Source organism: Lissotriton vulgaris, chromosome 1_1 (assembly GCF_964263255.1).
Source record: "Lissotriton vulgaris chromosome 1_1, aLisVul1.2, whole genome shotgun sequence".
NCBI lineage: Eukaryota > Metazoa > Chordata > Amphibia > Caudata > Salamandridae > Lissotriton > Lissotriton vulgaris.
The window spans coordinates 684,046,379-684,190,557 of record NC_141685.1 but is presented as its reverse complement, the minus strand read 5'-3'; positions in this window follow the sequence as shown (position 1 = coordinate 684,190,557).

Here is a 144,179-nt window from a genome sequence, read left to right as displayed (position 1 = left end):
ATAACATTATTACAAAATCGATATTTTTTACATCTATATTTTTGCAAACAATATTAAACACTTCAATATTTTTTACATCGATATTTTGGCTGTCGATATTCTTGACCCCCGATATTTTTGCATCGATATTAGTGTAATTCGATATTTTGGCGTCGATATTCTGTCTCTGCACTGTGGGATCGATTTGTTTTCTGTACGCGCCCCCCTTTCCCATGTAAGATAGCTTAGAGAAAAGAAGAGAAAATAACCCAAAGAATTGGTAGGGTAGGGAAAAGATGTTAGTCCATATCTCCCTCCCAACTGCTCTCACTCTCTGCTTCTACCCTCTCCCCCTTGTTGCGACACGTACCGCCTATGCCCAACTCTCCCGAGTTGCTGCAGCTCCTGCATGTCTTCCTTGGGTGACCACCGCACCTCGCACCACTTGTCCGGACTCCCGTCGAGTTCAGCGTCTCCTCGTCTTGACTCGGGCAGACAGGTCTCACCGTCGTCCACTGTGGTTCTCTACCGGTCTTCTCCTCCTCTGCGTCTTCCTTGTTGCTGGGTTCGTTCTTACCTCTTTCTCCAAGCAACTTCCTGGCTCTTCGTCCTGCTTTCTTCCTCTTCTGCCTGTGTAAAAGAAGGATAGTTCTTCTTTAGTGTTTCAACAGGAGCTTGACTTTTCTTCCAGATTCAGCCAGAGTTAGCGGAACCTGGAGGTGGCAAAATATATCGAGGTGACACGGGAGGTCTTTTATTGGGGTCTCCTAGTGAGGCCCCACAGGCATAATAATGGACATCCTTCACTATTTTCTGTATTCTTAGTCTAGTTGTGGTATACGGGCAGCCATTATTGACAGCTAAGACTAAGAGCATGACTGGTCGATCTTTATCTATTCCTGGCGCAATTATGTGTCAGGACTGATATATGGTCTGTGTGATGGTCCTTATGGTTTCAAGCCTTGGCAAAACTGTGGCCCTAGTATAATGGTGGGCATTACTGGTATAAAACAGGCATCCTTGGTGCTATGGTGAGCATCCATGCCATTTGACTGTCGTACCTAGGCATTCAAAATAGTCTGTCCATATGAGGCATTTGTACATGGGAGTACACAATGAAAATGACAAGTTGATGTTTTGGGACTGTGCACTTCCTAAAAATGGAAACTGATATTTTAAAGGCAGTTTTTGTTTTAAAAAATGGGGTTTCTTCGAGAATATTGAGTCTGTTTTCCACAATGGAAAGTGGTATATAATAGAAAAATTTGCATTTTCAGAACTGATGAATAATAATTCAAGCTGTACTGAGAAGATCTACTGCTGTGGCAATGTCCTTTGTGCCACAGAGCAAGTCAAGATTTGAATGTTACTTCATAGGTCAGGGGGAGGCACTTAATATTGATGTACTTTTCACAGTATTTCTGCTGGTAACTGTGCCTGGAACACATAGTCACTACTGATAATCCCATTGAGGGTGGTCATGGTGTGGTCACTATTTTACAGATATAAAATGTGCTAGTAGCTCGTGAAGGCTTCCTATGGGCAGAAATAGCTCTCTCTCCAGAAAAGGTTGGAGACGCCTGGCCTAGCGGGACTTCTTGAAATGCCAGGTGTGGTATTCCCTCATTTGGTTCAATCCTGTTGCCTTTTTCTGATTTCTGATTTCTTTGGTTAGGCGCCTTGATGCCTTCGGGCTTAGTTGCGCGTTTATAAATTTCATTTCATTTCATTTATACATTTCATTTCATTTCCTGTTCCCACATGGCCAATTTACAAGAGTCCCAGCCCACCAACATTCCATCAGCAGTTTTCCGTGGCAGAGAGAGCTGGCCAAAGAAGGAAGGCTGACCTGTGATGTGCTGGTGTGTGTTATATCAATAAAGCTTTGTACCAGGTCATTTCTCTCCAGTATGTTCCTCTAACATCTTCACACAACTTAACCTGTTCAAGGCGTCCCAGGTGGGACTGCTCATTTTATTTGCGCAAAGGATACCATTACAGGGTCGGATTGGGATCACAATTTGGCCCGGGCACTGACGAAAAAAGTGGCCCACGTTCAAGGGGCGTGGCATACATTTAGGGGTGTGGCCTACAGTTAAGGGGCATGGCCCACATTCAAGGGGCGTGCCCTTTCATGAAACACTATTTGGTTACTCTTTGAGGTCTAATTCGTAGAGAAATATTTAGTAAATTAAGCCTTTTAAAGCTTACAGAGCAAGTAACATTGGTAAAGACTAGGAGCACTGCAGGTCTGATAACTGAATACTTACATGCAGTCTTAACGCCCTGCACAAGGTCGTTAGATACTCTTTCCCAACCAGCTATGTCCTAGACTCTAATCATCACATAAATCAGAAATCTAGCACAAAGTCAAGGAGAAAGGGTAAGACTGGAATCTCAGGGAACAGAACATGTAATAACAAAAGTAAGAATTCACAAATGAGGAAAAGGCAGTCTGGGGTGTAAAGAATGCTGAAAAAATGTATCTGTACAATCTAGTCATAAATTTATTTCACAGCCATCAAGTGATGTCTATATACAAAAAACACAGTTTTATTCACATCTGTTGCTGCCTTCAAGTCTGGGCCATGAGGAGACTGAGGATTACTCAATTAACCATGAAAATGATATAAAATCTGCAAAAAGGAATTCTAACCAGAATATGCTAGAAAAGTTAATTCTTCTGCACAGAGAAAGAAGTACCAAGTTTGCAAATTTCGCTTAGGCCTCGAACAAGGCCTAGCATAGAATGAGGCTAAACAGCTCTCTTTTGAGAAATCACATTACACAAAGTCTTAGACATGTCCTGAAATCAACACACAAACATGTTGCCACATTCTGGCCTAGGACCTAAAATAGAGTGCAGTCAGACCTACACACTACAAACAACAAGCATTGGAAATGCAATAGGTCTCGCACCATTAGAGTTAGTGCTTTTAGAGTTGTTTATGGGTTTATTTTGTAAATGTTTAGCATTTTTGTTTCCTGTAGCCAATGCTAAAGTATTACAAATAAAAAAAGCCATAAACATTTCTAAAAGCTCTAACTGAAATGGTCTGAGAACTATTGCACTGTGTGAGGGTGAGTGAGGGTGAGGGTGAGTGAGGGTGAGTGAGGGTGAGGGTGAGTGAGGGTGAGGGTGAGTGAGGGTGAGTGAGGGTGAGGGGTTGAGGGTGAGTGAGGGTGAGTGAGGGTGAGTGAGGGTGAGTGAGGGTGAGTGAGGGTGAGTGAGGGTGAGTGAGGGTGAGTGAGGGTGAGGGGTTGAGGTTGAGGGTGAGGTGTTGAGGGTGAGTGAGGGTGAGGGTGAGGGTGAGTGAGGTGTTGAGGGTGAGTGAGGGTGAGGGTGAGTGAGGGTGAGGTGTTTTTGGTGAGTGAGGGTGAGGGGGAGTAGTTGAGGCTGAGTGAGGGTGAGTGAGAGTGAGGGTGAGTGAGGGGTTGAGGGTGAGGGGTTGAGGGTGAGGGGTTGAGGGTGAGGGGTTGAGGGTGAGTGAGGGTGAGGGTGAGTGAGGGTGAGGGGTTGAGGGTGAGTGAGGGGTTGAGGGTGAGTGAGGGTTTGAGGGTGAGGGGTTGAGGGTGAGGGAGGGTGAGTGAGGGTTAGGGTGAGGGGTTGAGGGGGAGGGGTCGAGGGGGAGGGGTTGAGGGTGAGTGAGGGTGAGTGAGTGAGGGTGAGGGGTTGAGGGTGAGTGAGGGTGAGGGGTTGAGGGTGGGTGAGTGAGGGTGAGGGGTTGAGGGTGAGTGAGTGAGGGTGAGGGGTTGAGGGTGAGTGAGTGAGGGTGAGGGGTTGAGGGTGAGTGAGGGTGAGGGGTTGAGGGTGAGTGAGGTTGAGGGTGGTTGAGTGAGGATGAGTGAGAGTGAGGGTGAGTGAGGGGTTGAGGGTGAGGGGTTGAGGGTGAGTGAGTGAGGGTGAGGGGTTGAGGGTGAGTGAGGGTGAGGGTGAGTGAGGGTGAGGGGTTGAGGGTGAGTGAGGATGAGTGAGAGTGAGGGTGAGTGAGGGGTTGAGGGTGAGGGGTTGAGGGTGAGTGAGGGTGAGGGTGAGTGAGGGTGAGGGGTTGAGGGTGAGTGAGGGTGAGTGAGGGTGAGGGGTTGATGGTGAGTGAGGATGAGTGAGAGTGAGGGTGAGCGGAGGTTGGTTCCTTTCCCTTCCTCGATTAGCAATGCCTGCCTTTAGATAACCCAGAGAAAGAGCAAGGAAAACTTGCAGTCGATTTGCAAACAGCCAGGAAGTGTGGCGTGCGTGTTTACCAACTCCAAATCAAATCTTTCGGTATAATATACATACGACACTCTAATCCAATAGGAATGAAGTCGATAATGTATTGGCCATTTTAGTCGCTAAATTGTAAAGCTCTTTGAAGCTGGAACAAGAACAGCCAAATCTGGTTGTTCCAAATGCTGTACGTGAGGATGAGGAAGTAAGTTTTCTTTTGTAATCGCCTGGGACGGAAGCAAAACATGTGTCACGTGATCGAAGGACGCGGACGCTGATTTGTGGAATTTTTGCTGTCAGGCTCTCTGCTTCTTGGCTGCTATCCACTTGGTTTTATCCACTGAGTCCCAGTAACGTTAGGGCTTCAGACTTGCTGCGAGGCTGCTGGTGCTCGAGCCGACCGGGAAACCCTCACCGAGTGAGCCGCTCCGTGTGGGAAGATAAAAGCTTTTTCGGCAGCGTGGCTCCAAAACTGTACATTAAATGGCTCGTGCAATTTTAACATCACACAATGATAAATATTACGAAAACCCCTTAGAGTTGAATTGATTCCAGAACTGCCGGTTTTGTTCGCCCTGCATTTTATCCTCTTTGGCACAGATACACATTCAAAATTGTGTCTTTGATGAGAGATTAACAACAACATGGACAAAAACAAATAGTGGGGGTTTTAAAAAAAAAATGCGACACGGCGGGCAGGGGAGGGGGCGGAGCGGGTAAAAAAAATAAACAAACAAGACGGAGGGAAGAGAGGGGAGGGGGAGGAGAAATGCGACACGGCGGGAAGGAGAGGGGGCGGAGCGGGTAAAATAACAAACAAGACGGAGGGAAGAGAGGGGAGGGGGGAGGAGAAATGCGACACGCCGGGAAGGGGAGGGGGCGGAGCGGGTAAACCAAGACGGACGTGCACGCGCTTTTAAGCTCAATGCGCATGCGCATTGAGCTTAAAAGTCACGGGCACTGCAAGGAATCGCCACGATTCCTTGCAAGTTGGGAAAAGAGTGGATAAGTCCCAATACTCTCGCTTGCTCGATGCGCATGCGCATCGACAGGCGAGACCTAAAAACTAACCAAAACTTACTAATTAATATTTTTGGCATATAGAGAAATATGCCCCTTGTCTGCATTTTGGGATGAGGCCTTTAAAATAAAGTTACATTATTAACTGCCACACAAATGAATCAGTAAATTGTGCAAAGAAATGGTAAACAAAATGGTTCCTACCGGTTCCTTCTTGCTTCAGAGGAAGGGATCGGCTAGCAACACATTACATTTCGGGGTGCTGGATGTGGCAAGTCAAGTAAACCTTTGAGGAAGACCTACTGCACTGAGTCTAGTGCAGTATTTTCTGGATTCAGTGGGATGACAATTGAGGCACACTCGATGTAGCTTTGAGTACTGCTTTACTCAGCCTACTTTGGTCAGCCCTGTGGAGAGTGGGATGCCAAGGGGATTAGATGGCCCCTCTTGAGTTAGAGCTTGGCAGTGTGGTGCATCTGGTTACAAGAGTAACCAAATAGAAAAGGCAGGGTGAACACTCTGTAGTTCTGTATGGGAGTGTCAGGACTAGGGTGACCAACTGGGATGGGTGCAAATTCAGGATGGGGAGTGTAAAAATTCAGGACAAAGGGTTAAAATTCAGAACAAACCTTCTGGACAAAAGGTACGTTTACACGCGTCGCACTACAGGATGCTTAGCGCATGCGCTCTATAGCGCGGACATCCCTTTAACGAAGCGGACGCGCTAGCTAATAGAAACAGCTGCAGATAGTTACCAATCAAACAGGGTATAAATACACATGCGCGCTGCACGTCGGTACCTCCGTTCCTTCTCGGACGCCGGCATCGAGGTACCGACGGACAGGTAGGGTACTAAACCTTCAATTTGTCATTTCTAGAGGGCGAGTCATTTTGGTACTAGCACGAGAGCCCCTAAGGAGTGGCTCAACCTACCTTAAGTCTTTAGCCATTTGGCCCAACACTTGGTTACTGATAGCGTCAGTGCCTATTCTAGTAAAAAATTTTAGCGCTAAACACAGTCCTCCTAGAGGTGGCCTTGCCCTCCAACTTTGGTGAATTAATCCTTTGCAGAGTCTCTTAGTCATTTTTCTTGTATTTGGTTGAGTCTTTTTTCTGTTAAAAGCTAGGTTTTGTTAAGACTAATTTTGGAAATGGTAGCTATTATGGTTTCTAGTCCCTTTGCTATTTTTCAAAGGTACTTTCCTGTCCATTTCCCTCCTTAACTAGAGCGGGGCCTCCCTTTTTCCCGAGTGGGTTCCGGGTGAGGTGAGGCGCACTCCCACATAATGCTGGGTAAGTTACTATATCTATTCCCATTTATGTGATTTTTTATACACTGATTGTAACATAGCTGTATAAATAGCGGGGAGAGATAATCTCCATCGCCCTGTTTGTGTGCCTAGCATCTTGTGCTTGTCTTCCTGAAATCTGTTGTGCACTACATGGTTTCTGATTCACGCTTATGTCTCTTCCTTAGGAGATACATAAAGTTCTGGACTTCCTACAGTATTCATCTGGGCTCAGAGGAACTGGTAGGACCAATCCAATGTACATCAGCGTGCATCACTATATTCTTTAATTTCTTTGATTTGCAGTCGCAGTTTCCTTAATGGTCCTGAAGAAAGCTCAGACCAATTGTCAGTATAGCTGAAACATGTCGACCTTCACTCACTTTGCCCACATATAGTTATTATTTCAAACTATTTTGGCAATATTTTTAATCTTGACCCAAGTGCCATACTGATTAAAAATAATTTTGGCCCTTGGAGTTAATTTTACCTTCACGTTTTTCACTTTAGTTTTTTTCGCACTGCACCCCATTAGCATCACCAGTGAAGCCCAGTGGTTTGTATTTACACCATGGTAATCCATCTCTGCACCATGACTAGGTGCACTGCCTGAGATTTGGATTGGTGACATCTCCCACATGACGACATTCCACCACATGGGTGGGCTGATGGGAACTTTCCTAACAGACCCGGGTTATCACTTCTAGTGCTACTAATGGTTTTGGGGCACTAGTTCAGTTGCGGCACACTTACAGGTTTCTGACCAGGCCACTCTTTGTTTATTGACGTTTTACAGACCCATCAGAGGAGGTTGCGCATTATTATGTAAGTAAGTAAATAGACAACCATTTAAGCACTAGTCAAAATAGGTGTATATCAGGTTGAACCAATCGTGTACTTCACGGTTTTTCAGTATGCACGCAGCTTTGATCAACTGTGCAGGTCTTTTTGTGATATTTCATATGATAATAATCTATATATATGGTTACAGCACTGGGTTGTCCAGTCTGATATTTTGTTTACAATTCATGGTTCTGAGCAGGCATGTTTGGTGAGGGAAATGGTCGGGAAGATCTGCTTGGATAGTCATTGTGAGATGTAAAGTGGCAAACATAAGAGGCCGCTAATCCAGAACCAAACATATTCAACCATTTGCAAACCTATCCATCATGTATTCTTCCATCCATCATTTCACTCATCCATCCCTCCATCGACCCTTTTAATCATCCACCCATTATCCACCCATTCATCCACTCTTCCACCCATCCATCCATTCACTCATCCATCCATTTACCACCCATCGAGCCACCCTTTCACTTACTCATCCATCCACCCAGTCACTCACCCTTTGTCATGATTCACCTCGACCCCCTGATTAGGGTTATCAGGGGTTAATTGTTTTCATGAAACCCACCCCTGTCCCGTGCACCAGCACCTCAATGGCAATGTTAGTGTGATTTCTGTGTACATTTAGGTGTGATTTCAACAGTATGCATTCCGTGTTTTTCATGTGTATTTTTTCTTATTGTGAACGTTAAATAGACTTTCCTTTCTTAGACCCAGAAACGTGTGAGGCTTGCAGAAGGGTGAGCTTGATTTCCGAGAGCCGCGTACAGCTCTCGGAGTTGCAGCCGCTGCCGTTTGTGTGCGCACGCGAGGGAAAGACGCTTGGTTCCTGAAAGCCGCGTTCGGCTTTCGGAAAAGCAGACACGTGCGTGCGCACGTTATCTTTGGGTGCGGTTGCCTATTTAAACCGCACCCAAGTTTCTTGAAGCGCTTTGCCTCCTGCTCACTTCCCTGAAGGATCGCGCTGCTGGTTTCCTCGCGCCTCCAGGGATTTCGACGCCAGCCACGCCCAGAGTCATCGGACATCTGAAGAAATCCGAGGAGCAAGCCTGAAAGAGAAGACAAGACACAAGTTAAGTGTTTATTTTAGATTCTTCTAATTTTGGCGCCCAACGAAAGAAAGACCAAGCAAGGACTTGAGAACTCTATTTCTAGGAATCAGAGACTACTTCAAATTAAAGCATGCAATTCAGGATGCAGGATGAATAACTTTCATTTTATGTTTCTTATTGGAGAACTAACCAGTTGAATTATTCTGATTGTGGTTCTAGTCTGTGAACATTACAAGATGTGTACATTGTAATGAGAAATTCTCATTGGTATTGAAAGTCAATATATATAATATGTATATGCTCTAGTTTTTGGGTAGTTAATTGGAAGAGTGTAGGTGCATCTTTTATGTGTTGCAACAGGTTTGAACACAAAAGAAAATAGGATTGCATCTTCAACTTTCATCTTTCAAATAAGTCAAGTAAGTTCGAGTCAAGAAGGGGAATTTAGATTAAACAAGTTATAGATATCTAGTAATATCCTCTCTTGTTCTCTTTAGTTCCTGAGAGCGTGACGTCAACGCCTCTTCAAAGGACTTCCTCTACTCCACCTCACGACTCCTCGTCTACCACTCAATCCACGACAAGAAATACTGGACGAAGGACAGTTGGCACTGATCGCAGGTAGGATACTAGAAAGAGAAGGTTTAAGGGGATTAACTCTTTAGGGCAAGAGGAGGGATCTAGGGGGCCAGGATAACTAATTAAAGACCCATAGTAAAATATCATTTACTCGTTATTCCACAGGTCGGCAGTGAAAACCCCTTCACCATCCCATCACGTCCAGTACCGGCCCTCCTCCCTAAAGTCTAGGTTTATTCTTAGCTGTGAATAATTAAAACAGCAAGTTTATAGTTAGATTTCTGGGAAGTTGGTCCCTTGCGTCTCTGCGAAAAAACTTCTACGTCGTTCAAGATCTTCAGTCTCTGCTCAAGGTAAGGAACGACGTAGTTTTGGCTTTTGACACCCTTAGACACATTCACCCTTTCACCCAATCCATCTCTTCACTCATCCATCTAGCCATTTGCCCTCTCACCCATCCAGCCATCCTTTCACTTTCTTATCCATCCACCCAGTCACTCATCCTTCCACCTATTCACCCTTTGAGCCATCCATTCTCCCTTTCTCTCTCCATCAACCCTTTCACTTAGCCATCCATCCTTCCATCCACCCAACTATCCATCTACTCATCCACTCATGCATCCATCCATTGACCCTATCACTCATCCATCCTTTCAATCATCCATCCATCTTTTCTCTCATCCATCCTTTCACTCCTTCACTCATCTATCCAATCTTTTGCCCATGTACCCTCCGTTTCACTCACTCATCCATCCTTCAGCCACCCTTTCACACATCTGTTCATCCATTCACACTTTCACTTATCAATTAATCAATCCATCCATCATTTTACTCATCCATCCACCCATTCTCTCTCATCATCCATCCATTCGCCCTTTCATTCATCCATTCACCCTTTCACTGATCCATCCAGCCATCCCTTCACTTACTCTCTCACCCACCTTTTCATAATAATTGTGAGCTGAGCCTTTGTACGCGGAGTTGCAGACAGAAGAGACTCATCAGGAACTCACCCCTCGCTGTAGTTCCTAAAGCAAAGGGAGGCGTTCAAGATGCCCCTGCACATAGTCAATCTGAAACCTTGGAAGTCATGAGTCATGCATGATGCACAGTGCCAGGCCCCGGTACTTTGGTGGCTTCTGAAGCCTCATTGGGAGAGGTTCAGGATGTGTTATGATTCAATGAACTCTGAAAGTTGGACGTTAATGGTCTTTTCGTTGACATTGGTTGGGAAGGGGAGAAGATAGATAGGTCTGAAGTTCTTGAGGTCTGTTGGGTAGGAAGATGGTTTCTTCAGCAGGGGGTTAATCTCTGCGTGTTTCCATTCTTTCTGGAAGGTGGCAAAGTTGAGGGAGCAGTTGATGGTGTGGCAGTGTTCGAGGGCGATGGAGGTAGCGGCTCGATTAAAAATGTGGTGAGGGCAGGGGTCCAAGAGTGCTCAGGAGTGGATGCTCTTCATGACCTTGAGAGTGCCATCAGTGGTGAGGGGAGTCCAATTGAGTAGGGTCTGCTGGGGTCCGGTGTCGTTGGGTGTGGTGATTGTGGTGGGGTGAGAGGGTCTTGGGTATTAAGGCTGTTAAAGCTGTCATAGATCTCCTTAATCTTGCAGTGGTAGCAGGTACCGAGGTTATTGCAAGGTATTGGGAGAGAGGGATTTCTGTTGTCTCTGAACTGGCTTTGGCGAAAAGCTCTTTGCTATTGAGCGTTAGAGTTGTTCCTTTCCTCCAGGCCTTCTTTCTTTGTCGTTTTGATGAGGTGTGGTGTGAGGTGACAGCGGTTTTGAAGGCCGAGTGGTCTTCCGCGGTCTTGATGCTCCTCCATCTCTTCTCAAGCCATTAACAAGTAGGTCTGGACTCATAAACGGTAGGAGAGTACCAGCTGGCTCTATTGGAGTGTCGATTTTCCTGGGGCTTTCTTGAGGGGAGCCAGTGTGTCAGCGCAGTTGGAGATCCATCGATGGAGGTTGCGTACTGAGTTTTTAGTGCCTTTGGATGTCGGTGGTGGGGTTTTGCTGAGGGCAGTGGTGAGATATTCTTCTGTGGCCTTGTTCCAACTTCTGTGAGGGTAGCGGTGGGTGTGGTGGTTTACGGTGGGTTTGGTGAAGGAGAAGTGGAAGCAGCTGTGATCAGTCTACAGGAATTCAAAGGTGTGGCTGACAGTCATGTTGTAGCTGGCTGAGAAGATGGGGTTCACTTTATGTGGATTGGACACTGTGCCATGGTTAATGTCATGGGGATTGAACATTGCATCACAGTCAATCTCTTATGGATTGGGCACAGTGGCATGATCAATGTCACATGGATTGAACACTGTGGCACGGTCAATGTCATTTAGATTGGATGCTAAACCATAGTCTATATTGTGTATATTGACACTGCATCATGTTAAATGCCATGTGGATAGTCACTGCAGCATGTCCAATATCATATGGACTGGGCACTCAGGAATGCTCAGTACCAAGTGGATTGACAATAAGGCATGGTCACTATGGTGGATTGGTCACAGTGCCATGGGGAATGTCTTGTGTATTTGTTACTTCATCACATTCACTGTCATGTAGATTGGACACTGTTGTTTAATGTCACATGGACTGGACGCCTTGGCACGGTCACTGTCATAAGGCTTGGCTACTACAGCATGGTCAATATGATGTATTTGGACACAATCCACATGGCCTTTGCTGTACTGCAGTGTCAATATACAATATAATGGCTGTGCTGTAGCATCCAGTTCAGATGACCAATGTCCAATCCATGTAACATTGACTGTGCCACATTGTCCAACCCACGTGACCATGTTCGTGCCACAGTGTCCAGTCCACACAACACTAATCATGCTGCACTGGCCAATTCAAATTTCATTGCAGTGCAGTGTCCAATCCACGACAGTGACCATGCCACGCTGTCAATCCAAATGTAACACATTGCCCACTGACCATTCTGAAGGTTCCCAGTTGCATAGCCAATATCATGTGGTCTGGATACTCTGACATGCAGAATATCATCGAGATTGATAATGTGGCGTGTCAGTGTCATGTATATTAAACAGTGTTCCATAGAGAACGTCGTGTGGAGTGCTCACTGGAGCATGGTCAATGACATCCATATTGACATAGCGGCAAGGTCAATGTCATGTGGAGCGTCACTATGCCATGATCAATATCATGAGAAAGATGCAATGAGGCACAGTCACCGGCATTTAGATTATGCTGAAAAGCTAGCACAGAGAGGGCATGCCCCCTAACAAAATGAGGCTTAGAGGTAGTGGGTGGAGAAAAGAGCAGAATGGAAGCCCTATTTGATGGAGGTGTGAACGATAAGACTGAAGTTTCTAAAGAAGGACATGAGTTGAGGGGTAGGGACATCAAAGAGTCAGAAAAAATCATCTGGTGGAGCTAGAGGACTATGAAGAAGATAAATCATGAATAAAGATTCTTAAGGAAGGGGGCGATAGGGAGTCCTTCACATAAGGATTAAGAGACCAGTAGATGGGGCCACCATATGCTACTCTGGTAACTCTTCGCCTGTGGAGGTTAGAAGCACAAACAAGGTGGAAAGATCGTGAGAGCTAGAAATTACAGCAAAAACATAAGAGGAAACTTGGGAGTGTAGCAAAAAGAAGCCTAAACCAGACGCTTATTCAAGAAATGTCTTGCTGTGAGGTAACGTGGGAGATTCAAAATACGGAGATTGCTTTATGTGGATATCCCCTCCACTTCCTGTTGTTGAAGAATATTGTGCTCTATCGTTGAGTAGCCAGTCAGGAAGGGACCATCCTCTCCCTTCAAAGCATGGATACTAACTACTTCCAGTAAAACAGGAAGTGGTCATCTAGGAGGTCTGGTGTCCCCACCCTGGAAGGCATATCACAACAATACAGCAGAGTGTATAAACAAATGTGCAGGATGCTGCAGAGACAGAGGAAGTTTGAAAACTTTGGGCCTCATTTATGAAGCCCCTTGCGCCATCGGAACTTCACTTTTCATGAAGTTCCGTGGCGCAGAAGCCTGCGTGGTATTTATCAGGCAGCAGTACGCCAGTTTTTGTGGCGTACTGCTGCCTGATAAATATCAGTCCCTTTAACGCAGTGTTCTGCGTTAAAGGGGCGTGCAATGGGTGTTGCTGGGGGCGTTCCCAGCAACATCCATGGCCTTTTGACACTGCCCCAGATTTACGAGAAATCGTAACTCTGAAGCAGTGCCAAAAGCTTACGCCTCCCCAGGGGAGGCGTAAGGGAGGCGCAAGAGGGAGAAATGTCTTTATTTCTCCTCGTATTTCCTTTTTCTATGTGTGCTGCATTCTGCAGCACACATAGAAAGAGGAAAAGCCTCTTGTGATTGTTTTGTACAGAAAGGTTTCCCTTCCTGTACAAAAATAATCTTCCCCGCAACGCAGTCACCCTTGCACCATTGTGCAAAGGTGCCTGCGCTGGCGCATCGCAGCCCATTGTGCGCCGGCGCAGGGGAAAGGGACAGGAATGCGCCGTATCTTATAGATACAGCGCATTTCTGCCCTTTTCTTTTGCCGTAGGGAAGCGCAGCAGGAAGGCCTGCTGCGCTTCCCTACGGCAAAAAGTCATAAATGAGGCCCTGTGGGTTTTGGACAAAGCTTGAAAGTAAAAGGTCACGGTGGACGCTAAAGAATAATAAGACAAAGGGAATAGGGGGGGCTGAAGGTGTAAGCGACGGCGACGTGTGACTGAAATAGTTCCAACAATGATACACACAGATGTATAGCACAATCCAGCGAATAGAAAGTATGGCACTCAAAGTGGGGGTGGGTTGGGCAGACTCTGTTAACAGTCAAGCATAAACACATAAGCAAACGGTACCGGACTGTTGTGGTCATATGTTCATGATCCCCTAGTTAAATTATTGATAGTGGGGAGTTTGGGCCGGCCTTGCGAACGCACTGATCTTGCCTCCCTTTGAGCTCCTCATCCGCCCTCAGATTCTGCCCCGGTAATTTCTTCAACAATCACGTTCCGAACGCCCGCTGGAGGCATACTGCCCGCAAACATCTTTGATCTCAACATAAAAAAGGAGCATATTTCTAAATATTTGCATGGTGGCCAGAAAATAAAATCAGTAAACTCGACTCCGCCTTCATTTCTATTCTTGCCTGGTGTACAGCTACCTAGCGACGAGACCAGTTCCTGTCAATGCTGGAATTCCTCCAAAATATCCATGTTACCATCGCGCCACCTTGTGGATTAACCAGAACATACATATTTTTTTAAGGCAAATTACAGCAGATACCTATTACATTTGAAACAAATAAAAGCAGAACCATCCATTATCTTAAACTACTGTGGATCACTCTTAAATGAATCGAGTACCACACACTATGTATTAGCCTCGATTCACTAATACTGTGGTGCACACGCAAAGGAACCTTGATTGTTGTTAAATTATTCTGAAATAAGTCATTTGTACTAGTCTGCTGATGAAAGCTCAACTGTGCTATTCTGTTATGGTTAATATAGTACACAGCTAAAAAGTAATTTTTTATGCTCATTTTTACACAGTATTTTGAGGTCACAAGTTACTGTTAAGCGGTAAATAAAACGTAGTCCTATTGTAAGGCACTATTTTTGACATAGTTATAAAGAGCACATCACACTACATCATAGCACATTGTGCTTGTTACCCTGTATATTTGTCACAATGCAAAACATTACACCACCTCCATTTTGTTATGAATATGCCAGGGGAACCACCATTGTTATGGAGCAGATGGAAGAAAGTTTTTTGGAACATTTACCTCATATTATGTGGTTCTAACATAAATATTGAAAGGAAGGTAGCATTGCTTGCACATTGCCTAGGTGTCAAAGGGCAAGAGGTACTAGAGCATCTCCTAGATTTGCCTGCTGAGGAAGTAGATGACTTGAATGCATATGAAATATGTGTCGATAAAAATTAAATAGGCACTTTCTGCCTAGATTGCGCACCATTCTAAAAAAGTACAATTTTGGCAAGAGATGTCAGAGAGAAGGTGAGAGCATAGAACAAGTTTCGTCTGAACTCAGAAGTCTGGCAGCGACATGTAAATTTGGAGCCTATGTTGATGAACAGATCCATGATCAGTTTTTATCAAACTGCAACACAGGGAGGGATAGTGAAGAGTTATGGCTCAAGGATGATCCTCCCCTTAATGAGGTACTATATAGTGTCCAAACAGTGCCTTGTGTTAAGGAATTAAAAGTTGAGGGCACAAGTGTTGCACCTGAAAATAAAGGCGAGGTGAATGTAGTAAGGGAGATGAAAAGAGAGACCTTTAAAACTACTGATCAAAGCTTTAAAGACCAGTATTTCGGGTGTGGAATGTTTGGCCACATGGCCAATTGGAGGGAGTGTCCAGCATGGAAGACAATATATAAACAACGTGGCAAGAAAGGACATTATGTGGCCTGTTGTAGGAATAATATAAACAATAAGAGAAATATAAAAACACAAATGTTTCCCGAAATATGTGATGAAGGTTTGTTGCAAATAAAAGGTTCTGGAGAGGTAAATCCCAAAGACATCATAAAAATGGATGAAACAAATGTTGAAGCAATGTTTGATTCATGCTCATGATTATCATTTCAGACCAGGTATTCAAAAGCAAATTCATTAACAGGGTTCACTTATTGAACATGGACATACAAACTGGTGGACATAAGGGACAACCCATCAACTTGAGATGCTACTTTTGGGGAAAGAATCAATATGGGTAAATTAAACAAAAACTAATGTGGTTGTGACAGATAAAGGTGACAATATTCTAAAGTGGCCAGTTTAGAAAACCTAATGAGTACATTTTGAACCTAATGCTTCGCCACAAATCATAGTCCAAGCAGTCCAGGAAAACAGTTTTGTGAGCAAATTCCCAGAGGTGTTCACGGAAGAACTAAGATGTCTCAAATCTTACATCCATAAAATAAAATTAAAACCAAACACAAACCCCATTGTCTCCAAGGTCTGGCACTTACCTGTGAGAATTCAGGAATCTGTGAAAAAGGAATTATTACCAAGGTGGCGCTATAAAATTATCGCCGCTTTTGTGGCCGTTTTCGGCCAAAAAGCGGCGATAATTTCATTGCCTTATCAGCAAAGACATGCTATTGCGTGTTTTGCTGATTTAGCACCCCTTACAACAACGCCCAGCTTTGCATCTCTAATGAGATGCAAAGTGGGCGTTCCGTGCCAAAATAACTGGAGAAATGTCGCTAACCAACATTTCTCCAATTATCAAGCTGCACGCAAACAAGCAGAGCATTAAGAAAAGTAGCACTAACCACAGTTAACGCTACTTTCCTAACGCCTGCTTGTAACCTGATTTAGCCATGTAATCCAATGGGAGGTGGATTACATGGCTAAGATCATCCTGCCCTATCAGCAAGGTTTCAATGGTTACAGTGTGATTATCGCTGGATTTCCAACGATAATCACACTAATTTCCACCTGACGCATGGATTCCTATAGCTTGGGAGATAAGCGTTGCTGATAGCACGCTATCTCCACGATAGAATCCAGCGTTAGCCTGCGATAATTATCTTCGTGCTAAAAGCGCTGAGCGATAATTGTCACAGGACCTTGCTAATATGCCCCCATGTAATTATAGACGATAAGGTGCGATTGTGTATCGACTTAAGGGCACTAAACAAAGAAGTGGTGGTGGATAGATTTCCTCTGCCTACTATTACAGAACCGCTCACTGCTTTAAAAGGGGCCAAAGTCTTTTCAACTCTCGATTTGGCATCAGATTAGACCAGACGACACCCTGACTCGCAAGGCGTTACTGCCTTCATGACACCTCTGGGAGCATACAAATTCGACTGCATGCCTTTTGGGCTCTTTTCGACATCTTCAGTATCCCAGAGAGCTATGTTGTGTATGCTCAAAGACATACCAGGAGTGTTTTATTTTCAAAATGATATATTGGTTTGTGGAACATCAAACATAGAACACCAGGAAAGAGTTGAAAAGGTACTCGAGAAGTTCAAGGAATTTGGCCTCACAATGAAAGCTGAAAAGTGTAAGTTCACCTGTGAAGAACTAACTTACCTGGGGCCCAACATTCAAGTAAAGGAATCAAACCCAAAGAGGACTTGGTGAGTTCCATTATAAACTTGGCAATTCCATCTAACAAATATGAGCTTCACTCATTCTTCAGGATGGTAGAATTTTATGGAAAGTTTAAATACAATTTTGCAGAATTAACATTTTACCTGAGATTATTGATAAAAACATATTTCATATGGAGCAATACATGTAATGAATAATTAAATGATGTGAAATAATGTCTCAAGAATGCACCGCTACAAAGTGCCTTTATACTGGATATACCAGTAGTGGTGACGACTGATGCTAGTACAAAAGAATTGGGAGCTGTTCTATCACAAACCAATGGAAAGACAGAAATCACAATAGCCTTTGCCTAAAGACCATTACGAGGAGCAGAGCTAAACTACTCCATGATAGATAGAGAGGCATTGCCTGTGTTTTGGGCCATTCAAACATTTAAGAACATCTTTTTGGGCTGCGAATTCATGGACAGAACTGATCACAAACCTCTGAAACAAATATATGAAAAAAAGGTTTAGATAATATATGAAGCAACATCAAGAAATGGACCATCGACCTAAAAGAATACCTGTTCACAGTTCAATATATCCTGGGGTAAAAAACAAAGCAGCAGATTGTCTTTCAAGTATACCTCCCACCACTGCCAGCATTACTGGGGAAAATCACCACAATGATGAAGAGGAAGTAACATTTACGAATGTATGCTTAGTATCTAATGGGGTGATAACAAAGAATGAGTGGAAATCAAGTCTCAGGGAAGATGTGACTCTAGAAATCATCAGACAGTATATGAATAGCAAACACCATCAAAGAAGAAGAAACATAATTTTGGAACATCAAAGATGAACTAGCAGAAAAGGATGATTACCTATTCAGAGGCACAAAATTAATACCCCAGGTAATCTGAGACATAAAGTCATAAACAAAGCACATGAAGGTCATTTTCGTGTGTTTAAAACAAAAGAAAGACTAAGGATGGACTTCTGGTGGCCTGTTATGGACATTCAAACCGAAGCTGTATAAGGGAGTGTGTACCATGCAATTAGAGTGATAAAATATTAATATGAGAAAACTCCCCCTCCGTGTACGAAAGCTACCCAAGCACCCATGGGACGAATTTGCCCTGGACATTGTCGGCCCCTTGGCAGGTGAAAATGCCACTACCTACATTATATTTTTAAGGGATCTGTACTCCAGGTGGCCTGAAATCAAACTGATGTGCTATTCCCAAATATCATGATTTCAGTCTAATTGGTGTTCAGCAATAGACAAAACTGGTCTTTTTTTTTTAGGTGAATGGCTTAAGTCATGTAAGTACTGAACGTAATCCAGGTAGTGGGAGTCTGTACTTGAACAGGGCGCATTGAAAAACAACATTAGGCATTTTTCACTGTCAGGACATGTTAAACCTAAAGAAACATGTCCCACTTTGAAAATACCATGCACCCTGCTCTCTGAGCCTTTAATGCTTATCTTAAGCATGACTTATAAGTATTAAAAAGGAAGGTTTAGGCTCGGCAACATTTACACTTTGCCAGATCAAAAAGGCAATTTAAAACTGAACTTCATGCTGCAGTGGCAGGCCTGCAAAATGTTTTACAGTGGTACGTTAGAGGGTGGGGCAACAAATGTTGAAGTCCCCCAGTACCATTTAATTTACAGGCCCTTGGTACATATTGTACTATTTACTGGGAATGCATAAATAGATTAAACAGGCCAAATGGGTATATGTCAATTTATGTTTAAGGGAGAGAGCACAAGGATGTTACCACTAGTTAACAGGGCTAAAGTCAACAAAAACGAGTTTAGCAAAAACTGGGGACTGAAGACAAAAAGTCTATGAGAATACCGCACCCAAGTATATATGGGTCACTAGAAGGTAGTGATAGTTAGGATGTAGTTTCTATAGGAGCTTTTATTGTTTTTCCTATAACTTTGGCATTGTTTGACAAATCTTTGCGAAATGTTCACAACTAGTTAGAAGCACACTTCACCTGCTGTTTTGAAAGTTTCTTGGTGATCCGTCAAGTGGGAACCGTGAAAAAGGAGGGGTACCAAACACGCTTTACACATATTCCTTCCATAGGACATTTTAAGCAAGGCTACAGATGAAACTGCTGATCGGAATTACACCAAATTTGGCATAAATGTAGCTGTTGGTCCAGCTAGAGACCTTTTTGTGAATTGGTGCAAATCCGTTCCCCCTTTCGATCTCGTGCTGGGATCTGATTGGTTGCCATCATTTCAAACCAGGAAATGTTTGCAGCCATCCCATGACTGGGTTGAACCAAGTCACAGAAAAAACATTTAAAAAAGAGAAGGGGCAGAGTAGAAACCCCCTGACCCCCTAGGCCTCTTGGGGGGGCACAGAGACCACCCCAGGGCCAAAAAAGCATTTTTATTTTATTATTTTGGCGGGATTCACACTGGATCCATGAGTCCCGTTGCAAATTTTAAAAAAAAACTGTGAGCCAAGAGGCACGTTTACAAAACGGTGGAAAAAAGGGCGTGGGTTCATGAAGACCTATCTGCAGTCCCGTAGCATGGGACTTACTGAAAGTAACAGGAGGGGTAGTTGGCCCCAAGGACATTCGTAGGGGCCAATTACTCCTCCTGTTACTTCCAGTAAATCCCACACAGCATAATTGGTGAGAGGTCTTTGGAGGAAACGCCCCCTTTTTCCACCACTCTGAAAACGCGCCTCCTGGCTCATTACTGGTTGGGGGAGGAATTCCACTTTACTCCTGAGGCCCCTTAAGAGTAAATGGAATTCATTCCCCAGCCAGTAATGCACCAGGAGGCGTGTTTGCAAAGTGGTGAGGTAAGGGGTGGGGCCTTCGGCAACTTGCCAGTCTTTTCTTAATTATATGAGGAGGGGGCGTGGACCCACTTCCCTGGCCTGTTTTAGGCACCAGGGACTCCATCACCCGGGGCTGGCCCTTTTTCCATTGGGGGAGGGGTCCCATCTGGCCCCCTCCCCAGGCCGATTTCAAACCCAGGAACCCCATACCAGGGGCCTGGCCTTTTCTTTTTAATATTGTTGCATAATTAAAAGGGAGGGGACTGAGCGTCCCCCCCCCCCCCCCCCAGGCGGATTTCGGCCCTGGGAACTCCGTCCTCTGGGGCCAGGCCTATAGTGTGTGTGCACAAATCACAGAGCTCCCAAGAACACTAAAGGGTAACAGTTCTTGAAGAGGCATCAGGCCTATTAGGTTGAGGAATAATTGGAGGTAGGATAAGAAAGAAAAGATTAACATTTTGAAAATCAGTGGGTCTCAGGATGGATATATATTATATGAGGAAAATCCTCAAGTTTGAAGAGTTGCCCTCACACACCCGTGAAGGCGTCATGCTTCATCATTGGGCATTTGTGCTTCTCGTGGGGTCAGCGCTGCAGTCCCCAATGGGCCACGTGAAAGGGGTCTTTGGTGGAGATCTTTTTTGTAAAACGCCCTAGAGGTGAGTGCGGGTGTGTGGAGATGGGGCAGGGGTGGGTTAAAAATACCTTGGTAGTCCCAGATAAATGCTTTTTATTTCTGGGTCCAACAGGTATAATAAAAACAGAAATCAAACTGTGACCTTCCACTAATCAGGAAGTATCATTTGGTTCAAATAGTGTGTGTGGTGATAAAGGTCATGGGGTCAACATGTTTCACGCCCTGTTGGTCCAGAAAAGATCCTTGGTGTTTCAGCAGGACCAGGTTGAATTTAATGAAGTGTTGATGTGTATAAAAGAGATATTATCCAAATAAAAAGCCACTCCCTGAGTATGAAGTCTTTGTCGGACTTGTGACTTTGCCGAAAAATATTATTTCAGCAATCACCCAAGAATAGTAATCCAAACCCTTAAATAATGAAGAGGAGGGCCTCAATGGAAGTAGCAGGCATATGCAAAGGTAACAATGAACCTTGGGAGCATGAGGCAATCTCACCTACCTGCGTCTGCTACAACCGGAGGTGGGTCCCAACCAGGATACCCACTTTGAACAGTTGGGGACTGCAGGGGGAGCCTGTAGGCCCCTAGGGTCGCTTCCAGCTCCCTACATCCTGTAGGAGCCAGTATTGGAGTTGGACAGAGGAAGCTGCTGAACATGCAGCTCCCTCTGTCCAGAAAATATTCTGCTCTGCTTCTAGCAAGTAAGAGCATTTTTGATGCTCTCGCTTGCTAGAAGTGGAGCAGAGTTCGCAATGGCTTGTCCGGAGCGGTAATGCTCCCACCAAGCCATAACAAACTGCAATGTCCCGAGGAAGGGCACCACAGGCACTGGGGGGATGTCGGTCCCGAGGACTATCCATGGTTTCAGGAGAGGGACCGTGCAGCCCCCTCCTTGTTTTACATTTGCCCCGGGGAGGCGGTGGTGCCCAGGGCAGCGGGGGCCGTACGCCCCCCACATTCAAATTTGCACAAACTCTATGTAGGTGGGGGTCTCTGGGCCAGGGGGGTCCATGCAGCCCTCATTCATTACATTTAAATCCCCAGGCAGATGGCAGCCCCTGGGGAAGTGGGGGCGAGTGCATGTGGATCTCCACAGCCACCCCACAATATATTCAGATTAATTCATTTGGTTTTTAAATTTTTTTTTTTTATATTGAGTTTTTTCTTGGCAGCAGACAGACAAAATACAAATATACTTCAAACAGAGATATATACAAAAAACTGTTCACAGATTTCAATTTCAACCGTCCTTAACAGATCCAATCAATAGGGTGAAAACTTATAAACCTATCCAGCTAGCGATTTGGGCCCAAAGCTCCGACCATAAGTTTTCCTTCTTATACCCTTCAATTTATATAATGCTGTTTCTAAATAAAACATAGATAAGAGCTTTGTATGCCACATTATGAAGTTGGGTGGGTCAGTGTCAAGCCAATGAGATGTAATACATGAACGATATGCTGACATGCAAATAAAGATAAAGCCTTCTGCTTCCTCAGTTCTTAGCTGATTCGACCCCTCTTCATAACCAAAAATAGCCAGTGATGCCGTTATTTTAATAGGAATACCTAAATTCCTCAGCACAAAAAGTTCTATATCGACAATAAACTGACCCAATTTAGGACATGCGTGGAACATGTGAACAGCATCAGCAGCATAAAAACTACAGCGGTTGCACATCGTCCCCCGCGCAGAATTCCATTTTACTAACTTACTAGGCGTATAGTAAAGCTCAAATACTGACATAAAATGCTGACTTATCAGGGGTTCATTCAACAGAGCTTTACCAGCTAACTCCATGATTTTCTCTATATTAACACATTCTATACCCATTTTGTTTTGCCATTTAACAGCTCTAATTGCTAAATCATCTTCCAACGTCTCTACAAATAATTGATATAAAGATCAAATTTTCTGCTGGCTTTTAACTGCTTCTAGCAGCTCATTCTTATCTAATCCTATCATGGATTTTGACATTTTCCATCTAAGCATCACCCCATCTTGAAATAGTTCTGGTAAAAACATTTAACCCCTCAGCGGAGTATAGATATTAATATTCGGGCCAAAACAAAATCTCTTTTTTAAATTTCTCCATTTATAATAAGCCGTTACAAAAATCTTAAATTTAGTTTTTTTGTAGTAACTAGATTCGATGACCCGGGTTAGACACTGCTTTGCCTCAGTGCCCAAGAGCATTTCATATATAGATGGCCTCTTATACTCCTCTGTGGGGTCTTCTGAAAACATTAAGAACCCCATGTACTGCAGTAATGCACTCCAATGATAAAACTGGAAATATGGGATGCCCCATCCCCCTCTCTCTCTGGGTAATGCACAATACTTAAGTGCTCTCCTAGCCCGGTGGTAGCCCCAAAGAAACCTTGAGCACATTCTATCTATACGAGCAAAATAACCGGAAGAAATTAAAAAAGGAATAGCTCGAAAAACATACAAAAATTTGGGAAAAATTAGCATTTTTATCACGTTACTACGTCCTAAAAGGTAGAGCTTCAAGTTATTTATCCGTTCAAGAATTTTGTTAGAAGAGCCTATTATAGGATCTAAATTGATAGGAATAATATCTTCAGTATTTGCAGTAATCTTGATTCCTAGATAGGTGGCCTCTTTATCAAATTTTATGCTCTCTGGACGCCCTGCCACCGAGTGGATAAGCTGTGTCTTATTGATATTTAATTTATATCCAGAATGCTGGGCAGTGGCAATCTCTGACGATAATATGGCTATATCGTCTGCATATGCGCAAACTTTAAAATCCGAGTTATTTATCGGTACTGGTTTTATTGCCGGGTTTATTTCCAACTTGTTAACGAATGGATCAATATACAGTGCAAACAGCAAAGGCGAGGGGGGGCAGCCCTGCCTCGTCCCCTGGCTATCCGCACCCTACCAGAGGTTGTCTCTGAAATCCGAATCACAGCAGATGGCTGTGAATACAATGCCTTTACAGCCTTAATCAGTTCTTCCGGGAGGCCTTTTTTAACCAAAAAGGTCCACGTGACCCTGTTGAACGCTTTTTCGGCGTCCAACAGGGCCACGACGACGGGTGAGCCAGACCCCTGCGACTAGTCCAGCAACGATATTATACGCCTTATATAGTCTGTGATGCCTCTACCCTGTATAAAGCCATGCTGTCTAAGGGAGATAAATCTTGGCATCAAATCGTTTAGCCGATTAGAAATAACTTTCAAGTAGATTTTGCTATCTGAATTAAGTAGTGATATAGGTCTATAAGACCCCAGTTCATCCTCTTTTTTGCCCTTCTTTTTAAACACCACAATAGTGGCTTCTGCCCAGGAGCTCGGTGCCTTTCCCAAAAACGCTTGCTGACACACCGCCTCTAGCTCTCCTCTTTATAGGTGTCTAAACGTTCTATAGAACTCCAGGGGGATATTATCAGGCCCCATAGCCTTTCCCTGGGCTAACCCACAGATAGCTTTCTCGATCTCTTCCCAATGTGGCAGTGCCGATAAGGTTGCCATTTCAACTTCAGTTAGGGTCACAGGAGTCAACTCATGCAAATACTCACAAACCGCATCTGTGTCAACCGCAATATCATCTTTATATAGCTGCAGATAATACTCTTGGAAGGTGATCAACACACCTTTCTTTGTCTCCTGCATAATTCCCTGCAGATTCCTAATGTTTAATATCGCATTGTATACCGCTTTCTCCCTTACCCTTTTCGCCAATATTCTGCCTGTTTTTTCCCTAAATTCATATGCTGTTTCTTTCTGTTGTGAATAATTAATTGCGATTTGTTCGGCAATATTGGCATAAACATTAGCCCTTTTAATATTGAGGTATTTTTGAGCTTGATAGCGTTCTTCTACTTCTGCTCCTAGTCTTATAGTCTCAGCTAGTTTTTCCTCTGCCTGCAGAACCTGCCTAAACTCTAGCCGTTGTTTAAGGCGCATCTCTTTATGCCTAAATTCAGAGAAGCTTAAAGTCTCCCCATGGGCCACGGCTTTAAAAGCGTCCCATACTATTTCTTGTGATGCAGTGCCTTTATCTATGTCAAAAAAGCCCTGAATAGTTTGGGTCATATACTGACAGTATTCCTCATCTACTAACAGTTTTCGATCAAAAGACCATGGAGAAAATTCTAATAATCCTTCTAGTTCTAAAGCCAAATCAATTATAATCGGGTTGTGATCTGAGACCAGTTTAGGACAGATTGCTATAGTACTCTTGGCTAAAATTTCAGTAGAGGAGAAAATATAATCTAGCCGTACGAATTTTGAGTGGAGAGCTGAAAAAAAGGTAAAGCCCGGGTCAGCGGGGTACTTTGCCTGCCATATATCATAGAGACCATGATTCAAACATAGTTGCTGTATTGCGGTATACGTTAGCTTCTTTCCACCAGTATACACTTGGCTGGATCTTATATGCAGATCTACACCTATATTGATATTAAGATCACCACACAGCAGCACAGGTGTAAACCATTGTTCCAACTCGAGATTTAAAAAACTGAAGACCTCTGCATCGTCCAAATATGGACCATAAACATTACAGATTGTAAATCTATACCTTCCCAGCTTAAACTCTGCAATGGCCCAACAACAACCCCACTTATCTGCCAGTGTCTTCATACATTCCCTCACTCCCCGAGTATCGCCACCCCCCTTTTAATACCTGTTTGTTTAAAACAAACAATCAACTCCAAACCCATATTTTTCAAATAATCCCTATTGGCCCAGGCCACATGGGTTTCCTGTAGGCAAAATATATCAACCCCTAATATTTGAACTATTTTTGCTAACATTCGACGTTTCCTCGGATTGTTCAGACCACAGATGTTTAAGGTGCAAATCCTAAGCTTCCTATCACTTCCTCTTATTGACGCCATATTCTAAATTAAGGTAACCAAATTTAAATTCTATAAACCATTCTTCCAGACTTCTCTTCCCTTTCTTGAAAATACATTGAAATACATTGCTCAGTTTATCCCAACCCTCTAAACCAGTGTTTCCCAAACTGTGGTCTGCGGACCCCCAGGGGTCCCTGACACATTCTCAGGGGGTCCGCAGGCAGCAGTTTTAAAAGCACTGCAAAGTATCTTGTTTCATTAGCAGTTTTCAAAGAACAATAAAAGTGTCACGATAACACCAGTGATTAATGTCCCTGCTGGAGAGAGATGAGAGTTTTGTCCAGTAGCAGCTTGGACTTATCTAATGTAGCACACAGGCTCACTCACTGCACTTGGCATGCACCGTATGGGGACTGGTCTGAAATCATTTGCCAGTGCTACTTTGGGTTCCAGTTTGGCCTGGCAGGAGCAGGAGCCTCGTACTGCGAAATAAAACCAACCATTGAAAAGTTAGTCATGGAGATGCAGCACCAACCTTCCCATTAACCTTTTTCGTTTTCTTGCAAATTCTTTCAATATAAAATACAACAGAAGTGGCGGAGAGTGTAGTTAGCCTCCTTGACTTAACAACACACTCCGCCACTTCAGAAACGTAAGGCTACACCATACGTACAATAATATGGTGCAGCCCTGTGTTTCCCCCGCTGGCGCTACACTTAACAGGGGAAGATTGTTTATGTACAGGAAGGTCCCCCCTTCCTGCACATAAACAATCTTGAAATGTAGTTTTGTTACTTCTATGTGTGCTGCTTAATGCAGCACACATGGAAGTTACAAAATGTAGTTTTTGTTTAAAAAGATTGTTGATGTGCAGGAAGGGTCACCTTCCTGAGTATAAACAATCCAAGGCATTTTGCAAAAACAAGGAGAAATTAAGGATTTCACCTTGTTTTGCCAATTTAAGACCAGGGTTTCCCTGGCCCTAATTTTGGCGCTGCCTCCCATTTACGCTGCCCTTGTAAATAGGGGGCAGCTTCAAAATCAATGGGTGTTGCAGGGAAAAAGCCCACTGCAAATTCCCACTGCCCACTCCTTTCACGCTAAGCATTGGTTGAAAGGGGGGTCTTATTTACAAGGCAAGGTTAAGCCACGTTAAGTGGCTTAACGTTGTCTTGTAAATAAGGCGAAGCCCCGATCGCCATGGTAACATCTCAAAAAGTGATGTTCCTATGGTGATAGGGGCTTGTAAATATGGCCCTAAAATCTTAAGTAATTTGAGTATTTGTTTTGTGTGCACATGTGTGTTAATTTTTTTCGAATTACTGTTTTAATGTTGGACATTTAAATCCTACAAATTGCTTGGGGGTCCCTGGCTTCCAGTGGTGACTCAATGGGGGTCCTCAGGAGTCAAAAGTTTGGGAACCACTGCTATAAACTATACAGCCCTTTCCCTCTTCCAAGCTGCCTGCTGCTGCCTTTTTTTCTCCTCCCCGCCACCACACCCCCAATCACCTCCCTATCCCACCCCTCTCCCATCTGCCCGTCCCTCCCCCCCACCCCACCCAACCTTCCCATCATATGAGGCCCAAGGACTATCAGTCCCTGCATTGGTGGAGAGCCATGTCCCCCCCCACCCCCTGAGACCTGAAAAAGACAAAAAAAGCACACCTTTATGGCGCATTCTACTAATATTGCCAATAAAGTTCCCAAATACAAAAAAAAGAAAAAAGGAGAAAACCAGCCCCCTTCAACAACAAGCTAAGAGGGTCTCTCCCCTGCTAGACATATCAGATCCCTTAACATCCGGTTCTGACCTAGGCTATCTCACCTTTCTGCACTCCCTAAATAGATTCCAAGTACTCAATAGCCTGAATCTCTGACCAAAAAAACTTACTTTGCCCTTTTAGCGTTACTTTTAATTTAGCCGGATTTTGTAAATATACCACGCCCCCTTCTTTTGAAAGTCCGGAATGAGTTGTCTTAGATGCCAACATTTGGAAACTGTTGCCTGGCAAAAGTCGGGCCTCACGAAAAAATTACAGTTTTTAGCATTAGCTTTCTTATCCGGTCTCGCCAAAGCATAAATGTCTTCTCTTGCCAGGAAATTGTTGAAGCAGACTAAGATTGCTCTAGGTAAATCCTCTGTTCCTTGGCGGGATGTTTTCACTGAAAACGGAAACCGATGTGCCCGCTGAATTTCACGGGACCAGTCCCAGATTGTAAGCTCCGGGAAGGCTTCTTGCAGTAATTCGACAACAAATTTACGAACATCAGCACCCTCCAGTTTCTCGGGTATCCCCAAAAAACGCAAATTATTCCCACGAGAATGATCTTCAAGTTCAGACAACTTAAAGCTCAGGTCATGCCGATGAGCCTTAATTGATTCTAACTCTTCTTTCTGTGCCGCTGCTTAATCCTCAAGGGCGGATATTCGGGCTTCTGCCTCTGTGACTCTGTCCGCAGTTTCTGCCCCTAGTTTTATCGCCCGCCGAACAGCGTTTTTGACCTTACTGCAGGTAGCTTGCATACAAATGTTCTCAGCTTTACTCTCCACTCTATGACCCATCATTGTCTCATATATAGTGACCAACGTGATTTCCTGAGGCCCTTGGTTAGCTACAGAGGTTGAAACTTTTTTTTCACCATTTAAATCTGGCGCGCTGACTACTTGAGTTTCATTCATAGTTTCCCCTGGTGTTAGACCCTCTGGAGTCCTCTGTAAAGACCTTTTATTCTTGGTTTTCCTTTTGATAGTTGTTACACTGCAATTAGGTGTTATATTATTCCACCTAGTGTCTCATCCGGGCTACTCCCTTCGCCTTCATCTTCACTGTGATCTACCCAGTCCTTACTTAGACTGGAGCCCTCATCTGAGGATGCCTCTGATAATGAGTAAAAATGTTCCCCTGCTTCTGGTACATTAGTCCTCTCCGGTATATGGATGCCTGAGGCTGGAATAATAGTCTCGCCCAATGTTGCCTTCTTTTGAATACCTTCGCTTTCAATAATATGATCCCCAACAACATGTCTCATCGTGTCACCAGCTAACCCGTTTCGCTCACTTTCCGGCAATTGTAGCTGTAGCTCACTTGTTTGCGCATCGTTGAGGGTATCGGAAATGTCCAGGAATACCGGCCCCAGCATTGCTTGCTCAGTCATTACCTCGGGCACATCATCCATCCCGACTGCTGGTATATCAATATTGCGGGCATTCTGTCTCTCAAACATTGCTGGAAAAGTCTGACACTGAATATTTTGTTTTGTTACCCTCTGAGCTGCAACACTCTTCCCCTTGCCTTCACCATCTTTTAGCTGAGCTGGACAAGCGCCGTTAAGGTTACTAACCGCACTAGCAGGATCCATAGCAGCTTCACCATCTCTACGAGAGTCCTCTTCCGTTTTTCCAGCCGTTCCACTACCCTCACTGGATGCCTCCATGCCTTGCTCTTTGTTTTTCCAACTGCGGGTATTCACTTTTACGGTTTCATATATTCCGATTGATTCATATTGGAATTAAAATAGAAAATGCACTTTTTTGCCCCCTTTGTCTGTGTCCCCACTTAGCGGATCGATTCGAAACTTCAAACGCACAACAAAACTTACTGTGACAATTTTTCTGGGAACATTTTGTGAAGATTCTTCAACCAGTGCCAAAGATATAGGCAAGTCAAAAAACTAGTTTCCTAGGGAAACTAGATCCTAAGTATAAATACTGGAGACAGCCAGTAGAGTAATATATATCATCAATAGGTAGTTATTCTTCAGTCCTAGTTTCACATATCTTTGGTGTGGTTTTATCAATCTTCCTGAAAATTTCCCAAAAGCATGTCAATGTCGGTTGTGTGTCTTGGAACGTTTGGGGGTTATCAGTGTAGTGAAGACGAGGAATAGGGGCACCAAAAAAGTGTGCGTTTGTAAAATTCTCATAGGAACACATTGTCAAATCTGCAGCAGGAGCTGCTAGATAGAATTACACAATATTTGGCAGAAATTTAGATGTTGTTATACATACTGTGCTTTTCGATGTAAATCCGTTCAGTAGTTTTTCAGAAATGTAAGATGAACATTATTGTGATATCTCTGGTTGCAAAGCTTTCATGAAAAAAGCTTGTACAGAGAAATGCACAGCTTTGATTGGCTGCCAACACTTCAACCAGGAAGTGTGGCAGCCAGCTTGGGATTCAGCTTAACTGAGTGTTAGGGTTTGTGCACAGCAAAGAGCACGTCCCCTCTCATTGCACTAGTGGTCTCTGTAGCAGCTCTCTTTAAACATACTACTGAAAGCCTTTCTAGTTATCTCAGCCCCTCCCTAAGACTTCTGTGTATGTTGCTCAATGTATTCACAAGTTTGGACATTGCTGTCTTGTTTGCACATTGGACCTTGCTTTTAACAAGGCTTATTTAGAAAACATTGGACCTTGCTTTTACCAAGGCTTATTTAGAACACTCCTCCCTAGGCCATGTGTTACTTCAACTCATTAGCATAATAACTGAATCTCTGCACACTTGCTTGTGAGAACCACACCTAGCTCTTCGAACCACACCCAGCCCTGTCTATAAAAGGCAGCCCCTGAGCCTCACCCAGTGCTTGTGCTCGTCTACCTCCCACTTACCTGAGAACAGATCCTTCAGCGCTGGCACTCCTGCTCTCTCCAGACCTTCATTGACTTCAACGGGCGCGGCTTCTGGCTCTTCCTTCTTCTGGTTTCCGACTACTTCTTGCCTCAGCCCCTCTTCTGTCCACTGCAATCGACCTGCAAAAGAGAAAGAGGTCAAGGTTAGACTGATCAGTATCCCTTTTCAACAACAAATAAGTGCAAAACCTTTTATTACCTGAAAGAACTTTATCGGCGATTTCTGGATTCATGTAAAGACAATTTGGAACAAGATATCTCCCACGAACTTTGTGGTTCAAACCCTTTGTTACAAGAATACTTTGTGGAACTTTGTGAAATAAACATTGTTTTACATGGAACTTTTTTAAGAATCGAACAGAGGAAACCATTGACAGCAAGGCAAACAGTAAATCAAGGACTTGCACAAATTACCTGCTGTATTTTGATGTAAAAGTACAGTATTTGTTTTATAAAAAGTCTGGAAATGTGTGAAAAGTGAGATTGCTAATAAGAATTTAGGCTTTAGTTATATTAAGGTGAATGTTAGACGTTGGAAATTATGATAATGATATTCGTTTGATTTTACAGAAGTTTTACAGTAATAGTAAGCACATCCCAGAACAGTAACACATTCCAAACCTGCAAGCTTGAGACCAGGATCCAAGAGGTACTTTTAGAAGAGAATTTCTAATAAGATTAAGGTTTAGTCAGGAACACATTTAGGGATAGGTTGCACTTATCTGTTCTTTGTTTATGTTTCATTAGGCACCAGTTTCTACAGAAGTCAGAGAGGGCGGCAGATTTTAGCAGCTCTTCTACAGTGGAAACCAAGAACGGTGTTGTCTCTCTTTTTTTATTTTATCCACTTCCCCCCTTTACTTGAGCTTCTGGTTCTTAGTGTACTGTTTTGAAACTAGTATGCTGGAACAAGCAGTTTCAGGGTGGGGTCGGACTGTCTTCAAACTCCATTAGACCTGAACAGAAACTCAGGTGAGCTGCAAGCCTTTAAAATATTCAGTTCTGTTGGATGATGAATGCCGGGGAAGAAACAAAGGGCATTGACGCCACGGATATGGCGCAGGCCCTAAACGAGGACTTGGCCCATAATGAATCAGTGTCTGGCATCTTGCAACATATGCAAGAGGAAATAGAGAAATTAAAGTTGGAAAATACCTTTTTAAAACAGGATTTAAGCAGGTATAAACCTAGGGAATCTCAGTGGAACACAGCTTTTACGCCTTTGTGTAAAACCTCCTCAGAAACAGGGGCGCGAACAAAACATGCAACTTTCCCCCCCCCCCCAGTTGAGGTTACTGTTAATGTTCCAAATGCTGTACCTTTAGCAGCACCTGAATGCTTTCATGGAGATAGTAACAAATTCCATGTTTTTATCAATCAATGTCAATTACACTTCGTTTGTAAACCACAACAGTTCCCTACTGATGCTACGAAAGTGGCATTCGTCTTGTCTTATCTGGGCGGTACAGCAGCCAATTGGTCAATTCCTTCGTGGACAGAGATGATCCCATCCTCCATAATCGGAATCAATTTAAATGTACTATGACCAGCCTTTTTGCAAAACACACTTTTATGCAAGCACGCGATAATGAGCTTTTAAATCTTAAACAAGGTAATAAGGATTTATTGACCTATCTCACTAGTTTTAATTGTTTACTCACCGAGACACGTTGGCCAGAAGAAAAGCGTGTCTCCCTTTTTTATAAAGGTTTGAGAGACGAGTTAAAAGACGCGCTGGCTCATATAGTTGATTTGCCAGAAGACTATTCTGACTTTGTAGATTTAGTCATGAAATTGGAACACAGACTAGGAGAAAGAAAGGGAGATAAATCCAAACTGGAATTGCGGTTAACTTTTATTAGACATGAGAAGAAAGACACAGATAATAAACTCCCTGAACCTGAGCCTATGCAAATAGGGACACTCAGAGGTCCACTCACGTCAGAGGAAAAAGAAAGAAGGAGAAAAATGTCCAGTAAAACCTAAAACTTCACGAAAGGGTACTGTTTCCTCTATCTCCTCAACTGAGTCGGGAAACGATTAAGCTCGACAAGGGGGGATGTTACTTGTTCCAGAAAACATCTTAATCAAACCTCTAATTCTGCAGCCTTCATGGTACCGCACATACCTAGACATTTCATAATTCAGATCTTTTTAATTGTTACTACCCAAGTTAGACATTCTCTACCTGTCCTACTGGACTCAGGAGCAACAGGAAATTTTGTGGATAATAAGTTAGCTAACACATTAGGTCTTCCTATTTGCCTAAAGCATTGTCCAGAAGCGGTATGTGCAGTGGATGGGTCAGAATTGACCTCTGGATTAATCACAAAACAAACAAGTCCCCTTGTCATAGTCTGTCAAAACGAATACACAGAGATGATTAGCTTTGATCTGATAGATACCCCTAATTTTGGCTTGATTCTCGGGGTACCCTGGTTAACAACTCATAACCCAAAATTTGATTGGGTGAACAGAACAGTTACTTTGGATTCCTCATTCTGTAGAACCATTTTCTATTAAGAAGCAGGTACAGAACAGAGCTCAGTAATACACTGTGCTAGTGTTACACAAGACAAACCAAGTCTCCCTCCTGAATATTCTGACTTTATAGACGTTTTTGATCCAGTGAAGGATAGTGTGTTACCCCCACATCGGTCATATGACTGCTGTATAGACCTCGTCCCAGGGGCCCCTTTACCTAATAACAGTATATGCTTTGACTGACGAAGAGACCAAATATTTAAGAACCTACCTAGATGACCTACTACAGTCTGGGTTCATCCGACATTCCACATCTCCGGTGTCATCTCTACTTTTTTTTATCCCGAAGCCGGATAAATCTCTGCGCGCGTGTCTCGACTATAGAGGACTAAATAAGGCTACAATAAAAAATAAATATCCTCTTCCTCTAATACCTGTGTTGTTCGATCAATTAAGACATTCTACTGTAAACACTAAACTAGATCTGCGGGAGCTTACCACCTGGTCCGAAAAAAAGAGGGGGATGAGTGGAAGACAGCTTTCAAGACAAAGTTTGGTCTATTTGAGTACACAGTAATGCCCTTTGGGTTGTGTAATGCCCCTGCGGCCTTTCAATTTTTTATAAATTAGGTCCTACATGAATTCCTGGACGTTTGTGTCATAGTATACATACACAACATCCTCATTTACTCTAAGAACCCGAAAGAACATACCCAACATGTTCGTGCAGTATTATCAAAGTTCAAAGAAAATCATCTCTTTGCTAAATTAGAAAAATGTACTTTTAATGTCAGCAAAGTGGACTTTTTAGGATACTGCCTGTCACCTCAAGGAATAATTATGGATGAAAAGAAAATTAGTGCTATTACTCATTGGCCAGAACCATCATCTGTGAAGGATGTTCAGATATTTCTGGGTTTCGCCAATTTTTATAGGAGGTTTATTTCTCATTCTGCAGACATTGCGGCCCCAATAACCACCTTGTTGCCGAAAGGGCAACGATTTCTTTGGTCTGATGAGGCGGCTCACGCCTTTCAACTCCTGAAACAAAAGTTCACTTCAGCCCCAATTCTGAAACATCCTGATCCTGACTTGCCATATTTTGTCGAAGCGGATGCTTCACAAGTAGCTTTAGGAGGAGTTCTCTCTCAACGAGATGCAGTAGATGGCCAATTAAATCCTATAGCCTTCTATTCCAAAAAGTTATTACCAGCTGAACAAAATTACACTGTGGCTGAAAGAGAACTATTAGCTATCAAAGTAGCCTTTTCTGAATGGAGGCACCATTTAATGGGAGCCAAGTACCCTGTTACCATCTTTTCTGACCATAAGAACCTACAGTTCTTTGGATCACTAAACGCAATAACTCCACGTCAGATGCGCTGGTTAAAGTTTTTTTAGTACATTTGACTTCGTTATAACCTATAGACCAGGTGCACAACAAATTCAATCTGATGTGTTATCTAGATACGGACATACCTCAGACATGAAAAAAGACAAAATAGGAGAACCCATTATTCCTCCCCAAAAACTTTTGCCACCAGTACAACAGAAGGATTTCATAACAGATCTATATAATGCGCACATGCAAATGGCCCCTCAAGATTGGTTAAAGGATTCCCATAACTCAATACAACGAGGTTTATTGTATCACGACAACATGCTGTTAGTGCCCACCACAGAATTACAAACACAGGTGATAATTTAGCATCATGCCTCACCGTTGGCAGGTCATCCTGGCTGGGTAAAAACGCTGGAAAATGTGCGAAAACACTTTTGGTGGGACAATATGAGTAAGATACGGCTAAAAACCTTCTTTGAAGGGAAGCCCTGTGAACCATGCGAAGATTCAGGGCTACATAATCCTTCAACCTTTACACCCCACAATGGAATGGTCCCAAATGAAGTCTTGACTTTTGAGCAAGCTGTACTGAAAGACATTAACAAACTTGAACGACAATCCCCACATTCTAATATCTCTAAGAATGAGTTGGATATATTGAAATCACTAGCAGAAGACCCCTTGATCATCATTAAGCAAGCGGACAAAGGGGGAGCCACAGTCTTAATGAATACTTCTGACTATGAGCTGGAATGCACCAGACAACTTGGTGACCAAAGATACTACACACCCATCCCTAATGACCCTACCAGACGCTTACAGACCACGATCTCCAGCTTGGTCACAAATGCGGAATGCGAACAATGGATCACCAAAAAGGAGGCAGATTTTCTAACGAAAAAGGACCCAAGGGTACCATATTTTTATATACTGCCTAAGATCCATAAAACCACTAGACCTATTCCAGGGAGACCTATCGTTTCAGGGATAGACTCAGTATTGGAGCCACTATCGCAATTTTGTGACCATTTCTTACAACCCCTTGTGAAAGCCATACCCTCTTACATCCAAGATACCACGGATGTACTCCGGATACTAGACACCATCCAGGACATAGGGGAAGTAGATCTCTTGATGACCCTTGACGTAGAAGCCCTCTACACAAACATACCCCAGAGGGCTACTCTTGAGGTCATCGAGGAAAGACTGAGCGCAGGAACCTGGAACTCAAGCACTCCCCAGACTTTTGTCATGGAATGCGCAACACTAGCCCTTACCGAAAATTATTTTGAGTATAGAGGAAAGTATTATCACCAGACCCAGGGGACCTCAATGGGCAGTACCTTTGCCCCTTCGGTAGCCTGCCTGTACATGGCAGACTTCGAGGGCACACATATACACCATGAGTCGAATCCTTTCCGGGACAACATCAAACTGTGGAAACGCTTTATTGATGATATTTTAATTTTATGGAAAGGCCCCACCACCACTCAAGAAGCATTCCTTGTTTGGATGAATCAACTGAACCCTTATCTACACTTCACAATGGCCTCCTCAACAAACGAAATCTCCTTCCTTGACCTAACAATAAAACTGGAAGCAGGGTCCATCACCACAACAATGTACAGAAAACCTACTGACCGTAATAGCCTCCTACACTACAAGAGCCACCATCCAAGGGCTTTACGTAACAACCTGCCCTTTGGCCAATTCTTACGGATAAGACGTAATTGTAGTGCCATAACTGATTACAAAAAGGAGTCAGCAGTCTTGTCAAGGAACCTACTGGATAGAGGTTACCCTAAAAGTGAAGTCTTCAAAGCTAGAAAGCGGGCCAGGAATAACAACCGAGAAGCCCTACTGGAACGGCAGGAAAGGGCACCGGCCGAGGATCAACCGATTACCTGCGTGACCACTTTTACCCCACTCTCCAACAAAATCAGGAATACGATCAAACACCACTGGGGGATACTGAACACAGGCGACATGGTACTAGACGAACCAAGATTCGCATTCAAAAGATCCCAGAACTTGAAGGACATTCTAATCAGCACTAGGCCTAAGGTGGTCAGGAAAGAAACCCAACAAACCTTGTGGCATCTACCTCCTGTGATGGGCCATTACCCTTGTGGCATGTGTGGGGTCTGCAAGTATACACAGACACTCAAAACCATCCAACTATCTGAGACTTTTAGTTGGGAGCTCAGACATCACACCAACTGCAATACATCCAACTGTATATACATGATAACTTGTCCTTGTGGCTTACAATACGTCGGGATGACTACCCGTGCCATCAAAGTCCGAATCACCGAACATCGTAGCAATTTTCGCTGCAAGAAAACCCATACAAAAATGTGCAAACACTTTGTGGACTCTAACCATAATGAAGATTCTATGAAATGGGTGGTATTAGAGTCCAGTCCAAACTGCCCCAAAAACGCCCTGTTTCGTAAGGAACAGAGATGGGTACACCGATTGTCCACTGATAAACATGGCCTGAATGAAGAAATTCCCTGGCATTCACTCTAAGAATCTGCTACCACATATATCCCTGGTTCTACACCAGTTAAAAGCATACAAGAACTTACAAACTGACACCATCTCTGATGGGCTACACGCTAATTGATGACATATGTTCCTACCCACCGGCGTATTAGGGTCCACCTATATGCCAACTGTACCTCAGACAAGTCCTGTGCAAGTCTTTATACTAGACGGTCATTTTCCAAGGAATACTAACTGCCTATTACATTGTGGCCACCACGACCGGTTAGCCCCTCTACATTACATGCAGTAGACAATACGGGCCCAGTAGCTCAGTAATGTGGGTTTATCCATATCTCTCCACTAACTCGCGCTCCACTCACGCCCCTTTATCTTGCCACATACAGCTTAAAGAGCCAATACATCATAACTACGCATAGTGGCTCGCTAAAACCTTGACCATTACAAGATGGCCGCCACCCTTCCGGGAGCAATCATGTGACCGGGCCTCCAGGTATTTAAGCGCTAACACACGCCGGTCGCCGCATTTACTGGTTGTTTAAACAATCCATCCCTAATATTGGCGCACCACTAGCGCTCCAGTCCCTTTTCAATTCAGCTGTTGAGTTAATACAACTATTCACCACAATCATACAAGGAGGGACAACAATAGTTTGACCATCTCAAAATGGCCGCCACCTTTCCGGCAGCGATCACGTGACCAAGCCCCCTGGCGATGACGCGCTAACACACGCCGATCGCCGCGTTTGTTTGTTTAAAAACACCCGCCCGCCGAGCTCCTTCATCTACTCGAGCTCGGCGGTAACGGGTAGGTCAAGAAGCAGGGACACAGGCATGTTGAGGTGAGTGAGACCGGTAAAGGCGGGTCGAGGGCATCCTTTGCATTTATTTTTAGAGGCTAAGACTTACCCTAGTAAGCATGTTTAACACAGCGGCGCCTACCGCTTTACTGATGTACCTTTTTAACCTCTAGCCTCACCTAATGGGTTCACCCCTGATGTCCAATCCCGCCGACCCTCATGTGGCATTTAGTCCCTGACCTAGAGGTGAGTAGGGATTACATACTATGCAGACAGAGCATTCTGTTAAGCGTGTGCTTGTGGTTCTTGATCTGGTTGTTGCCATAGACATGCTATATATCACTTACCTTTTTAATGGTGCCTAGACTACTTGCACTGTACATGATTTAAGTCCAATTGGGTATTACATCCCTCTTAAACTGCTGCTATTTTAATCACTGTTTTTAACAAGATCACCCTTCCACACCACTACTGCCCCATTTCACACAGTTCCTGAGTGTGCCCCGCACTTGCACGTTGCACGCTCAAGGTCTTCAGGCATGCATTTTTTGTACTCAATGGTTCACAATACCGCCAGCATGCCACGTGTTCTATACCCCCTGGCATTGACAGAACATTCTTCTTATTTGACTATTGCATAATGTATTAATGATTGTTGTTCCTTTTCTCTATGTTTAGGCATAGGAGACCCCACAGAGGTAACACACAACATATACATGACACGAGCATGTCCCCTTCTCTCACTTTTTGTAAGGTCCTGAAGAATCGCGGGTAACTTGACCCAACGCGTGAAACATGTCGACCACTTTTCTCTAGTCTTCTCTAGTGTCACTCAACCTTATCTGTTGACACCTAGCAAGCTAGCCACACGTTTTAATTGCAGCCAGGGGACCCCCAGAATAAAGTGATTTCCGGTACCCCTAGCTTCATTTTAGCAACTACATCATCATCACATACCACCCTGCCCACACACCCCCACTTCACCATAAGGCTGTTGGATAAAAGATCTCCGCCAAAGAGCCCCCCTTGAGGTGAGCCCGTCGGGGATTGCACCGCCTCCCCGACGAGGAGCAAACGCCGATGATGAAGCATGACATCCTTCGGGGTGTGTGAGGCAAATACATCCAACAAAATGGATGCCCCAAGGTGCCATTCAAACACCTTTGGTCATGCCAGCTAAACTTCCCCTCTTCCACAAAGGAACAGTACAGCAACCTCCCTCTTGCATCAACAATATGAGTAAGGACATTAAGCAATTTGTCACTACCTGTCCAGTTTTTGCAAGACATAAATCTTCTCATAAGGCCCCGACGGTTTGTGAATACCAATGCCATCACCCAAACAACCTTGGCACACTGTGAGTGTAGACTTTATTGTAGGTTTACCACCAGTAAAATCCTTCACAACAGTATTAGTGATAGTGGATTTTTTGTCTAAAATGGCACATTTTGTACCATTATGGAAATTACCAACTATGGCAGAATTTGCCGATATTTTTATAAGAGAAATTGTGCGTTTATATGGTTGGCCAAGTAAATTGGTGTCAGACCGAGTTAGCCAGGTCAACTATAGATTTTGGAAAAAAATATGCGAAAAACTGAAAATAGATGTGGCATTATCCACTGCTTTCCATCCAGAAACAGATGGACAAACTGAACGACTGAACCAAACCTTACTTCAAATGCTACGTTGTTTATTGGCTGATTATTCTAGTGAATGGTTGGAAGCTCTCCCTGTAGCGGAGATTGTTTATAATAATACTGAGCATGCAGCTCTACTTTGCTCAACATTCTATTTCATGCAGGAGTATCATCCGAGAGCTATACCCATTTTATTAGAGGATTCCCTGTTGCCTACAGTAACAGATAGACTAACGAGATTAGGTGACATACAAGACAAGGCCAGGAAACATTTATTAAAGTACAAAGAAAGCATGAAAAGATAAGCAGACAAACATAGATCTGAGGCTCCAATGTGTAAAATCGGTGACAAAGAATGGCTCTCCACAAAGTACCTAAATATAGAGGGTCCCGAAAGCTGCAACCACGTTTCATTGGACCCTTTAGTATAACTGCCATAGTAAACCCGGTAACAGTAAAATTGGACTTACCAAAAGAATTCCCAGTACATGCTACATTCCATGTGTCCTTGCTTGAGCCGTACATCCCAAATACCTGACCCGAACCACCACCTCCACCCATACCAATTAAGGGAAATCTTGAATAGGAAGTGAAAAGCATAAAAGACGCAAAAAGAATTCATGGACGTCTGTTTTATTTAGTAGAATGGAAAGGATATGACGAAACTGAGAATTCATGCCCCACGGTTGATTAGACAGTTTAATCTAAAAAATCCAGGGAAACCCCGTCCAGTAGGAGGGCCTTTGAGGGAGGCGACTGTTAGGGTTTGTGCACAGCAAAGAGCATGTCCCCTCTCATTGCACTAGTGGTCTCTGTAATAGCTCTCTTTAAACATACTACTGAAAGCCTTTCTTGTTATCTCAGCCCCTCCCTAAGACATCTGTGTATGTTGCTCAATGTATCCACAAGTTTGGACATTGCTTTCTTGTTTGCACATTGGACCTTGCTTTTACCTCAACTCATTAGCATAATAACTGAAGCTCTGCAGTCTGCACACCTGCTTGTGAGAACCACACCCAGCTCTTCGAACCACACCTAGCCCTGTCTATAAAAGGCAGGCCCTGAGCCTCACCCAGTGCTTGTGCTCGTCTACCTCCCACTTACCTGAGAACAGATCCTTCAGCGCTGGCACTCCTGCTCTCTCCAGACCTTCATTGACATTTGACTTCAACGGGCGCGGCTTCTGGCTCTTCCTTCTTCTGGTTTCCGGCTACTTCTTGCCTCAGCCCCTCTTCTGTCCACTGCAATCGACCTGCAAAAGAGAAAGAGGTCAAGGTTAGACTGATCAGTATCCCTTTTCAGCAACAAGTAAGTGCAAAACCTTTTATTACCTGAAATAACTTTATCGGCGATTTCTGGGTTCATGTAAAGACAATTTGGAACAAGATATCTCCCACGAACTTTGTGGTTCAAACCCTTTGTTACAAGAATACTTTGTGGAACTTTGTGAAATAAACATTGTTTTACATGGAACTTTTTTAAGAATCAAACAGAGGAAACCATTGACAGCAAGACAAACAGCAAATCAAGGACTCGCACAAATTACATTCTGTATTTTGAAGTAAAATACAGTATTTGTTTTATAAAAAGTCTGGAAATGTGTGAAAAGTGATTTAGCTATTAAGAATTTAGGCTTTAGTTATATTAAGGTGAATGTTAGACGTTGGTAATTCTCATAATGATATTCGTTTGATTTTACAGAAGTTTTACAGTAATAGAAAGCACATCACAGAACAGTAACACATTCCAAACCTGGAAGCTTGAAACCAGGATCCAAGAGGTACTTTTAGAAGAGAATTTCTAATAAGATTAAGGTTTAGTTAGTAACACATTTAGGGATAGGTTGCACTTATCCGTTCTTTGTTTATGTTTCATTAGGCACCAGTTTCTACAGCAGTCAGAGAGGGCCGCAGATTTTAGCAGCTATTCTACAGAGGAAACGCAAGAACGGTGTTGACTCTCTTTTTTTATTTTATCCACTTCCCCCCTCCCTTGAGCTTCTGGTTCTTAGTGCACTGTTTTAAAACTAGTGTGCTGGAACAAGCAGTTTGAGGTTTGGGTCGGACTGTCTTCAACCTCCATCAGAACTGAACATAAACTCAGGTGAGCTGGGCTTGGACACTGAGTTCCCCCCCGAAAAAGTGAGATAAAGAAAAGTGGGCAGGGTAGAAATTGCCTGACCCCCAAGCCATGGAGTTGGGCTCCCCCCGGGACCCCACCAATGCATAAAAGCATTTAAAAAAACAAAATTGCCATGAAGTCGCAATAAATGCGAATTTGGGGCAAAAACAAACCAGCACGTCTTTTTCTAAAACCCCCGGGTGGGCCAAATCCAGTGGGCATGTGGGTAAACAAGGAGGTGACTCATGGTGCCCCCTTCTAGGCTTTTCCAAATCCCCGGGGGACCAACACCTCGCCTAAGCACTCAAAACTGAAAATAATTGGGGGGGAGCTGCACTCGGCCCCCCATGTGCCCTGGGGACCACCACCTCCCCAGACACATATATTATTTATTTATAAAAATGCAGCGAAGGCCCTAGGGTCTCTTTCGCAGCTCCAGGGACTTCCACCTTCCTGGGGATACAATGAAAAAATGAAGGATGTCTGTCTCGGACCCCTGGCCCTGGGCATTGCCACCTGCCCGGGGCTCACATAACATATTTGTTGGGGGCCTGCCCAGCCCCCCCATTGCCCCAGGGACTGCAACCTGTCCGGGCTACAAACAAATAATGAAGGGAGTGTGTCTCGGACCCCGGGGACCACTACCACGAGGGCTTACTTAACATTGAAGGGAAGCCCTCATGGAGCTCTACATGGCCTAGGGGACCATCCCTCAAGGGTAATGTCCCTGGGTGCCCACCCCTGGGACATTGCAGTTTGCTATGGCTTGATGGGAGCACCGCTTCCACCAAGGAATAGCAAACGCTGCTCCGTTTCGTGGAAAAAAGAGCATTAAAAATGCTCTCACTTCCACGAAGCGGAGCAGAATTGCTTTTGGGCAGAGGTAGCTGCATGTTAGCAGCTTCCTCTGTCCAAAAGCAATGCCCTCTCCCACTGGAGCCGACAGGGACCAAAGAGGACCTTTAGGCTCCCCTGGTGGTCCCCAAAGAAGAGGCCTGGCCCCAGGGGATGCGGTCCCCCGTGCCAATATCCGCCAAGGGTGGGGGGCAATGTGGCCCCCTACCCTGTTTTGGACTTACGGAATGTAACGGGAATGGTATTTGGCCCCCAAGGACAACTAACCCACCTGTTATCTCCAATAAGTCTCACACAGTGGGATTGCTAAGAGGTCTTCAGAGGCCACACCCCCTTCTCCACCACTTTTCAAATGTGGCTCATGGTGCACTACTGTTTAGGGGATGAAGTCCACTTTACTCCTGAGAGACCTTGGGGTTCAAGAAGCCCTCCTGGTACCTCCTGTTAGTCCTGAGAGCTGGTCAGAGGCCCAGCCCCCTTTCTCCACCACTTTTCCAATGCGACTACCAGTTAAAAAGCCATGGAAATTAACAAAAAATGCAAAGGTTACAGGGAAACTAGATTTAAGAATTAGCATTTAACAAAATCCACTGGAAAAAACAAAGGTTACAGAGACATTATAGTTAGGCTCAGGTTTCACTCATACAAAAGCAGAGAAATTAAGCAGTTATAGTTAGCTGAGCTAACTAAAACTCGTGCCTCCGCAATGCACTACTTATGACCTCACATATTACATCACTCATGAAATAGTCAGTGCCATCACTAATGACATCATTGATGACATCTCAAATGACATCATTGATGACATCATCCTTAAAATCTCTGATGCACCCACTCACACCCTAATATAGCCTTTCATACACTTTGTTCAACTTTCACACTAATATTGTCAAAACCATTGACACACCCATAGCACTACTTACACACCCACTCACATATTTATAGGTCTACACACACATCCACTCAGTCACCCATACAGCCATTCATACACAAACTAACTCACTAATACAGCCTTGGTATATCTACTCATACACCATACAGCCGCCTGCACAGTCAGTCACCCATAGAGCTACTCACACACCTACTCATTCACCCATAGAGTCAATCAAACAGCCACTTACTCATATATACAGTTATACACACACCCACTCACTTATTCATACAGATATGAGTGTCTGTATAGGACTGTTGGTGAATGAGTGGATGTGTGTGTAGATCTTGGAATTACTAAATAGGTGTGTTGTAAGTGGTATAGGTATGTCCATTGTTTGGAAAATCTTAGTTTCTATTTTCACGTGTGTGTATCAAAGGTTATATTAGGCTGAGAGGAGGTTTTCCACTCTATGACAAGGATGATGTTGTCAGTGATGTCATCTGAGATGTCATCAGTGATGTCATGAGTGATGTCACTGACCATGTCATGATTGATGTAATATGTGATGGTTTTGCACGAGTGAAATGTTCAGCTAACTATAACGCCCCTGAAACCTATGGTTTTTTCAGTGAATTTCTAAGGTTTTTTAAATGCTAATTCCTAACTATAACGTGCCTGAAACTTATGGTTTTTCAGTGAATTTCAAAGGTTTTTTTAAAGATAATTTCTAACTGTAACATAACTGAAACCTATGGTTTTTTAAGTGAATTTCAAAGGTTTTTTAAATGTTAATTTCTAACTATCCCTACAGAGGTAGAACATGTGAAGAAAGAAGAAAAAACACACATAAAGAAGAAAAAGGAATGCAGAAAGAAGCAACAGAAGTCTACAAAGACGAAGAAAAGTTCAGGAAGAAGGAAGACGTGCAGAAAGAGGCCTTGTTGCGAAATCATCCTGTACCCTCAACTTCTTCAGATGGGTACTGGTGGTAACTGACTCTAACCAGTCCTAGAGCCAGTGCTATGCTAAAAGACACTTAGAATACAGTTAAAACACCTACATACACTAGGGAACACTATGGGTTGGGGTACCCCCTGTTATTAGCATGACCTCCTCTGTAAGCCCCAAGTATATAATAGGGCAGGGGGATTAAAACAACCTCATAAAACATGCCACAGGGCGCATTTGCACACTGGTGAAGGGAGGGGGGGTTAAGCTGACGTGTGCAAACACGCCCGGTGGCCGTTTTAATTTGGTGGATAAAATCCCACTGAATCCTGAGTGTCCCTTGGGTACAACTAGCCTACCAGGTATCTCTAGTTAGCACCACAGAGCTGCGTTGCAGAGTGGTGTAAAAAGGGGCAAGGCTTGGACCACCTCTCTGCAACGCAGCGCTGTGGGGCCTACTGAAAGCACCTAGGGGACTAGTTGGCCCCCATGGGCCCTAAGGATTGAAGGTGAATTATTTCCCCAACTTAAAACATGTCACAGGGCTTGTTGGCAAACATCACATCAGGCCCCGTCCCCTCCCTTCACCACTCTGTAAACACATCCTGTGTCCGTTTTAGGTTGGCTGATTAAGTTAATTTGAATCCAGAGGGTCCCTAGGGTCAAATAGCCCACTAGGTACCTCCAGTAAGCGCCATTGAAGAGAAGTGTAAAAAGGGGCACTGCCTGCACCACATCTCTGCAACGCAGCACAGTGGCGCTTACTGGAAGCACCTGGTGGGCTAGTTAGCCCCCAGGGGCCAACAGCCTTGATGGGGAATGATTTCCCCAACTTAAAACGCGCCACAGGGAGTGTTTGCACATGTCACATCAGACCCCGTACCCTCCCTTCCCCACTGTGTAAACACGCACTGTAGCCATTTTAAGTTGGGAGAATAAGTCCCCTTGAATCCTGAGGGTACCTAGGGGCAAATTAGCCCTCTAATTTCAAGTTTCAAGTTTATTTATTTTGTTTGATTAATTAAAATCTTACAAAAAGTAGCTAAAATATCAACAATTTAAACATTATAAAACAATCCATAAGTTCAATTAATATCCTAAAAACTTGATTATATATCATACACATTAGGTTATAAAGTAATCAGTCATTTGTGATTATGTTCAAAGACTTGATTATATAATATACATATTAGCACAGTCCATTAGTTAATCAAGCAAGAGCCTCCAACTTTTTTCTTAAAGCACAAAAGAATTTAACAAATGCTGAGTTCATTGATAGATCTTCTGAGTTTAAACATGTCCTTACTCCACATATGTTAAACAGTCTCTTAAGTATAGTTTTTCTTTTATTTTCCAGATCCGGACAAAGACACAACAAGTGTATAATGTTTTCTTGTCCCGATTTACAAAGCCTGCATAGTTTGTCGTCTTTTGATCTTTTCCATGGTGGTAAGTGACATAATCCTGGCAAGTAGCCAAATCTAGTGTTGGTAAAGATTTGTTTATTTTTCTTGGACCATGATGTTTCCAGGTCGTTTTGCACCTTTTTTCCCGTAAATACATTTACAATCGGCCATACATGATTTCTTTTTACAAAGATATCTTTATCCTTTATCAAGAAAAGATGGTTGGTAAGTTTATTTATTGTTTTTTTGAAGCTCTCCTGTGCGATAGTGGTGTTCCAAATTGGTGTTATACCAAATTCTTCAATTGCTTTATTTAAGTAGGAGCAGCCATGTACATTTTTGTTTATTTCTACTTCTTGCCACAGTAAACGGGACATTTCATTATCCTGATCGTTTTTTATTCTATTCCATACTTTCAGTATATACCCTTTCCTTGCATACCATAGGTTGTTTAGCCCAAACTCCAACCTCACCTGGGCTTGTGAGGCATTATTTGGGAGAGAGAATAAGATTCTGCACATTTTAGCGACAGCGGTATTTTAATGATCTCGGCATCTTCCCCATTTATTGCCTCACTACTGTATGTTAAAGTAAGTAGTAGTTTTGCAGCAATTATTTTTAATAAAGGGTGATAAGACAGGTCTCCTATGGTTTTCTGAATAGTTCTAAATGCCCCAACAAGGGAGTTTGCTTTCCTTGTGATATCAAGCTTTTGAGGCAAAAAAGTTGCCATTATCATTAAAAATGACACCCAAGTATTTGTAGACAGCTACTTGTTCCAATTCTTTGTCATCCAAAAACCATTTATGTTTAAATTTGCACATTTTTTTAATAACCATTACTTTGGTCTTAGCTTTGATTATTAGCATACCGTTTTTCTTTGAATATTTAAAAATGCCATCAATTAATCGTTGCATTCCAACTTTGGTATAACTTAGGAGTATGACGTTGTCTGCATACAACAAGCTGGATATCTGTTTGTGTCCTAACCTTGGAGGATGTGCATTGATTTCATTTAACTCAGAAGAGAGATCAGCTACAAATAAATTAAAAAGTAAGGGGGCCAAGACGCACCCTTGTTTAAGACCACTAGAGGTAGGAATTTCATTGGTCAGTGCGTTTCCCTCACCAATCCTCACCCTGACCCAAGTTTCGGAGTGCACAAGCCTAATCATCTTTAACAAAGTATCCGGAATTCCTTGTTTGTTAAGATTTTCCCACAGAAGCTCTCTGTCAACACAGTCAAAAGCGGATTTGAAATCTACGACACACAGGTATATGGGTTGTTTTATTAAAATTGCCTTATCAATTAATACCGATAATGTTAAAACATTTGTAGATGTTCCAAGGCCTTTAATAAAGCCTGTTTGGTTCAGGGGCAAAACCTGATTTTACTTTGCCCTATCCGTCAAAGTCATCAATAGGATCCCAGCAAACAATTTTGCATCTGTATCTTGCAAGGTAATTAGGCTATAGTTTTCCGGCAATTGCCAATTTCCTTTCTTAAAGATAGGTGTTATTAGTGATCCTTTCCATGACTTTGGATTTGTCCACTCTGGACCACTTCACTGAAAACATCGGCCAGATAAGCAGACCAAAAATCTGGTGCTTCCTTGTATAATGCAAAAGGGATACCATTGGGACCAGGGGCCCCATCCTTTTGTTTTTTTATCAATCTGGCCACTTGAGATTTGGTTATATAAATTTCACAATCGCCTTCCAGGTCAACTTTTGTATTGTTTTCATGATTGCTACATTGATAATATGCTGTGGGTTCAGGATTTAGATGTTTTTTAAGAAACGTCACCCATTCTTCTTCAGATAGGCTAGATCCTATAACAGATTTATTTGGTCTGGCTAGGCCGTTAATTAATCTCCAGAACTCCTGTGAGTTTGTTAAAGTGCTTGCGGGAACATTTTTTGTCCACAGCTCTTGTCTGGCTTTATATTTTTTATCCCAAATTAATTTCCTTAGAGTGTAGTTTGTGTTTCTTAATAATACCCATATTTCCTCTTTGAACCGCGACTTGGTTAGCTGTTTTCTAAGTCTATTTCGCGTACTTCTAATTTTCCTTACAGTATACGGGAGAAAGAAGTTAGATTATTTCACTCTGGGCCATTTTTTTCCTTTGTACACCAGTTTCCTTTTATTGGGGCCCTCAGCATTGAAGGAGAATTTTTTCCCCAACTTAAAACGCGCCACAGGTCGTGTTTGCGCACATCACCACAGGCCCCGTCCCCTCCCTTCCAAAATGTGTAAACACGCCCTACGGCTGTTTTAAATTGGTAGATTAAGTCCCTTTGAATCTTGAGGGTCCCTAGGGTCAAACTAGCCCGCTAAGGTACCTCCAGTAAGCGCCGTTGCAGAGAGGTGTAAAAAGGGGCACGGCCTACCCCACCTCTCTGCAACGCAGCGCAGTGTCACTTACTGGAAGCACCTGAAGGGCTAGTTAGCCCCCAGGGACCCTCAGGATTCAAGGCAAATTAATTTCCCAACTTAAAACACGCCACATGGTGTGTTTGCACACTTTACCTCAGGCCCCGTCTCCCCCCTTCACCACTGTGTAAACACTCCCTGTGGTGGTTCTAAGTTGGGAGATTAAGTCCCCTTGAATCCTACAGGTCCCTAGGGTCAAACTAACCCACTAAGTACCTCCAGTAAGCGCCATGGAGCTGCATTGCTGAGTGTTGTAAAAAGGGGCGTGGCCTCTGAACACCTGTCTGCAACGCAGCTCCCTGGCGTATACTGGAGATAATTGAAAGAAGCCCCAGCCCCCCTTCACATAAACAATCTTGTGCCCCGGATTTGGCCCCCCCGGGGGCTAATTACCAAGGAAGCACAGAATCGGCAGGATCCGCGCACCCTGCGCGGATTTGGCCGATTAAAAAAAAAAATTCGGCCCTAGGGGTCTTTGTGGGACCCCCTAAGCAGGCCTAGGGGGTCAGGGTGTTTCTACCCTGCCCCCTTTTTGCAATTTTTGTGGGTTTTTTCTGCTTTCTTGTGCCTATGATGGCTGCCAACACTTCCTGGTTTGGAGTGCTGACAGCCAATTAGCATACAGCTTGTCATCGGGAGGGTGCGTGGATCCACCACGGCCATAGATATATAAGTGATTTTACTTTTGATTTTCTCAGGAACTACTGAACGGATTTACACCAATAAGGCACAAGTCTGAACCAAGGACTACCTCTTTGCCAAATTTGGTTTAATTGCGTTCAGCAGTTCGGGCTGTAGCTGTGGCTAAAGGTTCCTATGGAAAATTGCATAGAGAAAACACGTTTTGGGCCCCCCTTTTTTCTTGGCCCCCGCTTGACGAATCACCCCGCGACTTTCATGATAGGAGCAGTCCGGAGCTGGCCATATGTTTTGACATTTTTGCAAAGATTCGTCAACCGGCACCAAAGTTATTCCAAATAGAATGTTGCGGATTTCTTATTGTGCTAACTAAAACTACCTACTAGCGACCGCCAGTAGGTAATACATATATATATATATATATGTATATTCCAGCTCAAAGAACTGTCCATCAGACGAAGAGCATTCTAACACCAGCACTAGGTCGCAAACCTTCAATGGGTATGAACGGCACTCCACATGCCGACTTATTTCACAGCTGACCCGTCTTGATTTGACTAACGCGTTTCGAAGTTGAAAGCGGTGACAGTCAGGGAAGTGCATGTTCTGGCACAGCCCAATCAATTTAATGGTCCTAAATGACACGCCCCAGATGGGCTGCTCTATTGAGAGCTGTGTGCGGCATTTTTGGCATTGTAGTGACAGACTCCCTCAATGGGTGCATGATTAAAAACTGTTGGCAACCTTGTAAGCCCTCGGATGGGCCTCAGCTGATGGGTCAAAGTTTTGGGTTGTGCACCGCCTTATGTTCTATCAAAACTTTTGTCGTGCTCAAGGGTAACACTCCCCTCCAGGAGTGTAAACGAATAATTCTAGTGTAGCAGAACTATTACACCATAGGTCTCTCACCCTTGGCACTGATGTGGGGGCTGAACTATATTCAGCTAAAAGTTTTTTTCAAAAACCATTTGTCGATTAATTTCGCTGTAAACTTCACATATTTTTTATCAAAGTTCTCTTTATTCTTTTCTTCTTCATATGTTTTTATTCACATATTTTGAACCATCTTCTAACACATGTTGTATAATTCCCATGCATTTCGGTGCCCCAGGCACCTTCATCAGGGAAAATACGAAATGTGCAAATAAACATACTTAATACCACAAACTCTACCCTTCCCAGTTCATGCTTATGCGCTCGCGCTACTGTTCTAGGTGAGTGTAATTACTGCTCTTGATGTTAAACACACAGTCTGTTTAAACCATCTTATTGGTCAGATGTTCTATTGAATTTCATCAGAACAATCACAAATGAACTTCTGTGCGAACGTTTTGCCGCTTAACTGCTAACTAGATGTCTGCTGCGAACGCGCTCTGTCTAAATGTGATTAATATTACCTCGCGTGCAGTTCTAACGCAAACTCCTTACTCTTCGTTGTGTTCGTGCGGTCTGTGTTACAGAGCCGGCATGGGACGGGTATTCACGCAAAGCGTATTATGCGTGTGGGTGTTGGCTGCTATGTCTTTTTTTTATGTGTCTAACTTTATTGACTATTGAGTGCCTGCTATGGAAAGTGAATAACGCTGCGCATGCTCCTGCCGGTATCCATGCTAACAATAGAAATCATTTCATAGGTAGAAGTTTCGGGTATAAGGCTGTCTTAAAACCTACATGTATCACGGTTAACATTATGGATATTAAACAGTTACAAATAACAAAGAAATTCTGTCCGATCATTGAGCCCGTTCGGCTTAAGGCTGTTGAGATGGTAAATCCAGTAAATCTCTCGTTTGAGTAAGTTCTTTTTGTTATGGGGACCCTCAGCTTTAGGAATGGATTCCATGACACATGCCCGCAGTTGATTTATGTGATGTCGTTTTTCCAGGAAGTGTGTGGCCACTGTGGATTTAAGCATACCAGTTCTTGTGTTGCTCTTGTAGTCTGTTAATCTGGATTTAAACTTTCTCTCCGTATGTCCAACATATACTGACCCACACGGGCATTTCAACATGTATATTATATTCATGGTATCACACTTGGCATTAACCTTTAATGGAATTTTGTGTCCTTTCAAGGGGTGGGAGATTGTGTTGCCTTTCATTATGTTGTGACAATTGCTGCAGCTCATGCATGGTACTGTTCCTCTGAATGACTTCAGCTGGGTTGTTCCTCTCTGGTTTTTAACATTTCTCCCAAATTTCGGCCTCTGCTATGGGCAAATAGTGGGTCTTCATCAAATATTCCTTTGAACTCAGTTTCTAATTTTAGCATCTGCCAGTGTTTCTTAATGATCTTCGTGAATTGACAACTCACATTCGAAAATTTACTAACGCATGTGATTCTGTTATCTGCTGTTTTTTTCCTGGTGGTAAGTAGTTCTTCTCTCGGTTTTTGTTGTTCCCTTGTTAACGCTGTTTTAACGGTGGTTGTAGGATATCCCCTATCCAAAAATCTATGCTCCATTATTTTCAATTGTTCTTGACATTCTTGTATATCTGAGACCACTCTCCTGACCCTCAGAAATTGAGAGTAGGGCAGGTGTGTTTTAAGAGACTGTGGGTGATGACTTTCGTACTTTAAAAGATTGTTCCTGTCTGTGGGTTTACGGTACAGGTTCGTACGGAATTTTTTTCCTTCTCTTGTGATTTCCATATCTAGAAATTGTATTCTGTTCCTGTGGATTTGCCATGTAAACCCAATCCGGTCATTTCTTGTGTTTAGTGTTTCCAGTTGTTTTTTCAGGGATTCTGTATCTCCTTTCCATACGATGAAGATATCATCTATGAATCTTACATACATGAGTAAGTCTGATGCCCATAGTTGGTTCTGATAGATGTATTGTTCCTCAAATGTTGCCATGTACAAATTAGCATACGCCGGGGCGGCGCAATTGCCCATTGAAGTTCCACTGAGTTGGATGAACCATCTTTTGTTGTATTTAAAGTAACTGTTCATGAGGGTAAATTCCATGAGTTCCATTAAGAATATTTGTAAGTCATGTGAATACGTGCTGTTCAACAAGGCATGTTCTATCGCTTCTAATCCCTCTCGATGAGGTATTGACGTGTACAACACCTTTACGTCTATTGTTGCCATCACAATATCTCCTTGGATGTCAAGTAGTTGAAGTTTGTTCAAGAAATCTGTTGTGTCTTTGATATAAGACAAGGATTTCAACACCAATGGTTGCATGTATTTGTCTAGAAATTTACCCACAGGTTCATGGAGGCTTCTTTTCGTGGGCACAATGGGGCGGCACTGTGGTCTTTTCGCACCTTTATGTACTTTTGGTACCATGTATAGGATAGGGCTGCTAGGGCTGTCTTGCATAAGATATTTGCTTGTTTTTGCAGTTATGGTGCCCCTTTCCTCTGCTCTTTGTAGAATGGATTGCAAAGTTTTTTGGATTTCTTCTGTTGGGTTAAAGTCAATTTCCATGTATAATTGTTCATCCTCAATGTGTTCTTTGACCACTGTCTCATAATAGGATGTGTTTAGTATCACAAGTGCCCCTCCTTTGTCTGCCTTTTGGCATACAATTTTGTCATTTATGGCTATTGCTCCAATTATTCCATATTCTTTATTGGTCATGTTGCGTCTTTTGATTTTTTTGTGAAAATTGATTTTACTGATGTCTCGTTTGCAAAGTTCCTCAAATAGATCGATAGTTTTGTGGCTGATCGGTGGCATATAGATGCTGTGCGTCTTTAAGCCCTTTAATTCATCTTGGGGTTTTGGTCCTGTGTCAATGGCCACATTGTCAAAAAAATGTTGCAGTCTCATTTTCCGAGTTAGTTTAAACAAGCTTACATCTAGTTCCAATTTGTTGGTGTGTGCTGTCGGTACGTATGACATGCCCTTCTGAAGTGTCTCAATTTGAATTTTGTTTAGGTTGTCATCCGAGATATTAATCACCAGGTTTTTTATGTCTGTTGATGTTTCTTCAGTTTGTCCTTCTTGGTCATGGTCCTCGTTTGTGCTTGTGCTGATGGGCCCATTCTCATCCTGTGCTGATACAAGATTGCCAACAGTTTTTTATCGTTCACATTTTTTATGTAGCTCTGCGGAATTCTGTGGAGTAAAACTCCACAAGCTTTGCACATCCTTACTTATAAGCCATTCTTTAGAATGCATCTGACTCCTTTATGGCATCTAGCCTAGTTTTCAAGAATACTAAGGACCAATTTGCAGTTGTATTGATCAGATCTTCAAACAGTTTTGATCTCATCTTTATAGGTTTTTGAATTTATCTTATTTACAAAACAGGAGATTCTATATTAAGACCACAACATAGAGTGTTAGACAACTCTGATGTGTGGTGCAATGTAAGTCCATATTTTCCATGCATCTTTACTTAAAAAGTCCACCTAGTTAGAGTATCCATTCAATTTCCATTTTGCAGCATATTAGTCTCTAAGAGTGGCTGTTGATCTAGTGTGATATCCTCCAGGTGGGTGGACACATTGAGACATGGAATAGACTAATGCTTGAACATTTAATCTTTCTTTTTTAATGTTCACAACAATGTTTTATGTCAAACCTTTTTGGGTGATTTAGTCAAACATAAAAAATCTTTATTTATTTTATTATTCCTTAAGCATCTGACTCATAACATCATTATCAAATAGTTTATGTATGGAGTGCATGTTTGGACAGGATGAATGTGCTAAATTTGCAAAATAATACTGTTTCTCATGTTGCATGGCAAATTCCCCTTCTTTTGCTGGTTTGTACAATATGTTAATTGCCAACCTAGGTGGTTTATTGACCCATATAAATGCAGAAAAAATTCTCTACCTTTCCCTAAAACATTTTTTGTACAAAAATATGGAAGTGCAGAATATAAAAAAATTAAATATTAGTGAAATAGACATTCTAATCAGAGCTATCCCACCAGATTGAGAGAGGAAGATGATTCCATTGTATAAATAAAGATGTTAATTTATATGTTAATGGTCTGTATTTTAACTCATATAGAACATCCAAGTTAGCAGCCATATATATTCCCAAATATCTCTTTGGCCTCAATTAAATAATGTGTGAATAATTGTTGGATGGGTATAAAGCCATTTTGATTTTGATTTATCAATTAACCCACAATTTGATTCATCCTATTGGACAGCAATGTTGCTAATATTTTATAGTCTTCGTTAAAAAAGCTAGTCGGTTAATATGAGTTCTGTATTATAAATTTTTTTAAGAAACCCTACAATTATACCTGCATCAAAAGAAGATGTAAACTATTCTCTCTTCAACGTGTAGTCTGCTATCTTTAAAAATATACTGATTTACAATTTTCAAATTTTGTTTTAAAAACAAAAAAGGAAAATTATCCCCCCCCCCCCCTAGTTTTCCTATTTGCTAAAGGTTTTACCATTGTCGCTACTATTTTCATTGTAAACTGATTGCCAATGCTTGCGCCAAACTCCAATCCAAAGTTCGAAAAGGAAGATTTTCTTTTTTTTTAACTGTATTTTGGGAACATTTAATTCTCGTTGGTAGCCATACATATTTGTTATAATGCTGTAACAACAAACATGTCCTGAACAATCTCAACAACTGTAATTTGAGTGTTTGTTTCAGCATCATAAATGGACTCAATCAGAGTGTTTTGATGATTTTTCTCATGCTTGCCAGGTCACAAACAAACCAGAATATTCACTATCTTCATCTGCCCCATACCGATGCATTTTACTAGTCAGATCATTTTCCTTTTGATAGTAATCCAATGTTTCTTGTTTTGCTCTCCCAAAAGGATGACGATTGTTGCTATTCTTATGAAGCAGATATCTTTCATCAGCCTATTTGATCTGATTTTCCAAAGCCTTCTTTGTTTCTCTAATTGTATTTCTTATTATAACTTTTGTTATTATGGTAACCCTGATGATGGCCTTATATGCCACCCGTACAATATAGGTACTAGCAGAATGCTCATTCTGCAAAAAAATACTGGGTCATTCTATTTTAATTTCTGATAACTCAGAGTTCCTTTTCTACATGCAGTTTATTTTGCGACTGTATATAGAAAGATAGGGGCTTCCTAATACCGGCAAGAAGCCTTTCTACCATTGATTGTTCCTAAAAACCATAATGATGATGTTCATACTGCTTAAGAATTTTGGGGCATATTATCAAGCAGGGCATTAAAAATGATCGCCGTTTTAGCAGCAGAAAACTGCTGCTAAAGCGGCGGTAATGGGCTTGATAATATGGCCTTGTGAATTCCAATAGAAACCCATGTTCTGGTGTGAACATGGGCTTCTATTGGAATTCTCCAGGGCATATTATCAAGCCCATTATCACCACTTTAGTGGCAGTTTTCTGCCGCTAAAACTGCGATAATTTTAACGCCCTTCTTCATAATATGCCCCTAAGTCAGATGATATTAGCGAAAATCTCAGCCTTGCTGCTGACTGATGTGCTGTATGTTCACAATATGTATATTTAAAATGTGCAATGTATTCTGTAGCAAATGTGCAAGCTGAAAATATGTGGATAGATACACATATCCTTGCTTATATTGCAACGTTGGCACATATTGTATTTCAAACTTGTACATAATATAAAATCTGAATTGGAAACAAAATCCTGATATATCCAAACACTGTCAGCGAAGACCATGAAACGGACCACCACGCAGTGAGTTGATTTTAAAGTGCTTTATTCTCCACCAAAGCATCCATGACGCGTTTCGACAGGGAAATATAAAATCAATACATATGCAGACCCATAGATATGTAAAAATGCACATATTTTCGAATACCAGAAAACCTCTCACTACATGCGCTAAGCAATTGTGACTATTATTTATAAAATACAAACATAATTTAGTAAGCGAGGGAATGGCCATGCTCTAACAAATTGATAATTTGACTGCATACTTCTGGAACTGCAAATTCTCACATTTATTAGTATGCTGATACCCATGCCATACTCTCACCTTACCTGCTCTAATGGTTCTCACCTAATCTGACCTCCAAAGAGTATATATACTCCCTCAAACTGGAACCATGTCACTGTGGCAGAGCTTTCTGGTCCTCCCTCTTCCCAAATCCTGACCCCACCAACTAACATTCACTTATTTCTTCAATCTTCTGATCTTGCTGTAATTCATTTGCATTGTAGCAAACATATGAATTTAACATTAATACACAACCTTGAATTTCACAGGCTGGACTATTGTAGCCTGCGCTCCCGTTGACAGGAAAGGTGCTAAGTACATTTTAAAATTCCTCAGCCTGCAGGCTGTGATAATGCTCATATCGGAAAATGACTCTCGAAAAATACCCCAAAAGAAAATGCATTTTTTAACATCAAAGAGCTACTCTCACAGGGCTTTACTCAATATCTATTCCTTAACCCTGAGCTTTGCAAAATGCACTAGCAATGTTATAAGGCACATACAATTAGATGGAATGTGTGATGGTATCCTATGTGTCCTCATAATTGTTAGATCTTTTGGGAAATCTAGAAGAACATGGCTTCGAATTAGAGCCTCTGTTAGAAATTGGGTCCCTAGTTGGCAGAGGTATGCAGCCTGTCTAAGAAGGGACCAATATCCTAATCACGGTAAGCTAGATACAATGTGATCACCCTCTCATAGCTTGTCACAGAGCAGTCAGGCTTATCTAAAGAGGCAATGTGTATAGAATGTGTGCAACATACACACACTGTAATAACACAATGAAAACACCACAAAAATACCCCACTAAGGTTTAGAAAAATAGAGAATAATTTTAGGAATAGAACAAGACCAAAACGACAAAAATAAAGAAGAACTGGCGTTATGAATTTTTAAAGAAAAATTGTAAAATCGTGCTTAGAAGTCAATAGTGCTAAGGGGTTTATTGAGGTTGCACTAGACTGGGGTAAATTCAAAGTTCAGGCTGACCGTGGGGGAGGGCTGGCTGGCTACAAGACTCAGGTAGGTCCTACTGACAATGTACCTTGGATGGAGCAAGCATCGACGTCAAAGACTTGATGAGAGTAATCGCTGTGTCGTCACCCATCCCATGGGTGGAGGCCAAGTGTCAGCGCAGACCTGCGCAGTTGATGAAGACTTCGGTGTCAAAACCCTTAACGATGCAGACACTACATCATCGTCCAGCCGCGCTGTTTGTCATGGTCGAGCCTTGCAGCCCATCAAGGTGGTGTCCTCATCGCCTCCTGCATTGGCTTCGAAGGGTAATGCATTGGTTCTGATCAGCGCAAACCAACATTGATGGTCTGGAAAGCAGAAATCAACTTTCACGAGCCCAGGGCTTGATAAGGCCCAAAGATGGTAGAGTCCAGGTGCTGTTGTAAAGTTGCAGGAAGTCTTTAATTACTCGAGGACTTAATTACAGGGGGCAAGCCAGCTATCCCTTGCAGTCACTCTGGATTCAAGTGAGATTGGTCCATTGCTTGTCCTCAGCAGGGCAGAGATCAGCAGAAGATGGGGAACCTCAGCAAAGCAGAAAGCAGTTCTTCATAGCAGCAGTCAAGAACAGTGACAATCCTTGTGGCACAGCAGACTTTACTCCTGCCAGAGTTCATTACAGGTCCAGTAGTGTATTGTCTTGGTAGGGTCAGAAGCCCAGTACTTAAACAGAGTTGTGCCTTTGAAGTGGGGGTGACTTCTAAGTATGCCTTTGAACTGCACAGGTTCCCTTTCATCTTAGCGCTGTCTTTCAGGATATCTGTGGGGGGTAATCAACCATATGTGTGGGAAACAAGACACTTCCTCTTCAGCTGTAAGTGTAAGCTACCCCTCCCTCTTTCTGCTCAGGAAGAGCTATCAGAATTTAGATGAATGCAGCTGAGTTCTCTGTCACTCCCACCCTTCCTGTGTTTGTGGCTATCTAGATGAAATGCACAAAGTGTAGCTGTCACCCATTCCTGTCATGCATTGAACACGGACAGGCTGAAAGGCACAGAAAGCAATAAGAGCAGAGAAATGTGCGCTTTCTAAAAGTGGCATTTCTAAAACAGTAATGTTGAATCCAATTTTACCAGTAATGAGCATTTATCATTACCATCCCAAAGATGTGAAACATGATGCAGCTACTCCTTTCAAATCAGGAATTGCAGCTTAAAAGTGTTTTAAGGGATTCCCAATGATAGCATATGAGAGGAGTAGGCCTCAAAGTAGTTAAAAGAAATAGCTGTTTGTCACTACCAGGACATGTACAACGTAAAAGTAAGTCATACCTTTTACTTACTCTGCACCCTTCCCCTTAGGGCTACCTAGGAGCCACCTTATGGGTGACTTATGTGTAATAGAAGGGGAGATAAGGCTTGGCAAGTGTTTTTAAATGCCAAATCGAAGTGGCAGTAAACTGCGCACACAGGCCTTGCAATTGCAGGCCTGAACCAGGTTTGAAAGGCTATTCCTGTGGGTGGCACAACCAGTGCTGCGCCCATAGTAGCCTTTAGATTACAGGCTCTGGGTATATGGAATACCCCTTTACTAGGGACTTATAAGTAAACTAAATATGTGAATCAAGTATACAGCAATGTTGCATGTTTAAGGGAAAACGCATGCACTTTAGCACTGTTGAACTGTGGTAAAGTGCTCAGAGTCCTAAGGCCAACAGAAATATACTGCAATAAGTGGGAGTAAGCAGGCAAAAGGTTTGGGGTAAGACCACCCTAAGAATGACAGGTCTAATAGCCTCTACATAAGACAGTGTCCTGGTTGCATCCTCCTTATGCTCAGCGATCCCAGCTATTCTCAGATTAGGTAACCTGGAATGATTTTTAAGTTCTTCTTCCAAAGTGATATAATTTCTATCTTACAATAATCTACCAGTGCACTTGATTTTTACAATCTGTCCATACAATTTGAGATTTGCTGATCCATTGCAACCTCTCTACTGTTATTCATTGGCTCAAATCGCTTGGAGAGTTGCTGGGTAGTATCTATCAGGCATTGTTTAATCTGTTTAATTTCCACTAATATTTACTTTAACATTATAGGTACCTCTCTGTTCATTAGATTGATTTTATGCACAACAGTCCCAATTATGCCTTCCATGTCACTAGGCTCAGCTGAAATACATTCAGGTGAATTGCCAGAAATGTGTAATAGTAGGGTTGACAAAGAGCTTTGAAACAAAGTTTTGCCATTGGAATCTGGGGAGGACTTTTTGATTGGCATTTTGCTACATACAAAAGGCTAATTCCCACTGAATTGATAGCAATTTTACTCATATGAAGAAGCAGCAATAATTCCTCATATCTCACTTTTTTAGGATTTTGTGGAGTTTTTTCTGGACAGCCAGTCATCACCTCTTTTAATATCTGTGGATCTAAGATATTTTTGTAATTGTCAGAGAAGCTTTCTTTTTGCACATTTGATGTTAAGAAATCAGGATTTACACATTCCATTTCTATTCATTTTCATTGCCATCTCAGTACTTCCATACTTTGCACAAGGGCCAGAGCCAACTCATTATTCATATCTTTAGTCTTTGTTACTGGGGCTCCCGTAAATAGGGATGTGGTTAATCAATATTGCCTCACCTCCAAGACTCAGTGCACCTTCCTTAATGCCTTCCATAATACCTTCTATGATGTTTACTTCTTCTCAAACTGTAGAAGCACTGTTTATCATCATTTATTTAAAGCCATTGTTGTTTTAAGGATCATTAAGCCCCTTTTGGAGTAGGACTCTCTAAAGCTTTGTAACCAACGCATATTCATTTGCTTATCCTCTACTCCTTAATTGTACAGGGCTCTTTCACTGAGGATTTTATGATTATTTCTTTTCACTGCAGTAAATTAAAGTGGGCTACCCAGAGTCCTTGTGTCTGTCAGTGCCTTTAATTTATTACACAGTACCACACAAACAATGCCAGCTTGTTGCCATGCTGGCCTCATTGGCTTTTTGCTCACAGAAGGAATAAAAGAGCTACAAGTTCAACCCTATTGGTAGCAGCAGAACATACTTGAGTCAACCACTAAGTAGCCAATGGAGAACGAGGGCTTACCAACTAAGCGGTGAGAGCGTCTTTATTGAGCCTCACACTTCATCTGCCTTACCAAAGGGTTTCGATTGCATAAATATGGTCTATAGCAACAATGATCTTCACTAATATGTCCTGCTGACCTCATTCCAGCCCCAAGTGGAATCAACAAAGAATGTGGATAGTTGTAGTTTTACCAAAGCTATGCGTTGGTGAGCGATGGTTAACAAGGGAGGGGGGGGCGGAAAGTCTAAGCCTAATCCGGAGAAATTGAGTTAGGATTTCTTTTATTTGCATTTTTACTAATGCAACATAGACTGTAGTGTTGTTACACCAGGAGACTCCAGGAGAAAGAAACGCCAAGACCACCACCACATTAGATCAACAAGCATTTTGGCATGCTAAGCGATGGCGAGGTCACAAGAGGCATCATTAACGCAAAAGCTATGAGCAACACTCTGAGGTGGGCATCATCTCCTAAGTGATCATAGTCCTACTGAACATTGTAAGAGAGCAAATATATTTCAAGCAGCTAGATATCCTTTTGTGAATACCTAGCAGATGTAAATATAGTTATTTTCGCCCATAATTGTATAATTATAACCAAAACTCCCTTTGTGAAATGGAAACTCGGTATTATTATCAATAAATATATTATTTGTTTCAATGTATTATTTTTATGAAAAGAAGATTATTGTTTAATTTTGTAGACAATGTCATATTACTTATTATAAATTGTTAAATTACTATCAGGTTACCTATAGTTGTAAATTCTTATCAATCTTTTATTATTGTTTTATAGCACACAGCTAGACATTATGAGTAGTATACAAGTGTTTTTGTATCCAAGCCATTTAATTCTCTTCTATGTTACTGTTTCTAACCATTATTTGGTTTATGAGGCTAAATAGAAAAAATACTTTAAATTATTACATTGTTTCTTAGTGTTGTTTACTTTACTAGATTTGAAAAAAGGTGAGTTGTTAATGCTTGTCCTAACTGATTCCTCTTTGAGTTTTTTGTTGAGAATACCTGTTACTGATGTTCTTTATGGGCCACATTTATCAAGCATTTTTGCATTGGCAAATGGGTCCATTCTCAGAATCGGCCTGTTTGCAAATTAAAAAACTTTTTTCACATGTATCAAACCCTAGTTTGCGATTTGCTATTTGGAAGGGGTGTGTTTGGGGCGTCCCTTCCAAATACCAAATCGCAACAGTTTGTATGAATGTTTTGTCACCACGAATGCTGTCGCAAAACATTCCCATTTTACCTCTAACTTGAAGTTAGTGGTAACCCATTTGGGGTTTGTTATTGTATGCAAAAACTCTTTTAAGAGCAGGCAGTGGTCCCACAGACCACTGCCTGCTCCTCAAAAATGAAAAGTGAACTATTAATTTTTGTTTCCTAAACACAACCTGTTTTCCTTTAAAGAAAATGGGTTGCATTAACAAAAAAACAAAACAAAGATTGCTTTATTTGACAGCAATCAAAGACAGCATGGTCTGCTGACCCCAGCAGACCACCATCCCCATGATTTTAGTGAATCATAGGGGTCACAAATTGCGACCTACCTCATTAATATTAATGAGGTAGGTCGATTTGCAACCCTCTACGAATCGCTATATGAAACTATTGGAGTTTCATACATTTGTAATAGCAACTACCTGTTAGAAATGGGGGTCTATAGTTGGCAATGTCTTGCACCTTTATCAAAGTAGGGACACTTTTTCCTCATCAGGGTAAGAATGACACACTTCTAAAATAACCCTTGCTCATCCTCTTGGTAGCTTGGCACAAGCAGACCGGCTTATCTCAGAGACAGTGTGTAAAGCATTTGTGCACACATATGACAATACAGTGAAAACACTACAAATGGACACCACACCAGTTTAGAAAAATAAGCAATTCTTTATTGAAACCAAACAAGACCAAATATGACAAATATCCTACATACAATACTGTAAAAATAGTTAATTTGCAAAATAACCCATAAATTGTAGAAATAGCTGAAAAACACAGTTCTTCCAAGTCGGTAGCTCTGTTGGGGGCTACCGCGATGCTGAAAACAACAGAGTCTAACAATCCCAGCCGACCTTGTCTGTACCGGCCAGCTAAAGTGTCGACAGTCTTGTGAAAGGTACCTTTCTTGTTGCGGCCGACGCATTAGTGCGAGTCGGTCGAGGCAACTGTCATGGTTGTGTTTCAAAAATGAAAGCAGTTCAGGGTGTGGTGGCCTCACGATGTGATGCAGGCAGCGGCTCGGTGAGGATCATCCAGGCGGCGTCGGTTAGACCAAGGCTTTCAGTGCAGGGTGAGTCGGTGCTTGATGCGGTGTTGGCAGGTTGCGGTGCAGGCAACAGAGCCGGTCGATGTTCGGGTCGAGCAGCGACGGTGTAGGTGACATCCAGGCAAGATGAAACGAGGCGGAGCAGAGTGCGGTGCCCGCAGGACGGCTCGGTGACGATCACTCAGATGGCATCAGTGAGACTAAGGATATGGTGCGAAGTGCAGTGCTGCCTTCTGCGGGGCCTTCAGGAGACGGAATCCTGCGACGGACTCAGTGACAGAGTCGGTTGCCCTTTTCTTCTGCGGCGACTAACACCAGCAATTCCAAAGACGGTGCCCAGAAGGATGGTGAGGTCTTTGCTGCTTCTGAGACCTCTTGAACAGAGGGCAAGCTCTACTTCCAAGCCCTTGAAGATACTTTCTCAAGCAGGATACACACACAGTTCCTCTCCTTGGCAGAAACAGCTTCTGCAGGCCAACCCCAGACAGCACACAGCAAAGGGGCAGTACTCCGCCTCCAGTATCTTCCAGCTCTTCTCCTTGGCAGAGGTTCCTCTTGAAGTCCAAAAGTGATCTAAAATTCAGGGGTCTGGGCCCCAACTTTTATAGTCCACTTCTCTTTCTTCACTGGTGTCGGAGAGGGTTTGTGCTTAGACAAAACCAGTTCTGTACTCTCTGGAGGCGGCTTCCGGGCAGACCAGGCCCATTCAGCTGTAAAGGAAATCACCTCCCCCTACTCTAATTGAGGTCTATATTGAGCCCAGCCTGAGTCATTCAGGAAATACAGGACACACATCACTCCCCCAGTGGCTGTCTGAGAGAATGCGCATCCCCAACCCCTGTCACTCCGAAGCCAGACAGTCAATACACAACCTAGCAGAGGCACATAGGATGGCTAAGCAAGAAAATACCCACTTTCTAAAAGTGGTATTTTCAAACACAAAATGTAAAAATCATCTTTACTAAAAGATGCATCTTTATATTCTGAGTTCAGGCATACTAAACTTTACCTTCCTATCTGGTTCCAATGGGAAGTTATATTCAGCCACGGCCTATGCAGGTAAGAGCGGTGGGGCCGGGTGAGGGGGCATTTTGACGAATGATGACGAGGGAAAATAAAATAAATAATTAATTTTCCCTTGTCATTGTCCGTCGAACTCCCCCCCACCAGCCCCACCGCTCTTAACTGCATGGGCCGCGACTGGTTATATTTAAAAGATGTTCTAAATAAATTCCCATTCTATCCTACGGGACAGATAGCCTTTCAATAGTGAAAAACGAAATAGGATTTGGATATCATAATGTGTAACTTGAACGATCCTTAGGTAACTATAAGAATATGAAAATAGGAAATACTCCCCTCTCTTTAAAGAAATAGCACCGTTTTGGTAACCCATGTAACAAACTAGCTTCCAAGTTTACATCTGTTTCTTTCTTAAATTCTATTGATAATATTCTTTATTTGCCTTTGCCTAAAAAAAAAAACCCTCCTCTTTTTCTGCCTCTCACTTTGGAAAAATCCTGGAAAAATCCTAAAATGCCCAAAATATATATATATAAAAATGAATTTAAATAGGGGCATTGTCTATTTATTAATGACCAATGTAGAATCTATACTCCAACGGACAGGAATACCACATCATGTATAAAATGTATTGAAAATATTCATTGAAAATGTACTATGAAGATGTGAAATGACCATGAGCAGTTAGGGAACAATGTATTGTCAATGACATTGTGGTATATGATTTAAAACTTGTCTGATGCTTGTTTGTTTTAAAGTGTGTCATTTTTTGAAACCTAACAAGATCTATCTGTGGTTCTGGTAATCAGTCGCCAACTTTCCATTTCTCTTTATGGCTTTCCACATAACTTTTTCTGTCCCCCTTCCATGGCGGCACAGTTTAGAGAGGTGGTTTGTGGTTAACCACAAGGCGTTTGTTTTGGAATATATTTGCACAATGTAATTTGTTGTTGTGTTTTTTAGCAGTTCTTTAGCAGTCTTTCCCTAAATTTGGATATTGTGTATCCCTTTTGAAAAACTAACAATCAAATCATATGTGTTTCACTTATAAAATGAATTGTGAAATGGGAAATGTGTACAAGACCTATGACACATGAAACTGATGTTAGCTTTCTTTTATCTATTTGTATTTTCAGCCCTGAAGAAACTCCCTGGTAGGGAGTGAAACGCGTTGGCTGACTTTTTTGTATATTATCTGGTGATCTGTATTTTAAGAATGGACAAAAATAAATAAAGAACTTTTCTACATATCTAAACGAAACTGTTTTTTGGACTTCTATTTGGTGTGCCCCCATAAACATTGAACAAACCAAATATAACAATCGTGCTTAATATTTGTAAATATGCTTGACATTTAAATGAGTACACATGTAGATGTGCCTTTCCATTATTGCCTTAATTTGTTATTACTATCGTATTGCTATGTTCTGAAGGCTGATACGTTATTTGATTGGTACCAAATCTCCTACTTTGTCAGATGCAATGCCAGGCTGCACTCACACTTTTGAAGGCCTTAGACATGCTCCTCAAAAACTGTGGTGACGCATATGCAAACCGCACCTCTGTCAATACAGTTCCGCTGAAGTAGATATCCCCAGTCCTGCCTTTCATCTAAGGCTAGGACTTGTTTACATTTACTAGACTTTTAGCTGCTGCTTTAAAAAGACCCTAAAGGCTGATGGATTATTAATATAAGGTGCACTGACAGGGAACGATTGTGCTTGCTCTCCGGTACTAGCAAAAGGAACCATCAGGAGTAGCCGGACAGTACACAACAAGAAAAAAAATTACCTCACTTGTCAAGTCTCGAAATTCATTACGGAGATTAAAGACAGCACATTTCTCTCCTAATTCCCTTTCTGAAGCCTACATGAAGTTACATGCATGAGGTTTGTGTGCTGATAGAGATGTCCCTAAACAACGTGAAATATTGCCCGAGCCCTTCTGATGGGTATCTTGTATCATTTCATGCCACGCACTACCTTGGAGTAATGTGTAAAGACGTCAGAGATCAGGGTGTGCATTACTTCAAATCATATTAAAGAACGCTTACGCCTTACCATGGTGGCGGTTAGTGCAAGCTAGTATGTGATAATTACTGATTCTCCTTTGAGGCTAATCAATGCTGGAACAAAATGAGTACTGAATTCAACCCTGACAAAAATGAATACATCAGCTTCTTTCTGCACCCGGAAAGGGAGCAAGCACAATGTTCTCCAAGGAGATTCTTTGTGTTCTCAGACAAGAATGCTTTGGAAAAAAGGAGTCTACACTGCATATTTTACAGCACAATCTGAGAGACACTCTACCTCATTTATCTCAAAAACTGAGCATGGAAAATCGTTTAGGTTTGTGTGCTGTAGTACCTATGTCTACACTACCATGAGTCCCCTTATTTCTACTGACATAGAATTATTTAAACTCCAGCTCTCTTTGCAAGTTCAACCCATGAATGCCCTTCGAGTAGGAATATACATTTGAAAAAGGCAAAGAAGAAGAAAACAAATACCGCTATTTGGTCTCAAAACAGGACATACACATGTGTAACCCACTGCAAACAGATGCATACATGGTGCTCTTGGCTGCATACTTTCGCTGCACAAAAAAACAAGCAATATTTCCCAGGTGAAATGGATGACTGTTTCAGCTTTAGAAATAGTCCTCCATTCCTTTGGTGAGTTCCAAATGTCATTCATTGGACAGACTGTTGAAAACTCCACAGCAGTTATTAAGCACTTAGTTCTGGCCTTTGAACTGACCGACACCAAGAATGCTTTACGCCGATGCGGATACTAGGTCCAGCATCAAGGATGCATCACACAGCGGCAGTTCCGAGGAGCTGCAGGGCTGTGATGCATGGTACTATGTCGAGGATGTGTCCAGAGCGGAGGTTCAGAGGAGCTGCAGGGCTTCAAAGCGGTTTTGCATTGAGAGTGAGTCACGCAGTGAAGGTTCTGAGGAACTGTGAGGTGATGCATCATGCTGCATTGGTTCTGCTAGGAGGACAGTTGGTCTGGCAGGGCACCTTTAGGCCTCTTCAAAGGATACAGGACTCTGTAGACAAGCTAGACTGGTCAATGAGGGGTGAACCCCCAAACCGGCCCTCTGAGCTTGTTTTCAAGTACAGGGAAAACCTGGCCTGGCAGTTCAGACTGGACTGTTCCCATGGGGAACAGGGTCAATACAGATTTACATATGACTGAGTTTAAACTAGAATGGCCTGGGGAGCAAAAAAATGATGGATTGAGGCCCAGATCCCTGTACTGGGGTGAATGTTTGACACTGTTCAAAATTCTGTCCATCAATTGTTCTTTTTGCATTTGTCACCCTGAGTGGGACGGGTATGCCCAGATGTGGGTCCCATGCTCTCTATGCCACTGGAGTCAAGCTAGCCTGGCTGTTATGGGGTGAAACCCAGAAACTGGTCAGAGGATGCTTGTTTTACAGTCCAGGGAAAAGCTGGCCTGGCAGTTCAGGCTGGACTATTCCCATAGGGAACAGGGTCAAGACTGATTTGCATATTTATTTATTTAGTATACTTATAAAGCGCAAACCTGTCACCCAGAGGGCATCCTGGCGCTTTGAACTTAAACAGCAGCACTATCACTTACACAACGTTTTTTGGGAACAGGTGCGTTTTTAGGGCTTTCCGAAATGGCAGGTAGTTGCTGTGGCTTCTCAGAGAGAGAGGTAGGGAGTTCCACAGCTTGGCAGCAGCCACACTGAATGAACGGCCGCCCATCCTGACTCTCTGAAACCGCGGGACTACCAACAGCTGCGCAGAAGAAGAACGTAGAGGACGCGAGGCAGAGTACCAAAAGAACATGTTCTGCAAAGGGCTCGGACCCTGATGGTGCACAGCTCTGAACACTAAACACGCGGCTTTGTACAGCACCCTCAGATGTACCGGGAGCCAGTGTAACTCTCTCAAAGCCAGGCTGGGTTTAAACTGGAAAGGCATGGGGATCAAAAAAATGAAGGGTTTCGGCCAAGATCCCTGTACTGGGGTGAATGTTTGACATTGATCATAATTCTATTCATCAATTGTTCTTTTTGCATTTGTCACCCAGAGTGGGACGGGTATGCCCAGACGTGGGTCCCGTGCTCTCCATGCCACTGGAGTCAAGCCATCCTGGCTGATGAGGGGTGAAACCCCAAAACTGTTCCTTGGATGCTTGTTTTCCAGTCCAGGGAGACCTGGCCTGGCAGTTCAGGCTTGAATATCCAGTGGGGAACAGGGTCAAGACTGATTTGCATATGGCTGGGTTTAAACTGGAATAGCATGAGGAGCAAATAAATGATGTATTTAGGCCCAGATCTCTGTACTGGGGTGAATGTTTGACATTGTTCAACATTCTGTCCATCAACAGTTGTTTTTCATTGGTTCTGCCAGGAGGACAGCTGATCTGGCATTGTACCTTTAGGCGCCCTTCAAGGGATCCAAGACTTGGATGACACCACTTTGGGGGCAAAACTCACAGCGCACAGGTAGTTGAAAGCTTTGCTGTCCCTTAGGACCTGATCAGGAGGCCAACCAACTAGCCCTTGGAGTTACTCTGGTGGTCTTCAAGGTGCAGGTTAAGTACTTATCACTCAGGCAGCAGGGCAGCAAAGTGGCAGTCCTTTTTGCTGCAGAGCATCACAGCAGTACGTCAGAGCATCACAGCAGTACTTCTGAGTCTTCCCCAGCTTCTGAGGTGTACTGAAGAGTTCGGTCTGAGGATCCAATATTTATACATGGTACCCACTTTGAAGTAGGAGAAAATTCTGGAATCCATTCACCCACCCACACAGAGTTGTCTAGAATGTTGTACCTGCCTCCCCTGGCTCTATCTTGCCTGGGGACACAAAAGACTACTGTAAAACCCTTTGTGAGTATTGTGAGGCTGAGTCTTTGTAATGTGAAGGAGTGATAAGTGACAGCTTTGCCCGTCTATCAAGTTTAAGATAGGGGTGGGCGGTGAACTCTACTGGCATAGCTTGCCAAGTTTTTCCCACTCCTAGCTCTGCTTTGAGTGTGGCGTTTGGCAAAAACTCTGCCTCCCACCACCGTTTAGCAGAGTTTACCGGTGCTGGCCTATCCTTTTACATCCACAGCATTAGAGTCATTTTCCACTGAATATTAAGCATCTGGTTATAGTATGAAATTATGTAATTACACGACCACACATGAGCACTGCAGTATTCCACTGACATTTTGTGCAACTTCGCAGAATTCTGCATAGTACAACTCCTGAGTTTCACCCACCCCAGTACAAGATGTACCATCATGCACACCTATTCCCAGTTTGTCTCACGGTCTGGGGGTAATAAGCAAAGACCAACTGAAAACTACACTTAGTCATGTAATCAATGATACAGAGTACATCCACCAAATGTTTGGGACAAGAAAATGGGAACTTTGTAAAACTGGCATTTTCAGAATTGGTACTTAATATACAACTTTACAATTGAAAAGGTTATAAAGTACAATTATTTAGAGACCAAACTCAATTTTCCTACCTCCTCCCAATTGAAAGTTATCACATATTAAATGTGAACCCAAAGTTATCCTAAGGGAAAGGTAGGCCTTACAGTATTGAAATACAAATGTAAAAATGTTTCACTACCACGACATGTAACACTTAAAAATACATTTCCAGATTGTCAAATGCACTACACCCTGCCCTATGGGCCTTTTAGGGGATTGTCAGTAGGTAGTTATAGTTAGGACCATATTTCCATAGGAAAATCATTTTTTGACTTGCCTGTATCTTTGGCACCATTTGACCAATCTTCACGAAATCTTCCATATAATGTGCGTCGGTCATTCTTGTTGCTCATTGAAAGTTATTGGGCTTTACGTCAAGCAAGGACCGAGAAAAACGGGAATCAAACAAGGGCATTTCTCATGTTAACCTCCGTAAGAGATTTGAACATGACTACAGTCTGAACCACTGAAAGGAATTACACCAAATTTGGAAGATAGCTATCTTTTGGTCGGCAGATTGTGCTTTCAGTTATTTGGTGTAAATCTGTCCAGAAAGTTTCGAAAAATAAAAGAAATTAAAATGTGCATATCTGCATTCACTACAACTTCGTGAATAATAAAGAGTTCTGGAAATGCAGAGCTCTGATTGACGGCCCACACTTCAACAAGGAAATGTTGGCAGCCTTCTTGGAACTTGGCCACATTGAGTCCCCAAAAAAAAGAAAAAAAAGTAAAGGGGACTAGCCTTGGGGGTCTCAGGAAGACCCTCAAAGGGCAAAAAACCTTTATTGGTTTCTTAAAACAATTTGGAGTGAGTTTGCAAAATTCGCGATTTTGTGGCAAAAAAATTAAATTCAAAAGTAAGGGTCCAGCGCTTCTTTTTAAAAGGGCCTTTGAGTGGGCCGTTCCCGGTGGCACTTCATAAAAAAAGAAGGAGGGGCTCATGGGGCCACCCTCTTTAGTCTCTTGAGTTCTTGAGCCCTGGGGATCAGCACCTCCCAAATTATTTATTTTTATAGACCCTGCAGATCAAAGCAGAATATCGGTCAGAAACAAACATAAAGAGGTAGAATAGAGGCTAGAAATGAGCATCAAGAGGCAGAATAAAGGTAAGAAACAAGCAGAAAGAGAAAGAATAAAGGTCAGAAATGAGCAGAAAAAGGAAGAAAACAGTCAGAAACAAACATAAAGAGGCAAAACAAGGATGACAAATGACCAGAAAGAGGTGGATTAAAGGTCGGGAACTAGCAGAAATAGGCAGAATAAAGGTCAGAAGTGAGAAGAAAGAGGCACAATAATGGCCAGCAATGAGCAGAAAGAGGCAAAATAAAGGTAAGACATGAGCAGAAAGAGGCAAAATAAAGGCGAGAAATTAGAATAAAAAGGCAGAATACAGGGGCAGAAACTGGCAGTAAGAGACAGACTGAAGGTCAGAAAATAGCAAAAAGTGCAGAATAAAGGTCAGAAATAGGCATATAGGCCAAATAGAGGTCAGAAACAAGCAGCAAGAGGCAGAATAAAGCCAGAAATGAGCAGGATGGCAGAATAATGGTCAGATGGTAACAGAAAGAGGCAGAGTAAAGGTCAGAAACAATCAAAAAGGGGGAAAATAGAGGTCAGAAACCAACAGCAATAGGCAAAATAAAGGTTAGAAACTAGCAGAAAGAGGAAAATTAATGGTCAGCAACGAGCAGAAAGAGGCAAAATAAAGGTCAGAAATGAGCAAAAAGAGGCAAAATAAAGATCATTAACGAGCAGAAAGAGGCAGAATAGAGGTCAGAAACAAACAGAAAGAGGCAAAATAAAGGCCAGCAGTGGAAGGAAGAAGCAAAATAAGGTGTGAAATGAGCAGAATGGGGAAAAATAAAGGTCAGAAAAGAGCAGACAGGAAGAATAAAGCTGAGCAACAAGCAGAAAAAGGCAGACTGAGGATCAGTAGTGAGCGGAAAGAGGAACAATAAAGGTGAGAAACGAGCATAAAGAAGCAGAATAGAGGTCAGAAATAAGCAGAAATAGGCAAAATGAAAGTCGGGAATGAGCAGTAAGAGTCAAAATTAAGGTGCGAAACTAGCAGAAAGAAGTAAAATAAAGGTCAGCAACGTGCAGGAAGAGGAAAAATAGAGGTCAGATAAGAACAATAAGAGGAAGAATAAAGCTCCGAAAGTAGTAGAAAAAGACAGAATAAACATCAGCAGTGAGCAGAAAGAGGCAAAATAAAGGTCGGCAATGATAAAAAAGAAAAGGCAAGATAAATATGAATAACAAGCAGAAAGAGTCATAATGAAGGTCAGAAATTAGAAGAAAGAGGAAGAATAAAGTTCTGCAGTAAGCAGAAAGAGGCAAAATAAAGGTGAGAAATGAGCATTAGGAGGAAAAATAAAAGTCAGAAAAGAGAAGAAGGGGCGAGTAAATGTCAGAAAAGATCAGAAAGAGGCAAAGGAAAAGGACAGAAACTAGCAGAAAGGGAAAGTAAAGGACAGAAACAAGCTACAAGAGGCAAAATGGAGGCTAGCAACAAGCAGAAAGAGGTAAAATAAAGGTAAGAAATGAGCCGAAAGAGGCAAAATAGAGGTAAGAAGCAAGCAGAAAGAGGCAAAATAGAGGTCAGAAATTAGCAGAAAGAGGCAAAATAGAGGTCCGAAACAAGCAGAAAGAGGCAGAATAAACGTCAGAAGGGAGCAGAAAGAGGTTCAATAAAGGTCAGAAACTAGCAGAAAGAGGCAAAATGAAGGTCAGGAGTGAGTACAAAAAAGTAAAATATTTGGCAGAATGAGCAGAAAGAAGGCAAAATAGAGGGGTAAACCGATCAGGAAAAGACAGAATAAAGTTCTGAAACTAGTAGAAAGAGGCAAAGTAAAAGGACATACTTAAGCAGAAATAGGGAAGGTAAAGTTCAGAAATGAACAGAAAGGCAAAATAGAGGCAAGTAACAAGCAGTATCAGGCAGAATAGAGAGCAGCAGAGAGCAGAAAGAGGCAAATTAGAGGTCATAAGCAAGCTGAAAGAGGCAAAACAGATTTCAGACCTAATAGATTGAGGGAAAATAGAGATCAGAACCGGACAGAAAGAGACAAAAGAAAGGTCAGAAACTAACAGAAAGACTAAAACATATGTCAGACATGAGCTGAAAGAAGCACAATAGAAGCCAGAAACACGCCGAAAGAGGCAAAATAAGGGCCACCAAAAGCATAAAGAAAGAGGCAAGATAAAGGTGGGAAACAAGCAGAAAGAGACATAATAAATCTCAGAAACAAGCAGAAAAAGGCAGAATAAAAGTCATCAGTGAGCAGTAAGGGCAAAATAATGTTGTGAAACGTGCAGAAAGAGAAAAAATAAACATCAGAAAAAAGCAGAAAGAGGCAAAATAAAAGGATAGAAACGAGCAGAAAGGGAAAGTAGAGGTTAGAAACAAGCGGAAATTGAAAAAATGAAGGCCAGCAACACGCAGAAAGAGACAAATAAACAAAGAACCGAAATGAAGGTCATACATGAGCAGAAAGGGGACATAGGAGAACAGGAACAAGCAGAAGAGGCAAAATAGAGGCCAGCAACAAGCACAAAGAGGCAAAATAAAAGTCAGAAACAGAAACAAGCAGAAAGAAGCAAAATAAAGGTCAGAAACTAGCAAAAGGGAAAGGAAAGGTTAGAAAGAAGCAAAAATTGAAAAAATGAAGGCCAGCAACACGCAGAAAGAGATAAATAAACGGTCAGAAACAACCAGAAAAAGGCAAAATAGAGGTCAGAAACAAGCGGAAAGAGGCAAAATAGAGGTCAGAAACAAGCAAAAAGATGGAGACTAAAGGTCAGAAGGGAGCAGAAAGAGGCAGAATAAAGTTAAGAAACAAGCGGAAAGAGGCAAGGTAAAAGGACAGAAATGAGCAGAAAGAGGAAAAGTGAAGGTCAGAAACAAGCAGAAAGCAAAATAGAGGCCAGTAACAAGCAGAAACAGGTGAAATAGAGATCAACAACGAGCAGAAAAAGACGAAATAGAGGTCAGATCGAGCAGAAAGTGTCAAAATAAAGTTCAGAAAAGAGCAGAAAGAAGAAGAATACAGCTCAGAAACAAGCAGAATAAGGTAGACTGAGGATCAGTAGTGAGAGGAAAGAGGAAACATTAAGGTGAGAAACCAGCATTGACAGGCAGAATAGAGGTCAGAAACAAGCAAAATGGACAAAATGAAAGTCAGCAGTGAGTAGAAAGAGGTAAAATTAAGGTAGGAAACTAGCAGAAAGAAGTAAAATAAAGGACAGCAACGAGAAGGAAGAGGAAAAATAAAGCGGAGAAATAAGCAGAAAGAACCAAAATGAAGGTTATACATGAGCAGAAAGGGGGCATAAGAGAACAGGAACAAGCAGAAGAAGCAAAATGGAGGCCAGCAACAAGCACCAAGAGGCAAAATAGAAGTCAGAAACAGAAACAAGCAGAAAGAAGCAAAATAAAGGTCAGAAACGAGCAAAAGGGCAAAATAGAGGTCAGAAATGAGTAGAAAGAGGCAAAATAGTGGTCAGAACTGAGCAGAAAGAGGCAAAATAAATGTCAGACATGAGCTGAAAGATGCAAAATAGAGGTCAGAAACTAGCAGAAAGAGGCAAAATAAAGGCCGGCAATGATAAAAAAGAAAAGGCAAGATAAATCTGAATAACAAGCAGAAAGTCATTATAAAGGTCAGAAATTAGAAGAAAGAGGAGAGAGAGAGAGAAAGACTCTGTTTATGTAGACCTTAGTCTTTAAAACGAAATCGAATAAAATTCAGGATATTATACATAATTAGTAAAACAGTGTACAACTTTTGTTAAAATCTTTAAAAAGGTATAAAACATACAGAACATTCTACTTAAAATCCGAATCATCTTTGACTTTTAAAGTCAGGGCTGTTCATTATCTTCAGCAGTCCACCATTGCTGTTAGGAGATTAAAAGGTATTAAAACCCATTGGACTTGTCCTGCCTAAGTTACTCTTCTTCTTTTATTGTATACAGGGTAACAGGGGTTTCTCACTACACTTCTTTGAGCTTTCCCCTGACCATTTGATTGATTTCTTTCAGGTAATAACCCAGAGCTATAGCTATTTCTAGATATTCCATTCTTAGCACTGAATTGATTGCTTGGGCTCTCGCTCTTGTGTTATATTTTCTGAATATGGGTCGCAGAATCCGTTTTCTCACTTCAACATACCTGAGACAGTCAAGAAGAATGTGCATTATCTCACACTTAGACCCCATACCGCACTTACAAAAACCATCTGGGTACATCATTTCTGCCGTGACTTTTTCCTCCATTCGCCAGGGGATAATGCCAATTCTAATTTTTAAAATATCCCACCTAAATCCATAGTTCGGGAGTGCTTCTAGGTATGGATATCCTATATCGGTTTCCCACACTTCTATCATGTTTTTTACCGATTTTTTATTTCTTATATAACCTAGGTCCTGTGACCTTGAGTGCTCCCTTCCTTTTTGTCAAAGTGTCTCTTTTGTAAAGACTGCTTCTAAGGGGTTTTGGGTTGTACCTACATCTAGGCAACAAATTGTCTCTTTTATCTTCTTTTTTGCCTCAGCTGCCCATCTTAGATTGCTATGTTGTATTTCCCCACTACACCAGTGTGACACCTTTTGCGCTTCCTCTAGAGATTGCCGTTTCCAAAATCTAGCCACAGCCATTCTGGTCTGGGTATTCCACCCTATCAGTCCTGTTTCGAGTCTAATTGCCTGTAGCATGGCTGACTTTGGCAAGGACAGTAGCGTTTTTACCGCTTTACCTTCCTCCCGATTCCAATCCCCTTTACCACTAAGGAATAGGACCTCTGCCCCATATAATACTTGTGGGGGGACCATGGCTGAGAAAGCTTTTATCATGGGTTTATGTGACATATCTCCGTAGGTTTTATTACATTTTTTCAAACCACAAATAGAGGAAGAAGCTTTTGCATTTTGGTTTTCTACATGTTTGTTTCATTTTAAGGATGATTCGAACCATAGGCCCAGATATTTATATTCTTTTACTGTTTCTAATTTAGTTTTATCTAGGTACTAGCAAAAGCTTTTTGGCTTTTTACCAAAGCACATAACCTTTGTTTTGTCCATATTTACTATTAGCAGTTTACTCTTGCAGTATTCGTTAAAAGCATTTAATTTCCTCTGTAGCCCCAGCTGTGTCTGGTCAGTGATAACGAGATCATCTGCATACAATAAGCATGATACTTTCTTACCACTCATTCTGGGGCTAGCACTCTTCTCCACCTCCAATTCCACCGGCAAGTCTGCTAGGAAGATTGAAAAGAGTAGAGGAGCTAACACGCAGCCCTGTCAGAGTCCATTGTCTATTGCTATTTTCCTTGTGAGTGCCCCCTGTGTATCTTTTACTACTTGGGCCCAGTTTCCTCTATGTAATTCTTTTAATATCGCTAATAGGTCAGTTGGGATATTATATTTAATCAGGCACTCCCAAAGTTTCCCGCGATCCACTGAGTCAAAGGCTGCCCGGAAGTCGACAAAACAACAAAACAAGTTTCCCCTTTGCTCTATCGACTTCCGGGCCAGCGCCCAAAGGGCATAACAGTGGTCCATTGTGGAATGGCCTTCCTTAAATCCTCCCTGTTCCACTGGGATAATTAGATTTGTCTCTACCCAGTTTTTTAATTTGCCTAGTACTATTTTGGCGAAGATCTTCTCCCCAATGTCAAGTAAATTGATTAGCCTATAATTTTTAGGACTATTCATATCCCATTTCTTATGTATGGGCCGTATTATGGCCCCTTTCCAAGTATCGGGGAATCTCCCGGTTTCTAGGATTATTTGAAACATGCCCGCAAAACATTTTGCCCACCAGTCTGGTTGTGTTTTGATTATCAGTGCCGGGAGGTTATCAGGGCCTGCCGCTCTCGTAAGGTTTAGACTCTTTATTGTTTTTCTAACCTCATCGACAGAGAACTCAGGTTTCATACCTACTACCAGACCGCTCCAATCTGTGTACAGGTTCTCTTCCTGATCTGTTTTTGAGCTATACAGGTCCTGTAAATATTCCTCCCAGGCCGCCTCCTCAACAATGCAGTTCATTGCCCCTTTGTGGCCTTCTGCTGCTGAGTTCACTAGTTGCCAGAACTGGCGTAGGTTCCTTGTTTCAATCGTCTCTAGAAGTTTTACCCAACATCCTTCTTTAAATTCTCTTTTTACCCTCCTTGTTAACATGTTATACTCTCTTTTTAGGGCCACTAAGTCCTTTCCACTGGCCTGATTCCCATTTCGGGCAAACCGGTGGGCCATTCTCCTGACTTCTCTTTTCTTCTCCAGACATTCCTTTGTAAACCAGCCTGTTAGTTTACCTATTTTTCTATTACTTACTTTGGTTTTGTTATTTTCCCCATTACCATCTCTTAATCATTTGCAGAGTATTTGGACAACCTCCTCGATTTTTCTTACATACCAGTCAAGGGTTTGTCCACTTACTATCTGTAGATCTAGATTTTGTTGCAACCTTATTAGTCTTGAGATGTATTCATCCGTTAGTTTAGTTGTACAGCATCTAGGGTAGTCCATCTGTTGCTCTAACACTTGAGGGCGGGGTTCTACCTTTACTACTGGAAACTCTAGGGATAGCACATTATGGTCACTCCCTTCTCTATTTGTGATGCTAAACCCTGAGACTAAGTGGAAATTCCAGGGTGCCAGAAAAACATAGTCAATAGGGCAACTCTGCGTACCCAATTTAAATGTTCTCTTGGCCGGACAGTCTTGGGGGCCCCTTCCGTTTAGGCAGAAGAGATTTTTAGCTTCTAGGAAGTTAGCCAACTGTGTGTCCTTTGCACCTAGTAAACATTCAGGGAATATTGCCTGCGGTATGTCATATGCCTCTAGTATTTCTCGGAAACAGCAATCTACATTCTTAGTGTGTAATTTGTGGTTAAAATCTCCAAGAAGCAAAATAATGTCCTCACAGTACCTTTTACATAGAGAAACTAAATCCTCTTTAAAAAAAGCCATTTCCTCCACATATTGCTCAATAGAGGCCCATTGGATGTACACATTTATAATCAGTATTGTATCAAGATTTATACTTTCTGATAACATTATTCTACAAACCAGTAGCCATTTGCATCTTACAGTTATTTACACTACTTTTTTCATAATTCTTGTAGACACTAGGGTCATTAATCCACCTGCAGGACGCCCAAATCTATTCTTCTTTGCATGTCGAATTAACTGGTAGAAACCATCGAAAATTAGTGTCTTGCCACATTACCAGGTCTCCTGGATACACATAATGTCTACGTTTTCTCCAAGTTCATTTACATTTTTATGTTTTTCATCAGCTCCTAGCCCATTTATGTTCCAGGAGGCCAATCTTATGCTATGTGGCATACCTTTTTCCTATTCAATGTCCTCTAACCAACCTTCCTCCCCCTGTTCTTCCTCGAATTTCTGTGATGGGCCTGCCTGCCCTAACTCCTTGCTCCAGTTCCCCCACCACTGGTCGATATTTGAGTTATTTGCTGTTATTTTTATGTTTCCTGGCATCTCGCCATCCTCAACCTCGTACTCACATAACCTGACCTGTCTCTTTCCTAGACCTGCGTGGCATTTAAGGAAGTGTTGACCCTGCCCTTTCTTCTCGCCTATGTCTACCAATACTTCGTTCTCCTCTAGCAGTCTTATTCCCTCCTTCTGTAACTCAGTTGCTGCTTTCTTGATCGTCTCTATTACCAGGTTGGAGTACAGTGTAACTTTTGTAATCTCTTTCCCTTCTCTGACCTGACAGAACCCCCTCCCCTTAGGTCGTTTGTTCCAATTGCTTTGAGGTTCTGACATTTTGCAAAACCTTGCAGCAGTTGTGACCTATTTAGGGGCGGCCTCTTTCCAAGATTCTTCCCCCCTTTTCTTATTGGGATTTGTTCAAAGTATAACTCCATATTCCCGTTATTCTCTTTTCTTACCCTAGATAGAGGGGAGATTACTTTCATATTAGCTTTTACTACTTTTTCATACGAACTACCAGGTCTAATCTCCCTTGTGACCCAGGTCTGCAGATTTCCTCCCAATGGCCTCGTGGTCACTTTGGACACAGCTAGGGGATTATTTCTATCTAGGTTCTTTTGTGTGTTCGAGCTCTTGAGACGGAGCGTCGCATTTAGCTGCCCTTTTGCAGTTTCTTTTTTTTGTGTACTACTATAGTGTGCAGATCCTTTTGTGACTCTTCCCTGTGTACCTCCTACTTTTACCCACCCCGTTTCCTTAACCATTGTTTGTTTCCTTTTACTAACGATTTTTTTACCTACACCCCTTGCACTTTTGGTTACACTTCTTCTATGCCCACATCTATTATGCTCTGCTCTCCTTATTACCCTCATAGGCCATTTTGATATATATACTTGATGGCTCTCCTTGAGGAGGTTATCGGTTTGTAGCTGACTTTTCCCCTTCATATCTCTTTCTGGCATTGGCGTTTTGTCTACAATCTTTGGCAAAAGCTCCTTCCCTAAGGGCGGTTCATTGCTTTCCTCCTGTATCTGTATTGATGACTCATGATCGGGGATTTGTCTTACCATTGCTGGCATGAGAGCCCTTATCCCCTGCAACTCCCCCTCTATTTTGCCTAAGTAAACAGTTTGATTTTTCAACACCGTATTATTAGACAGGGTTACTTCTAGTAGACCTTGTAGGGTCTTTTGGAGAATCAGCATTAGATCCAACAAAGCGACCGCAGACATTGATGATAAGTCCTGATTTAGATCTGGATTTAGCTCTGGAGTTATATTTAGTTCGTCGGCTTGCTTCAAGCTGTTATTTAGGGTTCCCAGCAGACTTTTAAAGTCCTTTCTTTTCTGGCTTGTCCTGCTGCTGCTCAGGGAAATTTCTGATACTCTCTCCTTCCCTTCCGAGGGGATTGGGCTGTCCTGTTGAATCAGGCTATCAAGGGGGTCTCTCTCCAAGTCGTATGAGAAGAGTAGCTGTGGTGATGATGACAACTGTGGCGATGGTAAGCCCCCCTGATCCAGTAATAGCTGTAGAGAGTGGTTGACCATATTATGTGAGTCGTTACTATGCACCTCCACCGGTAGGGAGGTACTTCCTTTCTCGCCCATATCGGAGTTCTCATTTATGGAAGCTAATTTACTTATAGTTTTTCCGTGGGTTAGGTTTTGGTCATGTACTTGTGCCTATGTGACAACTTTTTTAAAATGTCTCCCCACAAAATCCTTCATTGCTGTGGCTCTGCCTGGAGGGTCAATCACAGCTTTGGTCTTCTTTAGCCCCTTTCTTTTCCCTTTAACTGGGGACAGGTCTATACTCCCACTGTTTCTTTCCAGGGAGCCCGGGCTTAGTGCGTTTGCCACCTTCATTTTTGTCTTTAAGTTTTGTTCTGCCACTTTTTTACCTTTTTTTGCAACCATCTTGGCGATTTCCCCTGGTGCTAATGTTACTCTTGGGGCTAGTGACTCTTTCTCGTTGTGTGGGATAGGAGGGGAAGTATTTTTAGTAGTATAGTTTAATCCACTGCTGATATTGCCTGAGTCGAGCAAGTCTTGTTACTTTGGCTCTTCGTATACACAGAAACAGGACTCAGTGGGGTGCCAGTTCAACCTCCGATTTGTTGCCGAATTGTTGTTTTAAAAACCCCCAAGCACGGAGTCGCCCGACTGCTCAAGCAAAAAGTGCCCGCAGTTCCACTCGACTACTGGGGCTTCATGCTCCTCCTCTCCTCATCCCTCACTTACCTCTGCGTGTCTGACTTGTTTGGCGTGCCTCGTGCCCGGCCCGTCTGCCAGTAGCTTTGGGCAGGGAGCCCCCTGCTCCACTGCGTCTCACAAGTTGCTTATGGCTGTCCTCGTTTTCCTTCCGTTTCCTTCCGTTAAGTGCCGGTTCCAAAATAGATGCCGGTTCGCTTTCTACTGCTCCGCTCACCGCGGCTCGGGCAGCTCGCACTGTCTCACTCTCGCTCCCTCTACGTCGAACGTCGTACGTGGGGTAGCTCTAGGGCGGAGGCAGAGGCGGGCTACGGGATCCGACACGCTCGGTCAGAATACTGCAGAGGGGAAGAAGAAGAAAGAGGAAGAATAAAGTTCAGCAATAAGCAGAAAGAGGCAAAATAAAGGTGAGAAATGAGCAGTAGGAGGAAAAATAAAAGTCAGAAAAGAGAAGAAAGGGCGAGTAAATGTCAGAAACTAGCAGAAAGAGGCAAAATAAAGGCCAGCAATTAGCAAAGAGAAAGAGGCAAGATAAAAATGAGAAACAAGCAGAAAGAGGCAAATAAATGTCAGAAACAAGCAGAAAGAGTCAGAATAAATGTCAGCAGTGAGGATAAAGGGCAAAATAGAGGTGTGAAACGAGAAGAAAGAGGAAAAATAATCATCTGAAAAGAGCAGAAAGAGGCAAAGTAAACGGACAGAAACGAGCAGAAAAAGAAAGGGAAAGAGGCAAAGTTAAGGTCAGAAACAAGCAGAAAGCAAAATAGAGGCCAGTAACAAGCAGAAACAGGTGAAATAGAGATCAACAACGAGTAGAAAGAGACAAAATAGATGTCAGATAGAGCAGAAAGAGGCTAAGTAAAGGTCAGAAAAGAGCATGAAGAAGAAGAATAAAGCTTAGAAATTAGCAGAAAATGCAGAATAAACATCAGCAGGGAGCAAAAATGGACAAAATAAAGGTGTGAAACGAATAGAAAGAGGAAAAATACAGGTCAGAAAAGACCAGAAAGAGGCAAAGGAAATGGACAGAAACTAGCAGAAAGGAAAAGTGAAGGACAAAAACAAGATAAAAGGGGAAAAATGGAGGTTAGCAACAAGCAGAAAGAGGCTAAATAAAGGTACAAAAAAAGAAGAAAGAGGCAAGATAGAGGTCAGAAATTAGCAGTAAGAGGCAAAATAGAGGTCAGAAACAAGCAGAAAGAGGCAGAATAAAGGTCAGAAGGGAGCAGAAAGAGGCAGAATAAAGGTCAGAAACTAGCAGAAAGAGGCAAAATGAAGGTCAGGAGTAAGCACAAAGAAGTAAAATAATGGGCAGACTGAGCAGAAAGAGGCAAAGCAGAGGGTTGAAACTAGCAGGAAGAGGCAGAATAATGTTCAGAAACTAGCAGAAAGAGGTGAAGTAAAAGGACATAAATAAGGAAGGTAAAGGTCAGAAATGAGCAGAAAGGCAATATAGAGACAAGCCGCAAGCAGTAACATGCAAAATAGAAAGCAGCAGAGAGCAGAAAGGGGCAAAGTAGAGGTCATAAGCAAGCATAAAGAGGAAAAACAGAGGTCAGACACAAGCAGAAAGAGGGAAAATAGAGATCAGAACCGGACAGAAAGAGGCAAAATAGAGGTAAGAAACTAGCAGAAAGAGGCTAAATATATGTCAGGCATGAGCTCAAAGAGGCACAATATAGGTGAAAAAAAATCAGAAAGAGGCTAAATAAAGTCCAGCAAAAGAAAGAGGCAAGATAAACGTGATAAACAAGCAGAAAGAGGCATAAGAAATGTCAGTAACAAGCAGAAAGAGGCAGAATAAAGGTCAGCAGTGAGCAAAAAAGGCAAAATAAAGGTGTGAAACGAGCAGAAAGAGGAAAAATAAACTTCAGAAAAGTGCAGAAAGAGGCAAAGTAAAAGGACAGAAACAAGCAGAAAGGGAAAGTAAAGGTTACAAACAAGCTGAATGTGACAAAATGAAGGCCAGCAACAAGCAGAAAGAGACAAAATAACGGTCAAAAACAAACATAAAAAGGCAAATAGGGATCAAAAACAAACAGAACGAAGAAGAATAAAGAACAGAAACAAGAGGAAAGAGGCAATTGGAGTTCAGCAAGAAGCAGAAACAGGCAAAATAAAAGTCAGAAACGAGCCAACAAAATGCAAAATAAAGGTAAAAAACAAGCAGAAAGAAGCTAAATAAAGGTCAGAAACAAACAGAAAGAGGAAAAATAAAGGTCAGCTTGGAGCAGAAAGAGGCAAAATAAAGGTATGAAACGAGCAGAAAAGTCAAAATAGGGTTCAAAAAATGAGCAGAAAGGGAGAGTAAATGTCAGAAAGAAGCAACAAGAGGCAAAATAAAGGTCAAAAATGAGCAAAAAAGGAAGAATAAAGGTCAGAAGGGAGCAGAAAGAGGCAGAATAAAGGTCAGAATCAAGCAAAAGAGGCAACATCAAAATCAGTCAGAAACTAGTAGCAACAGATAAAATAAAGGTTAGAAAGTAGCAGAAAGTGGCAGAGTAATGGTCAGCAACAAGCAGAACAGAAGTAAGAAATGAGTGGAAAGAGGCAAACTGAATTAAAAAAATAGCAGAAAAGGAAATTAAATATCAGAAACAAGCAGAAAGAGGCAAAATAGAGTCCACCAACAAGCAGAAAGAGGTGCAATAGAGGTCAGAACTAAACAGAATGAGGAAAATAGAGGTCAGAAAAGAGCAGAAAGAGGCAAAATAAAGGAAAGCAACGAGCAGAAAGAAAAAGGCAAGATAAATATGAGAAACATGCATACAGAAAACTAATAAAGGTCAGAAACAAGCAGAAAGAGGCAGAATCAAGGTCAGCAGTGAGCAGAAAGAGGCAAAATAAAGGCGAAAAGATAAAGGTCAGAAATGAGCACAAAAAGGCAAAGTAAAAGGACAGAAATGAGCAGAAATGACAAGTACAATTCAGAAACAAACTGAAAGGCAAAATGGAGCCCAGGTTCAAGCAGAAGAGACAAAATAAAGGTCAGAAACGAGCAAAAAGATGCAAAAAAATGGTCAGAAACAAGCAGAAAGAGACAAAATAAAAGTCAGAAACAAGTGGAAACAATCAAAAAGAAGGAAAATAAAGGTCAGAAAGGAGCACAAAGAGCTAGAATAAAGGTCAGAAACTAGAAAAAAAAGGCAGACTCAAGATCAGCAGTGAGCAGAAAAAGGGAAAATAAAGGTGAGAAATGAGCATAATGAGGCAAAATAGAGGTAAGAAACGAGCATAAAGGCAAAGTAGAGTCCAGTAACAAGCAGAAAAATGCAAAATAGAGATCAGCAATGAGCAGAAGTAGGTAAAATAGAGGTCGGAATAGAGCAGAAAGATGCAAAATACAGGTCATAAATGAGCAGAAAGACGCAGAATAAAGCTCATAAATAAGCAGAAAAAAGACTGATTGAAGATTATCAGTGAGCAGAAAAACAAAAGGTGAGGAACGAGCATAAAAAGGCAAAATAGAGGTCAGAATCGAGCATAAAGAGGAAACATAAAGGTGAGAACCAAGCAGTAAGAGGCTAAATAAAAGTCAGCATTGAGCAGAAAGCGGCAAAATAAAGGTGAGAAACGAGCACAAGAAATCAAAATACAGGTCAGTTACTAGTAGAAAGGCAAAATAAAGCTGTGAAAAAGGCAAAAATAACCAAAATAAAGGTCATAAATGAGCAGAAGGGAAAGTAAAAGAAACAAGCAGAAAGAGGCAAAATGGAGGCCAGCAGCAAGCAGAGAGTGCCAAAAAAGAAGTAAGAAACAAGCAGAAAGACTCAATATAAAGGTAAAAAACGAGTAGAAAGAGGCAAAATAGAGGTCAGAAATGAGAAGAAAGAGGCAAAATAGAGATCAGAACCAAGCAGAAAGAGGCCAAATAAATGTCAGACATGAGCTGAAAGAGGCAAAATAGAGGTCAGAAACAAGCAGAAAGGGAAAGTAAAGGTCAGAAACTGGCCGAAAGAGGCAAAATAAAGGTCAGAGACGAGCTGGAAAAGGCAAAATAAAGGTTAGAAACTAGGAGAAAAATGCTAAATAAAGGTGAGAAATGAACAGAAAGAGGCAGAATAGAGGTCAGAACCTAACATAAAGAGAGAGAATAGAGAGCAGAAATGGGCAGAAAGAGACAGAATGAAGGTCCGAAATGAGCAGTAATTGGCAAAATAAAGATGAGAAATGAGCAAAAAGAGACAAAATAAAGGTCCGAAACAAGCAGAAAGAGGCAAAATCAAGGTCAGAAACATGCAAACAGAAGCAAGATAAAGGTAAGAAATTAGCAGCAAGAGGCAAAATAAAGGTGAGAAACTACCAGAAAAAGGGAAAATAAAGGTCAGGAACAAGCAGAAAAAGGAAAAGTAAAGGTGACAAATGAACACAAAGAGGCAAAATAATGGGCAGAATGAGTAGAATGGGGCAAAATAAAGTTCAGAAACGAGCAAAAGGAGGCAAAATAACAGTCAGAAATGAGTAGAAAGAGGGAAGGTAAAGGTCAGAAATTAGCAGAATGGCAAAATAGAGGGCAGTAACAAGCAGAATGAGACAAAATAGAGATCACCAACAAGCAGAAGGAGGCAAATGGAGGTCAGAAATGAGCACAGAGAGGCAAAATAGAGGTAAAAAAACTAACAGAATGAGTAATGATAGAGGTCGAAAATGAGCAAAAAGAGGAAGAATAAAGGTCAGAAACAAGCAGAAAGAGGAAAAGTAAAAGGGCAGAAATGAGCTGAAAGAGGGAAAGTAAAAGAGCATAAAGAGGCAGAATAGTGGTCAGAAACAAGCAGAATGAGGCATAATAAAGGTCAGAAACCAGCAGCAAGAGGCAAAATAAAGGTGAGAAACTAACAGAAGGAGGCAAAAGAAAGGTCAGCAATTAGCAGAAAGAGGCAAAATAAAGGTGAGAAACGAGCACAAAGAGGCAAAATAAAGGTTAGCAATGAGCAGAAGGAGGCAACATAAAGGTGACAAATGAGCTGAAAGATGGAGACTAAAGGTCAGAAGGGAGCAGAAAGAGGGAAAGTAAAAGGACAGAAACAAGCAGAAAGAGGAAAAATAAAGATCAGAAACAAGCAAAAAGAGGGAAAATGGAGGCCAGCAACAAGCAGAAAGAGGATAAAGAGAGGTCAGAAACAAGCAAAAGAAAGCAAAATAAACGTCAGAAATGAGCAGAAGGAAGCAAAATTGAGGTAGAAAAAACAAGCAGAAAAAGAAAGACAAAAGTCAGAAACTAGGAGAAAGAGGAAGAATAAAGGTCAGAAGCAAAGAGAATGAGGCAGAGTAAAGATCATCAGTGAGCAGAAAGAGACAAAATAAAAGTGAGAAACTAGCAGCAAGAGGCTAAATAAAGGTGAGAAACTAGCAGAGGCATAACAAAGGTCAGCAATTAGCAGAAGGAGGCAGAATAGAGGTCAGAAACAAACATAAAGAGGCAGAATAAAGGTCCAAAATGAGCAGAAAGCGACTGGATAAAGGTTTGAAGGGAGCAGAAACCAGAAGCAAGAGGCTAATTAAAGGTGAGAAACTAGCAGAAAGAGGCAAAAGAAAGGTCAGCAATTAGCAAAAGGAGGCAAAATAAAGGTGAGAAATGAACCAAAAGATGGAGAATAAGCGTTTAGAAGGGAGCAGAGAGTGGAAAATTGAAGGTCAGAAATGAGCACAAAGAGGCAAAGTATAAGGACAGACAGTAGCAGAAAGAGGGAAAAGAGAAGTCAGAAACAAACAGAAAGAAAGCAAAGTAAAGGTAAGAAATGAGCTTCAGGAAGCAAAATAGAGGTCAGAAACTAGCCGAAAGAGGCAAAATAGAGGTCAGAAATGAGCGGAAAGAGACTAAATAAAGGCCATCAATGAGCAAAAAGAGACAAAATAAAGGTCAGAAATTAGCAGAAAGAGGCAAAATAAAGGTCAAAAGTATGGAAAAAAGTCATAAATCGAGTGGAAAACAAGCAGATCCTGCTCATGCACTCATGCAAAGTTAGTTGTTACAGCAAGGAAATAAAATTTTAAAAACCTTACAAATTCACTTAAAAAAGTCAAAGGTTACAGGGAAGTTATATTTAAGAAATAGAATTTAAAAAAATGTAGAAATTCACTGAAAAAAAATAAAGGTTACAAGGATGTTATAGTTAGGAAATAGAATAAAAATCCTTAGAAATTTACTGCAAAAAACAAAGGTTATAGGGAAGTCATTGTTAGGCTCAGATTTCACTCTCCGAAAACCAGTGAAACTCAGCAGTTATATTTACCTGAATAAGCTATAACTTACACCCCCGCAAAGCAGTGCTTATGATCTCACATATTACATCACTCATGACATGGTTGGTGACATCACTGGTAACATCTCAAATGAAATCACTCATGACATCATTGATTAACTCACCCAGAGGACTACCACACACCCACTCACTTCCTATTCAACCTCTCATACACCCACTCACACACCCACACAACCACTCACATACATATTTACAAACCCATACAAGTACTCAAACACCCACTCTTTTACTCATATAGCCACTCACACAACCACTAACTCATGCATACAGCTACTCATACAACCATCCTCTCATTCTTACACCCACCCAGTCATGTATCCATTCAGTCACTCACTCATACACCCATACAGCCACTCCCACATGCAGTCACTAACGGATACAGGCACTCACACTAACACACACACACACATACCCATACAGCCACTAACTGACCCACTCACTCACACAGACAGACACTCACCAGATCAGCTACTCAAACACTCAGTCTCTCACCCATACAACCATTCACACAGTCACACATTCAGCCCTACAGCTACTAACATACCTACGCACTTGTACATATAGTCTCTCAACACAGCCATTTGCTCACCTATACAAGGAATGACAGATTTACTCACACAACCACTTACATATTCATGTACACATCCATTCAAGCACCCCACATCCCTTTACAGAGACACTCACTCTTTAATACAGCCACTCACACACAAATTCACTTAACCAAACACCCACTCAAACAGCCACTCACCTATCCATACAAACACTTACACATACAATCACTTACTCATTCAGACTTCACACACCCACTCACTGACCCATACAGTCACTCACATATCCACTCATCCACCCACACAGCCACTCACCTACCCATTGAGACACTGACACACCAACTCACTCACCAAACAGCCTCTCAGTCACCTACACAGCTAGGCAAACACTCACTTATTCACCCACACAGACACTCACTCACACACCCAAAGAGTCACTCACACGCCAACACACTCACATAATATACATCAGAAATAGAATCACTCATTAGTAGTACACCTGGTATACTAATTTACCTTTTGTAGTTATTTTATTATAAATGTTTAACCATCATAAAATCCTACAAAATACTTATACTTAATAGATGATGTAATCAGTGATGTCATGTGAGATATGACCAGTGATGATGTCATGAGTGATGTAACATGTGAGGTAATAAGCAATGCATTGAGAGGTCATACGTTATAATTAGCTCAGGTAACTATAACTGCAAAATCTCACTGGTTTCGTATGAGGGAAATTTGAGCCCAACTATAACGTCCCTCTAATCTTTGTTTTTTTCAGTATACTATATATATGGGCTAAGGAACAGAGCTAAGATGGGCAAAGCAACAGAATCTAAAGGACCTTCGGATGTCTCCATAGATAGTTCTGAAATTAGTTCAGCAGATGAAGATTCCAACCAGGCAAAGTTGGATTTTTCAGGGGAACTCACACTTGTCCGCATGAACAAGCAACAGAGAGGGAGGGGAAAAGGAATACCTGTCGGAACTGGCAGAGGGAGAGGAAAATTGAAACCAGAAGAGGTAGAGGAAGATGGAAAATCAGAACCCAGAAATGAAAAGCAAAACTCAAAAACATTGAATTAATAGAATCTTGTTGTCAATTTATCCAAGAAAGCTTTAATTGAAGATCAAATAAAAATTTTGAATAAAGGACTTTTCTTTTGCCCTGACTTGGAAATGGATTTAGCCAACTTTAGAATTGACTTATATAAGTTCTCAAGAAAAATTAAATTGAAGAAATTCTTTAAAACACATCACCCCCTAAAACCCAAGTACATAATGTGGAAAATCCCTCCCCTCTGACATGCAAAGATTTACCATGTCTGAACACATTGTTACACCTGGAAAATGAGTCAGCAAGAGAACCATTGGCAACTCAAACAAACGAAATGATAGATATACAATGTTGTACAGAATTACGTATTTGTACCAGAGAAAGAGGAGCTAGTGGACTCAAATCACTTTCGAAATTCTGCCCACAGTTACCACCAGGAAATTAAATAGACCTGTTTCAAGAACTTGTGATTGAAGACTTGAATATATTAGCTCGGGGAAACCCAAGAAAGAGAAGAGGCAACACCACCCTTAAAAAAAGACTGGCATTAAAAGATTTCAAAGAGGATGCTGGAATAAAGCCATCAGATAAGGGGTGCAATATAGTAATACAGGATCGGTAAAAGTATCAAATGGAGGCTGAGAAACAACTAAGAAATAGACAGCTTTAATCCAAACTTATAGCAGATCCTTCGCAGGAAATGAAAATTGAATATCATGAAAAATTAGAGATGTGGAACCAACGAGAACTAATTGATAAAGAAGAATACAAATACAAATATTTGACAACAATAAGTCCCACAACCCCCCCAATTTATTTTCTCCCGAAGATTCATAAAAGCATAACCAGCTCACCAGGACTCCCCTTACTCAGCTCGATCAACGCCCTTTCGGAGAACACTTCCAGATATATTGATATCTTCTTGGCACCATATGTGACAGCACTTCCCTCCTACTTAAGATATTCAATGGACTTTTTAAAACAAAATCCAGAACATACCATGGAAGACCACATACTTCATGGCAACAAATGATGTTGTTTCACTGTATACTTCTAATAAGCACCAGGATAAAATAAAAGCGGTCCAATATTTTTTTTGGACAGATCAATGAATCGTTTAGAACATTCAAAGTTACTAATTGAGATGCTACATTTTTGGGGACTACATTCACGCCCACCTATGCAAACCTCCTCATGGGTTACTGGGAAACAGAAGTCATTTGGACTGAAAACAACCTAACAAAAATGAAAAAATGTCAAATTATGGTCTAGTTTTATAGATGACGTATTCATTATTTGGGAAGGTGAAAGTAGAGAACTGGAACTATTCATTGCATCCCTGAATGAAAATAACCTAAATCTGGTATTTACTCATACAATAAGTTCGGAAAAAATCTTGTTTTTGGACATAGAAGTTATGATAAAAGATATGTGTATTTGCACAAAAATCCACAGGAAGAAAACATCATGCAAAAGCATTTTGCATGACAACACTTAACATCCTGATAAACTACAGTGAAGCATCCCCTATGCGGAAATGCTAAGAGCCAGAAGAAATTGCTCTGAAGACAAGGATTTCTATGATAAAATATCTGAAATTAAAAATAGATTCCTTGTGAGAGGATACCCAACGTCAGTATTAGATGATGCCACAAGAAAATTGAGAAATGATTTACTGGTGCCGAAAAAAGTCTTAACAGAGAAGGAGAAAAAACACAACTAATCATTGACTACAATAAACAAAACAAGGAGATAAAACAAATAATGCACACTGGAGAATTTCTAAGATCTGATAACATTTTGACTGAAGATTTGATGCACTTCCCAATTATAATGTGAAGGAAAACCGCCTCATTTGGTGATATTTTAACTAAAAGTCACTTCCCCATCGAAACAGGCAATACAACCAGTTGGTTTAGCCAACCAGGCTTCTGGAAATGTGTGAAGTGCAAAGCCAGTGAATATGGAAATATCCAAAAGGAATATAAATTACAGAAAGGGAGAATGGAAAGGATATAAGAACACATCACCTGAAATACTGACTTTGTAATTTATGTCCTGAAATGTCCCTGCAAAAAACTATATGTGAGTAGTACTTTCAATAAAGTGAAACTGAGAATTTTGCAACATCTACCGGCCATAAAAAAACATAGATTATACATACCCAATCGCAAAAAAAATTTGGGAAGAATATCTAGGAGAAGTAAAACATCTTCAGTACTTTGAAATCAAACACATAAAGAAAGATGAGAAAGGTGGTGATAGGGAACTCCTATTACGAGAAATGGAATCCAGAGTAATAATCCAGATGGGAACCGAAATATTGATGGGACATAATCTGGACGTGGAATTACATGTACATTTATAAAACAGCAGTTCCTAAAAATATTTGTACATCTCACACATTTTTATACTCTCTATATGTCCTGTAAAATATATCTATTGGGAAATCAATTGTATACATTAGTCGCAAGTGAGATTGGATAGCTATTATACATTTTATGAAATGAATATTGTTAATAATCAATGCCCTAGCACTTTAACAATTGACGATTATAGTCTGTACTTTCATATCTTTACCTAACAGGTAGTGAGCAAAATATAATATCGGGATTATACAGCAGATATTAATTAATTAAGCACGTACCAGGACTTTACTAGGGGGTGAATATAATTAAAAATTCAGTGCCCAAGAAACAAATCATATACTGCACTTCTTAAATTCCAACATAGAAATGCGATTTTGCAGATAACATATATATATATATAGAAAACATATTGTTGCTAGTCACATGCACTCTACAAACAATTTGTATAGCAACTAACTGTCAAATAGCACTTCATCATCATCTATGTAATATGCACTTTTTAAAGATTTACTGTTTATTATATTCAGAATGAACCTCGTATAAGGAACCTTGGCATTGTTGATTCATTCAAATGTATCTTTTTTCTCATGAACTTTCACTCAAAGATAAATATTTGAGTACTTTATTGTGACTAAAACTTTAATGTCTCAATTCTGTGTAAATTGTAAAATGAACCTAACCAAGCCAATGTAGGTTTGATGTACTTTACGTGAATATAATGTTGACTGCTATGCATGAATGGCTTAACAAAGGTACATATTGCATGAGGTCTAGTAATGACCTGAGTAGTAAAGATTGTTGATGGACTAAGGTCACAAACAGTTTGAAAGGACTAGCTAGACATCAGGACTCTATGGTCCTGTGAAAGGCAACTCACCAAAATGTGTAGACTGTCCTTACATTGCACATGTACTATAATAAAATCTTTGAAAATCACCCCTGAAGTGCTGACTCACTTCTGCCGAGTTGTGAAAATCATGCATACTGATATATATATTTACAGATTTTCACATATTTTCACAATATATTTGTAATAATATTTTTATATATTCATAAAATAGTACTCAGTGTTCTGATATTTAAACCCTGTGACTGTAAAAGTACATAACTAGGGGCTAGATGTAGGTAAAAAGGTTTTACCAATTCTAAAATACCGAATTTTACCGATTCTGTATTTTAGAATCGGCAAAACCTATGTAGGTAATTATTTGGTATTATTTACCGAATCATAAAGATTTGGTAATTACCGAATCAGTATTTACCGATTCGGTAATTGCCATTCATTCCTATGGGCCTGGAGGCCCCTAGGGATGAATGTCAGTTACCAAATCGGTAAATACCGATTCAGTAAAATTGTGAAATAGTCAATGGTGGCAGGGTGTCACTTTGACACCCTCTTGCACCCCTGATTACTGATTGTGTGCCATGTGCCACACATACATGCCCTTAGAGCCCTAAGGGCATGTATGTGTGCCACATGGCATAGGTGTAAATGCACATATTTGCATTTACATAGGAATTCGATATTTACCACCAACTAATAGTTAGTGGTAAATAACAAATCCTTAAAGCCCTGTACCACTGTTTACAGTGCTACCTACATTTCAAAATACAGATTTGGTAATTTTACCGAATCGGTAAATTTACCAAATCGGTAAAATTATCGAAACGGTAAAATTACCGATTCGGTAAAATTACTGAATCTGTATTTTTTCATGTCCTACATCTCAGTATCCAAATACCGGTTGGTAACGGCCGAAAATCGGTATTTTCGGCCGTTACCGACCGGTATTTTGATACTTACATCTGGCCCTAGATCCACTTGAGAATTTACAAATATATCTATTTATTTTTACTTATAGTGCTATAATATTTTGAATAATGCCAGTTAAAATAAAGCAAAATAATTATATTGTCAGGAGATAGAAACTGCACAAATTAAAAAAAAAGCGTTAGCTGTAGAATTGTAAGTTGTACCATGGCTGTTGTCCCTAGTCTGCATGTCTGCAGTAGTTTAACCAGTACTGATTTTATCTTTGCCGTATGGTACTTGGAGCTTTAGTCACCCCATTTTAAATGCAGGATTACAAGTATCATTTTGCGAAAACATTCTACCTGCACAGGATGAGTTTATTGATGCCTGGCATGGAAACATTTTACTAAACTATAAAGTTGCTGCCTAACAGGGAACCCTATAGCCTTTCTTTATACTTTCAGTTATGTGCTGACAGTCTGGAAGGACAACACTGTTTCCATTTCTGGCGAAATGCATCAGAGCGTACTTGGAGATCCCAAAAAAACAACCTTCTCAGTTCACTTTTAAAACACAACTAAAAAAGATACAACGATAATTAGTATCTCCAAATATTGTAAATAATACCTGATAGCAAAATGAGCCATTGCACTTCATGCAACTGGCAAAGCTCAAAAGGACAATACAAAATATTTTGGAGCAGATTTACAAGCCCCTTGCGCTGCCAGTACGTCAATTTTTGTGTCGCAATGGTCGCGCGGACGGGATAAGCTAGCCTGCGTGGCTTTTCCTGTCCTTATAAATATGGCCCCTTTACACGCAGCACTTTACGTGAAAGCGGCGTTCCATGGGTGTTGTTGTGGGTGTTCCCATGCAACACTCATGGAACCAGACACATTTCCAGATTCATGAGGATTCGTAAATCTGGAAATGCGTGTGAATGCTATGCCTCTCCAGGGGAGGCGTAGGGAAGTGCAACAAGGAGAAATGCATTCGTGTCTGCTTGTTTTTGTTTCCTGTTTCTCTGCATGTTGCATTCTGCAGCACACATAGAAAGAGGAAATCACCTCTAATGATTGTTGTTGTTCAGGATGGGTTCTCTTCCTGAACAAAAACAATCTCCCCACCACGCAGGCATCCTTGCACCATGGTGCAAGAGTTCCTGCATCAGGCGCATGGCAGCAATTTCTGTGCCGTAGGGGGAAGCACAGAGATACGACATATTGTAAGTATGTTGCTTTACTGTGCTTTCCACACTAACGCAGCACAGCACAGCAAAATGGCTTGCTGCACTGTGCTGCGTTAGTTTATTGTAAATCTGACCCTTTGTATTTTAAAAAATGCAATGGCCAGTAAGGTGTTCATTTGACACAATTGCAACTTGGTTCGTTATCTAAGGCTAGTTGTTTCAGCCACCTGTGCAAATATATGGCTTCAGCCAGTTAGGAGAGATTTTAGATGGTGCACGTACTGTTTCTGAAAATTCACATTGATGTTTTGTGACTGTGAGCCCTGCTCACAGTGCCAAAGATCTCTATGCTACTGCTAGCAACATGCAGTGGGGGAACTAGTTACAGGTGCAACGCTCACTCCCTTCCTGTCTCGTGGAACTACTGTGCTTACATCATCGGCCGTTTAATTGACATGATACAGGATTTGGCCAAGCTTGGCTCTTGCCTGTGCTATCTTTTGTCCTTTGTAAAGCTATCCAGCTCTCACTCAGATCCAAGACAGTGGCAAAAGATTAGCAGCTTTTACCACAAATGTGCAACCTTGAGAATGCACGACAAAAATCATATGCATGGAAAGCAAAAAAGCAGGCATCATTCACCTTGTAAATGGCAAAGCAGGCTTCACTGCACTACTTAAAGATTTCTTTATGTTGCAACATATCTCCACTTGGCTCCCGAAATCTCTATGTAACAGGCACCCCGCTGATTGTTATGTTATGCAGACTGGTAGAGCACACTATCACCCAAAATAATATCCTGGAGCAGAGCCTAACCACCAGAAGGGCCAAGTGGGACTAATTGAAGAGCCATTGAAACTGACCTACAGCCCAGTAGCGGCTGTGTCGCCCCCTGCCACCCTCAAACATTGAAAAATAAAACGATAAAAAAACAAGTTATTATTGTTTTATTTTTCAACTTGTATTTGCTGCGTCCTGGGGGCGGGGCCATCAAGGGGCAGTCAGGAGCGGGAGCGGTGGGCAGCATTGCCATCAGTGCACATGTGGGTTTGGCCGGCCATCTCAGGGCAGCCAAAACCACATGCACACTTAGCTGTCTCCAACCCGGCTGCAGCAGCGCAAATTCCCAGCACTCAGGCCACTCCTGAATCTACTTTTAACATGAAAGCAGCATCTGGATTGGCCACAAGGGAGGCTGGGAGCCTGTGCTGCAGCGACTGATGAGAGGACACAGAGAAGAGCTTCTGGCGGCATGCAAAAGGGAAGTTCTTTTTTTTAATGTTTGTTATCGTTTCCCCTCCCTACCGTCACCTCCCCGCCATCCCCACCCAGCCCCCACCCCACCACAGCAGCCGCTACTGCTACAGCCGCAGAGCGTCTGCATGAGATTATGTTGTGCTTTGTGCTGGCTCATGATCTAGCTCTGTCCTTGTTCTATTCATGTTCCTTCTTCTTTCTTCTCTTCCAGATGACTCAAGTAGCAATGGGGCAATGGGTTTATGGATGAGGTCAAGTTAAACATGTTCATGTGACAGACTCGCTCAACTTTGAGCATCTCCCTTCCTTGTACCTTGCATCCCATCAAAAGCACAGCCAGGATAATGCTCACTGTCACATTGCACTGCAGATGTTGCTAGAATACATAGAGACATAAATGCTGCTTTCAAGGTCCAATCTATGTAAGGTGGCTGTGTCGCTGTGTGAACACTGATTGCAATACACACATTTTCATGGCCCACCGCCATGTGGTCCAGCTTTGAAGTGACTGCAGACCACTGCTGTCTCAGTCTAATTTCACTCCTTTATTAGGTCTACAAGAACAATAAACAAGGTAAATGCTTTGACTCACTCCCCCTGACACCACAAACCGGCAAATGACACAATCGAGACCCCCATGTAATGTGATTTATATTGCCAACAAACCTAACAGCAAAGAGGGCTGACATACTGCCCCTTGCTAAATAGGATGGTCGGTGACTGAGGCAACGTGTGCAGGGAACACTCAGCTAAACCCCCTCTATGTATGTGTATTATTAATATTTTTCATGGTTACCACAGGCATCCGACAGATAAAGCTGGCATTTGGCCAGAACTATGGCGAAAAAACATAAGAGAGTGCAACGATACTGAACTTTTATTGCCACAATACTTAAAGGATGGTTAGAAGCACTGGTGATATAAATGTTGCTGGCTGTACCAGAAGTAATCAGAAGTGCTTAGAATGTGCCGCCTGGTGTGAAGGAAACTGATGTTTTCAAGGGATGTGGAGTATAAACGAAGCAAATCACCTGTTCCCAATGGAATCACTGCCTCATTAAAGAGAGAGTCAGGAAGGCTCAGTATACATGCCTAAAATACCAAGAATAAGACCAAACAAAGAACTGGTATTAGAACGTTGGAAGCTCCATTGAAAACAATGGAGTGCTCCGGGCTTATATTGGCTGGTATAAGCCTGGAGCTCCAACATTCCAATGCTTCTTTGTGGCTGTGAACAAAGGCTTCAGGGAACCTGAGGGGATTTCAATCCCCTCGCACTCCCTATAGCCTTTGTTTGATGTGTTAGAACATTCTGCCCTCTAGGGGCAGAATGTTCTAATAGCCTTATAGCCCTTCGTAGCGGGCTATACCGGCTATTAAAGTCCCGCTGCTTTGTTAAAGTCCCTCGCCTTCGGCTCGGCCCTTTTACGCTGCAGCGGGCCTTTAATAGCCGGTATAGCCCGCTACGGCAAGCTATAAGGCTATAGTATATTTCCTAGGATAGCCGAGGGCACATACAGGGTTTTCATGTGAAAAGATGATCTCTCTGGCCCTGAGTCTCCAACTGAGTTGCAGGCTGACGTTCTTCTTTCTTTTGGGGACATCATAACTGTGTTAAGGTTGATCCACTGGCAGATCCTCACAGATTCAGTGTGAGGCGGGTGGATTACGTTGAAAACTGGCAGCAGGGAAGAATGTTACAATGCTACCCTGCAGGTGATAAGGGCCCAGGGAGCACATGTGAGCTCTGATGGAACCCCACTGGACCCCCCAGTGCTGAGTCCGGTGTACAGAGCAATGAACAGCGCTGATTTTGGCAGTCAGTGCCCTATGACCACATAGAAGCATGAGGCCCTCAAGATGGCGGAGGAAGGCTGTGACTAGTGACCGAGCAAGACCCCTCAGCATCGGAGTTCTGCTGCCAAGAGAGGTCCGGAGTCTGATACTAGCAGCCAGTACCGGACTGACCATAGCGGGCACCGGGCGTTTCCCCGGTGGGCCCCTAGGGTGGGGGCTGGTTTTGCGCCCCTGGGGGGCCTTTTTTGTTACCAGGGGTCGGCAATATTGGCCCCCTGTAACAAAAGCGGCCGAAACTGGCCCTCGCAAACTGCTCGGCTGCACAGTTTGCCAGGGCAGGTTTCTGTTCCCAGTCCGGCCCTGCTAGCACTAGCAGCAGGAGCAATGGAGTAGCGAGAGTGCCCCTGCAGGGGTGCCTCAAGGACAAACCCTGAGGCGTGGAGGTCAGGGCCCAGTGCCGCTGTGAGTGCTTGAGCCTGGCAAGAGACCTGACTTGTGGCGCAGATCTGCCTGCCCTGTGCGTCCTCCCCCTTCCCACAGCTGGAGCCCAGAACAAGCTCAAAATCAGCCACAGGATCCAGCATTCTGCCTACTCCCACTACCACCAGGTCTTCTGCCCCTACGGCCACCACCAGCTCGGGGATCCCTCCAGGCTCAACATCCCCACCTGTGATTGCAACAGCACCCTGACAGCCTGGCTGAACGATGGCGAGATCATGCTCTGTAAATATGTGAAATATAATTGTCGAACCCTAACCGCTTCTTAAAATATAATATTGAGTGAATTTGCAACTTGTATATATTTTACTTTAACCACTAGTATCTGTAGTAAGCTACCATTCTTATGTTGGTTTAAAGTTTATCTGTTTGTATCTTTTATGTTATTCATGTACTCTGAAGTCCTTATGTAATTTAACTGGTCCTAATGTAAAGTGCTCTGATACCTTCGGATAAAGTTTGTGCTATATAAAAATGCATAAATAAAAAAAAAATAATGTTTTGGTAGCACAAGCTGGATGGCCCCATTATAGTGCTTTCTGTTGTGCACAGGCTAATTGCAATTCAGATATAATTTTATACCTCATCTTTGGTAGTACTGTCCTTTTACAACGAAGCACCAGCTGGTTAAAAAAGGTTAGCGTTATTCTTGTTTTGTACATATATATCTTCAGGAAACTGCCACCAGTGCTACTCATCAATACTTTCTGCAGTGGCCTAAAACCCACCCAAGACAAATATTGGAGCATGTGCCCTGCTAGGCAAAGCCTTAATTTGATGCTTGCTATTAGATTTTCATTTGAGTGATAAAGTTATGAAGTGCTGCACTGCTAATTAATTACACCTAAAGTGAAACATTGTGGAAATCTATACTAATATAATAAAGAGGGAGCCCAAACCTTTGAGGCGGGTAATCTCAGAAACCACAGCACAAATCACAACACCCAATACAGCATTGGAAAGGGGCAGTTGCAGCAGAAGGACATAGGCTATGCAGACGCCCACCATATACATTTAAAAGGTAAAAAAAACATGCCAGCAAAGTAGTCACTTGTGGGCGTGTCTGCAATGTGCTGTGGGCGTGTGCTGTCGGCGTGACAAACCCTGGGGGCGTGTGGTATGTTCCGCCCTTCATGCCATGTCTCATATCGTGTTCTAATCCCACCCTGCTCCATTTAAATACCCCTGGACCCCATAATCATAACCCACCCTTACTCCTTAAAATACCCCAAACCTATCCCTAAACCCTAAAAATACCCCTGTACCCCAAAACCCAAACCTAGCCCTGAACCCTATAAATACCCCTGTACCTCAAATCCCAAACCTACCCCTGAACCATAAAAATACCCCTGTACCCCAAAACCCAAACCTAGCCCTGAACCATAAAAATACCACTGTACCCCAAAACCCAAACCTACCCCTGAACCCTAAAATACCCCTGTACCCTAAAACCCAAACTTAGCCCTGAACCCTTAAAATACCCCTGTACCCCAAACCCCAAACCTAGCCCGAACCCTAAAAATAACCCTGTACCCCAAAACCCAAACCTACCCCTGAACCCTAAAATACCCATGTACCCCAAAACCCAAACCTAGCCCTGAACCCTAAAAATACCCCTGTACCCCAAAACCCAAACCTAGCCCTGAACTCTTAAAATACCCCTGTACCCCAAAACCCAAAACTACCCCTGAACCCTAAAAATACCCCTGTACCCCAAAACCCATACCTATCTCTAAACCCTAAAACTACCCCTGTACCCCATAACCAAAAACTATATCTGAACCCTTAAAATACCCAAACACCCCAAAGCATATACCTCAGTACCCCAAAACATATACCCCTATACCCATACTTACCGTATCCAAATATAAAACAAAACATGATTTTACCATTCATGCATTTACAACGAATTTCGTTGTAAATCTATGCGTGGTAAAAGCATATAAAATGTAATGCCATGCATTATAATGGCATTGCGGAGTCATGGTACTTTCGTAATGAAAGTATGCGGAGTGATGGTATGCGGAAAGAAAGTTGCGGAATAATGGGTGTTTACCCTCCCCCGGTAAGTACATTGGTGGCAAGGCAATCCACATCTCCAGCAACATACTCATATTTTTTCACCACCCATTTGAAAAATGCACAGGTCTCTCTCATTGATGGCCAGCACCGACATACACTTTTAGACACACCTCCTGCCACAAGTTCTAGAATTGCGAACTTTAGAGCTGGGGAGCTACGTTCGAATCTCAGCATCAGCTCAACATCCTGTGATTCCAGGCAAATCGCTTTGTCTCCCCGTGCCTACCACAAATGAATGTGTTCTTTTGTAATGTAAATTGTGCTCATGCCATGTTGTCGAGTTCGCGCTATATAATATTGCAAGGAAAAATAAAGTAGGGAAACTCGAGTTCACACACTACTGAACGCGAACTCTTAAGTGCATCAGCAGTGCACTGTGAATCGGAGCATTTCACAGGCCTGTCACAGATAAGAAATGCTATCAAAACGAAATCCTACAAAACAATATACTACTGGCCGGCAGCAATTCATACCCGGAAAGTACCAGCCCTCCATTCAAGCAGAAGAAACCCACCATCTTCACATTTCATCTGCCCTTCTAATGATCAGGCCATCAGATCAGGCTTTATAAATGTGTGCCTCTTCACACAACCTCAGTTTCTTCCTTGAAACCAGACAAGAGGGCCCAGATTTACTAACACTTTGCAAAGGGGTTATGATACTTTTGTAACGCAACCCGAGTGCAAAGTATTGTGGTTGAATTTACTTCCCAGCGCAAATCAGGATGTACATTGGAGACTTGTCTAAAGTGAAGCAAAGTAGCTATATGCGCTACTTTACGCTGCTTTGCATCTAGGCTGCGTTCCATGTGTGGTACATGACTGTTACCATGCAACAGGCGCGCAAAGCCCATTGGGCTCAAAGGGCTTAAGCCCCCCTGTCGTGTGGGTCAGCCCGGGCTAAAACAGCATCCCGGGCACACACACAGCCGCACCAGAGTACTTCACAGGTCTATAAAAGACCATTTACTTGCTCACAAAGCTTGTGGTTTCACCCCTTTTTAGAGCCCCTGCATTTCCACTTTGCAATATGCTGGAAGAATCATACCCCACCCTCGAACTTTTTAGTAGCCCTGCCCAAAACTTGGCTCTAGTTGCGCCTCTGCCATGCAACCACCCATGGGTTCTGACTCAAATCCTTACCTGCTAATATTGGGATTTACACCAGAAACATATGCATGCTTGAGGTAGTTATCACTGTGGAGTTAGTTTTAAAACCCTCCACATTAGTCCAACACCACGCATACAAAGATGGAGCAGTATTAAAGCATAATTTTGTACTTGTAGGGACTGGTTCCCGTACAACACCTATGCATGACAGAACACATAGGGGCATATTCTCAAGGACTTAGCACAGAGTTAACGGCTCTTTATGGCAGCCAAAGTCGTGATAAATGTATCACCCATTCACAAGCTGGTGCTAACAGCCCATAGCACCAGTTTACTCGCGATAGCAGCCGTAAAAATCATCGCCACAGATATCGCTATTGAGATGCAGAGTAGGCGTTCCCATGCCCAAAGCCGCAACAACACCACCCCGCAACATTCTCAACGACTAGCAAGATCAGCGATACGACCACAAAACACGCATTAAGACGCTTTAGCAGCAGGAAATGAACAACTGCTCTGACCTGGTGTAAATTCGGACCACAGCCTGCACTACAAAAGGGAGCCCAGCCCAGAGCCACACCTGAAGGGCAACAGATGCCATGGAGCCACTCATCAGGCAGTTGGGAGCCCCAACAGGACCACAACACCCACTGCCACCACCCCAGGACCCCCCTCCCCGGGCCATCCCCTGGCCAAAGACATGACACATCAACTACACGGAATCATGCACCAAATAATCTGCACAATCACAACTGGTGACATGCATGTGTCAACACATAAATGTCTATTTTAAACAACAAGGGACCCCAATAGTATCAGCGAGGGACCTCGGGGAGCTTATTATACAAACACAACAATGGTCCCAGGCAAGGAGACAAAGGATAGTGAAAAATAAATATAGACTCAGTCAGTTCTATATTGCCGAAGACATGCCCAGCCGGACAGAGGTCTTCAAAGTTTTTACTTGAATAAGTAAAAACTGCTGGCGACTGACCCGGCCACTCCTGGCTCCATGACCCCAGCGCGACTCGGCGCTACCGCTAGTATCCGGATTGCGGTACAAGCGGACACTAGGTAATTTGCGTGCTCCGCCCTTGGGCCCGAGAACAACAGCTAATGTTTTTTCCCCTGCTAATCCATGTCCTCGACACAATCAGTCCAAGTCCCTGGCCCTGCAGAATTGAATTCATCTCAAGCTTGTCTGTGAGCTTCTCACCCTACGCTCTCTTGGCTAAAGAGGCTTATATTCTAAGGCAATTATTGTTTTGTCCTGATGATGGACCCCATCATTTAGTAGGGGGTCCGAAACGCCGTCGACTTTTTGAGTACCATATACTTGTGAAAAGAATTACTACACAATGCGATGTAATGGTACTTATAAGAATCTCTCTGTATAACTGGATTTCTACAGAGTCTGCTTTTCTTGCCTTGCAAGCCCTTTTGTGTGTTGTCTGTGTCTATGTATCGTCGTGGTTGGGTAGAGGCTTGTGCCCCACGCACGTGAATTGTTGAAGGTGTTATTTTGTGTTTCTAACTCTTATTCAAGTAAAAACTTTGAAGACCTATGTCCGGCTGGGCATGTCTTCGGCAATATAGAACTGACTGAGTCTATATTTATTTTTCACTATCCTTTGTCTCCTTGCCTGGGACCATTGTTGTGTTTGTATATCAACACATAAATGAGCATCACACATTCACCTTTGAATTAACAAATGAAAATGTAGTCAAATAAATACAGAACAGAAATGAAGACACATCGCGGCTCCCCTCGGGACAATCCGTAGGTCACAGCCTGCAAGACAAAAATCATGATGAGAAGGTGTGTCTTGCGCACATCAAAGGACAGAGAGAGAGCAAAGGAGAGAGGGAGATACAGAGAGAGAGAAAGAGAGGGAGCAGGAGAAAGACGGACAGAGAGGGGGAGAGACAGATAGATGGACAGAGAGGGGGAGAGACAGATAGACGGACAGAGAGGGGGAGAGAGAGTTGGACAGAAAGTGAGGGGGAGAGAGAGATAGACTGACAGAGAGAGGGAGAGAGACATAGATTGACAGAGAGGGGGAGAGAGAGTTGGACGGACAGAGAGGGGGAGAGAGAGATAGACGGACAGAGAGGGAGAGAGAGATAGACAGACAGAGAGGGGGAGAAAGAGTTGGACAGACAGAGGGGGGAGAGAGAGATAAACAGACTGATAGGGGGAGAGAGAGATAGACGGACAGAAAGGGGGAGAGAGACACAGATAACAGAAGAGATGGACAGGGAGAGAGAGTGCCGACACTGCGCACCCAGGCCATACTGCTCACATGCTACCACCAGTGTGTCTCCAACCACGTGCGGGTATGTAGTGCAGTTCACTAGGTCCCACATCTGTAACAGATCTCTCATCTGAAACAGAGTCCAGATACATGAATGACAAAGTACATACATTTGCACACAACATCATCGACTGTCCGCCCTTGTGCACCCAGGCAGCTGCACCCTAGCCCCTCCCGCTGCTCAGAAGTGCATGCCCACCCCTGCGCCCCCAGGCCTCACTACACACCTTCCGTCACTGCATGTAGAAAAGAGAGCTCACCACATGCCGCTGCAAGCTGCAAGCCATAAGCCTGGGGACTGCGGAAATGGCACCCTCCACATCCTGCAGCACCGCTCTGCAGCCCACCAGGTCTCACTTTTGATTCTGGGTCTTGATTTTGCCATGGCAGAGGACATACCAGTGCACCCGTCATCATTGCAGGCTGCATACCCACTCAGCCTTATAGGTGCCACTAACTCTGTGATTCAGGAGGCCACGCCACTTGGAGGTAGGCCCCCACTGTCCGCTGGCTCAGGCCTACAATGCGGTCCAGCAGGGTACACAAAACCTGAGCAGTCCGGACCGCCAGGACCCTCTACGATTGGGTATCATGGTGCGGATGCCATCATATCACCTCTGGGCTGTCGGAATTTAATGTTGCAGGCCCCTGGACCCTCATGCCTACATGCACACCACACAGAAACACCCCGAGAGAGGTTGGAAATGGGGTCCAGCATGAGCGCCTGGCCCTTTTTAGTGGCAGGATCACATGTCCTGTGACGCGTGTGCTGGATGGGTGGGGTGTGGGTGTACACCAGCTGTGAGGGAGGGGCTGTGGTATACTGACAACTAGACCTGTGATCAGCAGATCACTACAGGGAAGACCTGGGACATGTAGCTTTGCCCCCCCCCCCTGTGAGAGTAAGCGGAGTGGGCTGGCCTGGCGTATGCCAGTCCAGTGTAAGGGTTTGAAAAATGACCCCGGGGCTCTGGGCATTGTTCTGTACGGGGCTGGACAAGGAAGTAACAAATGTGTGTGTCCCTGTTGTTGCGTCAGTGCCACCTGGACAACATTTGGCAATGTGTCACCCTGCGACCCAAGTCCAACAACATGAGCCGGATGGAATGTTTAATGCACATTCAGTGGAATGTTGCATCTGGAGGAGTACAGGGCAGTACAGGGCCAGGGCCATGCAAACCCCACTTGTTGGCCAATGGAGGGCCAGCCAGAATCCTTCAGGGAATGACAAGTCCAAAGGAAGAGGAAGTGTTCAGTCTGCAGTCTGATCGCTGTGTCATTGGTGATCAAACAGCATATGGCAGTACATGTCGAGGTCCAAGGTGAGTGTCGTAGGGTGCATCGGGGAACAGTGGAAGGTGATGATGCAGAGGGCAGAACCAAGCAGAAACAGACCATATCGGGGAGATGAATGCTACTGCGTCCTTCTTACCACGAAGGTGGTTCCATCAGAATCTTCGTCCTCTGCTGTTCCATGTGCCTCACGTGTGGGTGGTGCTGACCATTCTCCAGCACTGTGTGGCAGTGACACCTCAGGGGTTGGAGGTGGAATGTCTGCTGCACCGTATGGCACTGACACTTCAGGGGGTGGAGATGTGGATGTAGTGGTAGCAGCAGCATGCATCAGTGCTAGGCCTTGTGGAAGCAATGCAATGAAGATGGATTTGAGGTCATCTAGGAAGCCAGCTACCACTCGCTGATGTGCAGCCGTGGAAGCCGCTCTTTCCCCAATGGCCCGCTCCATGATCTCCATTAACCTCTGCATGTGTCCCAACTCCCGGGTGACATCGCTAGAGCCACTCTGACTGAACAGTTGTTCTAGTCTCTGAGTCAGGGCTCCAGTGATGTCAGCCATGGTCCATTGGAGAGTGTGGAGTGGAGTGTGGGTGTCCGTTAGGGACTGTGAGTGGTCCCTGATGGGACTTAGACACCCACGTATGGCATCTAGTTTGCCTGCCATGCGGTCAAAGCCCACCCACACCTGTTCCGCCAGCTGCTCCTGGCACCCCAACGCATGGTGTTGGAAGGCCATGGGTTCTTTGTGGGGGTCCTGGGAGGCAGCTGTGGTGGTGGGTGCTGCCTGCTGTGTGGTCTGTGCAGGTATGGGGTGTCCTTGTCGCAGCTGGGCTGCCCTGCTCCTGAAGGTGGGCTGAGGAGGCTGTCAATGAACTCTTGGAGGGCGTCGGAGTTGAAGATGTGATGGTCCTCTTCATCATCAGAGAAGAGAGGTTCAGGATGCTCTGCAGCAGGTGTTGATTCTCCCTGTGCAATGTGAAGGGGAGATGCTGTTTAAGAATGTGTTCACATATATGTTGTTGCATTATACATGTTTACATACAGACTGCATGACTGTGTACATTGTGGCTGTTTGGGAGGAGCTGCCTATTTGATGGGGGACAGTGGACATTGCAACAACAGACGGTTGTGTGTTTATACTTGTACATTATCAACTCATATTTCCCTGCAATGCCAATTGTGATTGGCCAGTATCTACACCCAGTCGGCACCAATTGTGCCCTGTGTTCTGTTGTGGACGAGTTGCGGTTTGTGCCACATTGTTGTTAGTGTTGATGTTCTCTGCATGTTAAGTGAGCGTGCTGCATTTTGGGGTAGTGGTCCCCGCTACTTTTATTTTGCTGCCCCTTATCCCCTTCATGCGGTGTGCCTTTGACTTCTGTGCTCATACAGTGCTGAGATGCTGCATACTTGGGTACATTGGTCTCTTGGTGGGAGTTGGGGTCTGGGGCATTGTTTGTCCACAAATGTGCTAGGCTCAATTGTGCATGTGTGCCATTGTGCCCATCTCCCCCAGTTCCTGGTCGTTACTCACCCTGCTGCTGTTGTGTCCGGTTCTGTTGAGCAGTGTCCGGTCCCCCGACTACAGCCACTGTCTCCCCACTGATGACCTCATTCAAGCACCTCTTGACCTCTTCCATTGTCCTCTTGAGCACTCCCACTGCATTCACGTTGTCCACAATGGACTTCCAAAGTCCATTTATGGTTGCCAATGACACAGTAGAGGTGACGAACAGTTATTGATGGTGTTCTACCACCTCAGTTATCAGGATCCTGTTTTCCTGCGCACTGAACCACTTCTTCCTACTCTTCTTCTCCTTGGCCTTCCCTGACCCCAAGGTCCCAGGCAGGTCCTACGGGGGGCTTGTGGGGTTCTGGTTCTCCTCCGTACTTGCTCCGGCAACATCCATTGTGCTTCACTGTTGTTTGGCATTTGTCTGTTTTTTTTCCTACTTTTATAGTGATTTTTCCTGCCTGACTCATGTGAAGTGCAGCCCTGTCGCTGGTTTTCGCTGATTTTTGTATCGCGATTGGCCTCATCACAGCTTTTTTTGCGTTCTTGTTTCGCAATTTTTGCAGTGTGGCGTTGGTTTAATCGCAGCCATTTGACGCGTTATCTGGAGATTATCGCATGGTACCACCGCGTTGTGAATACTTGGTTAATAAGGACTCATTTTCACCCGAAAGACTGCAATATTGGAAGTTGCTTTAAGTTACTTTTGCGATGGTTATCACACGTTCTTGAGAATATGCCCCACACAGTGAAATGGTGGGTACTTTGCACATGGCAGCCTAAAGCACATCAGGGCTAGGAGAGAGGGAATGCCCTACCATATCTTATTAGATATGCCACTGCTCTGCTCTGTCCCCTTCACATTGTGCAGCAACTTTAATCATCATTCAAGGCCTCAAAATTAATGTGCTGCAGCAACAAGAGCAATAATAAAAGAAATCATATAAACACAAGTAAGCAGATGAGTTGCATTGCTAACTACATCTTCTTGCAATGTTCAGATTATTCATTAAAATGGTAATGAGGAAAGACAACAAGTATATGTTGTGCAGTGAAGTGCACTCTACTTCGCCCTAATGTGTGAAACATTCTGTATTACTCAGTTGTCATCTAACTTGAATAGAGGCAAAGCCATAACTAAAGTTTGCTCCATTGTAGTTAGAAATGTGTAAAATACGTTTATATCATTAGAAACAGCCAATTAGCAATGCTGAACGTGCTTCATCTACACAAGGAACAACACAGAAATCATCCAATTAAAACCATGGCGCAAGATGATCTTTCAAAGATAAATTAGCCATTTTTAGACGTCAGTGCCAAACAAATTTCCTTTATACAACAGTGACATCTTGTGGTCACTAATAAAATATTCAAATGTAATGAAAGATTAATATATGGGAGACACCTGGAAGTAGGATTATTCTAGTGTTGATTATTACATTAAGTGAAAAGATATATATATATATATATATATATATATATATATATATATATATATATATATATATTATATTCACTGAAAAAAACATTAGTTTCAGGGACGTTATAGTTAGTTGGACATTCTTCTCGTACAAAACCATAGAAGTTCCCCTGTTATAGTTAGTTTAGCTAACTATAACTCGCGCTCCCGCAATGCACTGCTGATGATGTCACATATTACATCATTCATGACATGGTCAGTGACATCACTGATGACATCACTAATTGGTATCTCAAATGACATCACTGATGACATCATCCAGTGAGTGTGTTTTTCTTTAACGTTTAAATATGTTTTCTATATATAGGCCAAGGTGTATTGAAGAATGAGTGGGTGTATAAGTGTCTGGATGGATGATTTAATAGGTGCGTGACTGACTGTTTAAATGAGTTATTACATGTGTCTTACTGAATGCATGGGTTAGTGACTAAAATGTGTGAATGTATGTATCAGTCTGTCTATTGTTGTATAAGCTGCTGCATGGGTTGGTCAGTAGTTTTATGAGTGTCTATATGGGTTATCGATTTGTTGCCTGAGTATTTGTATGGAAGACTCAGTGTGTGTGTGGGTGGGTGCGAGGTGTGTGACTCTGTGCATAGATGTTTGAGTGGTTGATTCACTGTGTGTATGGGTTCAAGAGTGCATGTGGAAACACCTGTATGGGTGGGTGAATGTGTGTATTGGTGTGTTTTATAGTGAATGGATGTCTCAATGGTATATGTCCAAGTTACTACATATGTAAAAGGCAAAGTATGTGAGAGTTGAAGTATATAAATGACTATACGTGAGAGTCAGCAATTGTGAGAGTGGCTGTATGCATGAGTGAGTACTTATATCAGTGATTGTATAAGAGAGTAAGTATGCATTTGTTTTGTTTGAATAAGTGATGTGGTGTATGTATAACTGTATAGGTCAGTAAATGGAAGTGTGATTGATTCTTTGCATGACTGACTAGGTGTGTGAGTAACTCTGGATGAGTGGTGGTGTGTGAGTGCATGTATAGGTGTATGAGTGCTTATGATAATGTTGTATTGATGAGTGAATGCATGTATGTGTGATTGTATGGGTGAATGAATGGATGTGTGTGTGAACCTAGGAATCAGTGACTACGTATGTAGTATCTGCTATTGGTGTGTAAATGGTTTCGAAAATGGTAGTCTGTATTTTACAGTAGGTGTATCAAGGTTATATTAGAGTGTAGGGAGGTGCATCAGATTTTCACGTATTGATGTCATCAGTGATTTCATCAGTGATGTCACTGACCATGTCATGAATGATGTAATATGTGACGTCATCAGCAGTTCATTGCGGGTGCACTAGTTATAGTTAGTTAAACTAACTATAACTGGGAATTTCTATGGTTTTGTACGAGAAGAATGTCCAACTAACTATAACGTCCCTGAAACCTATGGTTTTTTCAGTGAATTTCAAAGGTTTTTTAAATGCTAATTTCTAATTATAATGTTCATTAAACCTATGTTTTTTTCTGTGATTTTAAATTATCATCCCATTCTCAACCTGGTGAAACCTGCCAATATCACCAGTTTTCCATCGATAGCTTCCACACAAAAAATCGCCACAAATGAGAGCGACAACTAACGGTAATGATATGCAGAGTAGGCATTCCCTGCACAAAATAACACGAAAACACTACTTACCAATATTTTCAATGACCAGTCAAATCTGTGATGCAATACAAAACCAGGCAAAAAGCTGTGTAAGCAGTATGAATTTAACATCTGCCTTTTACTGGTATAAAGCAGGATGACTACCTACAGTATGAAAGGGAGCCCAGCCCAGAGCCACATCTGAAGACCAACACATGTCATAGAGCTACTGATCATGCAGCTCGGACACCCAAGAAGGCCACAACACCCACCGCCACCACCCCCAGAACCTCCCCTGGACCACACCCCCCCTACTACCACAGAGGCAGCACATAACAGGTCAGCAGACTTTCCCAAAATGACATGGCCCCTCAGCCGCACAATAGCTGAATGTTGGGAGATATGGGAACCAAGTATGTGTGAAGGACGCAAGTCAACCATCAATAACAATGCACACAATGCCAAGTGTAGCGGTGATGTGCTGGACCTCACCATGCAGAGCACAGACCTCTCCATGTGTGCTTATAGTGTTGTGGACAGTGGACGCAACCATGTTACCTCAGGCAGTGGGGAAGACCCCCTGTAAGCGAATGCGGAAGCGGAGTGAGCTGCTCCAATGTACGCCACTCCAGCGTAGGAGTGTGAATAAATAGGCTGGGGGTTTGGGTGTGGTTCACTTCTGGGATGGCCAACATCTCTGCCAGAGCGGCAGCCCTCACTCTGCCACGAGGCCGCCACCGTGACTGCTGACTTCCTCGACACAGGCCCCCTGCGAACCCAGCGGCACAGCACCGCAGAGTTATGTCTGTACAGACTACTGCATTCGATGTACACTACGGACAGCAGGGCTCACAATTCACATTGAGTTGCGATTGCAGATGACACAGTCCAGTAGGCAAGAGACATTGCTCCCAGTACGGCCCGCCCGGATCAAGCATCATCGCTGGCTGCGCACACCCTGTGTGCTTCACGTACCACTAACTCAGTGCACCACAAGTCATCACCACGTAGCCTTATTAAGGCAGAATTCATTAAACAAAAGACATTGCTACCAGTGCGGCCCGCCCAGATCACGCATCATCTCAGGGTGCACACACGCTGGTTACTTCAGGTGCCACTAAATGTGCAGCTCAAGTGAACGCCACATGGTGTTGGCCCTTGCTGACAGCTGCTTCCAGCCTACACTGTTGTCATCAGGGCTCACAATTAAAATTGAGTCTTGACTCATTAATTGCAGAGTCCAGTAGGAAACTAAGTATAACGTTCCTAATACCTACATAATATCCTTTTAGTATCCTTGCTTCAAGGAGTTGTTTTATATCAGTTATAGCTTTACTACAATGACCAAATTCATCTTGCAAGTCCAAAGGAACACTGAATGGCAGTCTACACTGTGGACAGCAGAGCTCACAGTTTGAATTCAGTTTTGATTTATTAATTGCAGAGTGAAATGTACTCTATGTCCTTGGATTTTGTCAAGAGCAAGTGACCAAAAGCATTCCTCGATGTCTTTGCTGACTACTGCCTCCAAGAAACTGAATCAAAATTCAGAACAACAGTAACCGGATATAAAAAGAAGCTTGACAAGATCAACCGGGAACTTAACGAGTACAAAGAAAACCTGATGCAGTCCAAAGTTACCAAATTTCAAAAGGACTTGAAAAGGTTGAATTTAACAAAATCTACCCATACGCTGATCCTAATTTCACAATTCCATCCAAAAATAATAAGGACTCTGACGATTCCGATGACAATTCCTCCAACAGCAGGGGGTCCAGCACTGGCTCTAACAGACATGGAAGGAGACGAGGGAATAGAGGCAATCGAGATCACCAGGGATATCAGAACTATCAACCAAGTTGGCCAATGGCACCCCCTCCTGGATGTGGACCCCTGCCTTTCCCTTTCCCACATCAACATTTCCCTATGATGGGCTGGAACCCTGCCTGGCATCAACCACATTTTCAGAATCAGTACAAGCAGCCTTTTTTAGAGAGGGGCCGGAGAGGCAGAGGCAAGAGCAGAAGAACACCCAACCAAGTGTCCTGGCAGACAGACGACCCGGTCGGAAACCACACCCGGAGCAAAACACCCCAACCTGGGACAAGCAACCAGTAAGTCTTATCACAAACCTGTCAGATTTGCAATTAACAACTATTGAACAACAGGTCCTTGAGAAAGGCCTGGGCTTTGTACCAACAGCTCGTCCAGACAAATTTAGATTGCATTGTGAATTGACTGTTTTTTTACAGGAAATTAAAATTAAAGGCCTTCTTCGAAGGAAAGGAAGACCCTAATGTAGACCTACGGAAAGGCGATACTGGCCTTAGACTTAGGTCTATCTTCACACCGCCCCCTCACACAGTACCAGAGGCTATCACAGCTTTTGAGCAGGCAGTGTTTCAAGACTTGGAGACCTGCCAAGAGCCCCCCACATACGGGAACTTCAGCACTGAAGAGTACAAAGCACTGGAATCAATAAAGAACAACACCAAGATCACAATCAAACCCACCGACAAGGGTGGAGGTATTGTCATCCAGAACACCAGTGACTATGAGAAAGTGTGCCAAGATCTACTGAATGACATCAACAACTATACGCCCCTCAATCATGACCCCTCTGCAGATCTCCAAAACCGAATGACCAACATGGTCAAGGAAGCTGAACAGAATGGGCAGTTATCTAAAAATGAGGCGGACTTTCTCTCGACCAGCAAATGTATTGTCCCCTACATCTACACTCTCCCAAAAACCCACAACAACAAACTGCAACCTCCGTGCTGCCCGATAGTTTCAGGCATTGGGTCTCTACTCGAACCCTTGTCTACCTTTTGTGACTATTTTTTTAAACCCATCATTCAAAATACTCCCACATACCTAAAGGACACTAAGAGCCTGCTTCACCAATTACAAACCATGTCTTTTGAAGCAAACTCAGTGATATTTGCCACTCTAGACATAGAGAGCCTATACACGAGTATCCCTCAAGACAAGACCATCAAAGTATTGAGTGCAGCGCTCAATTCTGCTACTTGGGAATACACAACTCCCAAAGAACTCATAGTAGACTGTGCCACCATTGCGCTCAAAGAGAACTTCTTCGCATATAAAGGACAACTATATCTCCAATGCTCTGGTACTTCGATGGGCAGCACTTTCGCCCTTAGTGTGGCAGGGCTGTACGTCTTTGATTTTGAGGCCAAAAATATCCTACCCACAACTAATCCCTTTGCCAGCAACATTTTCTTTTGGAAGCGCTACATAGACGAAGTGCTCCTCATCTGGCAAGGGAGCATGGAACGCCTGATGGAATTTCTAGGATGGGTCAACACCATTGACAGGTACCTGAGGTTCACCCACATAGTGAGCACTACTGAAGTGGTATTCCTTGACGTAGTGATAACAAACATTGGAACGGCATTAACCACCAAAACACATTACAAAGCAACTGCCAAAAACAACCTCCTCCAATTTACCAGCTTCCATCCGCGCCCGCTAAAAGAAAACTTGCCCTATGGTCAATATCTAAGGATCCGGCGCGATTGCAGTAGCATTGAAGACTTCAAACAGCAATCAACTGACCTAACAGACAAACTACAACAAAGAGGTTACCCTAACCACATCCTAAACAAAGGATTAAAACGGGCAAGCAACCAACCCCGTGAAGTTCTACTAGAACCATCTGATAGAACCCCGGATGAACCTCCCCTCACCTGTGTCACCACCTACAGCACCCTGTCCAACCTGATGAAAAAATCTATCAATAAAAACTGGAAAATCATCACCAGTACCAAGAAGAACTGGGAGAAACCTCTCTTCTCGTTCAGAAAAGGACGCAGCTTGGAAGTTTCCTTGGTGCACACCAGGCCCAAAGAACACATTGCAATGCCAATATGCAGTATCACCGATGCTTGGAACCTACCTAGGGTCACTGGACATTACCCATGCTCAAACTGCTCGGTGTGTCATTTGACCACGGCTACGAAATCCCTGTCTTTGGAATCTGGCAAAACATGGTGGCAAAAATCACACACAAATTGTAACTCGGCTAACGTTGTCTACCTGATCACATGCCCCTGCATGCATCGATACGTGGGCATGACAACAAGGAAAATCAAACAGAGGGTGTGTGAGCACAGGAGCAACATCAGGTGTCGTAAAGCTACAACCAAGATGAGCGATCACTTTTTACAAGCCAACCATACCACCAATGACTTGAGGTGGACAATCATAGAACAGCTCACTGAGGGCTCTAACATTGTGGAAAGACTTTTTGAGAAGGAGCAGAGGTGGGTGTATCGTCTTGGCACCCACCTTAATGGTCTGAATGATGACATACCCTGGTCTTCAATCTTAAGGAATTGAACACTTTACATTCCCTGACCAATAATGAGTCCGTTTGTCGACGTGGACCCTTGTAGCCAACTGGGTCTTCGACTTGTAAACTCACGAATTATAAGAAAGCCCAGATATTGGCACCCCTTAAGATGTTTTTCTTGTGGACGTAACATTGTCGCATGTAACATCCATTCTTCTTCTATGAACGTAACAGCATAGATTGAACTCACCTATCTCTCTTGTATACTCGTGCTCGCACGGGATAAGAACTGGGTGGATCACCGGACTAACAGTACCTTATTGTCTATCACCAATGTGAAACATTACTTCACATCACCACTGTGACACCTAACTGTTTTTTTCCTCATACTTGGGCATAGTCTGGATATCAACAAGTCTACCTGCGTGTGTCCCCTTATTGATCACACGTGGGGCAAGTCTCCCTTGTGGTGTTCGTTTCATCGATACTAGATGAGTAAAGTTTCGCCGGTGTTATATCAAAATGAGCGCTTCAGCGCTCTAGTCTCAAATCGGTGACACGGCATTGTTGACATCAGCGGCTCTTGCCCATTGGAGCACTCTGCGCATGCGCGACTAATCCACGCCCATACCCGGAAATGCGAGCGCTGCTCGCTCAGCTCACGCTACTTATGCCGCCCCTTTCCACTGGGTCCCCATCGTCGAGACCCGGTTCAGAGGGATCGTGCAGGTTCACAAACGGGTTGCCTGGTGTCGTGGGCGTATTTCCCAGGCCGCATAACCAGCACCAGCTAAGTACCTCCCATCGCTTCTTTTAATAGTTTGTCCCTTTGTTTGTTTCTTTGCAGGATGTGCTAAATAGGCCATCACCCCCCTCCCGCGGTTATGTGGTGATATTTTCTCACCTTTCAAGTGAGAACCTTCGCATTGTTATTTTGTCATTGCGGGGGATAGGGGTCACTGGCCCTTGGCCCATTGATCCGCCTGTGACACACATACAACGTGCCTTGCGTTGCCTAAGGGCTCACTACTAAAGCTCCCCTTTTTCCCATAGTGTCACGTATTTCTTTGGCTCCACTTGGCGCATGGTATCACACACGCGCTCCGGTTGGCAATATCCATTGCCCACGGGCACTTCTCTATTAATCGGCAGTACACCGAAATGCTGTCTTGGATGCAGCTCAACACACACCTGCAGGCAGTGTCACTTAACTTTACAGTTATCGTAGTGTTGTGCATTTGCCGGTCCACACGAGCACTAGTCACAGTTTTGAGACTCCCAAACTCGAGAGCAATTACTAATTGTTTGTTTGTCTCTTTATGTTTGTCCGTGTCGTTTGCCTCCATAGGTGCATTTTAATTTTTGAAGTCTCTAATCCAGAGACAAGTAGGGTTCTTGCCACCGGTTTTTTGATCCCTGTGGCCCCCTCCCCAATTGCACTTTCCCAGACAACTTTTAACTTTCACGTCCCTTGGTAGGGTGGGCCTTAGCGTGTCCATACCGCCGGGGTTTAATTCACTATAGGTCCTGACGAATGCCAGGTTAATTACACCGACATTGGCAGAAACATGTTGAACAGCACTTAATGATATTGGAAACAGACCATTCAATTTAGTTGGTCGTGTTTACCAACACATTTTTTAATATGTCCTTGTTGATCGGTCATTAAATCAATTTTTGATACAATCAAGGCATTTTTAAACCCACCACGTCACTCTTTTCACGTAATCCTTCACTTAGCTCTCACATCTTCACATTACCTGCTCCGCAGTAAATCTGGCGTTGAAGCACACTGGGGTGACATTCGGTCACTCCCAGTGGGGCCCGATGATGAAGCCTGTCACCGACCAGGTCGGTGAGTGAGGGCTTTCTAAACAAACCAAATAGGTGTTGTTTCTCCCTTGTGCTCTAATACTTGTGTATTCTCTGAACAAGTAACAATCTTTCATTGTTATTCTTCAAGTCATAGTGGGGATTAAGAGCGTTGCTCCCTCCCTACCTCTCTCTTTGTTGATATGTAATTAGCAGCGCACAGCTGTGAGAGTTTCTTCAGACCAGGGTCCCAGTACTTGATTCTGGGCTCTCCCTGTGACCAGCTTATTGGTGTTATAAATAGACTAACTGACACCTTTCGCATCCTGCATCATGGCAAACTTGGGACTAACTTACTCAGAAGCTGAAATAGAAGCAATCATGTCAGACTCCTCGCTTTTTGCAGATCCGGCTAACTCGCAGGCCATAGCACACACCTATCTAACTGGGAGAAGCTGACCGAACAAAAACAGGATCGGATTAGGACAATTTTGCATGGTACTATCCTGAAACAATATTTAACATCAAATACTGCACCTAGAGGCCTCCCGGTGACAAATGCACCCCGCATCTTTCTTAATGATGCAACATTTCGGAAAGAATGGGGCATGATCGCGTGGCACTGCACGCGGGATTGGCTCGTCCTCATAATTAAAACCGCCTTACGCCTCTCCGAGGCACTGATGGTTGAGAGCCAAGAAACTGAAACACAATTCAGAACAACAGTAACCGGATATAAAAAGAAGCTTGACAAGATCAACCGGGAACTTAAGGAGTACAAAGAAAACCTGATGCAGTCCAAAGTTACCAAATTTCAAAAGGACTTGAAAAGGTTGAATTTAACAAAATCTACCCATACGCTGATCCTAATTTCACAATTCCATCCAAAAATAATAAGGACTCTGACGATTCCGATGACAATTCATCCAACAGCAGGGGGTCCAGCACTGGCTCTAACAGACATGGAAGGAAACGAGGGAATAGAGGCAATTGAGATAACCAGGGATACCAGAACCATCAACCAAGTTGGCCAATGGCACCCCCTCCTGGATGTGGACCCCTGCCTTTCCCTTTCCCGCATCCACATTTCCCTATGATGGGCTGGAACCCTGCCTGGCATCAACCACATTTTCAGAATCAGTGACAGCAGCCTTTTTTAGAGAGGGGCCGGAGAGGCAGAGGCAAGAGCAGAAGAACACCCAACCAAGTGTCCTGGCAGACAGACGACCCGGTCAGAAACCACACCCGGAGCAAAACACCCCAACCTGGGACAAGCAACCAGTAAGTCTTATCACAAACCTGTCAGATTTGCAATTAACAACTATTGAACAACAGGTCCTTGAGAAAGGCCTGGGCTTTGTACCAACAGCTCGTCCAGACAAATTTAGATTGCATTGTGAATTGACTGATTTTTTCAGGAAATTAAAATTAAAGGCCTTCTTCGAAGGAAAGGAAGACCCTAATTTAGACCTACGGAAAGGCGATACTGGCCTTAGACTTAGGTCTACCTTCACACCGCCCCCTCACACAGTACCAGAGGCTATCACAGCTTTTGAGCAGGCAGTGTTTCAAGACTTGGAGACCTGCCAAGAGCACCCCACATACGGGAACTTCAGCACTGAAGAGTACAAAGCACTGGAATCACTAAAGAACAACACCAAGATCACAATCATACCCGCCGACAAGGGTGGAGGTATTGTCATCCAGAACACCACTGACTATGAGAAAGTGTGCCAAGATCTACTGAATGACATCAACAACTATACTCCCCTCAATCATGACCCCTCTTTGCAGATCTCCAAAACCGAATCACCAACATGGTCAAGGAAGCTGAACAGAATGGGCAGTTATCTAAAAATGAGGCGGACTTTCTCTCGACCAGCAAATGTATTGTCCCCTACTTCTACACTCTCCCAAAAACCCACAAAAACAAACTGCTACCTCCGGGCCACCCGATAGTTTCAGGCATTGGGTCTCTACTCGAACCCTCGTCTACCTTTTGTGACTATTTTTTTAAACCCATCATTCAAAATACTCCCACATACCTAAAGGACACTAAGAGCCTGCTTCACCAATTACAAACCATGTCTTTTGAAGCAAACTCAGTGATATTGGCCACTCTAGACGTAGAGAGCCTATCCTTCAAGACGAGACCATCAAAGTATTGAGTGCAGCGCTCAATTCTGCTACTTGGGAATACACAACTCCCAAAGAATTCATAGTAGACACGCGCACTCCTGAGGCGGAAGCCGGGAGCTGTTAAAACTGCTAATTTGAAATTGTCACTTGTATAATTTTGCTGCTTTTAAACTCACAGCGCGCTAGCAAAGCGCCAGGGCACTCACCTTCACGAAGAGCACAGCGAGTAGCGGAGCAAGCGCTGACTCGTAGCCCACGAATTCCCTGACAAACGCCAACTCGGCGAGGACTGAGGCCACGCCCCCTGAAGGCCACGCCCCCCTGTCGCAGTACTTAAGCGCTGATCACAAGCGCCAAAGTCAGATACACGCGCACTCCTGAGGTGGAAGCCGGGAGCTTTTAAAACTGCTAATTTTAAATTGTCACTTGTATAATTTTGCTGCTTTTAAACTCACAGCGCGCTAGCAAAGCGCCAGGGCACTCACCTTCACGAAGAGCACAGCGAGTAGCGGAGCAAGCGCTGACTCGTAGCCCACGAATTCCCTGACAAAACGCCAACTCGGCGAGGACTGAGGCCACGCCCCCTGTCGCAGTACTTAAGCGCTGATCACAAGCTCCAAAGTCAGATACACGCGCACTCCTGAGGCGGAAGCCGGGAGCTTTTAAAACTGCTAATTCGAAATTGTCACTTGTATAATTTTGCTGCTTTTAAACTCAGGACTAAGGCCACGCCCCCTGAAGGCCACGCCCCCGTATCCACCTTCATCATGTGTTGCCACCGGAAGCGCAGCGGACGAGCGCAGCGGGAGCGCCTAAGGCAAGCCCGTCTGCGCCCGTCCGCGCTCGGTCGGGCTCAGGGCCAGAACCCATGCCGGAACCAGCTCCCACTAGGGTAATATACTCGCGTCGAGACCTCCTTAGTCTCAGACCCACCAACGACAGCACCTGCAAATATGTTCACGACCTAGACGGACTATTTACTAGCTGTACACTCTGCCACCCAGCCCAGCTACAACTATCCATTCCACCCGTCTCACACCCGGGCCTTAAACTTGCCTCACTGAACTGCAGGTCACTCCCTATGCATGCTCTGCTCATTAACCACCTAATAGAAGACCACAAACTGGACATTCTGTTCCTTACGGAAACGTGGCTCACCGACCACTCGGACTCGGACGTGGTCTTAGCCCTTCCCCCGGGCTTCAATATCCAGTCCCAACTGCGTCTATCTGGCAGAGGAGGCGGACTGGCCATCCTCTACCGGGATCATTTTTCCTGTAGAACCAACGATGCCCACATCTTGGACTCTGAAAGCCTTCATTTCACCATCCAGCTAGCGCCGACTAGTACGCTGTCAGGCCTCCTAGTATATCGCCTCCCTGGCCATTTTGGCCCGTTTGCTAGCGCTCTCCTAGAATCAATAGCATCTCTGGCCCATTCCACCTCCAATTTCTCTATACTAGGAGACCTCAACCTCCATTTCGACGACCCCCTTGACACAGGGGCAGCCGATTTGATCTCAGACCTGGCGGCCTATGGCCTCCAACTCACCAACTCTGGAGCCACACACATTAAGGGTCACCTACTAGACCCTGTGTTCACCAATATCCATACCCTACAAGCCAAAGAGTCCCTCCCTCTCCCGTGGACGGACCATTTTTTGGTCCCTTTCCGCTTACCAGGGGCATTCAGGAAACCCCACAAGCCCGCCACCTATACCAGGGACAGAGCATGGTCCAGACTTTCTGCCGAGGACTGGGCCAAAGCCCTGGACTCTACAACCCCTACCTAGTCCTTCGGATGGCCCTGTCACCGCGGACAGAAAGTTCAGGGAGTGGATCTCCACCTCCCTCGACTCTATCCTCCCCATAAAAACCCGTGAGGATAAAAACGGGAAAATAGGATCAGCCCCATGGTACAGCCCGGAACTCAGAACTCTCCGCAAAGAGTGCAAAAAAGCGGAGCGACTATGGAGAAAGGACTGGCTTCACGCCAGCAAGGACGCCTACCGCAGGTCGGTGAGATCCTATAAATCCACCCTGAAGCTCACTAAAGCCGCCTACTACGACACCAGAATAAAAAATTCCACCAACTCGGCGAGAGAATCCTACCTCATCGCCAAAGAACTCCTGAAAATACCGGCGCCCCCCTCTTCCAACATATCTCCGCCGGACAGAAGCGATGAACTGGCAACCTACTTTGACTCCAAAATCGCCCGTATCCTAGTCTCCCTCCCTCCTCCCAGTCGGCCTAACCACATGGACTATGACGCAAACAACAACCATACAGGAAACATGCTGCACCCACAATTGACCGCCTTTAGGGCAGTATCATTGGACGAAGTAGGATCAGCCCTGGTCAAGTTGAAAAGCGGCTCTCCCCTCGACCCCGCACCCATCAGATTCCTGAAAGCAGTTGTCCCAACCATCTTGCCCACCATCACGGAACTGATTAACATCTCGCTATCCCAAGGCTCTGTCCCTCCGAGTTGGAAGAGTGCTGTAGTCCAGGCTCTTCTTAAGAAGCCTCAACTGGACCCCACCGACCTGGCCAATTATCGGCCAATCTGGCTTCTTCCTAGCATCAGCAAAATAGCAGAGAAACTGGTAAATGCCCAACTGTCCCAGTTTCTTGAATCAAACAACCTTCTGCGTCGGTCCCAAACTGGGTTCTGCCCGGGCCACGGCACAGACACCGCCCTCCTTGCTGTCATCGAGGAGGCAAGGTGCATTTTGGATTCAGGAGGGTCAGTGGCAGTAATCCTCCTGGACCTCAGTGCAGCCTTTGACACGGTGAACCACTGTGTCCTACTCCACCGGCTGGCCGTGGCAGGACTCGCGGACACCGTGCTCGCGTGGATAGAATCTTTCCTATCAGGTCGCTCTTTCCAGGTATGGGATGGCAATTCCCGCTCAGCCCCTCTCCCCCTCACTAGCGGAGTTCCCCAGGGGTCATCGCTAAGCCCTACCTTGTTTAACGCTTACATGGCCCCTCTCGAGGATGTCGTCACCCCTTTCGGAATCAAGATAGTGAGCTACGCGGACGACACGCAACTGGTCGTCTCACTCTCTCATCTTGACAACCACCCAGACAATCTGTTGAACTGCCTCCAGGAAATCCACCACTGGATGTGCGAGTCATCACTGAAGCTCAACGGATCGAAAACCGAAGTCATGCTCATGGGCAAGAAATGGACCACCATCCCCCCATCGGTCTGGCCAGACGTTTTCGGTGAGGTGCCCACCCCGAAACAAGAAATCAAGACCTTGGGAGTCTGGCTTGAACCGGAGCTGTCTATGAAGACCCAGGCAGCCAAAACAGCAGGCACCTGCTTCGGACTCATGCGCTCCATCCGCAAGATCCTCCCACTACTCCCGCCCCTATCAAGGAAACTCTTGATTCAAGGTTTGATCCTTGCTCGGCTAGACTATAGCAACGCCGTCTATCTTGGAGCCCCTGAATCTACCCTGGCTAAACTCCAGCGGACTCAAAACGCGGCAGCCCGGCTCCTCATGGGCCTCCCCTCAAGAGCCTCTGCCAGACCAGCGCTCAAGGCCCTACACTGGCTTCCAGTGCGTCAGAGGGTAGAATTCAAGGCGTTGTGTACCGCCCACAAACTCCTCAATGGTCTTGGCCCTTCTATCCTGAGAGACATGGTCACCCCTTACAAGGTCCCTAGACTTCTGCGCTCGGATAATGAACGTTTGGCCAATGTCCCGAGATTCAGGAAGGCACGCAACGGCGGTAGACGCTTCGCAGTAAAAGTGTCTTCAGGATGGAACTCACTCCCCCGCTGCCTGGGGCTGGAACCCTGCCACCTTCTCTTCCGTAAAAAATTGAAAACTCTGCTTTTCCCCAAATAAGCTCCCCTTCCCCCCCTGGCCTCCGCATGTATCATTAGAGAGGGGATGCCTCCGGGTCACCAGGCGCTCTATAAATCGCTAAATAAATAAATAAATATAAATAGACAGTGCCACCATTGCGCTCAAAGAGAACTTCTTCGCATATAAAGGACAACTATATCTCCAATGCTCTGGTACTTCGATGGGCAGCACTTTCGCCCCTAGTGTGGCAGGGCTGTACGTTTTTGATTTTGAGGCCAAAAATATCCTACCCACAACTAATCCCTTTGCCAGCAACATTTTCTTTTGGAAGCGCTACATAGACGACGTGCTCCTCATCTGGCAAGGCAGCATGGAACGCCTGATGGAATTTCTAGGATGGGTCAACACCAATGACAAGTACCTGAGGTTCACCCACATATTGAGCACTACTGAAGTGGTATTCCTTGACCTAGTGATAACAAACATTGGAACGGCATTAACCACCAAAACACATTACAAAGCAACTGCCAAAAACAACCTCCTCCAATTTACCAGCTTCCATCCGCGCCCGCTAAAAGAAAACTTGCCCTATGGTCAATATCTAAGGATCCGGCGCGATTGCAGTAGCATTGAAGACTTCAAACAGCAATCAACTGACCTAACAGACAAACTACAACAAAGAGGTTACCCTAACCACATCCTAAACAAAGGATTAAAACGGGCAAGCAACCAACCCCGTGAAGTTCTACTAGAACCATCTGATAGAACCCCGGAGGAACCTCCCCTCACCTGTGTCACCACCTACAGCACCCTGTCCAACCTGATGAAAAAATCTATCAATAAAAACTGGAAAATCATCACCAGTACCAAGAAGAACTGGGAGAAACCTCTCTTCTCGTTCAGAAAAGGACGCAGCTTGAAAGTTTCCTTGGTGCACACCAGGCCCAAAGAACACATTGCAATGCCAATATGCAGTATCACCGATGCTTGGAACCTACCTAGGGTCACTGGACATTACCCATGCTCAAACTGCTTGGTGTGTCATTTGACCACGGCTACGAAATCCCTGTCTTTGGAACCTGGCAAAACATGGTGGCAAAAATCACACACAAATTGTAACTCGGCTAACGTTGTCTACCTGATCACATGCCCCTGCATGCATCAATACGTGGGCATGACAACAAGGAAAATCAAACAGAGGGTGTGTGAGCACAGGAGCAACATCAGGTGTCGTAAAGCTACAACCAAGATGAGCGATCACTTTTTACAAGCCAACCATACCACCAATGACTTGAGGTGGACAATCATAGAACAGCTCACTGAGGGCTCTAACATTGTGGAAAGACTTTTTGAGAAGGAGCAGAGGTGGGTGTATCGTCTTGGCACCCACCTTAATGATCTGAATGATGACATACCCTGGTCTTCAATCTTAAGGAATTGAACACTTTACATTCCCTGACCAATAATGAGTCCGTTTGTCGACGTGGACCCTTGTAGCCAACTGGGTCTTCCACTTGTAAACTCACGAATTATAAGAAAGCCCAGATATTGGCACCCCTTAAGATGTTTTTCTTGTGGACGTAACATTGTCGCATGTAACATCCATTCTTCTTCTATGAACGTAACAGCATAGATTGAACTCACCTATCTCTCTTGTATACTCGTGCTCGCACGGGATAAGAACTGGGTGGATCACCGGACTAACAGTACCTTATTGTCTATCACCAATGTGAAACATTACTTCACATCACCACTGTGACACCTAACTGGTTTTTTCTTCATACTTGGCCGTAGTCTGGATATCAACAAGGCTACCTGCGTGTGTCCCCTTTTTGATCACACGCCGGGCAAGTCTCCCTTGTAGTGTTCGTTTCATCGATACTAGATGAGTAAAGTTTCGCCGGTGTTGTATCAAAATGAGCGCTTCAGCGCTCTAGTCTCAAATCAGTGACACAGCATTGTTGACATCAGCGGCTCTTGCCCATTGGAGCACTCCGCGCATGCGCGACTAAGCCACGCCCATACCCGGAAATGCGAGCATTGCTCGCTCAGCTCACACTACTTATGCCGCCCCTTTCCACTGGGTCCCCATCGTCGAGACCCGGTTCAGAGGGATCGTGCAGGTTCACAAATGGGTACCTGGCATCGTGGGCGTGAGTATTTCCCAGGCTGCATAACCAGCACCAGCTAAGTACCTCCCATGGCTTCTTTTAATAGTTTGTCCCTTTGTTTGTTTCTTTGCAGGATGTGCTAAATACGCCATCACCCCCCTCCCGCGGTTTATGTGGTGATATTTTCTCACCTTTCAACTGAGAACCTTCGCATTGTTATTTTGTTATTGCGGGGGATAGGGATCACTGGCCCTTGGCCCATTGATCTGCCTGTGACACACATACAACGCGCCTTGCGTTGCCTAAGGGCTCACTACTAAAGCTCCCCTTTTTCCCATAGTGTCACATATTTCTTTGGCCCCACTTGGCGCATGGTATCACACACGCGCTCCGGTTGGCAATATCCATTGCCCCCTGGCACGGGCACTTCCCTATTGATCGGCAGTACACCGAACTGCTGGCTTGGACGCAGCTCAACACACACAGCTGCAGGCGGTGTCATTTAACTTTACAGTTATCTTAGTGTTGTGCATTTGCCGGTCTACACGAGCACTAGTCACAGTTTTGAGACTTCCAAACTCGAGAGCAATAACTAACTGTTTGTTTGTCGCTTTATGTTTGTCCGTGTCGTTTGCCTCCATAGGTGCATTTTAATTTTTGAAGTCTCTAATCCAGAGACAAGTAGGGGTTCTTGCCACCGGTTTCTTGATCCGTGTGCCCCCCTCCCCAATTGCACTTTTACAGACGACTTTTAACTTTCACGTCCCTTGGTAGGGTGGGCCTTAGCATGTCCATACCGCCGGGGTTTAATTCACTATAGGTCCTGACGAATGCCAGGTTAATTACACCGACATTGGCAGAAACATGTTGACCAGCACTTAATGATATTGGAAACAGACCATTCAATTTAGTTGGTCGTTTTTACCAACACATTTTTAATATGTCCTTGTTGATCAGTCATTAAATCAATTTTTGACACAATCAAGGCATTTTTAAACCCACCACGTCACTCTTTTCACGTAATCCTTCACTTAGCTCTCACATCTTCACATTACCTGCTCCGCAGTAAATCTGGCGTTGAAGCACACTGGGGTGACATTCGGTCACTCCCAGTGGGGCCCGATGCTGAAGCATGTCACCGACCAGTTCGGTGAGTGAGGGCTTTCTAAACAAACCAAATAGGTGTTGTTTCTCCCTTGTGCTCTAATAATTGTGTATTCTCTGAACAAGTAATACTCTTTCATTGTTATTCTTCAAGTCATAGTGGGGATTAAGAGTGTTGCTCCCTCCCTACCTCTCTCTTTGTTGATATGTACTGCCTTCAATCTACACTGCGGACAGCAGGGCACACAATTCAGATCTAGTCACGATTACAGATGACGCAGTTCTGTAGGCAAGAGACTTTGCTCCCAGTGCAGCCCGCCCTGACCACGCATCACCGCTGGCTGCACACACACGGAGTGCTTCAGATGCCACTAACTGTGCAGCTCAAGTAAATGCCACGTGACTCTTGGCCCTTGCTGACCGCTGCTTCCAGCCTACACTGTGGTCAGCAGGGCTCACAATTCAAATTCAGTCTTGATTCATTAATTTCAGAGTCCAGTTGGCAACTAACTATAAGGTCCCTGACACCAAGAGACATTGCTCCCAGTGCAGCCCGCTCTGACCACGCATCATCGCTGGCTGCGCACATGATGAGTGCTTCAGGTGCCACTAACTCTGTGCAGCTCAAGTCAATGCCTATGGCTGTGGGTCCTTCCTGACCACTGCATACGGCCTACACTGCGGTCAGCAGGGCTCACAATTTAAGATTAGTACCAATACAGATTGTGTAAGAGACTAAAATCGGTTAAGAAGACCAAATGCTACCAATCTGTGGAGCTCAAGTCAATGCTACGTGGCTGTGGGCCTTTGCTGACTGCTGCCTCCATCCTACACTGTGGTCAGTAGGGCTCACAATTCAAATTCAGTCTTGATTCATTAATTTCAGAGTCCAGTTGGCAACTAACTATAACGTCCCTGAAACCTACATATTTTGACAATGTATTCCATACATATCTCATCTTTTCTTCTATACGCCTAGACTGCGGTCAGCGGGGCTCACAATTTGAATTCAGTCTTGATTTATTAATTGCAGAGAGAATTGTACTCTATGTCTTGGACTTTGTCAAGAGGAAGTGACAAAAAGCATTCCTCAATGTCTGTGCTGACTATTGCCTTTGATCTACATTGCGGACAGCAGGGCTCACATTTCAGATTAAGTTGCGATTTTAGATGATGCAGTCCAGTAGGCAACGGACATTGCTACTAATGTGGCCCTCCCGACTACGGACCTTCGCTGGCTGTGCACACGCTGAATGCTTCTGATGCCCCTACCTCAGTGCACCACAACTCATGGACTCTTTACGATAGAATCTATTGCAAATTATTTCACATCTGGTGCCCCTCGCTTACTGCAGCACAAGTCAGAGACCCTTTATGATTGAATCTCTGTGTGTGATCCAATAATTACTGTTGTACTTTTTGCCAGCACCAACCATTCCCTGAAGGCTGGCTTACACTCACCCCACACGCATCCAGCACAGACGTCACTGGACATGTGACCCTAGTAATATAAAGGGGCCGAGCACACTTGCCCATACTCAGTTCCACTATCTATCTAACTGTGTCCGTGTGTTCATTATGTATGTATGATGCTGTCCCTGGGCCCTACCACATTACATTGTGCTGTGGATAATGTACACAACCATGTTACCTCTGGCAGTGGGGAAAACTTTGGTTATGTAACTTTGTCTCTGTCATTGTATTAGTACATAGGTAGAGACTGGATCATTATAGTAGTACACGGAGAGAGTATAGTGAATTTATAAGTGCTTCGGGATTGGTGGAGTGATTGGATAAGTACATATGTTGGCAGAGCCTAACCCCCGAGCAAAAGCTTGGATCTAATTGGATGCCCTCCATGTGCCAAAAACTGAAATTTGGGCTTTGCATGGCCCTGTATTGCTACAGCTGCAACACTCCACTGAATGTGCAATAAAAATTCATATCCACACAAATATGTCATGTCCACAATCTTTTATGTGTGGATGTATGGATGAATGTAGGGTCAGTGAGTCCCCCTACCTTCCATTTTGGCCATGTTGTGGGACTTGGGTCACAGGGTGACACATCTGCGCTTACGGCCCGCATGCCAGAAACACATCAACAGAGACAGCCACATCAGTTGATTCCCATACAACCCAGGACGGAAACACGCCAGCAGCTCCGGAAGTTGTGTTATGTTACCTTTGCGATGGTTATCACACGTTCTTGAGAATATGCCCCACACAGTGAAATGGTGGGTACTTTGCACATGGCAGCCTAAAGCACATCAGGGCTAGGAGAGAGGGGATGCCCTGCCATATCTTATTAGATATACCGCTGCTCTGCTCTGTCCCCTTCACATTGTGCAGCAACTTTAATCATCATTCAAGGCCTCAAAATGAATGTGCTGCACTAACAAGAGCAATAATACAAGAACGCAGATGAACACAAGTCAGCAGACGAGTTGCATTGCTAACTACATCTTCTTGCAATATTCAGATTATTCATTAAAATGGTAATGAGGAAAGACAACAAGCATGTGTTGTGCAGTGAAGCGCACCCTCCTTTGCCCTAATGTGTGAAACATTCTGTATTACTCAGTTGTCATCTAACTTGAATAGAGGCAAAGCCATGAGTAAAGTTTGCTCCATCGTAGTTAGAAATGTGTAAAAGACGTTTATATAATTAGAAACAGCCAATTAGCAATGCTGAACGTGCTTCATCTATACAAGGAACAACACAGAAATCATCCAATTAAAACCATGGAGCAGGATGATCTTTCAAAGATAAATTAGCAATTTTCAGACGTGAGTGTCAAACAAATTTCCTTTATACAACAGGGACATCTTGTGGTCATTAGTAAAATATTCAACTGTAATGAAACATTAGTATATGGGAGACACCTGGAAGTAGGATTATTATAGTGTTGATTATTACATTAAGTGAAAATATATATATATATATTATATTCACTGAAAAAAACATTAGTTTCAGGGACGTTATAGTTAGTTGGACATTCTTCTCGTACAAAACCAGAGAAATTCCCCTGTTATAGTTAGTTTAGCAAACCATAAGTCGCGCTCCCGCAATGCACTTCTGATGATGTCATATATTACATCATTCATGACATGGTCAGTGACATCACTGATGACATCTCAAATGACATCACTGATGACATCATCCAGTGACTGTGTTTTTATTTAAAGTTTAAATATGTTTTATATATATGCCAAGGTGTATTGAAGAATGAGTGGGTTTATAAGTGTCTGGATGGATGATTTAATAGGTGCGTGACTGACTGTTTAAGTGAGTGATTACATGTGTCTTATTGAATGCATGGGTTAGTGACTAAACTGTGTGAATGTCTGTATCAGTCTGCCTGTTGTTGTATAAGCTGCTGCATGGGTTGGTCAGTAGCTATATGAGTGTCTATATGGGTTATCGATTTGTTGCCTTAGTATTTGTATGGAAGACTCAGTGTGTGTGTGGGTGGGTGAGAGGTGTGTGACTCTGTGCATAGAAGTTGGAGTGGTTAATTCACCGTGTGTATGGTTTCAGGAGTGCATGTGGAAACACCTGTATGGGTGAGTGAATGCGTATATGGGTGTGTTTTATAGTGAATGGATGTCTCAATGGTACATGTCCAAGTAACTACATACATAAGAGGCAGTGTATGTGAAAGTTGAAGTATATAAATGACTATACGTGAGAGTCAGCGATTGTGAGAGTGGCTGTATGGATGAGTGAGTACTTATATCAGTGATTGTATAAGAGAGTAAGTATGCATTTGTTTCTGTTTGAATAGGTGATGTGGTGTATGTATAACTGTATAGGTCAGTAAATGGGAGTGTGATTGATTTTTTGCATGACTGACTAGGTGTGTGAGTAACTCTGGATGAGTGTTGGTGTGTGAGTGCATGTATAGGTGTATGAGTGTTTATGATAGTGTTGTATTTATGAGTCAAAGTCAAAGTCAAATCAGCTTTATTTCGATAAGAAAAATATCTTAAAAGCATTACATAAAACAACAATTAAAAACCATGACGTTTCAGTCCATTGGGTAGTCATTTAAAAATATGTACTTTCCAAATAATTGAATAAAAAGGTCTAAATACATGACCGTAATTAAACAATTACTTTTAGCCGTTTGCATCTGATTGACCAAGCCCAGCCGAGATATTTGGCCATGCCACAAGCATACAGGGGCCTGGTGTCAGACATCAAAATTCGCAAAGCGATTATATGATGTCTGGTACCTAGCTCCCTACATAGGGGTTTTAGCCACCTAGACCTTGGGGTTTTGTAAGCCGGACATTCAAATAAAAAGTGGGCAACAGACTCCACTCTGGAAATACAAAATATACAAAAAGGAGAAGTTTGTGCCGGAATATTCCAGCGAGCAGACAATTCTCTCAATGGTAACAAACCCACCCTAAACTTAAAATACAAGGCCCTATCAAAGGACTTTGAAATTAAGTCCAAATAAGGTTCACAGAGGGCCACATCCTTGATCCTAAGGAACTCGGTGGTTGTCCTGGATTGCTTGGGATTAGAAATTAATTTGTTGCCTACCCACTGCCAATACATATTTTTAAGAACAGCTTCAGGGGGAGCACTTCTGGATACCCAAGGGTCCCCGAGCCCCAGATCATCAAGCAATGTTTTAACATCATTGAGCCACCTAATTTTAGACCAGCCGGGCATTGACAATATTTCCAACATCCCTTCTGCATAACTGGCGAGTTCAGGAACCCTCCACACACGAGCCCACAATAGTAATGGGCGAAGTTGGGACTGGTCTCTGATCGAACAGCAACCCATATCGAGCAACAGAGGCAACGTAGAGGTACTCTGGGGTAGGGACAACAAATCCTTCAAAAATGTATTCTCCGATTTGGAGAGATGATCTATGTTATTTAGGCCCCAGAGTTCTGCCCCATAAAGTACTGCACTAACTCCTTTTGCTCTGTAGATGTCTAATACTGGGGCAATAGGTCTAAATGAGGACGATCGCTGCTCTTTGAGTAAAGCGCCCACAACCCTTTTATGGCCCAGCAACATTTTCTGAAGGTGAGGACCCCACTGCATAGAATGAGATAGACTGATACCCAAGTAGTCAAATTCCTTAACCCTTTCCAGGGGCATGAGGTTCAATACAGGTGGTCGACCAAGTTTCCTGGGTGGATTCAGTACCAGATACTTGGTTTTATCGGCATTGATTTTGAGTCCCCTGCTAGTACAAAAAGACTGAAAATTGTCCAAAAGGCTCTGTAAGCCCATGGGGGACTTGGAGATGAGCAGGGTATCATCAGCGAATAGGAGAGTTGATATTTTCTTGCCCGCTAGGGAGAGAGCATCGGGTGGTTTATTTAAAAGGTGCTCCACCACTGCGTTCACGTACAATGTAAACAGAGTGGGGGCAAGAACACAACCCTGGCAGACACCCCTATTCACAGTGATTTTGTCGGTCTTCTGGCCCTGAGTGCCCCACCTTACCTGAGCAAAATTCCCAGTATGCAATTTCACCAGTAGGGACAGAATGTATGCAGGGATCCTCAAGTCAGAGAGTACCCCCCATAAGAGATCCCGAGGCACCAGGTCAAAGGCAGTCTTTAAATCGATAAAAGCAAGATAAAGACTGCCTTTGCCTAGTACAACCACCTTCCAGTATATGAGCATCAGTCTAAAAACCTGCTTGATGGTCCCCGTGCCTGACCTGAATCCAGCTTGAAAGTCCGAAAGGATTTTGTTCTCAATCTCCCACTGGAGCACTCTCCCAAGAATCACCTTGCCAGCTACCTTCTGGGTGGAATCTATAAGGCTTATAGGGCGATAATTTGCTGGGTCCTCCCGACAGCCCTTTTTAAATATCGGGACAACCTCAGCCCCCTTCCAAGAAACTGGGATCGCTGCACCATTAAGGATAGCATTAAGTAAGGTTGAGATAAGCCTCCCCATCCTTTAGAGTTAAGGCGGAGTAAATCCCCCTGTAACCCATCGGGCCTGCTGCTTTGTTTGGCACCAAAGAATTGATCACATCTTCCACCTCTTTAGCTGTAAAGGGGGTGGCCACGCTCTCCACAGAAAGGCCCAGAGATGGTGATGTGATCAACCCCTGCCCATCAACTAGATGGGTAGAATAGAGAAGGGAAAAGTGATCAAACCATGCTTGCCCAGTAATGTTACATGTAATAAGGGTACTATCAGGCCTGTTCCTGGTCCTTACCAAGTTCCAGAAGCCACCGGCATCCCTCCCCACACTTTCTGCCTTTAGATCACACCAGAACTGGTCATCCCAGTCCCTCCTTGCCTCCCTAATGGAGAGCCTATAATCTTTTCTAGCGGCCCGAATATGCTCTGGGTCCTTCAGCTTAACAGCCTTCACCAGGGCTGCTTTTGACTCCCGACACTTTTTGGAAAACCAGCCCGAATTAGACTTTGGTTTCTGGTACCCCCTTGCCGGGGAATCCCTGCATGGTTTTATAAATAGGTTACCCAAAGCTTTGGTGGTATAGCAAAAGAGACCAAAAACCTCTGAGGGATCCAAGGTGGAAGTGTCCAACCTGGTCATGGCCGCTTCCATCAAGGCCCCTATATTCTGCACCATCCCCTCATCTAAGGCAACCGTACACCATTTAAGATGCCTCCCTCCATTTAAAGGGCAAACTTCCGAGGTAGTTTTTAGTTGTGGCACATGTAAATCATTAGTGAGCGGCAACAACAAATTTAAACTTAGGGATAGCGGATTGTGGTCACTATCCACGGTAGACAGGACTTCCATGTCACGCATACTTGGTCGACAGTCTAGTTGCTGACCAGCTGCACTAGACTGCCTATTTAACACAGCCAATGCAGACGCGCAGCGGACGCGGTGGCAAGCCCGTCTGCGCCCGTCCGCAACCCGGCCGTGCCCAGGGCCGGTCGTGCCGCCCAAAACGCTCAAAACTGCTACATCCAAACCGCCTTATCTCCCCAACAGCGGCTCTTCTACTTTCGGGAGGAGCTGCTGGTTATAGAGAATCGGAAGATCAAGCCGATGAACACGTCTATAGGTAAAGGCAGGCATCTAAATTGCGGCCTAATTAATTGTAGATCACTTATTAAACATCATCTTGAGATTTCTTGTGCGGTCGAAGACGCGGATCTTGATATGCTGTTTTTAACGGAAACTTGGACTAATGATAATTCGGCAGTTGAATTGGGTTTAGCATGCCCACTTGGTTATAAGTCCTGGCATAACCCAAGATTGACGGGCAGAGGGGGGGTAATTTTTAAGGAGGAATGGAATTGTGTTCCCCTAGCGCTGGACGAAATTAGTGGAATTGAGCTGATGGGGTTCACTTTACAAGGAACTAAGGGGAACTTACTTTCAGGCATAGTATGTTATAGGCCCCCGGGACAATGTACAAATTACCAGTGCCTATATGAGAGCATTACAAATTTTTCTTTGTCTCACACAAGAGTAATTATACTGGGGGATTTTAATCTCTGGGAAACTGGAAATTTGAAGAAGCACCTGAGAGATTTACAACTAACGTGCGCAAATTTGAATTTGCAACAGTTGATACATCAGAACACTCATCAAGGGGGGCATACACTAGATTTAGTATTTGCTAGCGAGGATGAAACATTGGTAAAAGATATCCTACCCCAAACGTGGACTTATCACCATCTGGTCCTTTTTACAACTAGGGTAGCGCTCAATGGGAAGGAGTAAGGACCGCAAGCACATACAGACTGGACAGGAGGTGGGCTAAATTGGATAGCGATATGGCGCTAGCCCTGATCGAAGAAAATGATCATCTGACCTCCACTGATTCAGTGGAGAAGAGCTACCAAAAGTACTGTAGCACCATGGTTAGGAATTTAGATCGCCTACTTCCAAGGTGCAAAATTAAAAATAAGGATAAGAACTCTGCTCCCTGGTATAATGCGGAGCTAATAGAACTCCGCCGTTTGAGTAGAAAGGCAGAAAGGAGTTGGAGGAGACAGTATGAAGATGCAGATAGAAACCTTTTTAAGCTAGCCCAACTCCAATATAAAACAAAAGCCAATTTTTATGCCACCACGATCCTGAACTCCACGAATAGTACCAAAACCCTTTTTAAAATCTATAAGGACATTACCCTGCCCCCCAGCCAATGTAACAAGACAGTTGCTTCACAACAGCTCTGCGATGATATCTCAGGCTACTTTCAGGAGAAAATTCATAATATTGTCGGGAACTTTGTGCCCCATAATACCCAGCCTCTAGACACTGAAGAGAAGGAGTCAAGTATCGAGTTGAATGCTAACTCTTTACTAACCTCGTTCCAACTATTTACAGAGGATTCCTTTGCTAATATGGCTATTAGTGTTACTTCAGGATCCCCGGCTGATCCTATTACCCACAGATACTGAAAACAATTTGGTAAAATACTATTTCCACAGCTTCTTAGTATCTGTAATCAGTGCCTGGAAGAAGGTACAGTGCCGGCCGCGTGGAAGCAAGCGATGGTCTCTCCGCTGCTTAAGAAGCCGTCGCTGGATCCTGCACTACCTGCCAGTTTTAGGACGATTTCCCTCCTCCCGTTTCCAATTAAGATCCTGGAAAAAACAGTCAGCAGAACCCTCTCTAAGCATCTAGAGGATAATTGTCTGCTGGATGCATTCCAATTTGGGTTCCGACCTGCACACTGGACGGAAACGGCACTGACCACAGTGATGGACAATGTTCGATTGCGCGCCGACAGAGGGGAACCGTCGATTCTTGTCCTCTTAGATATGTCGGCGGCTTTCGACACTGTGAGTCATGCAATATTGTTGCAAAGACTGTGGAACAGCAGAGTGAGAGGAAGAGCCTTTGAGTGGCTACAGTCGTACCTCCAAAACCACCAACAGGCGGTGACCCTAGGCCAGTTTGTATCAGAAGCTTCTCCCGTCCCGCATGGGGTTCCACAGGGGTCTTCAGTTAGTCCCATTTTATTTATTGTGTACCTGAAACCCCTATTGTCCATCATTAAATCCTTTGGTATCAGCGTTATAAATTACGCGGATGATACTCAATTGATTTTTTCCCTAGAGGGCAAGCAAGAGACCTCAGTAGAGGCCTTCCAGGAGTGCATGCGGAAAACGGCGGGCTGGCTTAGGGCTAACTTGCTCCAATTAAATGGAGGGAAAACAGAGGTGATGTACTGCTCAGCTGCAAAAATCTTAAAGCCCCCCATGTCAGACTTTAGGCATACCCCGGAAGAAGACTCCCTGAATCTGACCAACACCGTGCGTAATTTAGGAGTGCAAATGGACGCCAATCTTCAAATGATGTCGGAGGCCAACAAAACCATACAAGTTGGCTTTAAATTAATTCGCATGCTGAGAAAGATCCTCCCGCTACTACCAATTGCCTCACGAGTCTTGGTAGTAAGGAGCTTAGTGCTGAGCAGGCTGGATTACTGCAACGCCCTGTACCTGGGTGCCCCTAAGTACATCTTCCAGGGGCTCCAAAGGGTGCAGTCGGCGGCATCCAAGGTGGCTCTTAATAGACCATGGAGCTCCTCGACATCCTTGGCACTGAGAGACCTTCACTGGTTACCAATTAAAGAACGGGTCAGTTTTAAATCACTATGCATCGTATTTAGGGCGACTCATGGACAGGGTCCCCTAAAATTGGCTTAGTCCAGGTCCCTAGATTTAAATGGTATAGAATGGGAGGCAGGGCTTTGAGTGTGGCGGCTGCACAATTATGGAATGGGCTGCCACAGGACCTCAGGGTGGCCAGCTGCCTGTTGAAATTTAGGAAGGAATTGAAGACCTTACTATTCCCTAGAGGCTAGTTCATTTTTTCTAACCTGGAACTATAGGATATCCGTTGATTCTTGTCTGAGCGCCAAGATACCTGTAGGGTGATAGCAGCGCTATATAAGAACACAATACAATACAATACAATCAGGATCGGCTACTTTCCTAGAGATGCCTGCTATATTCCCACTGAGGATCCTCACATCATTACTCATAATTACTTCCTTGGCGGGGTACATGGTAGCAACCGGACTAGGCCCGACGCCAGTCTCCACAGACATGTCCTTCCATTTTCCAGACCTGCAAATAATCTGGGGTCCTGAGGTCCAGCGGCAAGATTGAACCGATCAGAAGCTCCGCCCTCAGGGGCCTCGGACACCTCACTTTCCCCATACACCTCCATATCCTTTAAAAGGCTCTCAGCCAGCTTAACAGGGGAATGGGAACTGTGTCACCAGCCATAGCCCAACCTGTGTGCCGCTCGTCCTCCCTTGGGCATATAGCACTGATGGTGCTCATAATCAGCTTGAGGGTGGAACATATTGTCCCTCCTACCCCTGGGTTGGTAACTAGAGATGGATTGTAAACCCGGGAGAGTTGGGAAGTGGCTAAGTTCATATGTACCAATTCCTGGATTCCCTAAACTAGAAAGGAGGTTGCAGATATACCTAACCACCCTAGGGTCCCTAAAGTTAGCCAAAATGCAATCTCCTGGCAAATCCTTAGTCCTGTTCCCAACCCAACTAACTCTTCTTACATGGAGAACCTGGCCATCAAATGAGTTGGGGAGAGGTCTATTTTCATTTAGCCAGAACATCGTTTTGTTTTTAAGTTCGTTGTACGATTCCTGGTAGCCAGGCTTGCGAGGTGGAACCCCAGTAAGCACAACTACGTACGGCAGGCATTCTGGTGGTAGGTTAATTTGGGGAAGATCAATATTGCTTTTATTAGCTATGGTAGGCGTATGTGTTAGATAAGGTTGTTTACCATTTAGGCCCTCGCTATTTCCCATGTTAGTTTTAGGGACCTTACTCTGGATAGTCATACTTTGGCGCGGCTTTTTGGACCCTTTGTCAAAAGTAGAAATCTTACTAGTTTGGACATTGGTTTGAGTGGATCCACCTTGAGTAGGAGAGTTACCACATACCAGCAGCCCTGTAGCTTCCTCTGGTGCAATTTGCCCCCTCTCCTCTGGAGATGTTAAGTCTAGCTGCTTGTCTTTAGATAGTTCTGGTGCCCCCTCCCTGATTTTGGTGTGTAATTTAATTAGGGACTTAAGTGAAAAAAAGTTATCAAGGGTGGCCTGCTCAAATCGATCAAGCCTCTCAGTCAAGACTTTCACCCTTTCGAGAACCGGGAGAATAAGAGATTTCAACATTTTCTCAATTTGATCTAAGGGGGCAATTGGACAGGGGTAGCCAATGAGGTAGTGGGCGCTAGCTTTCCGCTCTCTGGCTCTCTCAGGGGACATGTCGCCTAAGCAACAGTCGGAGGAAACCCTTGCGGAAAAATATTAGTGTGGTGGTTCCCAGTCTCCCCCCGCCCTTTCGATTTCATACTGTCCTTAAAAATTTACCCTTAAACTTCTTTGAGTGTTTCAAGTGGCCAACCCTTTGATACTCTGCGACACTTTTCCGTTTAATGGGTGCCAATCTGGGTCCGCTATTAGACACTGCCTCTAGATGTACAGGGGGTTCCTTCAAGAGTAAGAAATCGCTATTTAGAACTTGGCCCCCTGCAGGTGGACTCAGGGCAGGCCCCAATGTAAGCTGTGTAGACGGATATATGCTACAGTTAAGGGCGTTAAGCCTATCCAGGCTGGCCCTGATAGCTCCTATTCTTGTCAGATCTGAGCCAGATGAAGCTTCATCCGGCAGCTCATCTATCTGCACTGGGGATACAACCAAGCCCAGTGGTCCTAAGGAGGAGCGCTTTTGACTAAGGGACTCATGTGAAAGACGACCCTCAGTGATGGCAATCTCTTTTTCAATAACAGAAAAGGCTCAGGTAATGAACTGGTCCATGGAGCCAATAACAGAACCTCCCCCAGCCCCCTTTCCCTTGCCAGATCGAGTAGTCATTGGCATCGGCAGGCACACTAAGCTTCAAAAACAACTGCCACCAGTCAGCTTAACTGCAAGATGTAACAAAATGCGATACTTGATGGAAATATGCTAAGGTACAAATTGGAGGGGTGGCCCAGCCCAGCCTCGGCCAGCCCTGGACGGCCACAGACTGCCCGCCCTTGTCCCGGGCTTCTCCTGGGACGCTCCCACGCAGCGGGTGCCCAGACTACTGATATAACACAGGAGGGATCCAGTGGGCGGAGTCCCAGCGCGGGACCAGGTGGTGTTTTTCATCCAATCATATGTTGGCTAACGGTGGATACCGGGTAGGATATGATGAACAATCTATGGTCACTCTCTCCTAACAAACCTGTTTTGGCAAGTACATAAATACCTCTCTGTGAATAAGGTATATGTCTGATAAGCAATATGAAATGAATTTGAATGATTAATTTCTCTTAACAAATTGGTTCTGACTAGCACATAAATATCTCTCTGGGAATAAGGTTTATATCTGTCAACCAAATGAATCTGTATGAATAATACTGTATCGTTTTGTACAACCCAAATGCACCTTCAACTGACTAATGTGAGTATATATGGCTCACAGGCTTTTTGTGCAATATTACTCATTTTACATCCCTGCCATGTACATGCACATCGTGAAACATACTAAATACTCTGTTTATCAAACGGGCTCCTCACCAAACAATCCAATAGCTTTCGTATCTATTAGTAAATGATCACAGTGACCCGATTCAGATATTAAGGGCATTGTTATTATGAGAATTGAGCCTTTTATTCACTTTCAATGCGTACTCTAGCAAGTATAAAATTGCTTTGACCCTATTCTAAGATGGCGGCCAATCGTGGACACAATACGTTGGTCCGTCCTTCAGTTCTGCTAATGTGCAATTACTGCGCATATGCGGAATAAGCGCACGCTTGCCTGTACACGGGCAGGACGCCGCGGACTATGAACGGAGCTTAAACTTACACGGTAAGAGCCAGAATTTAGCGGCATATATATTACGGGAGGTTTTATTCTAATTAACCTCGCGGTGAGATAGCGGGATACTAAACCCCATCATTCAATTTGTGATTACAGGGATACGGACATATAACTAGCCAGAGGCATTCGACATTGATAATTTTGGGAAAACTTTTCGCAAATTGTAATCAATGGAGGTAAGCGCCTTCATATCCTTACACGGTTTGTGTATACATAGGACAAGTTAACACTGTTTATGCAGAATTAGTGCTATACAGCCTCATTAATAAGGGTGCAATATATTTTTAGGCATGCTGCCTCGATACACGTGATTAAGCAGCCAGGTTAACACGGCAGCTCTGAAATAACCCCGATTTTGGAAAGGAAATACTTACAATATTGGAGGAACCCTTAATAAGGTAGGAACTTGTTCTAGTGGTAGGCAATAGTTGAATTACATGATCACTATACATGTATCACCTGAACAATGGTACTGAACAATTCTGACCATTATATTTCAATTTTCAGGGCTGATCCCGAATTTGTGAAGGTATCAGCATCTTATTTTTGATGCTTATTTTCATTTCTCACTAGCACTTGGGTTGTACAAAACTTTTGTAAACTATCATGGTAAATAATGGGTCTAGAGAATATCAAGAGACACCATAAGCAATCTTCTATCATTACAACTAGTACTCAATTTTAAGAGATATGTTTATACTGCATTTGAAATAGTAGCATGTTTGGCTACCATGCACCTATGTTTCTTTACGGTCTACTCTTGACACGGTCTGCATGAGATTGGTGATTGGTTTTTAGAACCATATGTAAGAATATGATTACAAATATACGTTCTTTGTATTATTTCCAGCCTTGACAAAGCCGTAGGTGTCTTGAACCTAGGAGAAACGCGTTGGCGCAAGGAGTGGAGTTCTTATGGAATAAAAGCTATCTGGCATAACACCACTATATTGGAGTTGAAACTTGGACTTATAATTTGCAATTGCATTTGAACTTTCTGTGTGCTCCGGGACATTGTGTTTTTTTGATGAAGCATGGACTCCTGGTAAAATGAGTCCCTGCAGGCGTTCTCTGCGCAATCTCCTTCGCTCGAGGAGCCGCCCCAGATCGTAGGCGCCAACAAATGCCCAGGGAAGTGCACACTCTCTGCCAGAAACCGCGAAGCGGCACCTGCGAAGCGGGTGCGGCAAGCAGTGGCGGCAACCAGCGGTAAGGTCTCCCCCAGCGGCAGGCAAACAAGGGCAGTCAGTACTCCTCACACAGCAACAGCTGTACCCAAGAAAAGATGCAAAGCAAGTGTTCAAGTACAAGAGGGATCCAGTGGGCGTAGTCACAGCGCGGGACCAGGTGGTGTTGATGAAGCAGGGACTCCTGGTAGAATGAGTCCCTGCAGGCGTTCTCTGCACAATCTCCTTCGCTCGAGGAGCCGCCCCAGATCGTAGGCGCCAACAAATGCCCAGGGAAGTGCACACTCTCGGCCAGAAACCGCGAAGCGGCACCCAGCGGTAAGGTCTCCCCCAGCGGCAGGCAAACAAGGGCAGTCAGTATTCCTCACACAGCAACAGCGGCATTTATGAGTGAATGCATGTATGTGTGATTGTATAGGTGAATGAATGGATGTTTGTCTAGACCTAGGAATCAGTGAGTATGTATGTAGTATCTTCCATTGGTGTGTCAATGGTTTCGAAAATGGTAGTCTGTATTTTACTGTATGTGTATCAAAGGTTATATTAGAGTGTAGGGAGATGCATCAGATTTTCACGTGTATGATGTCATCAGTGATGTCATTTGAGATGTCATCAGTGATGTCATCAGTGATGTCACTGACCATGTCATGAATGATGTAATATATGACGCCATCAGCAGTTCATTGCATGTGCGCGAGTTATAGCTGAACTAACTATAACGGGGAATTTATATGGTTTTGTAGAGAAGAATGTCCAACTAACTATAACGTGCCTGAAAACTATGGTTTCTTCAGCGAATTTGAAAGGTTTTTTAAATGCTAATTTCTAACAGTAACATGCCTGAAACCTATGGTTTTTTCAGTGAATTTCAAAGGTTTTTTAAATGCTAATTTCTAATTATAATGTTCATTAAACCTATGGGTTTTTTTCTGTGATTTTATATTATCATTCCATTCTCAACCTGTTGAAAACTGCCAACATCACCAGTTTTCCATCTATAGCTTCCACTAAAAAAATCGCCACAAATGAGAGCGAAAACTAACGCTAATGATATGCAGAGTAGGCGTTCCCGTCACAAGATAAAACGAAAACACCACTTACCAATATTTTCAATGACCAGTCAAATCTGTGATGCAATCCAAAACCAGGCAAAAAGCTGCGGAATTTAACATCTGCCTTTTACTGGTGTAAAGCAGGACGACTACCTACAGTATAAAAGGGAACCCTACTGCAGAATATTGCCTAATGCTTTTCCCTAAAGGGGGGCCCTGCTGATATGAGCGGGCCTAATGTGGTATTCCTGCAGATATGATGCACAATGTGTTCTCATGTCCTACGGTTAGGCTCTTACACTGATGGTGGAGCCTCTGCCCAAGGATGATGCCCCTTTGCTCGCAGGGTTATGCCTATTGAAGTTATGCTGTTGGGGTTCTGCCTCATGCTATTGCGCCTGATACCCACTGTTAATGAGGCTTATTCCTACGTCTATGCGGAATATGATTTTTGTCTAATGCCAATGCTGGTTTCGTTCTAGGCCCCATCCTAATATGGTAATGCAGATGCTTATGCCTAATGCTCACATGTTTTATGCCTAATGTTATGCCGCATATGTTCCACAGGTTCAGTGCCTAACGCTAATGTGATTTGTGTTCGTGGTTTATGCCCGATGCTATTAGGATTAAGCCTGCTGTAATGCTAATGTGATAATGCCAAGTGCATGGTCTTGCCAGTAGGTACTGGTTGCTACCCAGTTATTGCTGAGAACTTTATCTTTATTCATTCTACTGTGTGATGGTCCTGGTAGTGGCCGATTGGCCCTGCAGTGTAAATAGTCCCTTGTAAATGGCTACCCAGTGCCAGTTGGCATTGTGCTACAACTGTGATTGCCTTATGACGTGTTCTGCATAAGACATATACTGTTTTTTCACCTAACCTGGTGTGGTCTCTTTTTGTAGTGTGCCTAGAGTGTCGCCCGTGAGTGTGGTGCACAGATGCTTTACACAATGCTTCAAGTTTATCCTACCCGCTCCGCATCACGCTACCCCGTTTCTAACACCTTGTCATTCACCCATAGAGTCAATCACACAGCCACTTACTCACCCATACAGATATACACGCACTTACATACTCATAAAGATACTAAAACATACTCACTCACCTATACATTTACAGACACAAGAAAACACTCACCGATTCATCCACTCTTACATTCACTTACTCACCCATACACTCACATACCCCATCACTCACCTATACTACCATTGACATAACCAGTTACTCACCTATGAACCACTGACAAATCCACTCTTTCCACCACACAGCTATAAACACACTCACTCTCCCATACAGCCCATCCCACTCATTCAATAACCAATACTGTCACAAGCACTCAATCACCAACACAGCCATACAGACACTCACTCACACATACAGCTTCTCACACATGCACTCACTATCCCATACATTATATTTTAATGAGTGAAACAAGACCAAAAAAGCAATCCTCCAAAGAGTAGAACCAGAGTTATGAATTTTTAAAATAGTGCGTAGAAGTCAATAGCACCCCTATGAGTTACTTGAGGTCGAGCTCAACCGAGGCAAATCCAAAGTTCAGGCCGACTGCGATGGAAGGCAGGCCAGCTACAGGACTCAGGCAGGTCCTGCTGAGAAAGTACCTTGGATGGAGCAAGCACAGATGTCGAGTACTCGATCTGAGGAGCAGGGGAGGCAATGTGTCATCTTCGACCCCATGGATGGAAGCGATGTATATGTTCCGAACCACACAGTGGGAGAAGGCTTCGGCATTGAACCCCTTTATGATGCCGGTGAAGTATCATTGTTGAGCCATGCAGTCCATTGTCGATCCGCGCAGGCCGTTGAAGGAATGTCATCGGGCACCTACTGCGTTGGCATCGAAGGATAATGCTTCAGTACCAATCAGTGCAAAGTTGTTGACGTATCGGTTTTGATGGATCAGCATAGCAGAAGTCGGCTTGCAAGGGACCAGGACTGGATTGGCACCACTTGACGGGGCAGGACTCACAGATGGCGGAATCCCAGTTCTGTTGAAGGAAGTATTTGATGTCCCTGAGAATTCAGAACAAGGGGCAAACCAGCAAGCCCTTGGAGTCACTCTGGGTTCATGTGCTATGAGTACAGTCCTTGTCCTCACCAGGGCAGAGATCAGCAGGCAGCAGGGCAGCTCAGCAAATTAGAAAGCAGTTCCTTCAGAGCAGCGGTCAGGCAAAGTGGCAATCTTTGTAGCACAACAGTCTTCATTTCTGGCAGAGTTCTTCACAGGTCCAGTAGTATACCTTCTTGGTTGTGCCAGAGCCCCAGTACTTATATCCAGTTGTGTCTTTGAAGTGGGGGTGAATTTAAAGCAGGCCCTTGAAGTACACAGGTCCCCCTTTCATCCCAGCGCTGGCTCCAGACTCTCAGTAGGGGAAATCGGCCCTTTGTGCATGACACAGGACCCTGCCTATTCAGGTATATCATCCCCCCACCTCTTACTGCCCAGGAAGAGCTATCAGAATGTACACCCACCCTGCCTGTCTTTGTGGCTGCCTTGAGGGAACGCACAAGTGTAGTTGTCACCCATCCCAGAGGTGTATTGGTGACAGGCTGTAAGGCACATAGAACAATAACAGCAGAATAATGCCCACTTCCTAAAAGTGGTACAAATGGGGGTGGTGATGGACGGAACATCTGAATCAATCAAACACTCACACCCAGTCAAAAGATCTGGGTTTAATCCAGCACCGTTCTTTAGCCCACTCTGCCACCCCAGTTCAGACATGGCTATGAACTGGGAACGCAATGTTTCATATGGAAACGAGCAGAACCAAGCCTCGCTTTCATTGAAACTTGCCCACGACGAATGAACATTCTGGCCCGAAGCCAACGATTGGCCCAATGAGTCAAGCCTCCCTTTGGAGACACAATGCAATGTTTCACATAGAAACGAGCGCAACCAAGCCTCGTTTTCACCGAACCCCGCCCATGGGGAAGAACACCCTGGCCTCGATCGGGTGCAGCCACGCCCACCGGGAAGAGCGCCAACAACGTTACACAGCCTTTTTAAACATACCCACCGGCCCCGCTTTCCATCGTCGGGGTCCGGTTGAGGTAGTACGAGGTGTACAAGTGGGCTGCGAGTGCTGAGGGCGTGAGTAATGCTGCAATGACGATCGGACCGAAACCATACTATAAAGCTAAGTTAAACGCGATTCCGAATGTTTCTAGCCTATGTTTTCTTATCCTTAGGATGTGCCAGGGACACTCCAACCCCCCTCCTGAGACCCATGGTGCAGCTAGCGCCAATTTTTAAAGTGAGACTTGTTTTTATATCAAACTTATGCGTGTGGGTCACTGACTCTTTGTCCATTGATCCTCTGAAACACTTATACCATGTGATTTTAACTCCTTCTAAGCCACTCACGGCTTTTTTAAATCACTATTGACACTACACTTCCCAGAACTAGATGTATCATCCCTAGAGGGTTTGTGGATGGTGTTTAACTCTAGCAGTTAGTTTGGGAACACGTTTGCTGCCACTTATTTGGAGCACCCTGAACAGAAAAACGCTATGGCATAGCCCTACAAATAATTGTTTGTTTGTCTTATATGTCTGTTCGTATTTTTGTTCCACAGGTGCCGAGACACTCCAAACTAGGAGTGATTTTTCGGAATGAGCATTTTGCTCTTCCAATTTTGATGCACTTTAAACACTTTTTTTACTATTTTTCACTTTCACGCCCCCAGGTCAGGGTGGACGATTAGAGAGTCCATACCGCCGGGGTTTATCATTGTCCTGACGAATGCCTAGGTAAAATAAAACCAACACTAAGGCTGAAACATGTTGACATAGTTAAATCTGAATTAAACCATCCATTACCTTTGGCTTTACAATTCAGACACATAGAACCCTCGCATTTGTGTCCTAGGGATCATTAATAAACTTTTTTTAGATACCCTTTAGACACTTTTAAGCTTAATTTATCCTCACAACACACCCATTACACAATACCAGCTCCGCAGTCTTCTGGCGTCGCAGCACACCGAAGAGGCATTAGGTCTCTTCGGTGGGGCCCGATGATGAAGCATGACACTGACTAGGTCGGTGTGTGAGGGCTTTCTTTTCAAACCCAAATAGGGTGCGAATTTCCTGAGTCTTTTGGCTCCATCTAAGTGGCTTATAAGAGACATTAACCTCTCTTCTTTTGTTTATTGACATATTACTGGGGATTAAGAGAGTGTTCCTGTACTTCCCTATCTCTCCCATTGTTTTTTCTGTACCTTAGCAGCGCACAGCTGTGAGAGTCTGTTTTTACTTCAGGCAAGATAACTCTTTTCGTATCATTGCCTGTTTTACCCATTTGCCCTGATCTCACCATGGCTAACTTAGGCTTAACATACTCGGAATCTGAGATAGAGGAACTAATGTCCGACCCTACTCTATTTGCAGACCCCCACATTTCCCAGGCCATAGCTAATACTACAGAATGGGAAAACCTTACAGAAAAAAAGCGCGAACACATTCGGACTATCCTACATGGTACTATCATGAAACAATATCTCATTGCAAATACAGCACCGAGGGGCCTACTAGTCACCAATGCCCCTCGCATCTTCCTCAATGATGCAACCTTCAGAAAAGATTGGGCCATGATCGCATGGCATTGTACGCGTGATTGGCTGGTCTTAATCATAAAAACAGCATTCAGATTATCTGAGGCATTAATGATTGAAATTAGAGAGACCGAATCTACCTTCAAAGCCACAATAACTGGCTATAAGAAAAGGTTGGATGAAATAAATAGTGAAATGAAAGAGTATAAGGACAATCTAATGCAATCAAAAGCTACAAAATTCCAAAAGGATTTAAAAAAATTTGCTTTTGAAACAGTATACCCTTACTCTGCAGCCACTTTCGTCCCTCCAGCCAGGAATACAAACAAATCTGATCAATCAGATGACAACTCCTCCGACACCAGCGGATCAAGCAATGATTCCGCCCAGAAAACAAGAAGAAGAGGGAACCGTGGGAATAGGAACAACAGAGGGAGACCAGGCAACCCGAATTACCATCAACAGTGGCAACCACCACAAATGGAGATGGGTCCAGCTCCCTACCCTTATCAACAACCCCAATATCCTTTCATGGGTTGGAACCCAGCATTTATGCCCCCAATCCATTTTCAAAACCAATACAGACCGCCTTCTTTAGAGAGCGGCCGGAGATGAAGAGGCAGGAGGAGAGGCAACAACAACAACAGAGTCTCCTGGACAGAGGACGACTCAGTGTCGAACCGCACGCGCAGCAGCGCCCAACAACCAGGAACGAGCGGACTGTAAGTCTAGTGACCAACCTGTCCAAACGAATCCTGTCACCAATGGAGAACCAGGTTCTAGAAAAACGCCTAGGTTTCGTCCCTACAGCAAGACCCGACAAATTCAGACTTCACTGCGAACTTGCCGGCTTTTTTCGGAAATTGAAATTAAAGGCATTCTTTGAAGGAAAAACAGACCCTAACGAAGCAATCAGGAAAGGAGATACGGGACTTAGACCCAACTCAACATTCACCCCTCCTCCTCATACGGTACCAGCAGCTATCATTGCCTTTGAACAGGCAGTGTTCAAGGATTTGGAGGCCAGCCAGAACCCCAAAATATTTGGAAATTTCACGACTGCGGAATATAAGGCACTAGAAGCTTTACAAAATGACAATTCAATAACCATAAAACCGGCCGATAAAGGCGGTGGTATTGTCATACAAAACACAAATGACTATGAAAAAACCTGTGAAGATCTTCTAAATGACAACAGGAATTATACTCCATTAATGATTGATCCCTCTACTGATCTAACTAAAAGTATCACCACCTTAGTCAAACAGGCTGAAGACAATGAACACATCTCTAAAAATGAAGCAGAATTTCTGATTACCAATGATAACATCATCCCATACTTTTATACACTACCCAAATTACATAAAAAACGGTTACCACCACCAGGTCGCCCAATAGTATCCGGTATTGGATCACTTCTTGAATCTCTTTCAAGGTTATGTGACCAGTTCTTGAAGCCCCTGGTACAGGCAACTCCTTCGTACCTGAAAGATACTAAAAGTCTACTACATCTCCTGGCAGACATCACATTCGAGGTCAACTCAGTCACGCTAGTGACCTTGGATGTTGAAAGCTTGTACACAAGCATCCCCCAGGACGATACCATCAAAGTCCTGGGTAAGGCACTGGATTCAACTGAATGGGAATATCAAACACCAAAAAAATTCATTATTGATTGTGCGACAATAGCACTTAAAGAAAATTTTTTCTCCTTCAAGGATAAGCTGTTCCTCCAATGCTCAGGTACCTCGATGGGCAGTACCTTTGCCCCTAGTGTGGCTGGGCTGTACGTGGCGGAGTTTGAAGCCCAGCACATTCTTCCCCCAACTGCGAGATTTAGTTCATCAATGCTCCTATGGAAGCGTTACATTGATGATATCTTGCTGTTATGGATAGGCAGTGAGAGTAATCTGGAAACCTTCCTGATGTGGATTAACACCCTAGACAACAATTTGAGATTTACAAATACCACAAGTAAAACTGACATTGTCTTTCTGGATGTACTAATCACAATATCTGGCACATGTCTAACCACTAAAACTCATCATAAGCCAACAGCAAAGAATAATCTATTAGAATTCAGCAGCTTTCATCCGCGCCCCTTAAAAGAGAACCTTCCTTATGGGCAATACCTTAGGTTAAGGCGTAATTGCAGTACACTTACTGACTTCAAGGAACAAGCCTCAAGCCTAACTGAGAAACTGAAAGACAGAGGATATCCTACTGCTATCCTTAACAAAGGGTTTAAGAGAGCTAGAAATCAGCCGAGAGAAGTCTTACTAGAAGAAAAAACCAACAACCAAGAACCGGCACCACTCACTTGTGTGACAACATTCAATGGGCTGTCAAACTATATGAAAAAAACCATAAACAAACATTGGAGTATCATAAAGTCAGCAAAAAAAGACTGGGAAAAACCCATGTTCTCTTTCAAAAAAGGCCGAAGCTTAAGAGATGCCCTGGTTCACACCCGCCCAAAACTTAAGATTGACCCTCAGACACCCTCAGTCACAACAGCATGGGGTCTTCCCCCCATTACAGGACATTATCCCTGCTCAGACTGTAGTATATGCCACCTTACAGAAGCTTCAAAAACACTTTCATTGGAAGCAGGAAAAATCTGGACACAAGTTGCTCACACGAATTGTAATTCAAACAATGTGATATACTT